Consider the following 144,179-nt stretch of genomic DNA (forward strand, 5'->3'; position numbering starts at 1 on the left):
TTCTGAGGGCTCTGTTCTGTTCCATTGGTCTATATCTCTGTTTTGGTACCAGCACCATGCTGTGTTGGTTACTGTAGCCTTGTAGTATAGTTTGAAGTCAGGTAGCATGATGCCTCCAGCTTTGTTCTTTTGGCTTAGGATTGACTTGGCAATGCGGGCTCTTTTTTGGTTCCATATGAAGTTTAAAGTAGTTTTTTCCAATTCTGTGAAGAAAGTCATTGGTAGCTTGATGGGGATGGCATTGAATCTATAAATTACCTTGGGCAGTATGGCCATTTTCACAATATTGATTCTTCCTACCCATGAGCATGGAATGTTCTTCCATTTGTTTGTATCCTCTTTTATTTCCTTGAGCAGTGGTTTGTAGTTATCCCTGAAGAGGTCCTTCACGTCCCTTGTGAGTTGGATTCCTAGGTATTTTATTCTCTTTGAAGCAATTGTGAATGGTAGTTCACTCATGATTTGGCTCGCTGTTTGTCTGTTATTGGTATGTAAGAATGCTTGTGATTTTTGCACATTGATTTTGTATCCTGAGACTTTGCTGAAGTTGCCTATCAGCTTAAGGAGATTTTGTGCTGAGACGATGGGGTTTTCTAGATATACAATCATGTGATCTGCAAACAGGGACAATTTGACTTCCTCTTTTCCTAATTGAGTACCTTTATTTCCTTCTCCTGCCTGATTGCCCTGGCCAGAACTTCCAACACTGCGTTTAATAGGAGTGGTGAGAGAGGGCAGCCCTGTCTTGTGCCCGTTTTCAAAGGGAATGCTTCCAGTTTTTGCCCATTCAGTAAGATATTGGCTGTGGGTTTGTCATAGATAGCTCTCATTATTTTGAGATACATACCATCAATACCTAATTTATTGAGAGTTTTTAGCATGAAGCGTTGTTGAATTTTGTCAAAGGCCTTTTCTGCATCTTTTGAGATAATCGTGTGGTTTTTGTCTTTGGTTCTGTTTACATGCTGGATTACATTTATTGATTTACATATGTTGAACCAGCCTTGCATCCCAGGGATGAAGCCCACTTGATCATGGTGGATAAGCTTTTTGATGTGCTGCTGGATTTGGTTTGCCAGTATTTTATTGAGGATTTTTGCATCGATGTTCGTCAAGGATATTGGTCTAAAATTCTCTTTTTTGGTTGTGTCTCTGTCAGGCTTTCGTATCAGGATGATGCTGGCCTCATAAAATGAGTTATGGAGGATTCCCTCTTTTTCTATTGATTGGAATAGTTTCAGAAAGAATGGTACCAGCTCCTCTTTGTTCCTCTGGTAGAATTCGGCTGTGAATCCATCTGGTCCTGTACTTTTTTTGGTTGGTAAGCTATTGATTATTGCCTCAATTTCAGAGCCTGTTATTGGTCTATTCAGAGATTCAACTTCTTCCTGGTTTAGTCTTGGTAGGATGTATGTGTCAAGGAATTTATCCATTTCTTCTAGATTTTCTAGTTTATTTGCATAGAGGTGTTTATAGTATTCTCTGATGGTAGCTTGTATTTCTGTGGGATCGGTGGTGATATCCCTTTTAACATTTTGTATTGCGTCTATTTGATTCTTCTCTCTTCTCTTCTTTATTAGTCTTGCTAGCAGTCTATCAATTTTGTTGATCTTTTCAAAAAACCAGCTCCTGGATTCATTAATTTTTTGAAGGGCTTTTTGTGTCTCTATTTCCTTCAGTTCTGCTCTGATCTTAGTTATTTCTTGCCTTCTGTTAGCTTTTGAATGTGTTTGCTCTTGCTTTTCTAGTTCTTTTAATTGTGATGTTAGGGTGTCAATTTTAGTCTTTCCTATAAAACAGACTTTAAACCAGCAAAGGTCAAAAGAGACAATGAAGGCCATTACATAATGGTAAAGGGATCAATTCAACAAGACGAGCTGTCCTAAATATATATGCACCCAATACAGGAGCACCCAGATTCATAAAGCAAGTCCTTTGAGACCTACAAAGAGACTTAGACTCCCACACAATAATAATGGGAGACTTTAACAACCCACTGTCAACATTTGACAAATCAACGAGACAGAAAGTTAACAAGGATACCCAGGAATTGAACTCAGCTCTGCACCAAGCAGACCTAATGGACATCTACGGAACTCTCCACCCCAAATCAACAGAATATGCATTATTTTCAGCACCACACCAGACCTACTCCAAAATTGACCACATAGTTGGAAGTAAAGAACTCCTCAGCAAATGTAAAAGAACAGAAATTATAACAAACTGTCTCTCAGACCACAGTGCAATCAAACTAGAACTCAGGATTAAGAAACTCACTCAAAACCGCTCAACTACATGGAAACTGAACAACCTGCTCCTGAATGACTACTGGGTAAATAATGAAATGAAGGCAGGAATAAAGATGTTCTTTGAAGCCAATGAGAACAAAGACACAACATACCAGAATCTCTGGGACACATTCAAAGCAGTTATTAGAGGGAAATTTATAGCACTAAATGCCCACAAGAGAAAGCAGGAAAGATCTAAAATTGTACTACCAGACTTTTGAGGTCCCTCCCAACTTTAACAATAATACCTCTCTTGAGAGTCAGTAGAAGGCATTGAAAAGCCTGGCCTATGGAGCCAGTGGCCCCAGCTTGAACTGCAGCTCCAGCACTGTCAAGGCTTGGGCTCCTGGGGAAGCAGACTCTGAATTGATATTTAGAGAGTAGGAGTATTATTAGGGAGTGCTCCTTGGATCAACTGCTATGGAAAGAAAAGGAGAGAAGCAGAATTGGGCAGAGAGAGAAGTTGAGCCACAATGCAGTCCCAGCAAAGGCCTGAGCCAACACTTGAGGGACTTGGAAGCTGAGGTGGACCATCAGAATTATCTTGATATGGAATAAGGGGGATGAGCCTTTGTACCCCTGTGTCAATCAGTCACTGATGTGGGCTGCCCTGGGAAATGAGCTTGGTCCTCAGCCTGGAGGCTGTCTTCAGCCAAGTCCAATCCCAAAGAGAGCTGGCTGCGTTCTGTCTGTCAGCCACACTCCCACCAGCTGGAGGTATGAATCCTTCATTCCAGAAACAGACGGATCTGAGAAGCACTTCATGACATCCCTATAAGCTTACTAGTTATATGTCCTTGAACAAGTTACTTGGCCTCTTTCTCTAAATTTTAGTAATGAGAAAAATGAGGTACTATATAGCAGTCTGTACTTTACAGAGTGTTTGTGACAATTAAATGAGTTAAAACATGTAAAATATTGAGTGCTTATTAAATGCTTGGCACTGTCCTTAGTGTTAGCTTGTTTTGTTTCTTGAGACAAGGTCTCACTCTGTCACCCAGGCTGGAGTACAGTGGCAAGATCAGGGCTCACTGCAGCCTCCACTTCCTGGGCTCAAGCGATCCTCCAGCCTCCCCAGTAGTTGGAACTACCGATGTGTGCCACCATGCCCAACTAACTTTTGTATTTCTTGAAGAGACAGGGTTTCGCCACATTGCCCAAGCTGGTCTCGAACTCCTGGATTTGAGCGATCCATCTGCTTCAACCTCCCAAAGTGCTGGGATTACAGGTGTGAGCCACTGCGTCTGGCCCCCTAAGTGTTAGTTATTAGTTGCCTCTCATAAGTTCCACAACAACAGGAATGTTTACATTTGGAGATTAATTAGGACTACAGAGTCTTATGGGAGACCAGAAAAGGGGGAGTTGCCTCTCATATTCTTATCCAGGGTCCAGCCTGTTGTTGACTCCTCAGAGGCCCAGATTCTCTGCTAAAATATTTACCCAAAGGGCTTGGCATCAGTTCAAATTCATGCCTAATGTTACAACTATAAAAAGCTCTAGGAAGAAACAGTTGTCATTTTACCTCCAATGTCCTTTTTAATGTTCCTGAATGTGTTCATCTCTGATATCTCTCCTATGAAATGAGGAATATGTTCTATCGCTTATAAGGAAAGGCATGTAAGAGCCCTGTCTTCTCAAATTGGCCCCCAAATCCTCTATTCTTCAAGGCACTGGAGAATGCGTGCCAGATCTACTGGGAGACTCTCCAGCCACTCTGCCTGCAGGGTTGGAAGTACTTTGCTTATGGAGGGACATATTCCAAGTGTAGACCTACCTGGCAAAGACCCAGTGGGCATCTGCACTTGGTATGGGTCATTTTCCTAGGAAGAAAATTATGACTCATACAGAAAGTCTAAGGCTAGAGAGTATGAGGCCTGTAGGAAACAAAAGGCAAAGGCTATGTTGGGAGGAGCATTCTAATCTGCCTTGCTGAAGTGAGACTGATGACTAGAAAGTCAATGGCAGGGTTCCTTCTGAAAGCTCAGAGCACATCCCCTGTGTCTTCCCCATAGCTCTGTGAAATAGTCTCCCCTGTCTCCTCCTCTTTAGAGCAGGTGGGGTAAACACCTGTCTCTAACTCACTTGTTCCTAGAAGGCTAGTGTTCCAGTCCTGCTCTGGACTCGTCTTATCGCTGCCTGGATCTGACGCTATGTTGTCACTCTAAAAAGTCACCCAGATTTTCTACTTCATAACCTATTTTGCCATCCAGGCAGCTCTGATGGAAATGTATTCTACATGGAAACCTCAAATTATATATTTTTTTCTTCTAACTTATAAACCTTATTTTTTCCCTGCTCTGGCCCAACCACCATCTCCCCTCCCCTTGCCCAAACCATTTCTCCCTCACCCTCTCCTTGATTGGCTGGCAATATTGGTTCCAGTAGAAGCAGAATATGTTTTAGCAGAAGCAGAACAGTTGTTTTCAATTACATTCCAAAGCATAGGAGAGGATTTCTGAAAGCAGCTTCCTAGATTGCAATTGACTGTGGCAATAACAGTCTCAGAGAATAAAACTCTTTCCAGGAAGAAAGCAAACCTCACTTACTCAGAAAGCAACATGAGGCTTATTTTTCCATTGCACACATGCACAAAAATTATTGGGGGCTTTCCTGTGCTCATTAGGAGGAACTGCTCAGCAAAGCCCTCTATCTAGAAGTAGGGCCACCGGGAGTCAGGATGGAGGGGTCCCAAGATAGACTTCTGGCTTCCAGAGCTGGGAGGAAACCCAAGAAAAGCAGGAGAGAAGGCCCAGGACTTTCTGTATGGTACAGTGTGTGGAATGTAGACCAAAATGAGCCCCTCTCAGTTTGCAAAACTCTAAGCTTTTCCTTTCATCTGTAACAAAAAGAACCTTAGCCTAGAGAGGAGAAAATGAGAAGGCAACAGTGTGGTGAGGTAGAAGTAGCATGATGATTCAAGTCAGGAAAGCGGGCTTCTAGGGTTACTTGGCCACACATCAGCTGTCTGTCCTGTACTGGATGCCTTCCATGTGCACCTCCAAATCCACTGTCTACCCTGCTGTCTACCCTGGGAAGCTGCTGTCTGTGGGCTGAATCAAGAGCAAGCTGGCCCTATGGCTTCTGGTTGGGTTCAGTCAATAAAGGCCATGGGCAGGAGATCAGAAAAAGGCCTGAGGGTGACATGGGAGTACCTGTGCCCCAGCTCCCTCCCTCCCGTGCTCTAGCAAGGCTGGCTACCTCTATCTGCTGAAGGTCACAGCTCCCAGCAGCCATACTCTCCACGATCCAGGAACCAATCCTTCCTTTTATCCTTTCTGAATGAGCGGTAGTAACAACTTCCTACTGTTGCTAGCCCTGGTGTTCAATGTTCAAGATTGTGGTTTTGCTGGAAATCCAAATAGAGTGTGCGGTTTAGATAGTACTGTTATACCAATAGTAGATTCTTAGTTCTGATAACTGTACCATGGTTCCACAAGATGTTAACATCAAAGGAAGCTGGGTGTGGGTACCTGGGGATTCTCCGTACTATCTTTGCAACTTTTTTTGTAAATCCAAAATTATCTGATGACTATGGTCTTGGTGGCTACAGATCCAGTAACTACTGTCAAATTCATACCGCAGAACTGGTCTGACAAAGACTGTGGCCACCACTGGGCACAAATATTGCAAGCTTCACCAACAACAACTCTGGGCACTATTCTCTGTCATTGTTGCCTCTGGAAATTGGATGTAGCTTCTGCTACTGCCTGTCACCAGAATATAGATTGTGGACAGCCCCTGCTTCTTTCTACTGCTGGTTTCTGATTTAGGCAACATGTTTGCACATGAGATGCAAGGAGGCTGGAATGGGAGTACCTGGCATTTCACTTTCTATTCCTGGATGCTGGCTCCCCCTCATAAAGAAGACATTTCTTAGACATAGGGCGGTGGTTCTGATGCTCAGTGGCCAAAAAGGGCAAACATTCATTATGGTGGCTGAGATCACATCTAACTGAAGTGGTCAGACAAGGACCTCTGGAGGAAGTAAAATGTAGATAGGGTATTATTTTAGAGAAATCAAATTTTGAAATGAAAATCAACAGCATCTGGCACTCAGCCCTGTAGGAGAGGTAAGATTTTACTAAATAGAAATGAATCATTCTCTTGTAAACATCATGCTGAACAAGCAGGACAGAGGGTAAGCAGGAAACAATTTTTGCCTCCCAATGCCCCTTTCAGTCAGCTCTGCAGGACCAAGCCTACTGTTTCAGACAGGGACAGAGGAAGTCCTCAAGAATTTTCTGATCCAGTACCCACAGTTCTAGGGTCACTTCAAGTCATAAATTACAACTTCAGATTAGCATTAAAATGTCCAGCCTCATGTAATAGTCAAAATTTCAAATTTGCTTTTAGCTTGAGGCTTTTCCCCCTCTTATAATTTGGGTCTGTCAAGGGAGGAAAGACTCTCTCTTCCCTCCTATTTGACCTTCCTCCTTTGGCTTATGACAGTTTCAACCACTTCAGGGTTCAAGCTCAGTAAGGATGAGTAGGTTAGGGGAGCAGAAGATTCTACTCAACTGGTGCTTCCATAAGGTTAGAATTTTGGATCTCTGTTTTTGCAGATGTTGAAAGCTGACTTTCTTGTGAGCTCTAACATAGTTCCTCTGAGATTCTGGAGATCTTTCATCCAAAATTTCCTTGGCAGGACAAATGCAACTGTTCTCTGGCTGGTTGCTTTCTTTGTACTCATCCCCTAGAAATCCAGCAGTCACCTGGCTTCTCTCTGGACCACTCTCTTCAATGGGATCTAAGATGACTCTATGCCAGCTTATACTCTGGCTTCTGGATTTCTGGTTTAAATAAAACATCCACATATTCTCTCATTGGCCTGACAGACCCCAGAAGATCTGGCCTCCTACCATGAACACTTCTTCATTGTGCCACTATCAAGCAACTAGTCAGTCTATCTCTTGCCCTTAGATTATTCTGTGTTCCTCAGATGCAGGCGACACACACTAAGGTCTCCATGTAGGCCCCTTGAAACCTCTTTTCCTAAGCTTAAGTTAAAGTCCAAGCCCTCCCATCTCTTCCTTGAGGGCAGAGGTGGGGTAACACACAGGCAAAAGAGCAGTTTTCTCTAAACTTTTCTTCACCAGCTTCTAATTCCTGAGTCTTCTCCATTCAAAATGTGAATGAGGGGTTTAAGGGTCATCTAGCCTGTTTTCTATCATTCCTTTTAGAAATATTACATTGTACTGAAGACCCTTGCTTTGAATTGTGATATCTATTGTCTTACTATTTCAGCAGACTCTTCCATGTTAACATCCTGCAATGCTTGCATGTTCTATCCTCAAAGCAAACAAAGCTTGCATGATCCCTCCTGGCTTTCCCAACTTGCTAGAACAAACCTAAACTTCGACTCTCATCTGGGATGGGCTGAGACAGGGGCAGCAGCTGACACAGCCAAATAGTGTAGAACAGCATATGGGCAACACCTCCATCATAGTTCTGGTAGATACTTCTGCCCCAGAGACCTACTCAAATGCCAGCTACCATTCTAAATGTGATCTGTGCACTAAACCAAGACAAAATATCTCAGCTCCCTCTTTATAGACTCAAACACTTTAAATGCCCCAATCCATTCTACTTCTGTTTCACAACAACCTTCCTAGATTAAAAATCTTTGATGTCTATTCAACACACATTCTTTGGCTTGAGTTCATGTCCCTAAAGTCAGAGGTTTATAGCAAGAGTGATAAAATAGTGGGGGGAAAATCCACACAAAAAAATACTAGCAAACCAAAATCCAGCAGTATATACAAAGGATTATACACCATGACCAAGTGAGATTGGTGGGTTTAATATCTAAAAATCAATGAATGTAATACACTATGTCAACAAAATAAAGGACAAAAAAACACATGATCATCTCAATGGATGCAGAAAAAGCATTTGACAAAACCCAACACCCCTTATGATTAAAAGAAAACATTCAACAAACTAGGAATGGAAGAGAACTTCTTCAATCTGATAAAAGACACCTATAAAAAAATCCACAGCTAGGAATATACTTAATGGAGAGAGAAAGAAAAGTTTCTCCTAAGATGAAGAAGAAGACACAAAAGCCCACTCTCACCACTTCTATTCAACACCGTACTGCGGGTTCTAGCAAGGGTAATTAGGCAAGAAGATAAATAAAAGGCACTCAGACTAGAAAGGAAGAAATAAAAGTATCTTTATTTGCAGAGGACATGACCTTGTATGTACAAAATTCTGAATAATCCACTAAGAAACAATTAAAACTAATAAAATATTTAAACTAAGTGGCAGGTTACAAGATTGTTATACAGGTTGGATATCCCTTATCCAAAATGCTTGGGATCAGAATTGTTTGGGATTGGAAATTTGTTTGAACTTTGGAATATTTGCATAGACATGCCAGTTGAGCATCCGTAATCCCAAAATTCACAGTACTACAATGGGCATTTCCTTTGAGCATGACCTTTGAGCATCAGGTTGGCACTCAAAAAGTTTTGAATTTTGGAGCATTTTGGATTAGGGATGCTCAATATTACAAAAATCAGCTGTATTTCTGCACAGATATAAACAACCCAAAAGTAAATTAAGAAAACATTTCATTTGTAATAAGAAGAATAAAATACTTAGGGATAAATTTAACCAAGGAAGTGCAGGTCTTATACATTGAAAATGACAAAAACATTATTGAAAGAAATTAAAGACCTAAATAAGTGGAAAGACATATTATGTTCATGGATGAAAAGACTTAATATTGTTAAAATTCAATAGTCTCCAAATTTATCTACAGTGTCAATGCAATCCCAAACAAAATCTCAGTTACCTTCTTTGCAGAAATTGACAAGCTGATTCTTAAGTTCATATGGAAATTAAAGGAATCCAGAATAGCCCAAATAATCTTGAAAATGAACAGAACAAAGTTGGATAACTCATACTTCTTGATTTCAAAACTTATAGTAATCAAGACAGGTTGCTACTGGCATAAAGATAGACATATAGATCAATGGAATAGAATTGGGAGTACACAAATAATCCCTCATATTTATGATCAATTCCTTTTTGAAAGGTCACAAAGACAATTAAATGGAAAAAAATAGTTTTTCTGACAAGTGATGCTGAGGCAACTAGATATCTACATGCAATACAATGAAATTGTATCACTACCTCACACTATATACACTATATAAAAAATTAACTCAAAATGGGTCAAGCATCTCATTGTAAGAGCTAAAATTACAAAACTCTCAGAAGAAAGCATAAACATAAATCTTCATGACTTTGGAATAGGAAATGGCTTCTTAGATATAATATCAAAAGTACAAGAAACAAAAAAATAGGTAAATTGGACATTACCAAATTTTAAAACTTCTGTGCTTCAAAGAACACCAACAAGAAAGTAAGAAGACAACCCACAGAATGGAAGAAAATTTTTGTATATTATATATATATATATATATATATATATATATATATATATATATATGATAAAGGTTAGTATCCAAAATACATAATAACAAAAAGACAAATAATAACAAAAAGACAAATAATAACAAAAAGACAAATAATCCAATTTTTTAAATGGCCAAATGGTCTGAATAGGCAGTTCTCTAAAGAAGACATACAAATAGCCAGTAAGAACATGAGAAGATGTTAAACATTGTTAGCTAGTAGGGAAATGCAAAGCCACAATAAGATACCACTTCACACCCACTAGGATGGCTAAAATAAAAAAGTGGTATAGTGAGGATGTAAAGAAATTGGAGCCCTCATACACTGCTTGTGGGAATGGAAAATATGGTAGTCACTTTGGAAAACAGTCTGGCAGTTGCTCAGATGATTAAACATATACAATACCATATGAACCAATCAATTTCATTTCTTCAACTTCATGTTTTCATACGTATATGAAAATACATATCCACACAAAAACATGCACATGAATATTTCACACAGAATTATTCATAATAACCAAAAAATGGAAACAACCCTAATGTTCATTAACTGATGAATGAATAAATAAATAAAATGTGGTATACCCATGCAACAAAATGCTATTCGGCCATAAAAAGGAACTGCTACATGCCACAACATAGATGAACCTTGAAAACATTATGCTATCTGAAAAAGGTGATCACAAAGACTACATATTGTATGATTCTATACACAGTCATGAGTCATTTAAGGATAGTGCTACATTCTGAGAAATGCATTGTTAGGCCATTTCAGTGTTGTACAAACATCACAGAGTGCACCTACACAAACCTAAGTTGTATAGCCTACTACATGTCCAGGTTATATTGTATAGCCTATTGCTCCTGGGCTACAACCCTGTCCAGAATATTACTGTACTGACTGCTGTAGGCAGTTGTAACACAATGGTAGGTATTTGTGCAATAAAAATTTTTCAGCTTCATTATAATCTCATGGGACCACCACCATATATGTGGTCTGTTATTGACTGAAATGTTGTTAGGCAGCACATGACCGTATATGAAACACCCAGAATAGGCAAATCTATAGAAACAGAAAGTAGATTAGTAGCTGCTTAGAGCTAGAGGAACTGGGAGTAAATGGTAAGTGACTGCTATGGGTACAAGAATTCTTGGGGGTAATAAAAATGTTCTAAAATTGATTGTGGTAATGATTGCATAACTCTGAAAATACTGAAAACTATTGAATTGTATACTTTAATTGAGTAGATTTTATGGTATATAAATATCTCAATAAAGCTATTATTTTAAAGAAGAGAGCTGATGTAGTCTTTGAAGAGGCAGGAACCATGTTGAAATGAAAAGCATGAAAAGAAGCCTTTCTAAAATATTACAAAATACAATAAATCTTGGTCTTGCTAAAAGTTGGGGTAAAAAGGTTATTGTTTCTGGGACCCAACATGATCAGCAGAGAAAGTGCACTGAAGAGTAAGGAGATGTTCGGCTAGAAGATGGTTCAGTGAATGCCTGTCCCCTCAACATGATTCCAAAAGAGAGCCTTGGGCCAGAGTCTCCTCATGGGCACAAGGGTCCCTGGCTGCCAACTGTGGGCAGAAAGCAGTGTCTCCACAGACCTGAGCTGCCGCAGGCAAGGGGCCTAGCAGAAAGTAGGTCCTGGAGACAAGTGACCCAGGCGTAACTGTGTGCCTAAGGGTCATGGAAGAGTCAATAGGCAATGGATCCCCAGCCCCAGAGTCTGTAATCGTAGGGGTCACAATCAGGGAGAATGTAAACTATTGTCTTCGCATGGGTTTCCTCAAAAGCAAAGACTCATCTGTGAGTGGGAGCAGGAGTGAGGAACAGGGATGATAAACAGGGAAGGAAAAGAGTCCACACACCAATGTATTGTGCTCAATCTTCAGGATGTTCTGAGAAGTCTCAGAGAATGAATTTCAGAACCGTTCACTTGGGAGATGAAACGAGGAAGCATTTATCCATAGGCTTCAGTTTTCCACTGGACCAGAGCCATACTTCTGGGTGGTGCAAGCACAAGTTCCCACCGTCATGCAGTGGAAAGAGAGGAGCCTTCAGGTGGGTAGTGCAGGGCACAGTGCACACTCATGGCTGCAAACATGCTTGGAACTTGTAGCCACAGCTAAGGCTGGAGCCAGATGCAAAGTTGAGAGAATTCTAAACTGTGCTGAAGAGGTGTCTGATGCAGCTATCAATTAAATTCTATGAGGACTCAGAAACATCTGCATAATTTGTGGGGCCCAGTGGAAAATGAAAATGTGGGGCCTCTTGTTAAGAAATTATTCTAATTTCAAGATGTGACACAGAGCATTCAACCAAACCCAAAGCCCTCTGAGAATGGGCCCTGTATGGCTGCACAGGTTGCATATCCATGGAACTGCTATTCTCTAGACCCTTAAGTAGCAAATTTGCCCCTCACTCTCACTCCCATTCCTCCCTTACCGCATATGTACACATGTACCAGGGACACCTGGCCACACCTTCTAAAGAGCACCAACATTGAGGAGCCTGAATTCCCCTCTGCCCTGGCTTCTGCCTCTGCTCTAATCAAAGCACCCATAAGCATGGCCTCCAGCGGTGAACTCCTGACCCTGATGATGTGTCCTGAGGTTTTCCCAGGCCAAAGTCAAATCTGGACAAAGAGAATTTTTCATAAAAATCTGTTCTTCCCACCATGAAGTTCTTTGTTCTAAGATTCTGCCCTTACTTTAAAAAATGGAATTACGGTGATAGTTGGATACTTTAAATTTTGCTAGGGATATTAATTTTTTTAAGTGACAGTCCTTTGTTAATTCTGGAATTAAAAAATAAATTACCAATTGATGAAAGCCTGAGACCAACCGGGTTGGGAGGAGGGAAGAGCAGGTAAGGGTTTCCCATCCAGGACGGGGTTGTGCAGATGTGATCCCTGCTTGAACAGGAAGCGAATAGGGCAGGGTATTTTATCAGTGGTTCAGCCCCCTCTGCAAGGTAAAGAACTCTCAATCTCTCTCAGCTTGAGTCTGCCCCTTGTAAATGTTCCTGGTGTGCTCTTTCCTTCATCCATTTTCTTACCAAGTCCCCATCCAAGGACCAAGGAAACGGCCCTGCATGGCAGGTAGAGTTTGAGCATTTGGGAAGTTCCCTTCCTAAACACACCTCTTCTATCCTAAATCGTTCACCTGAAATTCTACTACCAGTAATATACCACTTTGGGTAGAATATGAGCCTCTGGTTTATTCAGAGACTTCATAGATTAGTTCTTTTATAGTGCATTAAAACCCTAGGTAAGAAAATTCTGCCTGATGCATTGAAAATACTGTATGATTATTATTATTCTATTAATATCAGGCGATTATATCACTAAATCCTAACAAAACCCAGAGAGGTAGGTACTAATATCACTATCCCCATATTTTTGACTGATGAAACTAAGTTCAGAGAAATTGAATAAGTCACACTTCTAGGAAATAGAGGGCTATGATCCAAAACAGACCCAGAGTCGATTATTTACCCATTCTGCCATGTCACCAGACCTGGGGCACACCAAGGGACAGGGAGTGCAAAGCTGGGCGGAGAAACATGGAGGGTGGGGGACACACTAGAGTGGGCCATTGTGTTCCAACTCTTGCTGCCCCTCTGGATGGGCAGCACTCACTTATGAGCACTCGAAGTGAAAACACAAAGCCCTGTCCTAAGCTCTGCGTGTCTTTGTCCTATTTCTCCCATATCCTCATCTGTCCTGGCACTTCTAGTGTGACTCTAGAAGGGCCTACTAGAAGAAGCAGACCAAAAAGATCCTTGAGGGATACCATCTTGCATCTTCAGACCAGGGGGAGGACCTAGCATTTCATATACATGAGGCGCCTTATAAATGTTTGTAGATCTCTATGAGAAGGCAGCCTCAACCCGGTCTCTATGAAACAGCCAATGGTGTTTTTGTGTATCATAAGCAAAAGATCCATCATTCAGCAGGCCAAACAGTGGGCTCCCAGCCCACTCTCATCCTCATGCCTCTTCTCGCGCAGGGCTAAACCTCATTATTAATTATGATGCCTCTGAATGATGCAGGAGTGGATAGCTCAGTCCCATCCAAAATTCAGGATCCATCACCTGATATGTACCATCACCTTCCATCTACCCTCCAAATGTGTCCACTTCAGCTCCAGAAATCTGAAGAACCAGAGAGTAAAGCCAGCTTCTGTGTCACCTTCACCTCACCTAATTAATGCAGGACTATAAGGAAATGTACCCAGATGTTTGAGAAGGGACCGCTAAAGGTTGGAATCTGCCAAGACCTCTTAATATGAAAAAATGTTTTCAGGAGGTGAAAAAAAAAAAAGAGAGACTCTCCACTCCCAGCTTAGCCCAGAGTATACCTTCTCTTAAGCAAAAACCTGCCAGTCTTCTGATACTAACCTCTGCTATACACTTATTTATTCACCAGTCATTTGTTAAGAAGCAGTGACTCTGTTATGACAAAGAGTCAAAACTATTCCGTTATGCCTCTGCATATGGGAGAAGCCATTTCAGGCAGATTTTTCAATTTCTAAAACTTCAATTTTCAATGTTAAATGAAGTTTTGCCAAAAATATTTCTTTCACAGTTTGAGCCAGCACCAAATGGTAAGCATTATTTCCTTTTAATTGAACCCATCTGTAAATCAGTAGAATATTCCAGAGCCTCTAGAAGAAAACTTTCCAAACTCTCTGTTAATTACTTGATTAATCACTGAGGTTTGACATCTGGATCTCACACTGATATTCTGGCTCCAGCAGGCACACTCACAAACAATAACATGAATTATTATTGTTAAATATCTGTGTGTATCTCCTTCCAATATGGACACCAATTTTATGTGTGCAGTTGCAAAATTAAGAGGAAAAAGAGGAGGGGAAGCCAGACTGTTTTGTTTCGCCAGGCTGGTAATCCTAGCTCCAGAGACATTGTGGCTGAAGCAAGGAAGAGGCCCACATACTCACTGAGCCAAGTATGTCTGGCTTTTCCACAAAGAGCAGGCATTCTCCCTGCCCAGCTGATGGGGAACAAAACCCACTTACTGGATTTAGAGATGCTCCTCGACCTCCCCTGCATGTGCAGATTCAGGCACACACTGCCATCCTACTCCTTCTAAGTGCCTGGATTAAAACAGGCCTAAGAACGATTCTTGAGTTGCATAATGACCAAGCCAAGCTTGGGTTAAGCCTCTCATTCCTCCTCCTTTTAAACAAAACACTTGAAAGGGACTATACGATTCAGAAGTACAGACACTGGATAAAAGCACTTTTGGAAGAAGAGTAGAGAAATGTTCTTCAGCAACAGTTGTCCATGGCATTAGATCCAAGTATTTAAGGCATGGGTAGTCATCTCTAGGCCCAAACATGCTACGATTTCATTTATTCTGTAGGTTGTGAATTGTGTTTTCCTAAAGAGCAGTTAAAATTGAGTTGGGAGGGAAGTGTGACTCAGACGAACAGAAAAGAGATGGGGTGAGAACAAAACCTTTTCCATATGAAACATATTAGAGGCATCAGACTTCTGGGGACACTTTGACCTCATCTTTACCTTTGTGAATTTTCTGTCTCATTTTTACTCTCCCGATGTGTTCCACCTGTTAACACAAGGCAAAATATTTTCCTTAGATGAGTAATATGAAGAAATGAGCCTGCTGTCAAGTTTTGCTTGGTTTTTAATACATCCTCTTTTTTAAATGTCCATGTATACCACTAGCCAATCAGAGTTTCAAATATACCGTGGGATTTTCACTTTACCATGAAGTTTTTAGAATATACTTTTTGCCTAGACTTGGTAATAAGTTTATCCTTCATTGGTTATACAGGAAAACTCTTCATTGTGACTTAAACAGGGTTTCTCAATCTCTGCACTGTTGGCATTTTCAACCTGATAATTCTTTGTTGTGAGAGCTGTTCTGTGCCTTTTTGCATGTTTGGCAGCCTCCTTGGCTTCTACCCACTAGATGCAAGAAATATCCTTCCCCTATCAGCTTTGAAAACCACAAATGTCCCTAGCCTTTGCCAAATGTACTCTGGGTGGCATGTCTCCCCTCACACACACCCCCATCACGGCCTTCCCACCCCTATTGAGAAAAACTGGCCTCTGGCTTCAAGAAAAATCCTTAAAACATGAAAAGGAGATATAAGACACTGATTTGAAAGATCAAAATCTTTGGTTCCCAAGTATGTCACTATTTGAAGAGTATTTTAATAGAACCTATTCATTGTCTATCGAATTGCTATCCCCCCATCCTTCCCTAATTACATGGTAGGCTGATCCATTGATCTCTGAGTTGGTAGACTCCTCCCTCAGCCCTGGGAGAGACTGTCAGTTATGAGGACACCATTTTCCTTTGCCAGTGATTGGTCAAGGGATGGAAGTCATGTTGCCCATTTCTAGACAATGAGACATAAAACAAAAGTTTAGGGAGAAACTCCTCTTACAAGATTAAAAATGATGATGATAATAATAATAATAGAAGAGTCTCAGCCAGACATGGTGGCTCACCCCTGCAATCTCAGCAATTTGGGAGGCCGAGGTGTAGGATCACCTGAGGTCAAGAGTTTGAGACAAGTCTGGCCAACATGGTGAAATATCATCTCTACTAAAAATAAAAAAAAATTTAAAAAACTCTTTTAAAAAACCATTTTGCCATCCTCTATCTCTCTCTCCTCCACTATGATTCCTGCCTTCGAATGTAGTTGTATTGCTTGGAGCTTTAGCAAACATCTTACAATTGCAAGGAATTAAATAAAAGAATGAAATGTTAACAGCTTAAGGAAGGTAGAGCAGCAGGAACAGAAGAGCTCAGTCCTTGGTGCCATTCTTGAACTACTGAACCGGTCTTAGAATGCCCACCCCCAGCATGTTCATTACTTGAGATAATTCAACACATCTATTACCTACATCAATGATTGGCAAACTATGGTATGTGGGCCAAGTCCAATAACTAAGAATTACTTTTTTTTAAAAAAAGGTTGTTAAAAAGAAACAAAGCAAGAAGAATGTATGACAGAATATATATATGTCCTACAAAGCCTAAAATATTTACTATGTGACTCTTTACAGAAAAAGCTTGCCAGTCTCCAACCTGAACCACTAATAGAGGATGTCTTGCAGGTTTGCAGCCCAAAGCATTCCTAATACAAGTACTAATATCTTCATTTTAAAATTACAGAAACTGAAGCTTCACTTGGCCAATAGTAGGCTCAATTAGACAATGCAAATACAAATTTGTCATTATTACATTATTTATTTATTTTCTTTGTGAGACAGAATCTCGTATATCACAGCTCACTTCAGCCCAAACTTCCCAGGCTCAGGCGATCCACCCACCTCAGCCTCCAGAGCAGCTGGGGACTATAGGCACATGCCGCCATGCCTGGTTAATTTTTTTGTTTGTTTGTTTGCTTGCTTATTTTGTAGAGATAGAGTTTCACTATGTTGTCCAGGCTGGTCTCAAACTCCTGGGCTCAAGCGATCTGCCCGCCTTGGCCTCCCAAAGTGCTGAGATTACAGGCATGAGCCACTGGGCCTGGACCATTATTTTAATTCATTGTAAAGTTAAGCCAAATTGAGGCATCGTAAAAACATTCAACAAACTTTTCTGTCCCGTAGGGCTTCAAATAATATTTCTATTCTAGGCTTGATTTTTTTTTTTTAATTATACTTTAAGTTTTAGGGTACATGTGCACATTGTGCAGGTTAGTTACATATGTATACATGTGCCATGCTGGTGCGCTGCACCCACTAACTCATCATCTAGCATTAGGTATATCTCCCAATGCTATCCCTCCCCCCTCCCCCCTCCCCACCACAGTCCCCAGAGTGTGATATTCCCCTTCCTGTGTCCATGTGATCTCATTGTTCAATTCCCACCTATGAGTGAGAATATGCGGTGTTTGGTTTTTTGTTCTTGCGATAGTTTACTGAGAATGATGATTTCCAATTTCATCCATGTCCCTACAAACGACATGAACTCATCATTTTTTATGGCTGCACAGTATTCCATGGTGTATATGTGCCACATTTTCTTCATCCAGTCTATCATTGTTGGACATTTGGGTTGGTTCCAAGTCTTTGCTATTGTGAATAATGCCGCAATAAACATACGTGTGCATGTGTCTTTATAGCAGCATGATTTATAGTCATTTGGGTATATACCCAGTAATGGGATGGCTGGGTCAAATGGTATTTCTAGTTCTAGATCCCTGAGGAATCGCCACACTGACTTCCACAATGGTTGAACTAGTTTACAGTCCCACCAACAGTGTAAAAGTGTTCCTATTTCTCCACATCCTCTCCAGCACCTGTTGTTTCCTGACTTTTTAATGATTGCCATTCTAACTGGTGTGAGATGATATCTCATAGTGGTTTTGATTTGCATTTCTCTGATGGCCAGTGATGATGAGCATTTTGTCATGTGTTTTTTGGCTGCATAAATGTCTTCTTTTGAGAAGTGTCTGTTCATATCCTTCGCCCACTTTTTGATGGGGTTGTTTGTTTTTTTCTTGTAAATTTGTTTGAGTTCATTGTAGATTCTGGATATTAGCCCTTTGTCAGATGAGTAGGTTGCGAAAATTTTCTCCCATGTTGTAGGTTGCCTGTTCACTCTGATGATAGTTTCTTCTAGGCTTGATTTTATAAATCAAAATAGACAAAGCCTCCTGATGAAACACAATGTATTCAGTAGATAATTTCAAAAGGGGCCAGACTGTCCCAACACTACCTAGAGCACTGAGGCATTTCCTGCACTAGGAAATCAAACCTAGAGACTCCAATGAGGAAAAGACATTACAGAAAAACATTACGTAAACATACTCATTGATGTGATAAATTACCTCTTCTACATGCTGAAATAGTTCTTGTACTTCCTGCTGACTCACTCAGAGGGAATTCTCAGTGTAAAATATTCAAAGCTTTCCTCCTTTAACTCTATGCCCCAGGTTAATACTAGCATTCTCAGTGGGGCTAACATGTTCTGTACTACCTTAGTAAAGGGTTTAAATATTGACCAACTGATGTATACTGAGAAAGTCAGGTCCAGAAGATGACACACAGAGCCCATTGCAGAAAGCCCATGAGTGTTGTACAAGTCACAATCAACCACCCCGCAACATCTAACCATGGAGCTAGGATTGAACATTGAATCACTAGCAGGGCCTGACTTTTCTCAGTTGATCCAACCAGCATTTATTTGCTTTATATCCCAATGCCTATCCCAGTGCCTGACACATGGTAGGTGGTCAGTAAGAAATGCGAGCCCTCAATCTACACCCGGTACTGGTTGTGCTTCAGTGTTGGGTTGGTTTGTCGGCAGAGTTTGACCAGGTTCATCCATGTCTCCCAAGCAGCACATTTGTCCACTGGCTCGGCCACTGGAGAAGACATTTGTTCACACTGCAGGGCCCTGAAAAGACAGACTGGGGGGCTGCTGGAGCTTTGCAGAAGGGGTGTCACTGTGACAGTGGGAACTTTATGCTCCTTTGTGGCCTATGACTTGGGGTTGTGTGTTCCGGATTGGTCTGGGGCTTGATAAGGGGTTTTGCCTTTTCTACCTTCTGGCTCAACAACCAGACACACATGGCCACTGCAGCCACTTTCAGCACGAAGACCACGGCAGCCAAGGGTATGATGACCATCAGAGGGTAACTGCTCTCTCTGGGCTGTGTGGGTGCCCAAAAGCTGACTATTAGTGGTGGCTGGTGGCCAAATGACCTTGATGGCAGAAACTCTGCCATCCACACTGGGCTCTTCACCACTGTGCTGTCCCCAGGGATCTGCTTTCTGCCATCTGGTCTGGGTCAGTTTCCCTAAAGTTTCTGTCTGTGCCACAAGTCTTGAGGAAATCATAGGCTTTTCCTGAGAGAGAACTGGGGTTACAAGGTTGTCTCCAGTGACAAATAAAGGAACACCTGGTGTAAATGTTTGGAAAAGTGAGGGGTCAGGCGGCACTATGGTGAAGGGGAGATAACATATCACTGGCTGTACATGATCTGGCCTGAGCAAGAAAGTGAAGAAGTCATTCAGCATCCCCACGCCTGTGGGTGGAATACCAGCCACCCTTGGTCAATGCCCCTCTGAGTGAATACAGTAGCCTCTTCTATCACTGTGCTGTAGAACCCCTCTTCATCCCAGCCTTCTATGTACAGGGGGCTCTGTCACTTCAAATTTGGGATCACTGTCAGTCATATTAGCAAGCTCGATAGTATCGGGCGAAATTCATCCCAAATATTTCACATAGGTTCTTTTCTATTTTCCCTAAGTGTCGGCCAGTCTGAGAAATAAAGGGACACAGTACAAAAGAGAGAAATTTTAAAGCTGGGTATCCAGAGGAGACATCACATGTCAGCAGGTTCCATGATGCCCCCGAGCCATAAAACCAGCAAGTTTTTATTAGTGATTTTCAAAAGGGGAGGGAGTGTACAAATAGGGTGTGGGTCACAGAGATCACACGCTTCACAAGGTAATAAGATATCACAAGGTAAATGGAGGCAGGGCAAGATCACAGGACCACAGGACCAGGGCAATATTAAAATTGCTAATGAAGTTTCGGCCACGCATTGTCATTGATAACATCTTATCAGGAGACAGAGTTTGAGAGCAGACAACCGGTCTGACCAAAATTTACTAGGCAGGAATTTCCTCATCCTAATAAGCCTGGGAGCACTACGGGAGATGGGGGCTGATTTCATCCCTCAGCTACGACCATGAAAGACTACCATCCCCAAAGTGGCCATTTCAGAGGTCTCCCCTCAGGGATGCATTCTCTTTCTCAGGGATGTTCCTTGAGAAATTCAGTGATATTTCTCCCATTTGCTTTTGAAAGAAGAGAAATATGGCTCTGCTCCACCTGGCTCACTGGCAGTCAGAGTTTAAGGTTATCTCCCTTGTTCCCTGAACATTGCTGTTATCCTGTTCTTTTTTCAAGGTGCCCAGATTTCATGTTGTTCAAACACACATGCTCTACAAACAATCTGTGCAGTTAACGCAATCATCACTGGGTCCTGAGGTGACATACATCCTCCTCAGCTTAAGAAGATGATGGGATTAGGAGATTAAAGTAAAGACAGGCATAGGAAATTGCAAGGGTATTGATTGGGGAAGTGATAAGTGTCCATGAAATCTTCACAATTTATGTTCAGAGATTGCAGTAAAGACAGGTGTAAGAAATTATAAAAGTATTAATTTGGGGAACTAATAAATGTCCATGAAATCTTCACAATTTATGTTCTTCTGCCATGGCTTCAGCCGGTCCCTCTGTTCGGGGTCCCTGACTTCCTGCAACACGGTAGCATCTAGGTCCCTTCTTCTCAGCTGATGAGCCACTCTGTCGGCAATTTTCAGGTTTGGCATAACCCGCAGTAAAGGCTGCACTCTGATGTTCAGTGTTTGTCCTGTCAGGTTGCTTTCTGATGTAAACAGTGAGAACTGTAGCTGGTCCTGTGTGGCAGTGAGATTTGTCATGTGATAAAAGAGTCTTCCTGAATCCAAATCTTCCTGTCCAAAGTTGGTGACCACCTGGTTTTCAATCAGCAGGTGCCCATGTTGGAGGGGCCATGTTATCATGTAAGTGATTTGGGGGTTCCTCCCATTGGTCATGGCTGACAGGTGAGCATTGGTGATGGGGATGGTTGTCTGGCCTTGTGGGAGAAGTAGGTCAGTAAGGTTCACAATGCTGATGGAGATGGGAATGACATCCAGGTGGAAGAGTTTATAGAGGGTGTGGTGTGCACCATCTGTCACACTAAAGTAGAACATTCCAGAAGAAGGGCTTCCATCCTGTATGAACCACACCTGAGAGTTATCAATGTCAGCTTGTGTAAAATGGTGAACAGCTGTGTCCAGAAGGTAAGCCATTGCCAAAAAGCCATTATTAGGATTACGGATGATCATATATCTGATTTCATCTGGAGGACTGTCCAGATCTTCCATTTTCAGATGTTCAGGTCCCACAGCCAACCTACTGCCCTGCAGAACTTTCAACTGAAGCCCCTTTGTCTTTAATTCTGGTGCCTGGTCATTATAATAATATTACCTGGAGAGATGGTGATATTAAACATCTCTTCAAGAAAGTCAGCTTCTGGCTTGGGTGGACTTGCTCTTTTGGTTTGGCCAAACGACAAAGGTAAAATTATCAGCCAGTGATTCAGAGTCATCATGAATGTATGTAATTCCAAATTATTTCTTTACACGTCCTCTTTCTCCAGGTCTCTTCTATTTTATCTCATAAGCTTAAACAGTTGTACTGGGAGAAGGATGACAACTTAGCTTTAAAGTTGTATACTGGTAGAAACTGGGTTTACCTTTGGTAATATTTCTTTTTCCAACCATAATTGTTCTGTGGTGAGGAAGAGATGTCACTTGGAACCAAATTTCACAGGACGAGCACTGAGATTCAGGCAATTTAAATAAGAGGTTGGAGGCATCTAACTTAAATCGGCCAATTAGAACCTTGTCTCCCTCCTTGACAGAAGCTCCTGTTAAAACAGAAAGAACAAATTGGCATTTCATTAGAACTTTTAGATGACAACTGTAAAGCTCTTTTTCCCTCAAATTTGTCTTAGTGGATTACTTGTAACACTTTGGTTGCTCAAGTACTTGAATTAGCATTGCTACCCAAGGCATATTAAATAAATACATTTTAAATACACACATTCACACACAATTAAGCCAACATTTCAGGCAACTGAGCTTTAAAATCTTTTATATTCATTTATAAAATGTTAATTTCATAATTTATCTACTACCGGACTTTCTCTTGCCATGGAAACATGCAGCTTTCAATACCCCTTTCCTTTTAAGAACTTACCCTATTTGTCATTTTCATTTTCTATCCACAGTTTTCTGTCATGGGCACAGTGAAGTCCCCACTTGGAGGTGCAAATAAAATTCTTTAAAGCTAAGTTGTCATCCTTCTCCCAGTACAACTGTTTAAGCTTATGAGATAAAATAGAAGAGACCTGGAGAAAGAGGACGTGTAAAGAAATAATGTTTTATAACTGTTTAAGCTTTATTTCAAAGGTTGATATCATGGCATTGACAATTAACAAGGGAAAGATTTATTTCCAAACTCTCCCTACTTTAATAATTATAGATTAGGCACTGCTCATATCGTGGTGGCATTACCTGTATTTGCAAGCAGACAACTCTGCTGACCAGGCTCATTGATATCATATGAAATAGTAATACAGAATTCCTCGGGTCCCAGGGCTGCTGATGGGGAGGAGGCCGTGAATGTAAAGGAATCTTCCGCAGTCCAGCCAGTGTTCTCACAGTCTACGTGCTGGTATAGTATCAACCCTTCACTGACCTGACCAAACAGTAAGAGAAATTAGCTCCTGGTTTCAGGGGTGATACAAGGATTGACATATATCCTAACTGGAAGAGATACATGTCCTTTGAGAGTTCACTTTACTCATGCTCAAATTATTGCACATAGCCATCTAAATTCAGAAACATTAAAAATGTAGTAACTTATTTTTCCAACCTAGGGGATTCTATTATAAAAATGATCTATTCACCAGAAAAAGAAAAGCACATTGATTTTGAGACAACTAATGTCTAAGGTATTTGTATAATATTATAGAAAGTTTATAAGAAACTTGTACTTAACTTGCCAGAAGATTCAACAATAATCAACTCAGAATAAGTCTTGTTGCATATATACTCCTACCCACTTTTCTGCCCCATAGATTATTTTGAATCAAATCACAGACATCATATCATTTCATCTTGCTATGAAATGTCTGAATGTTGGTCCCCTCCAAAACTCATATTGAAACTTAGTCCCCATTGTGGCAGTATTGAGAGGTGGGGCCTTTAAGAGGTGATTGGGTCATGAAGGTTCTGCTCTCATGAATGAATTAACCCATTCATAGACTAATGGGTTAATGGGTTAGTGGGTTATCATGTAAGTGGGACTGGTGGCTTTATAAGAAGAGGAAGAAAGACCTGAGCTAGAACACTCAGCTCCCTCATGATGTGATGCCCTGCACTGCCTTGGAATTCTGCAGAGTCCCCACCAGCAAGAAGGCCATCACCAGATGTGGCCCCTCAACATTAAACCTCTCAGCCTCCATAACTGTAATAAATTCTTTTTCTTTATAAATTACCCATTTTCAGATACTTTGTTATAAGCAATAGAAAATGGACTAAGAGAGGGGAGGAGCAAAGACAGCCGAATAGGAAAAGCTCCAGTCTACAGCTCCCAGCGTGAGCGATGCAGAAGATGGGTGATTTCTGCATTTCCAACTGAGGTACCAAGATCATCTCACTGGGGAGTGTCAGACACTGGGTGCAGGACAGTGGGTGCAGCAAGGACAGTGGGTGCACCAAGCATGAGCCGAAGCAGGGCAAGGCATTGCCTCACCCAGGAAGCACAAGGGGTCAGGGAATTCCCTTTCCTAGTCAAAGAAAGGGGTGATAGATGGCACCTGGAAAATTGGGTAACTCCCAACCCTAATACTGCACTTTTCCAACGGTCTTAGCAAATGGCACACCAGGAGATTATATCCCGTGCCTGGCTTGGAAGGTCCTACACTCACAGAGCCTCGCTCATTGCTACCACAGCAGTCTGAGATCAAACTGCAAGGCGGCAGTGAGGCTGGGGGAGGGACACCCACCATTGCTGAGGCTTGAGTAGGTAAACAAAGTGGCCAGGCTGGGAAGCTCGAACTGGGTGGAGACCACCTCAGCTCAAGGAGGCCTGCCTGCCTCTGTAGACTCCACCTCTGGGGGGAGGGCATAGCCAAGCAAAAGGCAACAGAAACCTCTACAGACTTAAATGTCCCTGTCTGACAGCTTTGAAGAGAGTAGTGGTTCTCCCAGCATGCAGCTGGAGATCTGAGAACGGACAGACTGCCTCCTCAAGTGGGTCCCTGACCCCCGAGTGGTGTAACTGGGAGGCACCCCCCAGTAGGGGCAGACTGACACCTCACATGGCCAGGTACGCCTCTGAGACAAAACTTCCAGAGGAATGATCAGGCAGCAACATTTGCTGTTCACCAATATCCGCTGTTCTGCAGCCTCTGCTGCTGATACCCAGGCAAACAGGGTCTGGAGTGGACCTCCAGCAAACTCCAACAGACCTGCAGCTGAGGATCCTGACTGTTAGAAGGAAAACTAACAAAAAGAAAGGACATCCACACCAAAACCCCATCTGTATGTCACCATCATCAGAGTCCAATGGTAGATAAAACCACAAAGATGGGGAAAAAACAGAGCAGAAAAACTGGAAACTCTAAAAAGCAGAGCACCTCTTCTCCTCCAAAGGAACGCAGCTCCCCACCAGCAACGGAACAAAGCTGGATGGAGAATGACTTTGATGAGTTGAGAGAAGAAGCCTTCAGACGATCAAACTACTCCAAGCTAAAGGAGGAAGTTCAAACCCATGGCAAAGAAGTTAAAAACCTTGAAAAAAAATTAGACAAATGGCTAACTAGAATAAGCAATGCAGAGAAGTCCTTAAAGGACCTGATGGAGCTGAAAACCATGGCATGAGAACTACGTGACGAATGCACAAGCCTCAGTAGCTGATTCGATCAAATGGAAGAAAGGGTATCAGTGATGGAAGATCAAATGAATGAAATGAAGCGAGAAGAGAAGTTTAGAGAAAAAAGAATAAAAAGAAATGAACAAAGCCTCCAAGAAATATGGGACTATGTGAAAAGACCAAATCTGTGTCTGATTGGGATACCTGAAAGTGACGGGGAGAATGGAACCAAGTTGGAAAACACTCTGCAGGATATTACCCAGGAGAACTTCCCCAATCTAGCCAGGCAAGCCAACATTCAGATTCAGGAAATACAGAGAACGCCACAAAGATACTCCTCGAGAAGAGCAACTCCAAGATACATAATTGTCAGATTCACCACAGTTGAAATGAAGGAAAAAATGTTAAGGGCAGTCAGGGAGAAAGTTTGGGTTACCCACAAAGGGAAGCCCATCAGACTGCCAGCTGATCTCTCAGCAGAAACTCTACAAGCCAGAAGAGAGTGGGGACCAATATTCAACATTCTTAAAGAAAAGAATTTTCAACCCAGAATTTCATATCCAGCCAAACTAAGCTTCATAAGTGAAGGAGAAATAAAATACTTTACAGACAAGCAAATGCTGAGAGATTTTGTCACCACCAGACCTGTCCTACAAGAGCTCCTGAAGGAAGCACTAAACGTGGAAGGGCACAACCTGTACCAGCCACTGCAAAAACATGCCAAATTATAAAGACCATCGAGGCTAGGAAGACACTGCATCAACTAACGAGCAAAATAACCAGCTAACATCATAATGACAGGATCAAATTAACACATAACAATATTAACCTTAAACGTAAATGGGCTAAATGCTCCAATTAAAAGACACAGACTGGCAAATTGGATAAAGAGTCAAGACCCATCAGTGTGCCGTATTCAGGAAACCCATCTCACATGCAGAGACACACGTAGGCTCAAAATAAAGGGATGGAGGAAGATCTACCGAGCAAACGGAAAACAAAAAAAGGCAGGGATTGCAATCCTAGTCTTGGATAAAACATACTTTAAACCAACAAAGATCAGAAGAGACAAAGAAGGCCATTACATAATAGTAAAGGGATCAATTCAACAAGAAGAGCTAACTATCCTAAATACATATGCACCCAATACAGGTGCACCCAGATTCATAAAGCAAGTCCTTAGAGATCTACAAAGAGACTTAGACTCCCACACAATAATAATGGGAGACTTTAATACCCCACTGTCAACATTAGACAGATCAATGAGACAGAAAGTTAACAAAGATATCCAGGAATCGAACTCAGCTCTGCACCAAGCAGACCTGATAGACATCTACAGAACTCTCTACCGCAAATCAACAGAATATACATTCTTTTCAGCACCACCCCATACCTATTCCAAAATTGACCACATAGTTGGAAGTAAAGCACTCCTCAGCAAATGTAAAAGAACAGAAATTATAACAGTCTCTCAGACCACAGTGCAATCAAACTAGAACTCAGGATTAAGAAACTCACTCAAAACCTCTCAACTACATGGAAACTGAACAACCTGCTCCAGAATGACTACTGGGTGCATAATGAAATGAAGGCAGAAATAAAGATGTTCTTTGAAACCAGCAAGAACAAAGACACAACATACAAGAATCTCCGGGACACATTCAAAGCAGTGTGTAGAAGGAAATTTATAGCACTAAATGCCCACAAGAGAAAGCAGGAAAGATCTAAAACTGACACCCTAACATTACAATTAAAAGAACTAGAGAAGCAAGAGCAAACACATTCAAAAGCTAGCAGAAGGCAAGAAATAACTAAGGTCAGAGCAGAACTGAAGGAAATAGAGACACAAAAAACCCTTCAAAAAATCGATGAATCCATGAGCTGGTTTTTACAAACGATCAACAAAATTGATAGACTGCTAGCAAGACTAATAAAGAAGAAAAGAAAGAAGAATCAAATTGATGCAATAAAAAATGATAAAGGGGATATCACCACTGATCCCACAGAAATACAAACTACCATCAGAGAATACTATGAACACCTGTACACAAATAAGCTAGAAAATCTAGAAGAAATGGATAAATTCCTGACACACATATCCTCCCAAGACTAAACCAGGAAGAAGTTGAATCTCTGAATAGACCCATAACAGGCTCTGAAATTGAGGCAATAATTAATAGCTTACCAACCAAAAAAATTCCAGGACCAGATGGATTCACAGCCGAATTCTACCAGAGGAACAAAGAGGAGCTGGTACCATTCTTTCTGAAACTATTCCTATCAATAGAAAAAGAGAGAATCCTCCCTAACTCATTTTATGAGGCCAGCATCATCCTGATACCAAAGCCTGGCAGAGACACAACCAAAAAAGAGAATTTTAGACCAATATCCCTGATGAACATCGATGCAAAAATCCTCAATAAAATACTGGCAAACTGAATTCAGCAGCCCATCAAAAAGCTTATCCACCATGATCAAGTGGGCTTCATCCCTGGGATGCAAAGCTGGTTCAACGTACGCAAATCAATAAACGTAATCCAGCATATAAACAGAACCAATGACAAAAACCACATGATTATCTCAATAGATGCAGAAAAGGCCTTTGACAAAATTCAACAACCCTTCATGCTAAAAACTCTCAATAAATTAGGTACTAATGGGATGTATCTCAAAATAGTAAGAGCTATCTATGACAAACCCACAGCCAATATCATACTGAATGGGCAAAAACTGGAAGCATTCCCTTTGAAAACGGGCACAAGACAGGGCTGCCCTCTCTCACCACTCCTATTAAACGCAGTGTTGGAAGTTCTGGCCAGGGCAATCAGGCAGGAGAAGGAAATAAAGGTACTCAATTAGGAAAAGAGGAAGTCAAATTGTCCCTGTTTGCAGATCACATGATTGTATATCTAGAAAACCCCATCGTCTCAGCGCAAAATCTCCTTAAGCTGATAGGCAACTTCAGCAAAGTCTCAGGATACAAAATCAATGTGCAAAAATCACAAGCATTCTTACATACCAATAACAGACAAACAGCGAGCCAAATCATGAGTGAACTCCCATTCACAATTGCTTCAAAGAGAATAAAATACCTAGGAATCCAACTCACAAGGGACGTGAAGGACCTCTTCAGGGATAACTACAAACCACTGCTCAAGGAAATAAAAGAGGATACAAACAAATGGAAGAACATTCCATGCTCATGGGTAGGAAGAATCAATATTGTGAAAATAGCCATACTGCCCAAGGTAATTTATAGATTCAATGCCATCCCCATCAAGCTACCAATGACTTTCTTCACAGAATTGGAAAAAACTACTTTAAACTTCATATGGAACCAAAAAAGAGCCCGCATTGCCAAGTCAATCCTAAGCCAAAAGAACAAAGCTGGAGGCATCATGCTACCTGACTTCAAACTATACTACAAGGCTACAGTAACCAACACAGCATGGTGCTGGTACCAAAACAGAGATATAGACCAATGGAACAGAACAGAGCCCTCAGAAATAATGCCGCATATCTACAACTATCTGATCTTTGACAAACCTGACAAAAACAAGAAATGGGGAAACGATTCTCTATTTAATACATGGTGCTGGAAAAACTGGCTAGCCATATGTAGAAAGCTGAAACTGGATCCCTTCCTTACGCCTTATACAAAAATTAATTCAACATGGATTAATGACTTACATGTTAGACCTAAAACCGTAAAAACCCTAGAAGAAAATCTAGGCAATACCATTCAGGACATAGGCATGGGCAAGGACTTCATGTCTAAAACACCAAAAGCAATGGCAACAGAAGCCAAAATTGACAAATGGGATCTAATTAAACTAAAGAGCTTCTGCACAGCAAAAGAAACTACCATCAGAGTGAACAGGCAACCTACAGAATGGGAGAAAATTTTTGCAATCTACTCATTTGACAAAGGGCTAATATCCAGAATCTACAATGAACTCAAACAAATTTACAAGAAAAAAACAAACAACCCCATCAAAAAGTGGGCAAAGGACATGAACAGACACTTCTCAAAAGAAGACATTTATGCAGCCAAAGGACACATGAAAAAATGCTCACCATCACTGGCCATCAGAGAAACGCAAATCAAAACCACAATGAGATACCATCTCACACCAGTTAGAATGGCAATCATTAAAAAGTCAGGAAACAACAGGTGCTGGAGAGGAGGTGGAGAAATAGGAACACTTTCACACTGTTGGTGGGACGGTAAAGTAGTTCAACCATTGTGGAAGTCAGTGTGGCGATTCCTCCGGGGTCTAGAACTAGAAATACCATGTGACCCAGCCATCCCATTACTGGGCATATACCCAAAGGATTATAAATCATGCTGCTATAAAGACACATGCACACGTATGTTTATTGCGGCACTATTCACAATAGCAAAGACTTGGAACCAAGCCAAATGTCCAACAATGATAGACTGGATTAAGAAAATGTGGCACATATACACCATGGAATACTATGCAGCCATAAAAAATGATGAGTTCATGTCCCTTGTAGGGACATGGATGAAGCTGGAAACCATCATTCTCAGCAAACTATCAGAAGGACAAAAAACCAAAGACCGTATGTTCTCACTCATTGGTGGGAACTGAACAATGAAAACACATGGACACAGGAAGGGGAACATCACACACCGGGGACTGTTGTGGGGTGGAGGGAGTGGGGAGGGATAGCATTAGGAGATATACCTAATGTTAAATGACGAGTTAATGGGTGCAGCACACCAACATGGCACATGTATACATATGTAACAAACCTGCATGTTGTGCACACGTACCCTAAAACTTAAAGTATAATAAAAAAAAAAAAAGAAAATGGACTAAGACACATCAATAAATGCTTTAGTAAGTATTGGTTAATGATGACTCTTAAAAACATAACCATAATACCATGATCACACCAAAATATTACAAATAATTACTTAGTATTTTCAAATATCCAAATGTTCAAATGTATCTGGTAATCTAGTACTTGTCTTTTTTTTTTCACTAGTTGCACTGTTGAGTCAGGATCCTAAGTCCACATCACATTTGTTTGATACTTCTCATAGATGTCTTTTCATCTATGGGTTCCTCTTCTCTAATTTTTCTTGGAATTTGTTTGTTGAAGAAATTGGGCTGTCTGTCTTGAGAGTTTCCCACATTCTGGATTTTGCTGACTCCATCCCTGGGATGTTGTTTCGCATTTCCTCTCGCCTCTGTATTTCCTACGTACTGGTAGTTAAATCTAGAGACTTAATAGGAATCAGGTTCAACTTTTGGATAAGAGTATTTTACAGGTTGTATTTTATATTTTCTCTTGCTTCTCATTGCAAAGCAAAATATTAGGTTGCTTCTCTCTTGGATATGTTAAGATTGACAGGTAGATTCAAGTGTTGGCAGGTTGGTCCTTCTATTTTAAGGTTCTCCATTAGCCTGTCACCTAATAGATTTAAAGAGTCATTGATACCATTGCCTAAATCCATTATTGTTGCAGTGGCAAAACACTGATATTCTTTTATCATTTCTTCTTTATTATCTGGAAGTCTTTTATAAGAAAGAACTTTCCTTCATCTGCCATTTGGTTATAGTGAGGTACAGGAAAGACAGGATAAATGCTTGATTCTTTCCCTTTATGTACCAAACTTTAATCACAGAAGGGAAGGCTACAGACAAAATATTTAGCCCTTAGTTTCTATGGGTCACTTCTTTTTCTGACCTGCTAGCTATTATAATACTCTGAGTTTACAGATGTGTTTTGTCAAGGTATTCTATGTCCAGTTCAAACATGCCTAAGATAAACTATCATGTAATTTACAGAGCAGTTGAGTCCACCTCATCAATCAATATCTAGAAATGCTATAGTAACTAACAGAAGTTTGGGTCTCTGAATATATGTTGCTTTGGCTCAATACTGATACAGAGGCTATATCTTCATCTCGAGTTCTAGAAAGGCTTTTGGTCTGGTGAGTTTCCATGGAAGATAAGCTCCCTGTCCCAAAGTAGCCAAAAACTGTTGGTGAGGAGTTCTTTCATTCTTAGCCCATTCAAGAATGAGGCAAGGAAATGCTGTCTTTTGAGGGTTTTAAATGGGAAGAAGAAAGAAAAATATTATCTCTAAACATTACCTTATAGAGAAACAAGGTTACTCAGGAGAAATTGAAGTTTCTCCAAATATAGCAATTTCTGGTACTAATGAGTGATTCAGTTCCCCAGCAGTTCCTGGGAAAGAAAGTCTGCTTTATTTGGCAGCCCTAGCATTTCAATTCCTAGCTTAAGATTTATGGTTAGTCATAAATGCATTTCCCCTCCCAGAAACAGGTGACTGTGCCATGAATTTTGGACCAGAGGATGCTTTTTATTCAGCTTGAGAGAGGCATCATATTATAAAGCAAAAAAGATCCATTTCCCTAAGATGAAAAGTAGCATAGTCTATTAACCAGGAAGAAAGATTTTCTTGGAAGCTGGTCAACCTTGTCCTTTGGTATAAGTGAAAATTAGCTTCCCTGAAAAATATATAAGAAGTTGTTAGAATAATCTAAGGATCTTCCGACGTCCGTGGTACAGAGAGTGATTGTCCCAGGAAAGGGATAGTGCTCACAGACAATTGAGATGAAAGTCAGAAATCTTCTGAGGGAAGAGATTGGGGAAGAGTTCTAAACATAGCTTTGTATTTCAGGAGCCTAGTGGAGGAGAGATCTGTTATAGGTTCTATTTTTAAAAAGGCATTTCAAGAGTATGAAATTAAGTGTGAATAACTAATTGCCTAATTTTACCCTGGAGAGTGACAGAGAGAATTTAATTAGATGCATCTTGAGTATCTGGACTTTAAGACTGGATAGGGCATTACTGAAAGTGCTGAGCTAGAAATAAAAGGGACTAAGGGTGCCTGTGGAATGTGCACTTGCTGGCCATGCCCTGAAAGAGGTTTGCAGGTGAGTAGGTTCTTTAATGTTCAGAAGAGAGCTTTTCCTTCTGCAGCTTTAAGAGCCAGGTTCCAAGGGGTGTGTGTGTATTAAGGAGAAGGCCAGGAAAGGCAGAATGAGACCAAGACTTCAGGAGAAAAAGTATAGGGTAAACCTGAAGAGAGAAGGATCTAAGAGAGGATTAGGAATTTTGTCACCTAAAATAGAAAATGGCCTTAGGAACAATTTCCAACAGCTCTACATATTTCCATGGTATTAAATATGGATAGATAAGCCACTTAGCTGAATACCTGGGCTCTGGGGTTAGGGAGAGGAGAGAAGAGAGGTTTTTATTTCTTATGGATTTAATTTAGCCCAGATATTTTCTCTTTAACAGATGAAATCTTTCTGGAATGTTGTTAGAAAACCAATGGTGTTGGATTTCAACTAATAAACATAGTAGGAAAAACAAAATGAGAAAAATCGACATTTGGCAACCTCTGCAACAATAAACATTTCAGGCAAGAATCCTAAAACTAGTGGGTGAAAATGTGATGAGAAACAAGCTATTTAAATCTTTCCAAATGTCTCCTCACATATTTATTAATTACAAAGGGGAGAACAGTACCTTCAAGTGGATAAACCTGAAAGCAACACCTGACCAAGTGACAGAGGTAAACATCCTCAGTCCTGGGCAAAGTGAGCCTTAGGGCCTCTGATGGGAAGCTCTGAGAACCCAGCAGCTCTCCCGGTATTCCTGCCCCAAAGGCACAACCTAAATAGATCTGATCATAAGGAAACAGGATAAAACACCAGGTAAGACCAGACTGAGGGATATTCTACAGAGAACTGTCCTGTACCTAGCAAGAAAATGGCAAGTTCATGAAAGGGAACGTGACTGAGGAATGATTCCAGCTTGAAGGAGACTAAATGTCAGAGGCATTCAAACCAGAACAACTCCATCTTGAGTAGGGGCTGGGTATAAAATAAAGCTGAGACCTGTTGGGCTGCATTCCCAGGAGGTCAGGCATTCTTAGCCACAGGATGAGATAGGAGGTCGGCACAAGACACAGGTCACAAAGACCTTGCTGATAAAACAGGATGCAGTAAAGAAGCTGGCCAAAACCCACCAAAACCAAGATGGCAATGAAAGTGACCTCTGATTGACCTCACTGCTCATTATATGCTGATTATAATGCATTAGCATGCTAAAAGACACTCCCACCAGTGCCATGACAGTTTACAAATGCCACAGAAATGTCTGAAGTTACCATATATAGTCTAAAAAGGGGAGGGGCCCTCAGTTTTGAGAACTCTCCACCCCTTTCCCAGAAAACTCATGAATAATCCACCCCTTATTTAGCATATGAGCAAGAAATAACTATACGTATATTCAGTCAGGCAGCCATTGCTGCTGCTCTGCCTATGGGGTAGCCATTCTTTCATCCCTTTACTTTCCTAATAAACTTGCACTCACTTTACTCTATGGACTCGGCCTCAAATTCTTTCTCGCTCGAGGTCCAAGGACCCTGTCTTGGGGTCTGGATTGGGATCCCTTTCTGGTAACATAAAGACATGGGACAATTAAACGCTACGTTTTATGCTGTGGACTTTTTCTTTTGCTAGAAAAAAATTTACTGAAACAACTTGTGAAATTTCAGTAAGGTCTATAAATTATGTAATAGTATTGTGGCAATGTGAATTTCATGGGTTTGAAAATTATACTGTGATTCTGTAAGAGAATGGCGTTATTTCCAGAAAAAACACACTGAAATATTTAGAGATAAAGGGGCATGGCAGCAACTGGCTCTCAAAGTCTCCGAAATGTGTTTGTGTATGTAAAGAGAAAAATGATAAAGCAAATGTGGTTAAATGCTAACATTTGGGGAATATGGATGAATATTATACATGAATTCTTTGTACTCTATTACAATTCTTCTGTAAGTCTGAAGCTCTTTCAAAATAGTTAGAACATGATACTTTAAAAAGTAAACTTCATAATGTTTTACTACATCAACTTCAACTTCAAGAAGGGACAAGTAATCCCTCTTCTCTGATGACTCAGAGTATGCAGAATGGGGGAGGGAGACCCACTCACAAATGCCTTGGACACTTAAAAATCAATAAGTAATTTTAAGATCAAGATATAGGGTCTAGTTGGTCCCCATACCTGCCCCATCTCACCACCACCACCCAGCTGCCTCCTCTAACCTAGGCCATTTCACTAAGACTTTAACGAGGCTGTAATCCTGCCTTGCCTATGAAAGGGTGGATATGTGGTTCCAAATCCTACAACTTCCCAGAGTAGTGCTGTTACAGGTAGTTAGGCATTAGCGGGGCAGGAGAGGGCTCTCCCCGACAACCCACTAGAAATGCCAGGTGATGGCTCGGCAATTATTGCATTGCCTCTCTAAAAGTGATAAATTGGCAGCTGGCACCAGGGAGAGGCCATTTCCTGATGGTCCACACCTGTTAATGTTAAAGTGTTCAAGAAAAGCAGATCCCAGGGAGAAGAAACTTCCCGGGCATGCATATTAAGAGACAAAAATGGCAAAGTATGGTCTTCAGGGCACTCCACCACAAAAAGGAAAAAAGCCTCAGATGGACATGGGTACAACTTCCTAAGCACACTGCATGTGTTCAGTTCCCAAGGGTAAGGAAGGGACTACACATGCAGGAAGCCCACCCTAAGGAAAGAATTATGGGAAAGAGGCGAGCCTATAGAGCCCTAGGATCAAGGTAAGTGTCCCTTTTTTCTCTCTTTGACCTTCAGGTGCCCACTTGGATCTCTTTCAAAGATTATTTCCTTTCTTGTCTGTTCTAAAACCTTTTTAATAAACTTCCACTCCTGCTCTGGAACTTGCCTCAGTCTCTTTTTCTGTTTTATGCCCCTCAGTCAAATTATTTCTTCTGAGGAGGCAAGGCCTAAAGATGCCACAAATGTGTACAGATTCACCACCAGTGATTTGGGGTGACTCAGATCTCTTCCACTGCTAACAGTGCTTTCATTTGAAGGGGCAATATTATAATATCCCTCAGATCTCTGAGATTTAAACTCTCTGGATCTCATATCCTTGATGTCTAGGGAACCACAAAGAAAACCATTTGTTAATGCAGGGTAGATTTTGAATCTTGGATTGATCAGATCTAAATTCAAGTATAAATGTCACCAGTTTTCAGCTCTGTGACCTTTGTGCAAGTCACTTAATCTCTCTGAGCCTCAATTTGTGCATTAAAATATGGAATAATAACTCACTTGTAGATATGCATTTGACTAAATTGGTCTATTGCATATCAGTGTTCAAAAAAATGCAGGCCCTGGGCATTTCTAGGTCTTTCAAGAAAGCTAAGTTCTCACCAGCCAATTCCTTACTGGAACATCAGAGGATTCTGGTTAAGATGGGAGGCTATAGTCTTTTTTATACTGAATCATGGATGTGAATATTAAGCAATTAGAAAGTTCTAAAATATGCCTAATAAAATATTTTCCCATAAAAATGAAGGAATTTATAAGCTAAAATCTTGGCACATTGCAAAAGCTTACTTCTGGTTGCTTTGTAAATAAGTATTTGTTCACTATTCTAAAAATATTTGCCAAATGGACAAATAAACTACTTTAAAAGTGCCATACAAATCTAAAGTATATACATTTTTTATCATGAAGAAGAATTAAGGCCATCTAGCATATTTCTTACTCATTTATTTAACAAAATCACCTAGACAACACCTAACTTTTATTGAGTCCTAAACACAAATTCCAGGTGCTCTATGAGCCGCTTTATATAATTTATAATTCATGCATAGACAATAAGTTGGAGAGCCTAGTTTTGAACCTAGCCCTGCATGACTCCAGAGTTCACACCTTCTTGATTACCTAGGAGCCATGCCTACAGTATGGAAAATTCAGTGAAATTCTAGGCAGCAAAGAATTTCACAAGATATGCTCTCCAACTCCAAGAACCCTGGTAATGTGGAAAGTCAGTTGCAAGTATGAGTAGGGCAGACTAGTGCCCTTTTTTGGTCTGGCCTGAAAACAACATAGTCACTATTGGCCAGGGCTTGTCCAGACTTGTAATGACTCAAATACATGGCTCATTTTATGTATTGTATTTATTACAAATGGCAAATTAAAGAAAGGCTGCATTCCCATTCTACTATACTATACTATACTATACTATACTATACTATACTATACTATACTATACAATTTTTTTTTTTTTTTTTCTGAGACAGGGTCTCACTCTGTCTGCACTCTGGAGTGCAGTGGCATGATCTTAGCTCTCTGCAACCTCTGCCTTCCAGGCTCAAGCCATCCTCCCACCTCAACATCCTGAGTAGCTGGGACTACAGGTGTGTGCCACTATGCCCGGCTAATTTTTGTATTTTTTGATAGAGACAGGATTTCACCACGTTGCCCAGGCTGGTTTTGAACTCCTCAGCTCAAGAGATCCACCCACTTCAGCCTCCCAAAATGCTGGGATTACAGGCACTACTGCCATTTTTGATCAGGGAGAAAATCTCATTATTGTATTAAAGAGAAAAGACATTGGGATTAAAGAAAGAGGAGTTTTTCCCAAGAGCAATTCCTGTTTGGGCACCAAGGTGACTGACAGATACCTGCCTGCTCAAGGCTAAGCTTTTAAAACCTGGAGCCAGAGAGCTAAGGATCACTATGAGTGTCCTTGGATGAACCCAAGGATGAAGCAGGAGCTCAGATGTACTATGCTTGGGTGGACGGGGGTCAACTGTGGAATACAGTTTTTTTTTTTCCTAAAGGCATTCTACAGGTCTACAGAAGTACACGGGACAGGACTGGGGGTAATGAGATCACAATTGTCAAACTTGACCAAAAGGCAAGGCTAGAACACTCTGGAGAATATCTTCATTCTAAGGGTGTCTGTAAATACAGCTCCCTACAAATCTGATAAGAAAGCCAGAGCATGAGTCCTTTCCACTGATCCTTCCCAGAGTGGGGCTTAAAAGTAGCTTTTAAATTCCCACTGGAGAAGAGAGTAACCAAATTATCTCAAAGTCAGCTGGGAGAAGGAAAAAGAAGAGATGGAGACATGAATCCACTTGCTTAATTCTCCACAACACAATGGTTTTGTCCAAGGTTCAGGTCTCTGGACTGGACAGTCGTTGGCCAGAAGGAGGAAGAGAAAGAGAACTGGCCAAAAAAAAAAAAAAGAAGAAGAAAGAAATCTCTATGCCAAACAGATATCCATGGGGAAAGAGACTACAGAAAGCCAAACCATTCAAGAGGGTAAAGTCTGCAAAGGTCCATGAAAATTAACCAAAAAGTACTAAAAGCTAACATTCTAAAGATACCAAGATGCTGTACTCCTGAAAGATGAGCACCAAGAAACAGCTCCTCTCTGTTTGCCCTTTCTCTCTTCCACCAGACTGACATCACCATGGTTACAGAGAGCAGCCAGATATACAGAATTCAAGGTTCCCGGAAGAGATCAGAAGCCCGGGAAGCCCAGGGTGCCAAGGCTTAGAGAGTGTCCAGGAATCAGGCTAAACAAAGTGGGGCTGAGTTAAGTCCCAGGAATAATTTCCCTTAGTGGGAGTGGATAGAAGAGGCATTTTGGAAAACCTAGGTTCCAAAATGGTGTTACTTGGAAATCTGCAGCTAGAAATGGACAACTGAAAACCTAACCCAAATAACTATCCAGGAGTTGTGGCTCATGCCCTTCCATAACTGTGTCAGTCTCTCCAGAAACCAACTAGAATAAAAACCTTTTCAAGGAGCACAGCAAGATATCCATCTATAGCCCTACCTGGCAGAGAAGTCCAAATCCACGTTTATATAGACCTAAACATAGATTCTCATATGCCTTGTACCATTATACATGTATAGACCTTTAATAAAACTATCAAATGAGATCATATAAAAGGTTACTATTAGGAAACAGCAGAAGGCAGTATGAGACATCTTGCTTTTGTTATATGTGAGTGTAGTAAGCTAAAAATTGCCCCCCAAAGATATCAGGCTCTAATTTCTGAAAGCTACCTATGAATGTTCCCTTATATGGCAAAGACCTTGCAAATGTGATTAAGTTAATGATCCTGAGATTGGAAGATCGTCCTAGATTATTCAGGTGGGCCCTAACTGCAGTCAAATGAATCTTTACAACAGGGAGGCGGAGGGAGACTTAGACAGAAAAGGAGAAAGCAGTGTGACCACAAAGGCAGAGATGGGAGTGATGCAGCCACATGCCAAGGAATGCCTGCAGCCATAGAAGCTGGGAAAGAGGCAAGGAAAAAACTCCTCCTCACAGCCTTCAGAGGTTGCACGGCACTGCTGACACCTTGATGTTGGCCGAGTGAAATGGAGTTCAGACTGTTCTCAGGAACTGGGAGGGAATATATTTCTGCTCTTTTAAGCCACCAAATGTGTAGCAATTTATCACAGCAACCATAGGAAATGAATGGAAGAAAAAAGGACAAAGCACTTTCACAGAAATGGGATTTTGTTCTATCCGCTTTTTGAAAGAAATAGCCAACAGTTCTAAAAGAAAGAAACACTTTTGGTTATTCAAAGCCATTGGGCCCGGGCCCATCAGCCAATTTCCAGCTTGAACAATGAACAGGTGATTAAATGATAATACAATAATTTCTATATGTGGAAAAATATGCTAGCACATAATTCAATGAAGTGTAATGACAAAGCCAAAATTAGCCCAAAAGAACAAAAACTAGTGGAAAATGTCTGAAATAACTTCTATGTCTAGTCGTCATTAAGCTTATTACTGAAAAGATCCCAAGAAAGCAGCAGTGGAGGTGGGGGCAGGAGTAATCACTAACAGCAAGACCCTGAGCCTTCCCTGCTCAGAATATTCAGGGACCAAAGTTTAATAATCCATTCAGTTGATTGTACTCTCCATTAAGTTGTAATAAGTTAATTTCTATCCTATCCTATGTATGAATCAACATTCAGTTGATTGTACTCTCCATTAAGTTGTAATAAGTTAATTTCTATCCTATGGGAAGTGTTTTCACAATTTCTTAAAATGTGTTTTCTTGGTCAATAAATCAAGATTCTGGGAGAATAGGTAATTAGACAAAAGTCATAACCCAGAATTGATTGTATCATTTTCTAAATGTGGCCCTGGACACCTGTGTCCATATTGCAGCAGCAAGCAGAGACAAAGACAGTTGATCTCCCACCCACAACAGTACAATGGCTGAAATGCAATTACTGGCTTTATGGAAAAGCAAAAGGGCCAGGCACCATAAATCTCAAACTGGAACACTTTGCTTTTTAATGAGTCTAAATTATTTCAACAAGCACTGGAATTAAAATCATTCAATTAGCTTCATGCTGTACTTGGAAGAAATCAGTGCCTTATAGAATTTAATTTTTATTTTGTTTATACATTCTTTGAAATGAACAATAATTTTTCTAAATTTGTTAAAAGTTTTTATTTAATTTTAAAATCCGATGATTTACCTTCTCTGTGTACTCACATGCTTAATTCTTCAGGACACAAGATTTTGAGCAAAAGTTTTTGTGGTTTAGCTTTTCCCATTTAGGCAGATATAATTTATGGTGAAGGACAAAGATGTTGCTTGCTTATCTTGGGTAGGCTGACATGGTATGGTTTAGAAAAATAGTAAATTTATTCTGGGATAAGAAAGTATTTTTGGACTATGCCATAACAAGTATTTTCCTCACAATTATTTTGCCAAAGTATGATCTTAAGTATAATAGAGAGTGGAGGTTTCTTTCAGAAGCTGTATCCACCCATATATCGCCCGGGCTGGAGCACAGTGGCATGATCATAGCTTACTGTAACCTAGAACACCCGGGCTCAAACAATCCTCCCGCCTCTGCCTCCCGAGTAGCTGGGACTACAGACATGCCCCACCACACCCAGCTAATTGGGTTTTTAAAAAATGTTTCATGGAGACTGGGGGGCGGAAGTGGAGAGAGGTCTTACTGCGTTGGCTAGGCTGGTCTCAAACGCCTGGCTTCAAGCAATCCTCCTGTCTCAGCCTCCCAAAGTATTGGAATTACAAGCCTGAGCTGCCGTGCTTGGCCAAGCGTGAGTTTTATTTGCAAACGATATGGTGGTTTTGCCTCCCCCAGTGAAGGGCGGTAGAGGGCTGGGAACATTTAGCGCTTTCAGTTAAAGGTGTGAAAGCTCACTCAACCATCAACTGCCTAAAACACTCTCCCAACTTAGTAGGTTATTGGCTTGAATTGACTCTTGAAATTAGAAAAACTTATCAAGGAAGCCAAATAGTAATCAAATCCATTTGATCATTTATACTCAACTAAATAGTTCTGAACTTCTTTTACAATTGAAATTGTTTCCTGGGTATTATTTTTTTTTCATCAACGAGATTGAAGAGGACTAGTTATAATATGTGTTAATAAGTGTCTTCATTAAGCATTTCAGATAAAATGTTTTGATCATCTTCACCAACTCCATAACCTGTCTGCAGGTTTCTTTTCCTTCCCAAAATGTTCTGGAGGTGCTGGATAATAAATATGAGCCATCATAAAACAACTGAGAGTTGACCAGGGTCTTATTTGACAGAGGCCATAAAACTGTAAACTTTAGGAAAAGATTCACATTCTATTCGCATGAGAAAAAGGAGGCAGGATCTGGAAAAGGGAAAGCCAGGAAGATTAATAGTAAGTTTTTACTCTTCCCAAGTCACAAATAAATACGTGCATTTTTGAACACACAAGCTAACCAGAATTGGAATGCCTTCAGATTAACAACCATTGTACTGTACTTATGGGTGATGTTCTGTGCTTTGTCAACATAAATTTAATGTTTTAATGTTTTCTTATCTTATTTTCATAATAGACATGTATTATTTTTATACTCAGAAACTAACACACACACACACACAGAAACATTAAGATAACTTACTCCCCTGAAAGAGCCAGAGTTAGCATTTTGGTTTATATCCTTACAGAATTCTCTCTGCACACCCCCTCTCCTCCCCACATTATTGATGTTCTTTATGACTATTAAAGTGGAAGGGGAGACAGTATTTCAATGACATTCACAGAAATTTAACCAAACATCTTTTGTAAAAACACCTTAATTTAGCTAAAGCACTCTCAGCTGCTCTGACCCACTGGGATGAGGTTCTTGGAGCTCCCCCAGCCCCAGGCTTCATTCCTCCTCCAGCCTTTGCTATGCCAGAAAATGAAGTGTTCGATTCCCACATGAGACCCCATTACATTTTTCTCAGCCTTCCCCTCTCATCATCACTCAGGGAAATGTATTGGAGAACACCAGGGGCTCTACCCAAAGGGGAACAGTAAGTGGGTTATTAGGTGAAGCAAAAGTCACTGTCCTCTAACGGCCTCATTTCCATTCATTAAATTACTGTAGCACATTAGGGTAAGCACAGTGTCCTAGAAAATTGCCTTCGCCTGTGAAACTCGACTTTCAGCTATTAGGAGAGGAAAGGAATTTCTCACATTTCCAAGAATGAAAAGATAATAACATAAGCCTTAGCTACCATTTATTTAGTGTTTGCTATATGTGGGGAAATGTGTCAAGCATTTGTTATCTATACATCTATTATCTGTCTTATTCCACATTTAAACACTAGAAGGAAGTCATGGCTTAGTTGACAGGAGTATGACCTAGAGTCAGGGGCCCTGGGTTCAAATCCTAGCTCTGCTACTTATAACCTGAGCACCTGTGGACAAGTTGTTTAACCTTCCTGTGCTTTAGGATCTAAGTCTGTAAGTGGAGATAATAGTAATATAATAGAAGGCTTAGAACAGTGCTTGGTACATGGTTAATGTTCAAAATGCTGTCAACTATTATTGCTATTATTTTTCCCATTTTACAGATGAGGAAACTAAGGTTTAAAGCATGGGTAATTTGCCCTAAGTCACAGAACTAATCCAGACCTTCTGACTTTAGAGGCCAAGGAACTTGTGCTCAGTCAGTAAGTAGTCAGCAGTAGATCAAAGAGCAGCAACAGGGTGCCTGATTCCTAAATTATAAGCTCTCTCTGCCCATCACACACTAAAGGTGTAGAAAGTGTGGGTTACTGTGCTGAATTTCTATAGACTGTAAATTTATCTTAGATGTTCCTTTCAGGAGAAAGAAATTGTCATACCCAGGAGTGTGTGCCTTGTATAAAAAGCCTTATAAACATTCTAATGTTGTACATGATAAAACAATCTCTCATCTGTCCTTTGAGTGTAAGCACTGGACCAGGTCCCTGGTGTGGCAGGTGTACATGTGGGAGAGGAAAGGGTGTGTGGTGAGAAAAGCCAGACGCTCAGTCTATTCAGGAAGGAGAGCAAAACTCTCTCTCCACCCTTCACTCATCGGACTTCCCAGGTTGTGCTTCTAGACAGAAGCCTTCTCCCATCTCCATATGGACCAGCAATCAAGAGCCTTTCATCCTAGACACCCCTGTGTGGCCCTGAACCTTAATATAACACGTCGCCTGCTCTGGTTCCACCATCACTTTTTCCCCCCTGCTGCAAGGACAGCAATGCCCAAGAGAAGGGCTGCTCCTTCAACTCAGATGCTGGAATAAGGATGACATGTAGAGCAGACCCGTAGCCAGCCCACACGAATGGATGACATAAGCGAGATACATTTTTGTTATTGTAGGCTGCTGAGATTTGTTTGTCACTGCAGCATAATCTAGAGGATCCTGGCTACTGTGTCCACTGTTTGGATCATATTGATCTAAAATATCATATATTTGCAAAAGTATTTGAAAATAATGCTTGCAATGATTGTATTCAATTAAAAAAAAACTAGGGCTACAGCCAAAGCTTCTTTATATGACTGTATAAAGAAATCTTTATATGACTGTATATAGAAATTTTGTCAGTATTCTAAATGCAAACTGACCCTGGACATGTTTTGATGTCCTTGGGAACATTTCAGCTCCCCCGAACAATGGAGTTTTAATTCTAATCCTTTTTTTCCTCTTCTGGGTGCATCTGTGAGCTAGAGAATTCATACCTCCCTTTTCGGCATCACATTCAGAGCTTTAACTAGTCATGACCAGTTCTCTTAAATGCATCCCAGACAAAGGCAATTGCAAAGCAAAAGCCACATTCAACTTTGCCACATCATACTGGAGAGAAATGGCTCAAAGGTTAATGGCAGACATATGGTTTACACTTGCTATTTCCTCTAAGCTTAACTTTGGATTTTTTTATTCCTTAGTTGTGTAAAGCTATAGCCAAATCAGCTCTCAGATGCATGTATATACTGTTTCAGAATGGAAAAAGAAAGTTGAATGGCAAACAAGTGAAAGAGTTGTATTCAAGAAGACTATTTGGAAACATAGATTTTTAGAAAATAAAATCACATGTAAGTAAACATGTCTGGTCAGTCAGATTCCTGGCTAGAATGCAAAAAAAAAAAAAGTTTGAAGGCTTAGCCAGTTAAATAAGAAAGTATGTGGTGGTAGTAGTGGTAAGCACCAGTGAAGTTTAAAACAAATGGCTTCAAGTACAGATTATACACACACATATTTATAAAGACACACTTATAATATATTAAATAATGTATATGATATTACATATTAAATATAAACGCAAACACTTATATCCTGCAGGACTTATTCCTGCAACTATGCTTTGGATTTTAAGTCACTCTTCAGTGATAAAGGGATCCCTTTTTATTTATTAAATACACAGTTTAAATTTTCTCGGTGTTTTCTAACCATTATGTCTTGTATGCTCCCTACAGATTGTCCAGTTTTAAAACCTGCACAGCTGAAATGAGTAATTGCCTGGGCAAAGGGTCACACCTGCTTGGTTTAACAGGATGCAGACAAATGAGAGGCCCGCCTCGCAGAGATGCTCAGCCCGGCTCAGCAGCACAGACGTCAGGACTCACCAGATATTGGGTAAAAACAGAAACTTCCTCTGTGCTGCTGTCAGAGTTCAGTCTCACCAACCTCCTGAGTCTAGGGGAACTTACCACTGGAAAAGTTATAGTTCTGTTTCCCGCACTGTCCACATCATTGGTCACAGCTTTCAGGTCATGAGATGAAAGGGGCTTCACAGAACCTAAGTGAAGATTAAAACATGTATATGAGTATAAAGCACAGAAAAGCTGCCAGTTAACAAAATAATCTGTATAGATCCCTGAAAACTCTCTGGAAAACACTTGGTTATAACTTGGTTGTAATAGGGGGCACTGGCTAGCTCTAACTTGAAACTGGGCTATAAGATTCTAGTGATCCCTGAGGCATCTATCTGTGGACATAATTTGCTACTAGGGCCCCAGATGAAACAGGCTTATTACCCCCAGCCCAGGCCTAGGTGTCTGATCCCTAGAGAAAGAAGGCAATGCCTGGCTATGTGGCCCCAGGCTCAGCTCCCAGTACATGAAAGGGAAAGCAAACTGTGTAGTGCCGAGAACACAGGAGATAGCACTCTCCCCTTGGAGGATGGGTAGAGGGGTCCTGGCCTGATGGCAGCTGTAGGTGCTCAATGGAGTGCCCATCTGCTGATATCTAGGGGCAGACGGTGGCTCTTGAACAAACGTGAGACATCTCCTGGGGACCCTGACAAATGCATGGACATTGTGGGGAGGGAAGGGCACATGTGAATGCCATGGGGGGAAGAACCAGTGACACATGGCTTTGTGTGCTGTGACCTCATTAGTAACCAAAGGCCAGAGAGACTTGGGGACACTCAAGTTAGAGCCAGAGAGGCTTGGGAACGTTCAAATGCTCTGTGGTAAAGGATCAGTGTTACCTAATTCACCATGGACAAATAATTTTATAAAATACAATAAAAATGTTACAGCAACATCAACTTGCTATACAAATTTCTAAACACTTCCTGTTGCTTTCGGTTCTTATTGGTTCACAGACTGGAAGGCCCGTGGACCACATTTAGAGGAGCACAGAGTTGGAGTACATATCCCTTTACTTTGCAATGATTTGGGGAACATCTCTAACCTTACAGGATGGCAGGTCTGAAATTGACTCACGTGGTTCTTCCAGCCCAGAATCTTCTCTCATCTCGTTTGTTTGAGCCTTTGCTAAAGGTTTTAGCATTAGGCCTTCGCAGGATAGCCCTCTGAAAAGGCACTTTATAAATTGTTTATGAAGTTGAGTTAACTATCTAACAATAACTAAGCTTCCTGAATGACATCCTGTTTTGCTTTCCTTGCTCAGCCATTGTAGTCTTAGAGAGCAAGGGCCATCAACCATAGTACTCAAACTACACTAGGCACTGGCTAAGTCCAAGGAGACACCAGCATTGTATCTGCAAGATTTCCAAACTTGCAAGGATTGTCCTAAGCCTTCAATTTGGAGGCTCCATTTATAGTGTCTGAGAACTTTGGGATGGACACTCGGTCCTGGGTCTCCTTGGGGGTGAAGGTAAGAGTGCCTGGGCAAGTCAGCCCAGGAACACAGCTCCGCGCCAAGTTCAGGACTGTCTTGGCACACGTTTGTTTATTACACAACATGCTCATATGATGCTGGTAACTGCCACCCGCATTCCTTTCACTTCTTGCTGCTGACATTTTTTGCAGTCATTGCCAACCTCTGGCTTCTGGAGCTGGGAGGCTAGAATCAGAGGTCACTCCAGCGAGACTAAGAGCAGTGTTTCTGTGCCCTCAGTCTATGCTAATAAAGCCATACTGGGGACCTTCCTTTGTCACCTGTCAAAGTAGAATGCCCCTTCCTATCAGATGGATTATGTCTCTAATGTGTGTGGTCTCTGGCCACCCCAACATCCAACTTGTCCATCTTCAGTTTTTCTTAGAAACCTTTCCCCACTGTGCCTTTTTTCTTATAAAGGGCACTGATTTATAATTCACTTGTTCCATCATGTCCAGAGTTGCCTTTGGCAGGTAGGACTCTTTTTAAAATACATATTATTTCATTTATCTCAGCCTTTTGGAGTAGAGGAGCCACCAGAGTTGTCCCAGGCCAAGAGTGCTTTTTTCTCAGCCATAATACCTCAATCTTCAACCTCTTCTCCAGCTACCTAAGCCAGAAGGGTATCTAGGTTTAATTCCTACTCAGCAGTCACTCTGAACATGTTCAGTAAGCTAGTGCTCACCCCTGGTTGCAATTGCCTGACAAGCCTCTCTTATGACCCAGCCCAACTCTCTGAAAGACAAGCATCATTTCCCTCCTGCCCACTGCATTTCATCCAAGCAGTTCATATTTTCATCAGTGAGCTCCAGGCATTTAATTTGGAAATAATTTCTCTAAGGTCCTACCTAAATCTATATCCATAGAATAACTGCCTAATAAAGGGTATGGTCATAAGAGGCTCTGAAACCACATCTGTTTGGCAAGACTTCACTCTGTATGCCCTTTATGGAGATTTGAAAAAGCAAATCTATATTCTGAAGTCTCTGAGAAGTCATGGAGTAAAGAAATCTGTTTTATTCTCCTTATAAACACAGGATTTCTCAAAATCCTTGTATCCCAGCATGTTTGTTTCAAGAAAAACCATAGCCAGGTTTTCATGGGCACTAGGCTTGGAAGCCTTAGATATTTCTTCAGTAAACACTATCAGGTACCTAATATGTGAAAGGCCCTACAATGAGAAGCAGAGATCTAACAAGACACAGCCCTACCCTCTCTTTTAGATATCATAACCCTAAGAAGTATGCATTTGTTTCCTCATCACTAAGAAGGGATGATAAGGCTTAGCACAGTTAAGCAAATTCCTTGAGGGTCAAGTGTAAGTCTCGCTGACTCAGAAGTGAGTATTTATTTTTAAGTTGACGCTATCTCATCTATACTCTTCTACTTAGAACTCAATGGGGGAAATGATATCTGAGTCAGGAAACAATGTGATTAACCATTCAAGAAATCTGACTTATTCTCCTCCCCACCTTCCAAACCTATCCTTCCTTCCCTGGGTCTTCACTTCATAGTCTTGCTGTCGTCCCTGGAGTGCCCTCCCCTCCTCGACACCACCCACCAAAATGCTGTTCATTCTGAAGGGGCAGCTCGAGGCTTGTCTTGGCCAACAAGCTCCCTTTGACCCTTGCAGTCTAGGGGAAATTTCCCTCCTCCGAATTCCTGCAGCTTACCCATTCTGTACCACTCACTGGACACTTACTATATGTTTTACATGGTTAGTGTACTCCTGAGTGTAGAGCTCTCATTTCACCAATTAATAGGCCTTTAATTACTTCCTTGAGGATTGACAATCTTTTCTCATAGTTCTTGGTTACCTCCCACTAAATCTTACAATATACAATTCAGTGTTTCAAGAGCCACTGACTAAAAGGTTTACAAATCCCTGCTCTAAACCCTTTAGTAACACACTGTGAGTCCCTCTCCTTTCTTTTCTCCTTCAGTTCTTGCCATGGACGACAGACAGCTGGTGGTGAGATGTAGCTCCTTCTATCTCATGACCAGAGATTGAAGTCACAGACTTTTCCAGGAAGACCCTTGCCTGAAGGGCTGCTTAACTCTGGGTCTATGTAAGCCTGTATTCTAGACCATTCTAAACAAAACTCTCAAGGTCAATCCCTCCCCAGTACTTTTTTTTAAAAAAGCCAAGTACAATTTGGATAAGTAGAAAAACTAGGTCCTAAAGCCACAGTATATTCCAACACACCACCACCAAAGATAAACAAACAAAATCAATGGCAGCATTCAAGGTGAAAAACTGGTTATAAAACTCCTTTCTGGGGAGTAAAGTTTACAGGAAGAAATAGAATGTGTTTCAATTTATATACGTATAAAATATAACAAAACGAAAATACACTTCGGGTAAATTTTTTTCTTAGTTCATAAAAAAATGTTCATTTAGAACTATAATCCTTCTACTTTAAAATAAGCAACTTGACAGATAATTTTCAAATTTGTCAGGGCATAGAAGTCACGGTTAACCTCAAAACATTCACCATACTAAGTATTATAGTAATTATTTTGGCTTACCATGCAAATTCTGTGAGTCTCAAGCTAGGGCCACTTTTTAAGGCTGGGTGCAAGAAGGAAGCAAAAGAGAAATAGCCAAAGTTGGACAAGCTGGTAGAGGAAGTCTGACTAGTAGGGGATAAATGTGAGTCAAAAAAAATTTGTTGACTAATGCCAGGTTGCAATATTTCCCTAACGAAGGAGAGTAAAACACAGAATTTCTACATAATCGCTGCTTATTAAATTGCTATACATATTTTCCTGGTTGTGCATGTCAAAATTCTTCAGTAATATCGAGAAGGAGATAAAATAAACAGCTACCATGACGGCCGCATTCTCAGGAAACCAACATTCTACAGCAGAGACAGCCCTGGGACACCAGCCCAGACATACAGCAGAGGAGCGGCCCCATGCAAGAATGGGATTTGGAGTCGGAGTTTGCACTCAGTCATGAGCTTTAGGATCCCTATTAGTTACATGACCTTGAGCCTTCCCAAGCCTCCATGGTTTTTATTTAATTTAATTTAATTTAATTTTTTTTTTTTTATTTTTTTATTTTTTAGTGACAAAGTCTCTCTCTGCCATCCAGGCTGGAGTGCAGTGACACCATCATAGCTCACTGCAGCCTCAAACTCCTGGGCTCAAGTGATCCTCCTGCCTCAGCCTCCCAAGTACCTGGGACTATAGACACACACCACCACACCTTGCTAACTCCATGTTTTTTATCTGCCAAATGGGAAGGACCAAAATTTGCTTTTATATATACTCTCATTTAAATCCTTATAGCAACCCAGTGCAATAGATAAACAATATAAAACACTATAAAGACACACAATAATTACCTGCACTTCTAATTATTTCACTATCTCAAGCTAGCTATACTCTGCTAAGAGGGGAAAGAGAAAAAGGGAAAGACCCAGCCCTGCTTTTGTGAAATTTCTACAAGAAGAGAATTCTACTCCCACGCTCCTATCAAGGGATTAGTGATATCAGTAAAGTTATAAATTAACTTATGTGCAAAGCTGAAATTGAGATGGATCCGCTTATCGATCCAGTTCCCAGGAATGCTTTACCAATCTGACTCACAAAGCACCAGGCAAGATTCCTATGCAGACAGCCTAACGTTCATATCCACATCATCCCCTGAAAACGTCCACCCAGCAGTACATTTGGAGGCCCACAGGTCCTTGCATCATGGAATGGGTAGAAATGTATCTTTGTTACCCTCAGGGACCACGTGGCAGGGAACAAAGGAGACATAGTCAGACTCTGCAATTCTGTACAAGTACTCCCTAGAAACATGATTTAATAAAAGGTAGGTCAATAGCATAACAAGCTCTCAGGTCCTTGTTATCTAAGCAAACCCTGAGAGTTCTGATTCCTCACACACACACACACAAAAGGTTACAGACTGTTAAAAAAAATTCCCAATATACTCAAAAGTCACCATTTTAAAAAGAGAGAGAGAGAGAAGTCTGAGTCTGATTCATAACAGGGGTCCAAAACCAAATGTTCTTTTTCATTTGCTTGTTTTACTAGAAATAGCACTTTGAAAGTTGTATTTAATGAAACACGCAATTAAGGAGGGAACATTTTCTGCCATTAGACACTTTGAACTCTTCATTAATCCGGAAACAAAATGGAGATGGAATCAAAAGAATGACATCAAAACGAATATAGAATTTTGTACTGGGTGTGCTCTAACAGACTATGACCAAATAAAGATAAAGAGGGAAACACAAACAGCAGGGTTGACCTGTGCATTTTCTACTGTACAATCTCAGATTTTTCCTGATAGACCTTCCAGAAGGGTGACCTTATGTAAATCACTTAGCCTCCCACATCTTGGTTTTATCAACCTACTTAGGTTGTTATGTGGAATAATGAATTCAATTAATGGTGGAGCACTTTGCAAATATGAAAGGCTAAGAGAGACTACTTAAGCCCAAGTCTTTGTTTGTGGCTGATGATGGACAGATGCACCAGGGGAGAACCAGCTGGTTTCAGCAACAGCCTCATCTGCAGCTGGGCTGCAGCCACTTTGAGGGTTATTAGTTGCCTCCATATCCATTTAGAAAATGTAATGGATTGGCTCTCACGTTTAGCTTGCCTTTAACTCTCTTTGCTACTTTTCTAGGAGAAATTATTTTCTCTACTCACCAAAAGCAAATATTGACCTGGTAGTGGACAAATAAATCAATCCAGCAAGCTAATTTTTGTTTCAACCCTTCATTGAAAATAGTAACTTCAGTTCTTCTACCTACTTTGCCCTTCAATGGGTGGCAGCTAGTGGAGAAAGCCCAGCTTTAAGGTCTGACAAACTTAATCTTTCTGAGCCTCAGCTTTTCTTTTTTTTTTTTTTTTTTTTTTGAGACAGAGTCTTGCTCTCTCACTAGGCTAGAGTGCAGTGGCGCAATCTCGGCTCACTGCAACCTTTGCCTCCCGGGTTCAAGCGATTCCCCTGCCTCAGCCTCCTGAGTAGCTGGGACTATAGGCGACCGCCACCACGCCTGGCTAATTTTTTTTTTTTTTTTTTTTTGTATTTTAGTACAGATGGGGTTTTACCATGTTGGCCAGGATGGTCTCGATCTCCTGACCTCATGATCCGCCTGCCTCAGTTTATCTCGAAAATGGAGTCATTCCTTCCTATGGCCCAGAGGACTTCAGATGATGAAAAGACATGGATGGCAGAACTGCATCTCCTGTGGTGCCTGACAGGTGGTAGTGAGTCAATGATTCCTTTCTATTGTGGATTTCACAGTTTTAGAAAACCAAAACTTCTTTTGTGCAAGTCTCTAGAGCAGTCATCTCCATTTTGAAAATATGATAATCCTTTCATAAAAATGAAAAACTTTCTAGGCCCTCACCTAACAATACTTATATAATACTAACAATACATAATTGGCAGAAACTTCCTATCAATTCAGTGCCTCTTCAGATGAACTGTATTGTATTTAATCAGCACATCTTCACACATTTGAAAAACAGAAACATGTATGTGGAAAATACCATTCAGTCTAGAAACTATGCTTTGGTACATATGTAGGTAGATTTAGGACCTTGTGGCAATGAAGCTAACCTCCACGAATCCAGGCTACAGGTTTGGAACTACTAGGTGAGAGCATTCGCATAGTAAATTATTTTCCGATTCTTTGGGGATCCTTTGCATTAACTGTGAAGGTAGTCAGGAAATTACTTCATTTGGATTTAGAGGATATTTTACCTTTATTTTCTTTGCTGTATTTTCAAAGAAGATAATTTGAAATAACTGAAAACAGAGCTTTTTTAACTTTCTCATCCAGCCCTCCTAGCTCATGCTCCCTCCCATTCCTGCTGCAGACTGGAATGGCCTGCTTCTCCTCTGACAGGGGAGAACAAACCCTTGCAGAGTGGCTGGGTCACCTTCAGCAGATTTACAGCAGTCATTTGGCCTATTGATTTATTGATGAACAGGAGGAAGAAGACAAGGCCTTTCAAAGTCAGGATCTCTTAAAATTAAAGTTATATTAATTAATTCATTCATTCACACATTCATTCATTGAACAAATATCTCTTTGTTTTGTTTACTAATGTATTCCTAACATCTGGAACATATAACTGGATACATAATAGGTGTTCAATATTATTTCATTCTTTCAACAAATTTTTATTAAGCACCTACTATGTTTTATTAAGCACTGCTAGGTGCTAAGGATACAACAATGAACAAAACAAAGATTCTGCCCTTATAATCTATAGGGAAAGACAGACAACAAACAAATATCCAATTCAATCTATACTATAAGGTCAGGTATTCTGGGAAAGGGATGGAAAGTGGCAGAGAAGGGATGCTATTTTAGTGGTGTTCAGGAAAAGGCTCTCAGAGAAGCTTATATTTGAGCACATTACTTACTTAAATTTGACAATTTGAGTAAGTAAAATGAGAGTTATAGGAATGCTAATATTTGCTATCATTAGCCTTACTAAAACATGTCACTTTTTTAAAGAGTCCAGTGCCTGGAAAGTTTCTACATGGCCTGTAGTTTTCAGTCATATGACCATCACATTAACCACTGATTAAAGTGCATTTTAGTTTCACATTGTTTTTCTCTATAACATAGCAGCATGTACAAAAACTAGCTGGCCCTCATTGATTTGTGCCTGGGAGAAGTTCTGAATGCTTTGGCTGGGAAAGGACTTAAGAGCCAAATGCCCATTGCTGGGTGTAGTGACCCAGTAGGCCAGGTCCTGTGGAGAGGAGTCCCCATCTTCTGCACAGAGGTCACCACTGGTCATCTCAGTGAAAGAATTCATCAACACCTTAAAAAGAAGAGAATCACAGATCTTTTGAGGACCAATGTCAATCACATCACATTAGTAAACTGGATAGCAATGACGTCCTGTCTCCTTGGACAAAGATTTAAAATCCAAAGCAATTCACCAGAGTTTTTAAAGCATGAAGTTTCTTCATTTGAAACAGATGTATAATTAAATGTCAGGTGAAATACAAAGCCTGAAGTAGTGTTTAGTTAATTTATGAGGTTTATGAGGTTTCAATAAAGAAATAGGATTCATAATTAATCCAATTTCATTATGTGAAGTGCATGTACATTTGTATAATGTAGAAAAACACCAAAAATTGATGATGACTAAGCACCTTTTGTGTGCATGGCACATGCTGGATACTCTACATGGGGTCTCAGATAATTCAGAACCTATCTCATAGGATTGATTTAAGGATTTCCATTCATTGCTGTAAGACGCAAATTATTTCACTAGCTTTTAAATGGTTGAGGGAAAAAAAACACACACACACTGCATATTTTTCTATCCTATTTGTCCTACCTGTCTTGCAAGAACACAAATATCTTGTTCTTATGGCCTTGCAATGTTTGCTGTGCTGATAGCACACATCTACAATTGTATCTGAGTACTAGTTCCTATTTTCCAATTACATTTAAAATCTATTTACATTGCCTAAACATCTTAATTTAACGATTCATCAAGCATTTATTGAGCATTTACTATCTTCCAGACAATGTTCTGGGTGTTTGCTATACATCCGTAACCAAAAAAAGAGTCCTGTTCTCAGGAGCCTCCATTCCAGCAGGAAGGGACAAAGGGACACAGAGAAGAAACAATGGCATAATAAAGAAATGAATTAAACAATGTGTCAAAAAAAAGTCACAGCACTATGAAAAAAAAGAAAAAATAAAGCAAGATAAGGGGGGCCTCAGGAGTGAGCAAATGTTAAGTATGAGGTTCAGTTTGAGGAAAGACTGGAAGGAGGTGAAGAGGGAGCCAGTGAATATGTAAATATCTAGGGGAGGACCATACAGGCAGAGGAAACAGCCCAAAGGCAGGCCTCATCTGTTGGGAGACTAGGAAATCGGTCAGTTGGAAGGAGCAGAATAAGCAAGATGAAGAGTAAAAGGAGATGAGTTGAAACATAATGAAGGTTGTCATATTGTTCGGGGTCTTGAACGCTACTGTAAAAACTCTGGTTCTTCCTTGAGTGCAATGATGGATCATTGCAGAGTTTTAGGTGAGGAGTGACCTGGTCAGACTCATGTTTTCACAGAATCCTTTGGCTTCTGTATCAGGAATAGACTCTGGGAGGTACAAGGTAGAGGCAGAGAGACCAGTTAGGAGGTGACTACAATAATTCCAGAGAAGGATGACAGAAGAGAGTGGCCCCAGAAGTTGCAGAGGTGGTGGGAAGTGGCCAAATTCTGGGTGTCTGTTGAAGACAAAACCAGCCGAGCTTCTGGCTATTTCAATTTGGCGAGGTGTGAAAGAAGGAAAGGCGGTGAGAATGACTCTATGGTTTGGGCCTCAGAAACGAGGACAGGGTTACCATCAGTTGAGATAAGGAAAGCTGAATGTAGAGTAGATTTGGGGAGTAAGATCAGGAGTTCAGTTTTGAACATGGGTTTAAAATGTTTATATGGACACTGAATCACATTTGATGGAATTTGGCTGTTTTGAGTTTCTCTAATCATGCAGCCACAGGATACTTCACTAACACTAAAGACAAGTAGTTTTGTCACTAACTCAAATTTCACATTTATATCTGTATTTGTATTTATATGTATTTTTCTTACCCACAGAAACACCATGTGCACATACCCATGCATAAGAACTTTATCATCTTCTACGCTTTTTCATAACTTGTTTAAAAATTCAGTCCTAAATGACTTAATAGATGATCTCTCCAGTTAAAGAGAACCATTTCCCTCAGTAGAAAGAGCAGTTTGTGAAATAACTTACTCCAATTAGATGATGGATGGCATCATCTAATAACTAAACAGAACTTGAGACAGGAAACTCAGAAAGTATATAAGATTCCTATGTTTTCATGTCAGGCATAATGGGGCTGGAAGATAATCCATTCTGCTTCCTTCTAATACACCAACTACTGATAACACAGGAAAAAAAACTACTTTGTGAATTATCCTTTAATTTCTTAAAAGTTAACAGATGAGACCATAAAGTAATTATACATAAATAAATACCCACATACTCCACATATATACACATGCGCATGCACACACACACGAACTTACACTGCCAAACCAATGTTTAACTCCTCAAAGTAGTTATGTTGAAAAATAACATGTGCCAATAACAATAGCACTACTTGAAATTCTTTTAAATATTTTCAGGTTGTTCAAGAATGCTTGATTTAGTTTCTGTCCAGTTAAACCACCTGGGTTTGGGTCACTGCTTTGTTGCTTACTAGCTATATAACCTTGGGCACATTTCTTAACCTCTCTCTGCCTTAATTTCCTCATCAGTAAACTAGAAATGATAGAGCTGTTGCACAGACTGAGTGACTTAATATATGAAAAGTGTTTAGAACTGTTTCATCAGGCACATAGTAAGCATTCAATAAATATTAGCTTTATATGACCCATCTTCTTCATCAGATTTGGCTTTGAGGACAGATGTGACTTTTTAGTATTTCCAAAAAGTCACTTAGAGTGTGATTATTGCCATTATTGAGGCTATTCTATAACATGTACTGCAGATTTTGTTTAATCTTCCAGCATTCTTTCATAACTTGGGGTGAATAGTTTATCTGTTTAATAATTGTGTTGTTGATGGACATGCCTATATCTTGCCATTTGAATATGCCTACTGAAGATTTTGCAGCACTAAGCTCTAAGGACATCAGCTTTTAAATAGCTACCAGAAATGCGAATCAATACAACGTTCAAATAATAAGGTTTTGGCCTTCATTTAAACCCACAGAAAGGCTATAATAAAATGCGCAAGTTGGACTGTTTAACAAAATTCCAAGCCCACTCATTCTGGTTTTTCACTTTTTACATTTTTTAATCCATCCACATATCTCATCCTCATTTCTTCTAGAGCTCCAGCTGACTTGGAAATGTGCTGCCATTTCTCTTCTCGTGACTTGTAGAAACAATCATTTTTTCCAAGGCCATACACACCAAGGCTGGACAAAGCATGTTTTCCACTGCAGCTACTCTGCTATGGAACACTGCTTTCCCTCCCTCTCGCCTCTGAAATATACCATCTTCCAAAACAAATGGAAAACCTGCCACTCAAAACAAGATCTAGTAGCCTCAGGTCTCATTTCCACTCAAACCAAATTTAGTTCAATTAACGACCCCATTGCTTCAGGTAAGGCCTGATTTAGTGCCCAGTGCTTGGTAATGGAAACTTCAGGCAGATGAGGAGAAGGAAAACAAAGACCCCCAATTTGAATTCAGATTTTAAAGTGATCCAAAGCCCAAAAAAGAATAGTTCAAAGCATAAATATCAGAAAATAACACAAACCTGGAATAATAATTTTTAAATTGACCTTTAGCTTTAAGAAGAGTTTAGTGGTATTTAGAAACCTAATTGTGATCCCATTTAATCCTAGTTGTAAACTTAATATTTAAAAGCCCAGACCTTTGGAGGCAGAGGTTGCAGTGAGCCGAGATCGTGCCACTGCACTTCAGCCTGGGTGACAGAGCAAGACTTCGTCTCAAAAACAAACAAACAAACAAACAAACAAAAACAACAAAGCCTAGACCTTTGTTGCGTTTCATACGAGGGATGTGAAATGCTCATGAATTCACTCTCCCACTGTTGGTCCCCCGAGAGCTTCAATTGGCATTTCAAACTTTGCTGCCTTAATTCTTCTACTGTGACCAGCTCTCAAAGCTCCTTTTAGTGATGACAAGTATTTCTCAAAAGCAAGCAAATGGTTCTATTTTCAGTATAAAAACAACAAAACAAAATGTATAGTATTACTGAAAGAGGAACTTGAAAAATAGGAAAATGAAGCCCCCTTGTGGACAAAAATATGTTTTATCAGATATGCACAAAATTCACTGATCATATTTGAATACAAAAATACTCAGTAGAATATATTTCAAAGTAAAATGCAAAGGATTCACCCAAGATGGCCTAACTCCAATTCCCAATTCCAGTTTGTTGGGACACAAATGATCTCTTGTACCATTGAATGACCTTGGAGATCAGCTGAAAGAACTGTGGCTTAAGGAAATGTTTTAATTTGTCAGGAGAAAGAAGTGTGTTTTAAATGGTGGGACACAGAGGTTAACATTCTGATTGCTGGCTATGAACTCCCTCCAGAGTCTGAGATGTTATCAGCAACTCTATCCCCCACGCTCCCACCTTCTTCTCCCACTTAGGCTGCAGACAGACTTTCTTGCCACCTCCTCCAGGCCCAGATGACAAGTAGGGAGAGTGAGTCATCATGCAGGATAATCCGAATGTCTTGAGAACATGCTGTTTGAAAAGTCAGAAACAGCACTGAATCTGAAGACTTTATCACATTTGCATTTGCATAACTGCCTTTGCCCCAGACTCTGCCACTAACTTTGTTATTTTGGGCAAATCGCTTAACCTCTTGATCTTTAATTCCACCTTCTTAAAATTGGAATAAGAGCAATACTCTCTTTATCTGCTTCACCAGGTCCTTGAGCTTCTTCGCTAACTATGAAGGAAGAAGTGAGAGAACACTGTGGTGCCAAACTCAAACTCGCATTCTAGCTCTGCCACTTGCTGTCCACCAGCAGCCCTTCTGCTTTGGACCTTGGAGAAGTGTCAAAGCCTCTCTGCATTGCAGATTTCTCATCTTTAAAATAAAAATCATATCCCAGAGAGTTGTTGAAGATTCACTGGGTAAATGTAAAGCGCATAGAACAATGCCAGGCACTGTAAGTACTATGTAAGTAATAACTATCATTAGGACCATGTAATGGACCATGTAAATGGTTGTTATTATTACTGTTTGATATGCTCTGAAATATAGAAATAAGAAACATCATCATCTGAAATAATCTCCTAAGTTTAAAACTTTGCCTGGAAAGAAGTAACTGGTAACCATAGCTTTGGAGAAACTATGTTATTGAAAACTGCATTCTCGTGGCTCTACTATGTTGATAAAATGCATATGCTATATCTATTAGCTTTCACAAAAAAGTAAACACACCTGATGTGTGAAAATTATTTAATAATGTTAAAGGTTATCAATTTATGAGAACACTCTGCAATTGATCAATACACACAGTCTTTCCAGAAAGTTTCTATGCTCATTTGCCATTGTTATTACACATTCTAGTGGATAAAAGAGATACCACACTCCAATAAAAAATGAGGGGCAGATATTAAAAGGATGTTTTAAGGAATCGCCACACTGACTTCCACAATGGTTGAACTAGTTTACAGTCCCACCAACAGTGTAAAAGTGTTCCTATTTCTCCACATCCTCTCCAGCACCTGTTGTTTCCTGACTTTTTAATGATCGCCATTCTAACTGGTGTGAGATGGTATCTCATTGTGGTTTTGATTTGCATTTCTCTGATGGCCAGTGATGGTGAGCATTCCTCAAGGATCTAGAACTAGAAATACCATTTGACCCAGCCATCCCATTACTGGGTATATATCCAAAGGACTATAAATCTTGCTGCTATAAAGACACATGCGCACGTATGTTTATTGCGGCACTATTCACAATAGCAAAGACTTGGAACCAACCCAAATGTCCAACAATGATAGACTGGATTAAGAAAATGTGGCACATATACACCATGGGATACCATGCAGCCATAAAAAATGATGAGTTCATGTCCTTTGTAGGGACATGGATGAAATTGGAAATCATCATTCTCAGTAAACTATCGCAAGAACAAAAAACCAAACACCGCATATTCTCACTCATAGGTGGGAATTGAACAGTGAGAACACATGGACAAAGGAAGGGGAACATCACACTCTGGGGACTGTTGTGGAGTGGGGGTAGGGGGGAGGGATAGCATTGGGAGATATACCTAATGCTAGATGACGAGTTAGTGGGTGCAGCGCACCAGCATGGCACATGTATACATATGTAACTAACCTGCACATTGTGCACATGTACCCTAAAACTTAAAGTATAATAATAATAATAATAATAATAATAATAAAAGGATGTCTTAAATGTCATAAATTGCCTACACAGGCTATCAAAATCAGCAAGGCCAATTCCTGGATGCCTCTTGGCTCTTTTTCATCAAGTCTAAATTATGTTGACATTGTTAATAGCCATTGTGATTAAATCATAAAATTTCAGTGCACAAGACTTCATCATTCTAAAATCCTGACAGCAATTTCATTCACATTATACTGTAGACACAAGGAAAGCAACACTGTGATTATACACCCTAATCTACATCCCTTTTTCTTGGAATATTTAAAATTTCATAATGTGTTATTTTTCTTCCTTCATAACTTTGGGCCACAACAGCAGTATATAAAGTGGATCAGTCAGGTTTGCAGACAGTGTGGCTGGTACTTCCATCCCAACCTCCTTTCCTGCTGAAACGAACAAGGCAGAGGCGCAGGGTCAAGGGCAGTCAGGGTTAACCAGCAGGCAGGGCTGGGACCTTGAGGAGTCACAAGGAGACTTCAAAGCTGAGGGCAACAAACCTGACTCCCCACCTAGAACACAGAGCCCTCTTACGTGTGGTAATGTATCCTGATAAAGCGGGACTTGGGGCTTGTTATAGGCTGTGTCAACTCTAGCACTACTCTATAGTACCAGTTTCTAGTGTCCTGGTGGATAGAAGTTCTAGTAGATGAACTTCTGGGACTTGACTCAATCCCATAAACATTATTATCCCAGATTATCCCAGAAACAGGTGGAGTGATGAAAAAATGTGTGATTCATATCTACAAAAGAATCTAGCTTTGCTAGGTCAGTAGCTTACAATGTTTTTTCATTAATACCAAAACTAAAGAATACATTTTTCAAAGCAACCTAGTATGCATATATATATTCTTATGTGTGTGTGTTTAAAACTCTATATATATGAAGCAAAATTTTCACAAAAAACAATATTTACCCTCATTATACACAACACATTCTGATACTACCCATTCTATTTAATTTTTTAAAAAATTGGTTCTGACTCAATTAATTTCACAGCCCACGCCACAGGTTGCAAGTGGGGGCTCTGGGCAAAGACATCCTGGCCACAAGACCCGCCCGCTCTTCTAACCATATGACTTTGGTCAAGTAACTTAACCTTTCTGTGCCCCAAGTCTGTTGCAGTCTTCATTTTATTTCAAGAGTCATTGAGAGAATTAAACGAGAAATCATTTAATCATTTATGTGATACTTTTAGAACTGAGCCTGAGTCTTAGCAGGGGGTCAATAAGTGCTGGCCTGCTTCCCTGTCATTATCTCTGAAAGGCCTGTGGAACAAAACTGTCTGGCGCTGGGGGGTCCTTATGCCCAGAAATCAACTCTCACCATGGAGAGATATCTATTCACTCTCCTCCTCCCTCCATCTGCTCCAGTCACATGAGCTTTCCATGTCGTCAAACACGCTCCAGACTCACTGTCTTTGCCCTTAATCATTCTTCTGCCTCGAGTGCTCTTCCCTCTAACATGCCTATGGCTCCTCACTTCCCAGTCTAATCACCCTCCCCCAGCTTCCCACCTTTACTCAGAAAAGAGTTCACCTCACAGGCTGAAGGTTGCCTGTCCTGAGAAAGCCCTGCTCAGAAGGTTGGCACTGCACTGGTATCTGGGAACTCGGCTATTAAACAGTTTCCCATGCTAATATAAAACTTCCCCTAAATTATAAGGGAGGCTTGCTGTGTCTAAATTGCTTGTATAAATAATGTGATTTATGCTGGACACCTGCTTCCTTCTGGGGGCCAGGGATTTGGGTACATACTAAGCAGAGGGTGTCTACCTGACTGGCTCCCAGTAAAAATCCTGGGCACTCAGTATCTCATGAGCTTCCCTTGTATCAACACTTTGCATGTGTCATGACAACTCGTTGCTGGAGGCATTAAGTGCATCCTAGGTGACTTTCCTGGAAAAGGACTCTTGGAGCTTGACCCAGTTTCCTCTGGACTTCACCCCATGTGCTGGTTCCCTTTGCTGATTTTGCTTCACATTTTTTACTGTAATAAATCTTAGCCATGAGTATGCTAAATCCTATGAGTCCTTGCAAATCAGTGGGGGAGATCTTCGGAGCCACCCACACACAAGCCTCCATGCAAATATCACCACCTTGAACAGACCTTCCCGGACCACCGTCTCTGTAGCATCGGTATTCTTTAATCACAATCATTCTCTATCTCCTCAACTGCTTTACTGAAGAGTAGAGCAGATCTCATTCCATTTATAAAATAATTGTATTGTCTTCCCTACCGAACATAAACTCCATGAAGGCATTAGGCACTCAGTATTTGTTGAGCCTCCATAATGTGCCAGATACCATGCCAGGCACTGAGGACACCACAGGGAAAAGACAGATAAAACTCCTTCCAAATGGAGCTTACATTTATGGGAGGAGACACAAAATAGATTTGTTTATTTGTTTAATATCAGAGGGTGGTGGGCACTAAAAAATATAATAAATAAGAGTCCGGGGATAAAGGATGGGATGGTGCTATTTCTTCTGGGGTGGTTAGAGAAGGCCTCTTTTGAGAGCATCACATCTAGAGGCTTGGGGAGCCATAGTCTAACCAGGCTACCTTCCCAGAGGAGGTAATACATCCACACTTAACGGGAAGCCCTCTAACTAAATTCTGTATCATATGACTAGAAATCAACAAAATTCCAAAAGGCATTATCCACAATAGTCATAATTTAAACAAATAAAAAATTATTTGGCAAATAAGCTAAAACTTATTTAGCAAACAAGCTAAACTTATATAGCAAATAAGCTAAAAGTCTTTGGGAAGACTTTCATTGAACAGCACGCCATGACCATTACTTAGAATTCAAGAAACCAATTATTGGGATTTCTTTCATTTAAAAAAAAATCAAGAAAGTCCTCCCAAAACTTCTCCTACATCTTTACATGACTAGTTAGCATGTCCCACAATAGTACCTAGTCACCTTGAGACTTTAGACACACTGACTTTAAAACCAAAACTATTTGTACGTTTCTCAAAGAGAAGAGAAATGGTTCATCTGAAATGTAAAACCTCCACCTAGTCTAGACTAAAGTGAGTCCATCCAATGTAAAATGGCAGCTCTACTGCTTCTCCATCTGTCTAAGTCCAGCTTCAACCAGAGAATATCGACAAGCTTTACAGCCATAGAATCACAGGGCATTAGAACTGGGAGGGTTGAGAGATCACCAAGTAAAACAACGCCCCCTCCCTGGGGTTTTGCTATTAAGGAGAGTAATGCCCAGAGAGATTTTGCTGAAGTTCACATGAGCAGTTTACAAACCTTAAACTTCATTCTCCTAATTTTAATCCAAAACCTTCAAGGCAAGGAACAAGTTTCTTATCTGATAAATAAACAAATAAACTCAGAAAGAGCCAGTATTGAATGACACATCCTTCAAAACTGGGGAGTCGTGCACTTCCTGAACTGGATCCAGACTATCCAGGGAATAAGGTAAGAATAAAGGAAACAGTCCTCCGGCCACAATTAGTCTTCCTTTTTTCCTTGACAGAAAACACCCTTATATCAAGGTTGGAGAGAGACAGTCTGGGCAGACCACTGAAGCAACGCTGCAGTGTCTGATGGAGACTGTATTTCCCTAATTCTAAGGAAGGACAGAGACAAAGTCTAGGGTACATGTTTTCCCTCTCACATTTTAACGTTTCTGAACATCCTAATTTGACAAGTATATTTAATATCATAAAGTTGATATTAAGTTGATGGTGCATCTTATAATTGATACTTAGGAACTGAAAGCCGAACCCAAAATGGAGCTTCAATTCCTAAAGAGCCTAAGAGTTTACTATTTATCCTTTGGTTTTCTCCTTCGTTGGTCAACTCTAGCGCTTCTCCAGTATCTTTCTACATCTCGACCTCCCTATTCCCTCTCGTGCATTTCTCTCATCCTGCAATTCTGTACCATGTAGCCAAATGCCCAAACCCTCTACTGAGGTTCCTGGGTAAATCCATACATGCTGATAACAACTGCTACAGCTCTATCCCATAAAAGCCCCTTCAGTAGAAGTAAGAGGCACAGCAGCTTTGGTACTTTTCTTTTTCTTGCTAATAAAGACACCCTCTGACAACCTGGATGCATTGAAAGAGCTTGAGTCAGTCGGGAGGAGCAGGGAAAAGTGGCAGAGTGTGGGGGCAAAATGTCAGGTTCAGACAGACTTGGCATCAAGTCCACGCCTCCTTTGTTACCTCTCTATGCCTCGGTGTTCCTGTAGTATAAGTAAGGTTATGAATCATAGAAGTTTCCTTAGAGGGCTGTGAAAATGACACCAGTTACAGAAGAGGCCCGGTACTTGGTAAGCACACAATAAATGTAAACTTCTATAACTGTATTTAATAACAATTGACACCTAAAATTCCTCTTTGTAGCTGCCAACCTATTTCCCAGATCACTTTGCAGGGAGGGTTCAGGAGGCATTACTACAACACGAATCTGTGGGATAGGGAGATGTGGCTGAAAACAGTGGGGCAGCCTAAATTGTGACCAGCTGGAACAGACCATCCCAGATTACCTAAGAAGTAACTGTGGAGTCAAATGATAACGTGACAAGTTCTTAAGGTATAAACACTATAAATTTTTCACTTAAAATATAGAGACTGAATAATGAATCAAGCTCTAAGATAACTAAAAGCACTAAAAAGCCTATTTCTAGATCCAATTGTTTTGAACAAATAAAAACCCTTACGATTTTTAACCATGTAAAGTGCACTAGTTACATTAGCCTCTGGGGGGCTCCTGGCTATGCCTGCCAATCATTTAATTGACCTTAGGGTGCTTTATAAATTAAGATCAAAGGTTTACTGCTTCGTATTTCTTTGCTATTCTCCCTGCTGTCATCCTGTCTCTCCCTGTCACCTACTTGGCCACCACTCTCACCAAAGACTGTTTTCCTGTCTGTATCACCACCACCCAGAGATGGTGCATCTGCTGTTCCAATCTGTAGCTTGGTGGTCTAGATCATCCTTGCAACTTAGAAAATAACTTTTGAGATCTATTGGGTTAGAATAATACTAGCCCTAACCATTGTTTTGTTAATTAAAATGGTCCATTTTTAACATCCTCCACAATAGCCCCCCAAAAAAAGCACAGTAAAGAAAGCGGGGTCACAGATTTCTCAAAATAGAAGTCAGGAGACCCTACAACCAACCAGTTATAGCACCTTAGGCTGCACAGTACTCCCTGGGTTCTAGTTTCCTCACCTGTAAAACAAGGTTAGGGATAACATTTGGTCTTCTTTTTAACTGAGGGATTATACATAAAAAATATTATATTATATTAGTATATGCATACTCATTATACATTTATAAATACATATGAAAATAGTATATATACTATAGAATACACAATACATAGATGTGTTCATTATAGATCAGTTGATCTATTATGTTGGTGCCAAAGTGATTGTGGTTTTTGCCATTATTTTCAATGACAAAAACCGCAATTACTTTGGCACCAACCTGATACATGCACGGCTATCAGGCAACACTGCCAAAACTAAATCCAGCCACATGGCCAGTCAGAGACTTACATGGATTTCTTATTCTTTAGCCATGACAGTAATGAACTTCAGAAACAGAGGGAGGAAGAATAAATGCAGATGTACTTTAAAAGTCAATCTGGGATCGCACTGAAAGAATGAAAGGCTGTCTGAAGGAAACGGAGAAAATTGCTCAAACGAAGAAAACAATATTATGCTTTTCTTTTTTAAACATCATGAGGCTAAAGTGGCTTTGGAAGCTCTATGTTCCCTCAGCCACTCCACACAGATAGAATATATCTGCATGTTCTCCCATGGCTACAAAATCATCCAAATCATTTCCTAGAATCCAAGGCCTTCATTTCCAGCCTATGCTGTGAAACATGGATCTTCTACTCTAGTGGGCTGATTTTCTCCCTGCCCTGTAAATGTAGTTTTGCACACATTCTTGCCTCTGCCTACCAGAATCTGCCCCATCCCTTACTGTTTAGAATACTATTGTTCAATACAGTAGCCACTAGGTAGATGGGACTATTTAAATTTAATGTAAACTACTTAAATTATATAAAATTTAAAATTCCATTCCTTAATCATACTAGTCTTATTTCAACTACTTTCTAGCTGCATGTGACTGGTGGCTACTGTATTGGAAGCACAGATACCACATTTTATCACCACACAAAGTTCCACTGGATAGTGCTGGTCTACAGCAAGGGTTGGCAAATATTTTCTTTTTTTTTTTTTACTTGAAGTTCTGGGATACATGTGCAGAGCATGCAGGTTTGTTACATAGGTATACATGTGTCATGGTGGTTTGCTGCACCTATCAACCTGTCAACTAGGTTTTAAGCACCTCATGCATTAGGTATTGTCCTAATGATCTCCCTCCCCCCGACAGTCCCCAGTGTGTGATGTTCCCCTCCCTGTGTCCATGTGTTCTCATTGTTCAACTCCCACTTATCAGTGAGAACATGCAGTGTTTGGTTTTCTGTTCCTGTGTTAGTTTTCTGAGAATAATCACTTCCTGTTTCATCCATGTCCCTGCAAAGGACATTAACTCATTCTTTTTTATGACTGCATAGTATTCCATGGTATATATGTGGGTTGGCAAATACTTTCTATGAAAAACCAGAACATAAGTTTAGGTTTTGGGGGCCATGAGACAAAACAGAGGATATTTTATGGGTACTTACATAACAAGAAAAAAGTTTTTTTCACAAAATTTTTACCGATAAAATTCAAATAATAATAATAATTGAGCCAGGTGTGGTGGCTCATGCCTGTAATTCCAGCACTTTGGGAGGCTGGGGCAGGAGGATCACTTGCGCTCAGGAGTCGAGACCAGCCTGGGAAACATAGGGAGACCCCACCTCTATAAAAAGTGATAATAAACAATTAGCTAGGCATGGTGGCGTATGCCTGTGGTCCCAGCTACTTAGGAGGCTGAAGTGGGAGGATCACTTAAGTCTGAAAGGTGGAGGTTACAGTTAGCTGAGATCGTGCCACTGCACTCCAGCCTGTCTGACAGGGTAAGACCCCATCTCAAAATAATAATAATAATAATTGGATGTAATTTGTTTTTGTAATAGAAGCCTGCTACTGAGAAGAATGGAATTCTTTTTTGAGGGAAAACATTTTGCTTACATGGGCTTCAAAGTTAATGTTTCCTATAATTAAATTGATTGACTGCAAATGTTCATCTATAAAAACCATTCTCAGCTTGTAGATCATGCAAACAAGCAGGGAGCAAGCCTGATGGGGCCTGTGTACTGTAATTCCCAAGTTCCCTGTCTGGAGTGTTTCTCAACAGGACACTATCAACACATTGGGAGGGTCATTTCTTCATTTTGTAGGATTAGCCCACACATTGAAAATAGTACACAACCTTGGCCCTCAGGCACTAAATACAGTAGCATCTTCCAGTCAATGTGATAACAAAAGTGCCCCACCACATATTCAAGCTCTCCACCACCCAAGGGGAGGCACCATTGCCAGATGGAACCACGGAATCTTTCTCATGTCCATCTTTTCTGCACCTCTAACCATACAACCTCTAACTCTGACCTTCTAAATAATCTATTATTAACTATTGACCCTCATGAGCAGTACAAACAAGGCTGAAATTGCGAAATATATATGTGGGAACATTCGTCTCAACCAAATTTCAAGTTGAACACATTCAGATTCCCATGTCTTGACATACTTGACGAATGAGCCCACTAGGGGCTCATTTGTGTGAGAGGCTAAGGCTTCTCCCAGAAAAAAAGCCACACTAAAGTAAGAGAGTTAAGACAGAAACCTGGTCTAGAAAACATGGGCCAATGCTGGGGGAATTGATGGTTTATATCTCCATTCATTCATTCCTTCAACAAATATTTCCTGTTTACTCTGTGTTAGGCACTGCTGGAGACCATGGACAGAGGCATGTATGAGCCATCAGGCTTCCATGCTGTCCTTCCATCCTTAACCTGTTGCTCAGCAGTCATGCAGTTCCCTCATCTGTCCAACGAGACAAATGGTAGCACATATCTCAGCTGGTTTAAGCCCTTAGAGAAGTACCTGGCACATAATTACAGCAAATACTTATTTTTTGAGCACTTGTTATATTAATTACAAGCCAGTCATATGGATTCATGCCCAGGTTCTTAGAAGAAGAGACAGCAAGAAAGGGTACGTGAAAACCATGAAAATCTATTAAATGGAGGTTTTTGGATACTTGAGTGTAAATTGGCATGGAAGGGTTTGCCAGCTTCAATGCTGGTAGTGCTAGTGTAGCAGGAAATGGAGCCATCCATGTTAGGAGGCTTCCAGCACATCATCCTCTCTGTGTGGGCAACAGAAGCCACAGCAGCAGTTATTACCTCAGGGCTCCTGCTCAGGAGAGGTGTAAAATGGCAGACACCCTGCACAACCAAGAAGTACTTATTGTGAGCACTTGGGAACTAGCCCTGGGGGATCCTCTGAGAGCAAAGGGAGACTGAGGCTCCCAAAACCAGAGAAATACTGTCCCATGACTCAGTAGTGGCCTTATTTTACCCAAAAACTGATAGGGCCTTGGAGTATTTTTTTTCAGTAATAAGAGCTATCATTTAGCCTTAACCATGCATCAAGCACTGCATGAGAGCTTCACATCATTTTATCATTTAATCCTCACAGCTCTGCCTCCACTTCCCCCCACTCATATGAGAGCAAATTAGCAGGCTAAGTAACTTGCCCAAGGTCATGTAGCTAATACAGGGGAGCAAGGACTCATCCCCAGATCTACCTATCCACTACAGAGCTGTTCTCTTAACTACGACGCTGCCAGCCTGGCAGGAGCTGCCCACATGCATGCACCTCCCTCAACTGCCTTGAAACAGCCATCCCTCATGGTGGTGCCACTTATGAAACACAATGTGAAGGTAACTCATTGTGATTCCTTCTCATCTCCCAACAGTACCCAGCAGAACACCTGAGTAATAAGTAATATTTATTTAAAACCAGTGGGAACTTGTCAACTATATACACAGAGTCATAGGTCTTACTATTTATCATTAGAAATAATATAAATGAAAATCAAATTGGTAGCCCTCAGGATCTTCTGATAAGTCAAAAGAAGTAGCCCTTACCTGAAGGATGTTATTGGCTGTTACCAATGGAGCTTCATCATTTACAGATTCAACAGTCACAAAAAGAGTTTGGGGCAGACTCTGTTTTCCAAGCTCTGAGCTATTCGCAAAGATGGTGAAATTGTCATGAAGCTTCTCGCTGTCATCATGAGCATAGTAAGTCAATTCATTTTCCACCTATAACAAACCACAAAGTCACCAGTTTGCTGAAGTGTGACTTAAAAATATGAACAAATGGCAATCAAAGAAATCCCAATTTTTAAAGTCTCTCTAAAACACAAAAGCACATCCTCATCCTGTGAAGTTTCAGTCTGACAATCAAAGTGCAAACTGTGATGGATGGTATAGTTTTTCTGAAATGATACTGCATCCTAGAAATACAATTAAGGAGGAACAGCTTTTCCAGTGCTGGCTCCACTTGGTCAGTGCAGTTTCGCCTTTGTGGTTGTGGAGTCCATCCCAGCTGTGGACCGCAAATAACCCTGTACGAAGAGGAATGGAGATTGCCTCTATCCACCTAGATTCATAAGCTGCCCTGAGGCGATCTTGGCATCAAGGAAGGGAGCATTGAGGCACATCGCACCATCAGCTTCAGAGGATGGCAGCCATTGATTTGTCCCGTGGGTTTTTTTCCAGGGAACCAATCTGCCCTTTTGAAGAAAAGACAAAGGTAGAAAGGATGGTGGTAGACTACCTGGCAATTGGTTATCAGAATGGGAAATACAACCTAGAACCAAACGGTCATCACTTCAGCAGGGTTTTTTGAAGAATCAAATATTCAATGGGATACAAATGACAAGAGGCTACAGTGGATGGGAACTGTGTGACTGTAAGAATTGTGGACAGGTCTTCAGTGAACAGTTTTGCCTTAAGACACACATGAGAGCTCAGAATGGAGGGAACACTTCTGAGGGTAATTGTTATGGAAAAGACATCCTCAGTGTGCACAAGGAAGCTTCTATTGGACAGGAACTTTCCAAATTTAACCCATGTGGAAATGTCTACACTCTAACTCCAGGCTTTGCTGTGCATCTTGAAATTCTCAATGCAAGACAACCCTACAAATGTAAGGAATGTGGAAAAGGCTTTAAGTATTTTGTAAGCCTTGATAATCACATGGGAATCCACACTGGTGAGAAACTCTGTGAATTTCAGGAAGGTGGGAGAGCCATCACAGTTTCCTCACATCTAAAGCAGTGTGTAACAGTTCATACAGGAAAGAAATCTAAAAAGACTAAGAAAGGTGGGAAATCCTTCACTAATTTTTCTCAACTTTATACATGTGAAAAATCATAAAGGAGAGAAGTCCTTTGAACGTAAAGAATGTGGAAGGTCCTTTAGAAATTCCTCATGCCTTAATGATCACATTCAAATTCACACTGGAATAAAACCGCGCAAGTGTACATACTGCGGGAAAGCCTTCACTAGATCAACTCAACTTATTGAACATGTAAGAACTCACACTGGAATACAACCCTGTGAATGTAAGGAATGTGGCCAAGCCTTCATTCAGTACTCGGGCCCTTCTATACACATACGAAATCGCAGTGGAAAGAAACCCTATCAGTGTAAGGAATGTGGGAAAGCCTTCACTACGTCCACAAGCCTTATTCAACATACAAGAATTCACACAGGAGAGAAGCCTTATGAATGTGTTGAATGTGGGAATACCTTCATTACTTCTTCCCGTCATAGTAAACATTTGAAAACTCATAGTGGAGAAAAGACCTTTGTATGCAAGATATGTGGGAAAGCATTTCTGTATTCCTCATGCCTTAATGTTCACCTGCAAACTCATACCAGAGGGAAACCTTTCGTATGTAAAGAATGCGGGAAAGCATTTGCTGTTTCCTCACGCCTAAGTAGACATGAAAGAATTCACACTGGGGAGAAACCCTATGAATGTAAGGGTATGAGTGTTACCATTTAGCCCATCGGTTGCCATCTTTAATTATTGGCAATGACACCAAAGATTATCAGATTTGTCCTAAATGCCTTGAGGAGGTTTAATGGTCGTGGATTGGCCTTAGATGCCATCCTGAGGGTCTAAAATTAAAACTACAGGTTCTGAATACAACTTCTTCATGGATGCCTAAGTCTGAGCATCTGTGAAGAAGGGTCATGGATGGTGAGGTCAATACTTCAGGCTGCCTTACCTTGGTGATTAGATTCCTAAGATCATAGCATTAACAAGTTCTGTATGAGATAAATCATGCAGACTGGTCCCAGCCCCTGTTGGTTAGTGGCTGCCAGTGTGGCACATTCATGTCAAAATTTACCAGAAGCCAAGATGATGTAGGTCCCAGAGGTGGATTGTTAAAAGATGCTCCTTCAAAGGTCTCTTCTATTCCCACGGATCCTGCAGAGCATGGCAGGAATTAAACCATCCATAACTGCCAGTGCACTTTCACAGCTAATTATTTCTGTGTCCCCTTCTTGTAAAATCTAAGAAGTGTGACAGCCTTGCCTGTTCTGCCTTGTATATTTTAGGTGGCACAATCTAAGTGGCAGTGTCTCTTCTAGTATAATCCAGTCTTTCACCTCATTTCTGTTAAGATGGCTGATATAGTCCATGAATCTCACTCATGATCTATTTATCAGATGATTGTTCAGCCACACTTTCAGGATTCTCTTCAGCACAAGTTTTCTAATTTTTGCAGTATGGATAGGCTGAGAATTTTCCAAATCTCCAAGCTCTGGTTCCTTTTTCCTTAACAATTTCTTTTGCAATTCAAGTCTCCTCTTTTGCATTTTCCTGTAAGCAGTCAGGAAGAATGAAGTTTCCTGTGTCCTTTAACACTTTAATTGCAGATCTTAGTGATACATACCCAATTTTATCTCTCTCAAGTTCTACCTTCCACAGAATGCTAGAATACAGTTCAGCCAAGTTCTTCACCACTTCATATCAAGGGTTGTCTTTTCCTCATTTCCCAATAGCATGTTCCTCATTCCCCAGTGACACTTCACCAGAATCACCCTTACCAACCTTATTTCCAGCTTGCACATCAGAATTTTTCCAGCCTGTACTCATTTGTCAGTTTCAAAGCTGTTTCACATTTTTAGTTTTTTTGTTTCTTTGTTTTTAATTGCAATACCTCACTTCTCAGTACCAAAATCTGCCTTAATGAGCTCAGGCCACCATAACAAAATACCACAGACCAAATGGCTTACAAATTCATTTAATTTTAAATAAAGGAGGTTAAAAACAGAAATTTATATTCTCACATTTCTGGAGGCTGGAAGTCTGAGACCAGAGTGCCAGCATGGTCAGCTTCTGGTGAGAGCTCTCTTCCTGGTATGTAAATGCCCACTTCCTCATGTCTTCACATGATGGAGACCAACAAATAGGTCAGTCAGTCTGTCTCTCTCTCTGTCTTTCGCTCCTCTCTTCTCGCTCTCTCTCTCTCTCTCTCTCTCCCCTGCCATCTCTCAACATAATTTCATGATACTTCCTAAAGATCCTATTTTCACATATAGTCACACTGGGATTTGGAGCTTCAACATATGAATTTTGGGGGTTATCATTCAGTCCAAAGTACTTAATATGATTCTTTTCCCTTTCCACATAGGCAATCACATAATCTGTAAATAATGACTCTTATTTTTCCACTTCAGTCATTAGTTATCTCTCTATATATACTTTTTCTTGCTTTACTGGACTGATTTCAACGTGCAGCACAACACCAACTAAAAGTAGTAATATCAGCATAATTGTCTGCAGTTCTGCTGAGATATGTGCTCCATTTTATTGGCTTGGCTGTAGGTTTTTATTTTTTTTTATTTTTTGAAGAGGCTATCTCCTAGAGGAAAGATTTCTTTTTATATCCAGTTTTTACATGATGAATGATTTCCCAATATTTCATAATTTGTGAGGCTGAATTCCTCTTGAATTTATTAAATGCTTCCTGTGCATCCTCAAAAAAAAAAAAAGATTAAGGAGGAACAAAGCGATTGAGCAATGTGGTGTAGCAGAGAGAATGCTGGACTGATCATCAGAAGATCTGAGGTAAAAGTGCTACCTTAACATGAAAGTGTGTTGTTAGTGACTAATTTTTGAGGCTGGTAATCGCTTTGTTTGACAATTCAAACTGTTAGATTTCAGCTCTGAAACTTCTATTCATCCATTGCTTGAGTTTCTCCTTTAGAGACATATGGACGAGAGCAACTATTAAGTTTGCCCAAATTTCTCTTTTCTAAACTAAGTATGCGTTGGTCCTTTAACTGTTCTTTGTATGTGAGGTTATATTTCCTACTGAGGTTATACTTCTATAATCCTGCTCCTTCTCCTTCAGAATACAATAGGTTTTTGTGCAACTAATAAAGGATGCTACCCGTAACTACCTAACATACATCCCCTGTGGACAGACTGTGATGAATTACACTGAAATCAACCACACAGATCTCCCTCTCTATAATAATCCAAATGCAAGCATTTACTTTTACTTTTGTCATATTTTATCCTTTTTTTTTTTTTTTTTGAGATGGGGTCTTACTCTGTCACCCAGGCTGGAGTGCAGTGGCATGATCTCAGCTCACTGCAACCTTCACCTCCCAGGCTCAAGCGATCCTCACACCTCAGCCTCCCAAGTAGTTGGGAAGACAGGCACCCACCACCATGCCCAGGGAATTTTTTTGTATTTTTGGTAGAGAGGAGGTTTCACCATGTTGCCCAGGCTGGTCAGATTTCATCCTTTTAATGTTTGCTCTGAAATCGTCCTCCAGAGAATTAGTTATTCCTCTTGGATTTGTCATAACCACAACTTTGATCAAAATGCCTTTCATGTCTTTAAAACTCTGATGGAAATATTGAAGAGCACAGAATCAAAATCAGAGACCAAGAGGATTATAAAACTAAAAGGGAACTTAGCTGCAGTGAGTCTGTGACCCAAACGTACAGCAGAGAACTCCCAAACCCCAAAAGGAGTAGCTGAACTTCTGAAAAAGTATCTGGGATTGTGTTTATTTTGATAAAATACAGCCAAAATTTTTAACAGTTCAAGTTCACGCATTCCTGTGGCATACTTCCTCTGAGTAAAGTCTTTTGATCTTTCAGAGGTGTTTCTGACAAGAGTTGAAAAGTTCATGAAGGGTCTCAAGAGAAAGTTGTGTCCACTCGTACAGAGGTGCTATGAGAATTTCTTTGGAGTTCTGTGGGCAGAAGAATTCCAGCTCATGGCCTGTGCATGTGCTCCTGGAACATGCTGTCTTAAGCTATTTGAAAACAAACATGGAAGATGGCTCTAAGCAGAATGTGGGAGAAGTTTTAATGCACTTTAGAAATGTAACCTTTAAATACCAGTCATGTTCAGAGTATTTCTCCCGGAAAAATACATCATTTCTTTAATGGAGTGGCACTTCCCAAAATGACATGCCATTTAATAATATTAATCTGAAGGCAAAGAGAGGGTATGTTGGGGATTTGTCTATCCCTAGACTTCTAAAACCAGAACAATACCTGCTGGCCTGAAATTAAAGGATACAACAAACTAATGGAAAATCTTGACAGATTCAAAAGTATTTGGTCCCCTGTCACCAACTCCGTTCAGGGACATCTTTGGCGCTCCTCTGCTCACACCTTCTCATCCCCCAGTGCTCCCCTCTCACTCCTTACTCCAGGTCAAAGGTGAAGCCTCGGGCCCTCCCACACCTGATCTGCTGACTCATCTGCTGTGCTCCCCACCACGCCTGCAGCACCAGCCACACTGGATGACTTGCTGCTCCTCGGACACACCAGGCATGCTCCCCACACAAAGCTGTTGCTCTTGCTCTTCCTTCTGCCTGAATGTTTTTCCAATATACACTTAGCTCACCTATCCATCACCTCCTCCGGGGTCTGCTCAAATGCTGCTTTCTCAACGGTGCCTTCCTTCACCACTCTATTAGAAATTGAACGTCAATACACACACACACTCCATTAAAGATCCCAGCACTTCCTAGCTCCCTTTCCTGCTTTATTTTTCTCCATAGCACAAATCATTCAACATGCCATTTATTTCATGTATTTATTTTATTTATTGTTTCTTCCTGCCTCTCTCTTTCCCTCATCAGGAAAAATGCTCCCTATGGGCTGGGATTATCACCTGGTTAGTTCACCAATTTATCCCCAGTACCTAGAACTGGCATCCCTGACACAAAATAGATATTCAAAAACTATTTGCTGAATGAATGAAGGGCAAGAATGGCCAGGGAATCTCCCTCTCCAAGTCACTAAAGGCTGCAGCCACTAGTTTTTAGAGGTTAGAGTCACTGTAAGTGAAAATGACCATGTCTCAAAACTTAGTGACCCCAGGAGTCATCTAGGGAGAGACAATGTGAAGGGGTCGCCTCGAAATCAGGGACCCATGACTTTGACTCTTCTCTGTGAATAAGGCTACATGATAACATAAACAGCATGTTGTCACAGCAGATGCACAGGGAACACCTGCATCTCGACACATACGTTTCAACCAGTCATTCTTAAATACACGCCTCTTACACAACACAATTAACCACTGAATTGACCAGGATCGGACCAAAATTTAGTGCTCAGAAGATAGGGCTACAATTTACAAACTATTTTTAGAGAGGTATTCAATTCAACTCACAGCAGAGCAGGTTTGAAATGGTCTTAGATGGTTTGTCCAGCCTTTGAGGGAGAAGCCATGACTGAAAGACACCTGCATGAGGTCACTAAAGCATCACCTTCCCTGGGACCCCACCTGCATGAGGTCACTAAAGTGTCACCTTCCCTGGGACCCCCGCTGAGAAGCACTGATGTCTAAGGTCTTTTCCAACCCTCAGCATTCTCTGATTCTCCCCAGGGCTCCCCAAATCCCCTGGTTAAGTCTAGCCCCCTTGACGTGTAATTCAGGTTACATCTCCTGTGGTCAAAGGGGAGGACTCCTCCACAGATTAGCTCCAAGTACACTCTGCCACTCCTCCACCTCCTGGACAACTCCCCATCCCTCTAGAATGCCCTTGGCCATGCTGTTCCCTTTGCTTGCCCTGCTTTTCTCTGTTTCCTCCTCTGTTATCTCCCTGCTCTTTCACTCTCTCCTCAAAGTCTAGCTGAAACATTATTTCCTCTGTGAAGGTTTCCTCATGCTTTTCAGTTAGAATCTTTATTCCCACCATACCACTGTGAAAATGCCACGTGAGAGGCAAGAAGAGTGCACCTTATATTAAACCTGGTGCCTCTGATTGCTCAGCAGTATTTCTTGAGGGCGAGAAATATGTTTTACTGACCATGGTAACTGCACACAGTAACTCGAACAAGATGTTTAGTAAATTGATTCAAATCAATGGATGAGTTGAAATTCTTAGAAGCAAATGAAGCATCAAACATGTGTTCCTAGCTGACTAGACAAAGACACTCTAAAATGGTAGGTGGTTGTTAATGGTTTCCAACCTGGAGAGTGTATGTTCCTAGGGTCTTATAAAGGAAATGATGGGGACCTGCAAGTTACTTTTCAACATTTAAAAAGAAAGTAGTGGAAATCATTCTTTCATTCATGATAAGAAAGTAAAGTCTAACAATAAGACCATTCTAACCCAAAGTAAAGAAACGTGACAGCAGCCCGGAGTTGTCCTTGGTTATTTTATGCTGATTGGATGCCAAATTGGCAATTGTACCCAGCTCCCTGATTGCAGGGCCTGGACTATTTTAACTTTCGAGAGCTTATGTTCATCATAGGGTATGATATGGAAAACGTACCATGTAAGCATCTGTTGGTTGAATGAGAAAATGAATGAATAAAAAAATCCACCAATGATTAAAGCATACTTGTGTTAAATACCTGGGCATTACCCCGATATTGCTGACAGGGCCAGTGACAATGTGGCACTCATCTAGAACTGGGCAACCAGGATCGTGCAGGAAACCCATGGCATAGAAGCAAAAGCTGGAAAGCTAGGGATGTTTAACCTAAGAAAGATAAAATTCAAGGAAATCTGATCATCTTTTCTTTCAAATACTTAAAAAGCTTTCATGAAAGGATGGGTATGATTTATTCTGTACCAGAATAGTATGATTCTAGGAGAATCATACTATGAATGAATCTAGGAGGCATATGTTTTATTCTGTACCAGAGGTACCTCTGGTACAGAATAAATCTGGGGTACTAGAGCCAGCGCCTAGGAGAAAAAGTTTTTAAATGGCAGATTTCAGCTCAGCCTAAATAACTATCTAAAAATTGGAGCGTATTTACATTGGAAGGGCTCATCTCAGCAAGTAGTAAGTTCCCTATCACTGAAGATGTTTAAGCACTGGCTAGATAACCTTTCTATAGGAATACTGTGGAAGGGCTTCTAGCATCTGTTGGGAGGTGGACTAGACACCCTCCAAGGTCCCATTGAGAGGTGACAGCGTGCTGGCAGTCCTCACAGCCCTCGCTCGCTCTTGGCGCCTCCTCTGCCTGGGCTCCCACTTTGGCGGCACTTGTGGAGCCCATCAGTCCACCGCTGCACTGTGGGAGCCCCTTTCTGGGCTGGCTAAGGCCAGAGCCGGCTCCCTCAGCTTTCAGGGAGGTGTGGAGGGAGAGGCGCGAGCGGGAACCTGGGCTGTGCGCGGTGCTTGCGGGCCAGCTGGAGTTCCGGGTGGGCGTGGGCTTGGCGGCCCGGCACTCGGAGCAGCCGGCCGGCCCTGCCGGCCCCGGGCAATGAGGGGCTTAGCACCCGGGCCGGCGGCTGCGGAGGGTGTACTGGGTCCCCCAGCAGTGCCAGCCCGCCAGCGCTGCGCTCGATTTCTCACCGGGCTTTAGCTGCCTTCCCGCGGGGCAGGGCTCGGGACCTGCAGCCCGCCATGCCTGAGCCTCCCACCCCCTCCATGGGCTCCTGTGCGGCCCAAGCCTCCTCGATGAGAGCCGCCCCCTGCTCCACAGCACCCACTCCCATCGACCACCCAAGGGCTGAGGAGTGCGGGCGCATGGCACGGGACTGGCAGGCAGCTCCACCGGCAGCGCGGGTGTGGTATCCACTGGGTGAAGCCAGTTGGGCTCCTGAGTCTGGTAGGGAGGTGGAGAATCCTTATGTCTAGCTCAGGGATTATAAATACACCAATCGGCACTCTGTATCTAGCTCAAGGTTTGTAAACGCACCAATCAGCACCCTGTGTCTAGCTCAGGGTTTCTAAACGCACCAATGGACACTCTGTATCTAGCTGCTCTGGTGGGGCCTTGGAGAACCTTTATGTCTAGCTCAGGGATTGTAAATACACCAATCAGCACTCTATCTAGCTCAAGGTTTGTAAACACACCAATCAGCACCCTGTGTCTAGCTCAGGGTTTGTGAGTGCACCAGTCGACACTGTATCTAGCTGCTCTGGTGGGCCTTGGAGAACCTTTGTGTCCATACTCTGTATCTAACTGATCTGATGGGGATGTGGAGAACCTTTATGTCTAGCTCAGGGATTGTAAATGCACCAATCAGTGCCCTGTCAAAACAGACCACTCGGATCTACCAGTCAGCAGGACGCGGGTGGGGCCAGATAAGAGAATAAAAGCAGGCTGCCCGAGCCAGCAGTGGCAACCCGCTCGGGTCCCCTTCCACCCTGTGGAAGCTTTGTTCTTTCGCTCTTTGCAATAAATCTTGCTACTGCTCACTCTTTGGGTCCACACTGCTTTCATGAGCTATAACACTCACCGTGAAAGTCCGCAGCTTCACTTCTGAAGCCAGCGAGACCACGAGCCCTCTGGGAGGAATGAACAACTCCAGACGCGCCACCTTAAGAGCTGTAACACTCACTGCGAAGGTCTGCAGCTTCACTCCTGAGCCAGCGAGACCACGAACCAACCAGAAGGAAGAAACTCCGAACACATCCGAAGGTCAGAAGGAACAAACTCCAGATGCGCCACCTTAAGAGCTGTAGAGCTGTAACACTCACCCGAGGGTCCGTGGCTTCATTCTTGAAGTCAGTGAGACCAAGAACCCACCAATGCTAGACACACCATCATACCCATAAATCTAAATAATAAATAGCCATTTTTTTCTCCTACCCAACATTCCCAATTACATAAACTGAGAGTTATTACCTGTTTCCCAATAAATTTTATTAGCTTTCCTCTTGGAAAATTAGAACTTTTAACATAACTGTGTTTCAGTGGTTTAATAAGTAGAACAAATTCACAGTCAAATCCCTCAAAATATTTACTTGGAATTTTGAGGTAGTCTTCTAGAAGTTCTCTGGAGCCACCTTCTTGAACTGTGAAATTCTGTACCTGCAGAAAAATCCACTTAGGCGTGGTGTCCACCAAGATTTCGACTCTGCTCACAACTTGGAAACCATTCATCACATCCAGGGAAAAACAGTCCTGTTCTTGGTTGGGGGATGTCTGCACATAAAGGATATTGCCATCCTCCACATCCGGTTGTGTGAAAGTCAAAGGGACTTTTCATCTGCACCCAAGCTGCCTTCTTCTGGTATAAATTTTTGGAGGTATCCATGCATTGGTGGAGTTCCGACTATGAACACTGCCTCTGAAGGAATATTATCTTCATGCCCAGCCTTGAGTTCACACACACCATATATAGACACAAAAAGAAAAACATTAATAAATGTAGAAGTGAAGACTGTTGAAAACCACATTGTCTTATATTAACATCCACAATTGGCTTAAGTTGTACTTAGGGTTGATACACAGTTTAAGCCTGAGTCTGTTTTGGTGCCCATGCCAATATTTTTAATATTGGCCCTGGTCACAAAAAAAAGTAATGGTCAGCAACACCTAAGTAGCTACTAATGTATTAACCAAGTGTCATTCACAGCAGCAAAAAAACCCAGGACTCCAAGGTTGAGGTGAAAGAAATAAAATGGTAGTGTAAGGAGAAGGAATACAAGATGGTAGAAGACGCAGCAGTTGGGTCAGTAAACTTGTAAGACCTTGAGAGGAAAGTTATCATCCCCCATTTGAACTCGCTCAGCACTTTCAATACGTATTTTTTTATTCCGGGAACTCCATCTCAAATCTGATTATAACTGATGTATAGTCATTGGACTGCATATGCCCCCTTGTGGTGAAACTTAAATATAAGCTCTTGAAAAAGAACAAAAAAGCTGGTTCTTATTCCAAACTCACTATTCAAAGTCTTATTCAAAAGTATTTAACCCATTCTGATTTGAATTCATTTTTACTTAATTTTATTGGCTGCATCTAGCAAAAAAGCAAACTTGTTTGCAGTCCCGAGGGTAGATTCAGAATAGCCTGCATTTGTGGCCAGTTGTTATAAATCGCAGCTTACACATCCCACACCCTACACAGCATTACCCTAAAAAAGAACACCCCTTCCAAACTCTGATCAGCATGGCTGTGCCTGCTGGAAGTTTCCAGTACGAGGCCCAGAAAACCAGGTGATTTTTGGTCTCACCTCTGACATTCCACTGGTCTAGGCTAGTTTTAACCATCACTTTCAGGATACTAAACAAGGCCACATTCAGACCTAAACAAACTATATAATATAGTATTTGCTGGTATCTTAGGAATGTTTCTTACATTTGTTAAATTACTCCAAGTTTTTATACTGTGCTTCATTCAGCACATCATAAATATAACTCAGATCAAATGAAATATTGGCAGTGTTGCTATGGATAATGAATAAAAGATCTCTTAATTTACCATAATATATACCTCTCTCCCTTAGTCCAAGTTTTTACTGTACTAAACATATATATGATGCACATGTATGCACATGTGAGCCCAACTTTAAAATAAGCCTGAGCATTGCTTACATTCCATTTCCAACTGTAGGAAAATTGGTAGCATCAAAATCATGAAACTTTCCAAGTTTTCTTCTCAATGGCATCTATATTTTTAAAAATTCACTCCTGATACCAGGGGAGAAATCAACACAAAAATAGCTTTCAGAAGCAAACAGATTATTAGCACCTGTAAGAATGAGAATTCTTAGTGCTGTGGATAGGATAATTACCTACCTGGAGCCTTCCTGTATTCAGTTTTACTGGTTTTCTTTCTTCAACTACTAGAGTCTCGATGTGCAGAACCTGCGTGTGATGTGGGTGACCTTCCAAGCACACTTGAACATAGACACCCACTCTCACCTCTAAGTATGTGGCTTTAACTTTCACTCTCAGGTTGAATACATCAAAGTCATCACTGCCATCGTGCCTATAAATCACACATCAACAAGTCATCCTGAGAAAATGAGTGGGAAACAGAATGATTGACCAGGATCCTGCCATGCTTTAGGCCCTGCACAATGTGGAATTCAATCTTGTGGTCTGTTCTGACATTTTGGTTTGTGGTGACACTTAGGTTGGCCACTGTGAGGCTGCCATCCTTTCCTCTCTGTATGAGCAGCCCCGTGTTGTTGGCTATCTGGACATAAGGGTCTGACACACTGGCCTTGAGAAGAGATGATGTGTAGTGGACACCATCTGTCACAAACAGCACGAAGCGATCCAAGTCTGCACCCTGATGCCTGAAAAGCACGTGCCCTTCCTGCAGGTCTTCTTGCCTGAACTGGTAGAGTTTCTGAGTGGGGTCTCTGGCTCACACTAAATCCCCATTTGGGATGCCCCGCTGGGTGTACAGCAACTGCCCATTATCAAAATCTAAGTCAGGGTTATGGTAACAGAGATCTGCCAGGGTCAATAAGCGCTGGCCATTCCGCACAACATGAAAGACCTTATCTATCATGCGTACTGGTTTCTCATCATTCTTTAACCCAACGGAAAGTGTGACTTTTATTTCCATAGATGAATGCTGTGAGTCAAGATCCCTGACTGCTCCCCCCTGGTCCTTTGGTGAAGGCCACAAAAAAGAACTCATCAGACTCAGTCTCAGAGTCATCATGAACATAGATCACCTGTTCACTCACTCTCTCTTGATTTGTGAACATAGTGATATTGTCATTACTTTCCAGAGAATCAGACAAGTTAAGCAGTTTCAGCTTCCCATGTTGAGGGCCCTTGGAGATTTTATATTGGAAGATCTGATTGTCCAAAATTTGAACAAATAGTTCTGATTTTGTAATTAATTTTCCTTCTCCTTCTTTTACAAATAATCCTCTGTTAGTTAAAATAAAGTATGTCTTATCTGCTTTAAAGTTGATTCTGAAAGTATAATCTTTTGAGTCTATGTATTTTGCAACAACCAAAAACCTAAAAGTATCCTGTGAGTCTTCCCTTGGCCTCTCCTGAGGTTCATAACTTATCTTAGAGTCTGTAATATTTTTTTGGCTGAAAATTGAGTTTGTTTTTAGAACTTTATTGCCAAGTACCAATTTTCCTTTCTTAGATGGGATCAATAACTTAAAATGTAGTTCCCTCTCAGCTACTTCCACACCCTCTGTTGCAGCCTGCAAATGATCAGAATTCAATATGTTCTTGTTTAGTTGACTCATCTCTAGAGGAACATTTTTCAGGATAAACTTCAGCCATTGTGTTGTAACTGGAAATATCAGCTCTTCACTGACTTTTCCTTCTATGTTAACTTTACATTTAAAATGATCTGTAACATTTTCTAGCTGCAATTCTTTCAATGTACTATAGTACTGGACCCGACTCCAATCAACAGAACACTGAGAAAAGGTACTAACTTGTTTCCATTTCCCACTTGACCCTCACCGCTGAATCTGGCCATACTGAGGTGGATGAGTGATGTCAGAGCGGGTCTCCATCTCATGCCATTCACCATTAACCTCCACTGACAAGTTACTCCATGTAATCAGAGGAGTGCCACCCTGTTCTACAACCACACCAGTTCTAACGGCCACTGCAAAGTCCCAAGAAACAGCCATGTTCCACACCACTGCTGTATTACTAACCAGCTCTCCATCACTTGCTCTCAGAACAATCTGAGAGTTTCGATGACCCCTGTGCACATAGAAAATGTTGCCATCTCTTAAATCTTCATGTGTAAAATGATTAATGGCATTCCCGGGATCACTTGCATTTTCTAAAACCCCAGCATCTGAATTGAAGTTGCCAAGAACTGAAATACAAAGACTCAAAGAATCTGTGTCAGGGTCTGACATGTCTATCATACTTGGGGTCAGTTGTTTCTTAGAGTTCTCAAATAGAAGAAGCAAGTTTCCTTCTGGTACCTTAAGGTATGGGGGATCATTGACTGGAATGACAATAATGTTAAACACATGTGGAACACGTTCTTGCAGATATAATGGCATTTCTTTCTTGCTATTGGGAGAAACCAAAAATGTAAAATAATCCATAGGTTCTTCTGAACCATCATGGACATATCAAACTTTTCCTTGCCATAAGTCTAACATGGTAAAAGCTGTCTCCATTACTTGCTCAGGTGGTACATTTAATTGAAGGAACCCATGAATAGGCCTTCCCTCTATTTTAAATAGTATTTGAGAATGATGGATACCCAAATCCTTAAATTTCACATCCAGTTTCATGTGCCTTTGTTTCAGTAAGGTCCACCTTCTTGGACCTGCAAGTTATTCAAAACCAAGAAATCGCTACTCTCATCTTGAAGAAAAGGCTTGATGACCTCAGGGACGGCAGTGGAAAGGAAAACTTCTGACTGATGCAGATTTTCTATCGCTGTTATGGAAGGATTTGTGTTATCAACACTCTCAGTTTTACAACAACAGGAATATCTTTGAAAACAAGGGCATCCCTTAACGCTCTCTTTTCTGAATTGGCTTCCAAGCTTCTTAAGCACCCTTTGAAAGAGGTTCCTCGAGCAAATTTCCCAGGCACAGAGGCAAGTTCTAACCTCTTTACTTCTTCCCACATTTGGTTATCAAGACCTCCCACAAAAAGGGCTCCTTCAGATACAAATGTTTGCTTTGCAAAGGCAGTGACTTCCTTACCTTTTTTTCATCTACTGTTAGGTCCAGATACTCCCCTGTGAATTTGAATTGAATAACATGCCACTTGTTGTCACTGACAAAACTAAAAGAAGAAAGCTGAGTTTTACTTTTATGCCTTCCTACATAAGCCTTCAATAGACTTTCATCTATTTACAAAGCAACAAAATCTCCTTCCTTACCCAACTGAAATGAAAGCAAGGCTTGCTGAGTTACAGTTTGCAAAGTAAATTCCAATAGTGTTTACCCTTGCACTTTCCATTCTGGAAAACTGACAGAGAATCTGGAGCTAAAGAAATTGATGGCTTCATCCTCCCCTGCAAAAAAAACTCGTCATTGCATCCTAGTGACACCTCATAAACCTTCTTAAAACCAGGGTAAGATCTAAGGGACGTAAGGATCTCCCTCTGGTTAAATACCACATCCTTCATACATCCTCAAAAATTGGGGAGCTTTCCGTACAGATAAGGTACATTGAGTGCCCTGCGGCCTCCTACATAGATTCCATGTTGAAAATTCAAATTATGCATCCCACCAGCTGCCATTTGGCCAGTTGTCTCATAACGTTTGTCAATAACAAAGGAAATATTATGCTTAACATAGCACAGTTCCACCAAATGCCAAACCAGGTCATCCATATGAAGTCTCTGCTCAGAAAGGAGCATTTGTTCACTTGTACCCAAATTTACTCTCACCTGAAAAAGAATCATAATTAATCAATCTCATCTCACTTTTCATTTCATAATGTTTTATTGAGAAAATCGGACCTTTCACAAAAGAAAAAGAAGAGAGAAATTTGCACATGAAAACTCTTCCCATGCTTATAGATTACATACTAAACTCAGGAAATTTTAAAGTTGGAATATTTAAGCCATGCTAGTAAAACCGAAGGAGATCCCAACCTATACAAATGGCACATCATTTTATTCTAATGAAATAACAGCAATCAATACATGTAGCTGTTTTGTTCTCTTTCTCTCTCAACTGCTTTTCTCTCCAGTAATTATATGCTTATATGTATTTTCAAGATTTAAAATCATACACATAAGGTTCCTGATTTAAGTTCTATTATACAATAGTCATTTGTCCCAGCTGCAAGCAAAAGTAATCCCTGTGGTTTGCTGGTATGAAATTTTAATTGAAGAGATAGCTCAGAGGAAACTTCTATGATGTTGAACTCCACATAGCTTTCACCATAAAAAGATGCTAAGAGGAAAATAACAAAAGAAATATATTAGTAAATTTATTATGCAATGACTATTCCACCTTATATTATCATCTCTTTTCAGGGACTGATCCTGGTGAAGAAAGTTGCCTTTCCCAAGGCCTTATCTGCTTCCTGGGGTGACCCAGAGATATGACATGGGTGTATAAAAGGCTCAGTGTTCTCTCACCCCAACTCTGGAAAGCTCTGAACGGTCATTCCCTCTTCACAACTCTCAAGAGAGGTAGCTGAGGTTTCAACTGAGATGAAATTACAATTCAACTCCTCCATCTACCCCAGAATGCTTCTTTCCCCTCCATAGGAGTTGATCCTATGAGCTCTCTCTAATAAACCTCCTGCATGCTAAGTTCCATTTCAGATTCTGCCTCCCCAGAAGCCCAACCTGTGACAATTGGTACTGGAAGTGGTCTGAAAAAGCAGATGATAAGATGAGATTTGCAGCTGGACCAACCACTACTCAAATGGTAATTAGGACACTGTCACTGGTGGTAGGTGAACCACAGAGAGCCCTGGCAATGACTGCAAACTTCACTGGTGGTGAGCTGGCTTGGTGTAAGAGCATAAAGGAATACGTTAGGCCTGGCTATGAAATGCTGAGCTCTTAAAAACAGGGCAAATAAAAAGTAACTATGAAGACAATGGAATTGGGTGCCTATTGCCAAGCTTGAATGAAGCTTTGGAAAAGATAAGGAAAAGCTGGGAAAGATTAGTTGACAATTACAAACTAAGTGTGAAAGCCAGAAGGCCTTCCTGTTAGCAAAGTCCTTCTCATCTTCTATAGCAGGAGGGCAAAAGAAGCTGAGACTCAGACCCAGGAGGTCATCATCAGAGTAGTCAAGCTCCAAGTAAAGTTTTGGGGAATCTAGCCTGCAATATCTGCCTCCCCTCTTTGCTCCTCTGTGCATTTCTTTATCCTAGAACCTGCCAAGTTGTGTTAACATTTCTTATTTATGCATCTATCTCCTGCATTATTCTGTAAGTTTTCTAAGATCGGGGACCATACCTTTTGTATCTCATCTCTTCAGTACCTAGCACAGTGCCTGGCACACGGGTGGTGTCATAGTTTCTGTTGGTGTCCCATTTTGATCCCTTTTAACAGGCTGGTGCCCCCATCCTTCAGTTGCTGAACTGCCTTATCCAAAAGCTCCAGTGATATCACACCCCCTACCCTGGAGAGCAATCCACAGACAAAGATTGATTGGAACTGATCTATAAAATATGTAGAACTCTGTGTTGCCATTCATATTCCAGATTCCCCTCTGGGATCAGGCTGAGGTTACATCAGTTGAAACCACATCTTCGCTTGGCATCTTCTCCTGCCCTATCCTGCTTCCCTCACTTCCTTACGTTCTCTACTGGGAAAAATCACTCAGTGATTCATTTGCACTACAATCCCTCACTCAGGCTTTCTCACTAGGGAACCTGACCTAAAACAGGCAGGCAGTAAGCAAGCATTTATTGAACCAAACTAAACTGACCTAGTAGACCCCTTATTCTATAATTGAGTAAACTCAAACTTAGAAAAGCTTAGGGACTTGCATAAAGTCAACAGTTGGTTAGAAACAGAGCTAGGACACAAACCAAGCTTTCCCCACTACTAATCCAGTTTTTTATGAAGATAGGAAGTTAATACAGAAATGAAGATGATCCCTACAGACTCTCCTAAATATGCATAAGCACCCTTTTCTCTCTTTAAAATATGCATCAATAATTAAACTTAATAGAACTAGAATGTAGAGCTCAGGTCATTAAAGTTGACAGATGGCAATTACATACCCACTGACCAGCTGAGTTTATCCTCCAGGCCTTCCCATTACTGAATGCCCCCACCTCAATTTCTGACAGACTCAGAGGCTGTATTGTTAAGTTTTCAAAACCAGGAAATGTTTTCTAAATCATAAAAGCTACCGCTGAGAATGACTAAGTAACATTAATAAACAATATCCCTATATTTTCCCACGTTTCACCTCTCTGGCACTAAATCAATTCTAGTCCCAGCTGGTGGCCAGAAATTTCCATTGCCTCTGGGGAAAAGCAAGGAACTAGGTTAAAACCTGGTTTGACAGCCTAAAGCCAGTTCATGTCCTCACATACCCCTAAGTAGATCCTATCTTTTGCAGCCCCTAGTAAGTGTCTCAAAATAATAATAAAGAGCAAATAGAAACACGAGTGAAATTGGCTCCTGGAAAAAGAAACGTGATCCCTACATTCAGCGAAGAAAAAGTGTGATTTCAGTATTAGTGAAACAAAGTTGAGCAATAATCAGATAACCTCCTGGTTTTGCATGCTTACAGAAATGAGGAAATGGTTGAGTGGCAGCCAGAGTCTTCCGTTGGTAAAATATATAAAACATTTAGACTGCTCTGCAATTTCTCCCAGGAAGGTGATTATTTTATTCATTATATCCTCCTTAGAATTGGTTCCCATTCCTTCTTCCAAATTACATCTCTCCGGTTTTTTGTTTTATTTTGGTTCTATGCTTTTGTTGTTTGGCTTACTATTTATAGAGTGCCTACTATGTGCCAGGTATTGTCAGGAGTTGAAGATGCAGAATCAATGAAACAAAGAGGCCTGCAGCCTACCAAAGAAGAAAGCCACTTGGAAAGAAGAGTGTGCACCCAAGTGATATTAGAAAGTTGGTCCATCAGAAGCACCTCCAGGGCCACCTGAGGTATAAGGGAAGGAGCAATCCAACTATAAAGTGTCTCTCCCTATCCCTAATCTCTAAAGTGAGATTAATGACTTCACTTGGAAAGGGGCAGATTTAAGTGGCCGTCCTATGCATGGGTTATTCTGTCCACAAGTGATACCAAGCATCTTATTTAGTACTGAGGATTCAATGGTGAACATGAGAGACTGCTAATCAAGTTATTACAGTTGCTTGATTATTAATTGAAAAACACACAACAGAAGCACGGGGCCTAATCAAGGGAGGCGGAGTCAGAGGGTTTCAGGCAATGGCTTCTGGAAAGACCTGAGCAATGGAGCAGACAGGAAGACAGGAAAGAAGGGAGAGAGTGTTGCAGGAAGTCAAGGACCCCAAACGGAGGGACCGACTGAAGCCATGACAGAAGAACGTGGATTATGAAGATTTTATGGACACTTATTAGTTCCCCAAATTAATACTTTTGTAATTTCTTATGCCTGTCTTTACTGCAATCTCTAAACATAAATTGTAAAGATTTCATGGACACTTATCACTTCCCCAATCAATATCCTTGTGATTTCCTATGCCTGTCTTTGCTTTAATCTCTTAATCCTGTCAGCCGAGAAGGATGTATATCGTCTCAGGACCCTGTAATAATTGCGTTAACTACACAAATTGTACAGCATGTGTGTTTGAGCAATATGAAATGTGGGCACCTTGAAAAAAGAACAGGATAAGAGCAATTGTTCAGGGAATAAGAGAGATAACCTTAAACTCTGACCGCCAGTGAGCCGGGCGGAACAGAGCCATATTTCTCTTCTTTCAAAAGCAAATGGGAGAAATATCGATGAATTCCTTTTCTCAGCATGGAACGTCCCTGAGAAAGAGAATGCGCACCTAGGAGTAGGTCTCTGAACTGGCCCCCCCGGGGCGTACCTGTCTCTTATGGTCGAGATTGCAGAGGTGAAATAAACTCCAGTCTCCCATAGTGCTCCCAGGCTTATTAGGAAGAGGAAATTCCCACCTAATAAATTTTGGTCAGACCGGTTGATCTCAAAACCCTGTCTCCTGATAAGATGTTATCAATGACAGTGGTGCCCAAAACTTCATTAGCAATTTTAATTTCGCTTCGGTCCTGTGGTCCTGTGATCTCGCCCTGCCTCCACTTGCCTTGTGATATTCTATTACCCTGTTAAGTACTTGATGTCTGTCACCCACACCTATTCGTATACTCCCTCCCCTTTTGAAACTCCCTAATAAAAACTTGCTGGTTTTTGTGGCTTGTGGGGCATCACGGATCCTACCAATGTGTGATGTCTCCCCTGGACGCTCAGCTTTAAAATTTCTCTCTTTTGTACTCTGTCCTTTTATTTCTCAAGCCAGTCGACACTTAGGAAAATAGAAAAGAACCTACGTGATTATCGGGGCAGGTCCCCTGATAAGAGAGGTGAACACAAGCACCTGAAAGTCCAGTCTGGCTGAGGGCAGTGTTAGGAGGACAGCTAGGGTGGAGGCTGAGGGGTGTGTGAGGGGTCACGGGGCAAACGTCAGAGAACAAACCCCACCTTGTCCTTCTGAAAGGCCTTCTCTGGCCACTCTGTTTAAAGTGCCCTCACACACAGACATGCAAATGCACACAGGTCGATGGCTGGCTACTCCTTTCAAGGCCCTTATCATAATCTCTAATTACTTTCTTTATTTGCTTTCTTATTATCCAGCCCCAAGACCACACCACCCCAAATAAAATGTAAGATTCTGAGGTCAGAAGCTTTTGTTAGTCTTGATCACTGCCTAATTTTCAGTGCCTAGAACAAGTGCCTGGCAAACAGTACTCACTAAATAAATGCTGGTCTTGGAAAGCAAGTTAAAGAATTCAGACTCCATCCGCAAAGAGGGCTAGATAGGGAGCAAATAGGGACATTCATGATCAGATTGCAGTTTAGGAGATGACTGGCTGAAACGCAGACTCTCAGCAAGTAGCTGGGTCTAGGGAAAGGGAGGAGAAAGGGTGTGTTCAAGAAATATTTAGATAGGATTGTCAGGGTAGGGAGAAGGGAGAGGACAAAGGGGCAATCCAGATCAATTTCTAGGTTTCAGGCTTAGTATCTACTTACTGAGACAGGGAACCTGGGAGGAGAAGCTTTGGTTTCATTTTGTGTTGTTTTGTTGATGTATATGTGACAAGAAATTCTCACTGAACTTTTGGGGAGCAAGCAAATGACTCACCAACTGGATCCCCTTGGACAGGGAGGGCCTTATGAACTATGTTAAGGAGGTTGAACCTTATTCTGAAAACAATAGGCAAGCATCAAATGATTTTCATTTGAAGAGAGACAGATCTGTTTGGGGTTTTAGAAAGATCAATCAGTCTCATAGCTATGTGAGTTCAAAACTAGCGCAGGATGGAAACTGATTAGGAAAGTATTTCAAAAAAGATTTTAGATCACCTTTCACTGAAAATTAGAATTACCTTTTTGTATCATATTTTCGCTAATTTTATAATTGTGCCTCTTTGTGTATTGCTATTCTTCCAAATATATTCTGCAGATATCATAATTATAACTTATTTTTAAAATTTAAAAAAATAAAAACTTCTGTGATAAATTATTTGCATTACACAAAGTCCTAAGATGAGGTCTTAAGAGGAGGTCTTGCATTAATAAAGCAGCTCTTACTTCTGTTGTGTCATCTGAGATTAGTGACTTCACTTGGAAAGGAACACCACACTTTGCATTACAAATCTATCCTTAAGAATCTCAGCTGGACTAGGTGGCTCACGCCTGTAATCCCAGCACTTTGGGAGGCCGAGGCAGGCAGATCACCTGCGGTCAGGAGTTCAAGACCAGCCTGGCCAACATGGCAAAACCCCATCTCTACCAAAAATATAAAAAATTAGCAGGGCATGGTGGTGTCCTGGCTGCTGCTTGGGACCATGTGCAGGGCTGTCCTCTGGACTCTGGAAGCTGCACTCTGCAGTTTGAGGTCAATAAACGGAAACTGCCACAATTTTTATACTGCTATTTCTAAAGATGTCACTTATAAGGAACTTAAAAAACCTATTGAATTCTAAAAATATCATATTAATTGATGTTAGAAAGACACGGGAAATTCTGGAGTATGGAAAAATCCCTGGGTCTATCAATATACCATTGGATGAGGTAGGTGAAGCTCTACAGATAAACCCAAGAGACTTCAAAGAGAAATACAATGAAGTAAAGCCATCCAAATCTGGCAACTTGGTGTTTTCTTTTTCAGCTGGAGTGAGAAGCAAGAAGGCTCTGGGCACTGCAATATCGCAGGGCTTTCACAGTGCTCAACACTATGCTGGAGGATGGAAAGAGTGGGTAACCTATGAATTTTCAGAGAAGAGACAAGGAATTTGAATTTTTGGAATACAAGTTGCCTCTTTCCTTGCGTACATGCAGCCTAGGATAGTGGAATGAGCAAAATAATAAAAATCTAGTTCTGGCACCACCGATTATGGAAAGGGGATTTTTGTATAAGTCAGCTAGTTGTTGAATCATATTCTCATCTGTAAACTGAAAATGCCACTCTCCCCTGAGATGATGCATGTTACTCACCATGGAAATATAAGGGTTGGGATTTTAGGAATTAATTTTAAAGTAGCTTAGTATCATTCAATAGTATTCTGAAAGACCAGGTTACTTACATTACCTAATCATGTATGACATTGTGTTAGTATACCTTCTATTCATCAAAGAGATTATGAGCTAGACCTGCAGATTAACACGCAAATGTGACCTTAAAAAAATCAATTAATCTGGGATCCAGAGAAGTAGGTGAAATTTGAACGATGAAAATACATTAACAGCTTCTAATGACTTATAGCAGTGTTATGACTAGCATGGTAGTGATGAAATTTGTAATATAAAAAATTAAAATTAATATGATAATATGGGGATAGATAATCAGGACAGTGGTTGCTTTTCTAGAGGGAAGAAGATTAACTGGAAAAGGCAAGGAGGAGCCAGGCACGGTGGCTCAGGCCCGTAATCCCAGCACTTTGGGATGCCGAGGCAGGTGGATCGCTTGAGCTCAGGAGTTCGAGACCCGCCTGTGCGTGGTAAAATCCAGTCTGTACAAAAAAAAAAAATACGAAAAATTAACCAGCCATGGTGGCACGTGTCTGTAGTCCCAGCTACTTGGGGGGATGAGGTGGGAGGATCACTTGAGCACTGGAAGATCACTTGAGGCCAGGAGGTCAAGGGAGCAGTGAGCCAAGATCACACTACTGCACTCCAGCCTGGGTGACAGAGTGAGACGCTGTCTCAGAACAACAACAACAAATTGGAAAAAAAAAAAAAAAGGCAAGGAGAGAACTTTCTAGGGTGATGGAAATGTTCTGTATCTTGACTGAGGTATGGATACATTGGTATATACATTTAAATGTAAATGACTCCCACTAGCATGGGTATATTCCTTTGGAATGTTAAGTCCTATACTTGTTAGTGTGCTAATGCACTGGTGGCAAAATAAACCTGTTTTCTCTTGTCAAAAAAAAAGAAAGAAAGAACTTAGCACAAACATCAAACATGCCCTGGGAAGCTCAATCTCCTTTATTCACTGAAAGCAAACCCCAACAGGGAAAATTCTGAAAGTCTCTGCCACAAAACTCAGGGCTACTAAAATACTTGCTCCATGGCTATAGGGCAGACAGTTGACCAGATATTCAGAAGACTGGAGTGAGGGGGAAGCTCTGGTGCCACATCCCTCTGCTGGCACTTTTGGAGGAGAGCAGAGGAGAGAGTGCTAGGCCCAGGCCCACAGTGAAAATGCAAATCTTGGGTTTCCAAGTACAGCCAAAGCAATCTATAGCCCTGGACTTCCTGCTTTGCAGAACACAACCCACCAGTCTCTCATCTATTCATTCATTCTCCAAATATTAGCTTTCCTGCAACTGTTTTGTACTGGGACCTGAAGTTACAAAAAGAAAAACAGCAGGTACCCTGCCCCTACTTCCTCTCAACAGGGCATTCCCCAGGACCCCATGTCCACTGTGCAAGGCCATGTAGATTGTGACCAGCATAATTCCAGGAGAAGCTGTTCCTGGAGTCTCTGATGTAAGTAGCATCCCCTGGAATTGTGCAGTGAGGCAGTCCTGGTGCCCAGTCTACCCCGGTTGAGCTGACAACTCTCTCTTAGGTGTCACAGAACCTGTGTCCTATCCTGTATGCCCCTTGTGTGGCAATTATGTGTTCCTGTATTCGTTGCCCAACTAGTGTGGGAGTTTGCCAGGCCCCAGCCACAGGCATGGGAGTCAGTGCTGTAGCCAGACTCACTCCCCACAGGGACAGAACCTTCTCTAAAGCCCCCAGCCTAACATTGGTAGCTCTTCCAGCCCCTCATTCCTCTCTGATGGCACTGCCATCTCATGCCCCCATAAGATTATATGGCCATTGAATTATCTCTTTTACTAAGACAAAAACTCCCTGTATAAGTTTCCTGTTGCTACTATAACAAATTGCCACAAATTGAGTGGCTTACACTAACACAAATTTATTATCTTATAAGTTCTGGAGGTCAGAATCTGAAAGCGGTCCCATTGAGCTAAAATCGAGGTGTCTGAAGGGCTGCCTTCCTTCTAGAGGCTCTAGGGGAGAATCTATTTTCTTCATTTTCCAGCTGCTAGAGGCCACCTGCTTTCCTTGGCGTGTGGCCCCAGCCAGCAATCACACCTCTTCAACCTCAGCTTCCCATCTCCTCCTCCAACTCTCACTCTCCTATTTCCCTCTTATAAGACCCTTCTGATATTCAGGGCCCATTCAGATAACCCAGGATCCTCTCTTCATTTCAAAATCCTAAATATAATCATATCTACAAAGTCCCTTTTCCCATATAAAGCAATATATTCACACATTCAGAGATTAGGACATGAACATCTCTGGGGGCCTGGTTTTCTGCCTACCACACTCCCCAGGAGCATTCTATCCTTCAGTCACTTGTACTTAATGAGCATCTATTATTTGTAGGTTAATGGACTATGTGCTGGGAATACAGAGGTCAATAAGGCAGTAGCTAAGGGCCTCCGGAGCAAAGGCCGAGAGGGCTTTATGGTGATTTGTATGTCCTGTACAGCCCTATTTAAAAAGAAAAAAGTTAAAACCAGGAGATTTTAAAGAAAAACCTGGACTTTTTGGCTTCTCTAGAAAAGCCAGATGGTCAGGGCACCCTGGGACTCATTAGTTCCCACAACATAGCAACCATGTATGGGGTGTGGATGCTTCAACCACAGGGTACCCACCACTCTGCGTCACCTCCTGCCACACTAAGTGGCTGCTTGGCTCACTATGACTCACTGGCTCCTGAAAACATTAGGGTTTGGGCACCACAGCTTTGGAGAAGAAATGGTAACGTGGGATGCCAAGTTATTTACTTTGGAACCAAAAGAAAATGTTAGGACTTCTGGGGTTGTTGTATCTAAAAACCAGTAAGAACTGAAGATTTTTTTCATTTGAAATTTACAGACTGATTGACATCCTGTCTCAACTGGCATGAGACGGCCTCACCTGCTGAGTGTGAGTTTCATCTGCTCAGTACACAAGTCTCCTAAGGGATGGGTGGGGCTTCTACAATGTAGAAAGTGACTGTGATGCCCTCTCTCTCTCCCCACATTCAGTACACACCACCGGCAGGTTTGCCTGGATAACTGGGTCTACTAATTGCATTATCTCACTGTAACTAAACAAGTCCTGACAAATATGATCAGGAGCTTACAAAATTCCTCCAAACAAACCACAGGCTAAAGCTATATACAAATAATGTAAGGACCAGTAACGCAGAGGAACAAGCGATGCTGGTGATTCTCTTCCTGGACAAGTTCTCCACCAGCCTTGTTACAAGGTAAGGCAGTAATACGCTAAGGAGATCTGACAAGAAGGTAGTCAAACAATGAGAAATTATTGAACCATTGAACCATTGAACCATTGATTGAGTCTAGTGCTGAGTGGTCTAGTTTTGGTAGCACTAATAGATGATTTACAAATAAAGATATTTCTATCTAGACAGTATTTTGTCACTAGACAAAGGTGGTTTCCCACCGTGATGAAACTTGCCAAGCCCAGGACACGTCACCCTTTGTTCTTCAAGGACTGAGAGCAGAACCGACCTAAAGGCAATAGCCTGAATCACCCAAGGAGCTAAGGAAGAAACTTAAATTCATATAATGCATCTGGCTACTCAAGAAAATATTCTTCCAAGTATGCCAAAGTAGATTTGAATAAGACTTTGGTATTCAATATTTGTCATGCCATCGGCACCATGGATGAAGAACAGCATATATGCTAAAATATATGCTATGGAATTCTTTATTCAATAAATCTCCATTACCCACATTCTCTCCCCTAAATGGATTTCTAATCCACTGGCACTTACCCAAGGTAATTGCACAGATGGGGAGGAAAGGAGGGTAATGAGTAGGAAAGGATGGAAATGAGTATTTAATGAGTGGTTCTCAGGCTGCTAGGCAGTCTTACATAGTATTTTATTTAAGCCTCTCTGAAGAAGCTATCATCATCTCCATTTTACATAGATAAAAATCAAGACTCAGAGAAGTAACTTCCCCAAATTCTAAGAATATAGGACAGCACCCTGATTGAAGCCACATCCATCTGACTGCAATGCTTCCTATCACCCTACACTGACCACTTGGATCACTGGATCCTTGCCCATCACCACCCAATCTGTCCCCGCGTGGCACTCACTGCACTCTCAGATCTCCCTGGCCTGCAACTCACATCTTCCCCCTCAAAGCCACAGTCACAGTAGCCCTAGGCCTCCAGTTCCCTGTGCTATCCACTCTGGGAACCAGGCAGGAATGGGCGGGGAAGCGGTACAGGAAAATCCAGGACGGAAGGAGCAGAGCTGAGAACAGAGCCCGGCCTCCCCACTGCCACAAGGGGAAGGTGAGGCATCCTCTACTCCAGGGGTGGGTCATCGCTGGAAGGTGCTGCAAAGCTCCTATGAAATCAGCAAGAGTGTAGGCAGCAAGGACACTATTTGTCTACGCCTAAAATGCAGTGAATAAGACTTTAGAATTTGATCCAAGTACTACAGCGATACAAGGCCTTTGATTTAGAATGTGTTCTCTTAAAAAGTCTCCAAGGGAGTCTGTTGCTGAACCGAATTCAATTTTAAAACGCCGTGAAGGGAGGGAAGAACCAAGTACAGGGCTCAATCACGTAAAAAGTCTAAAGAATTATGTCATTAGCAATCTTTAACCTCTGAAAAGCGCCACAGAAATGTAGAGCACGTCTTCCTAATGGAACCGAGAAATTTTATGCTGACAGGTGGAGGGGCTTATGGGACAGCGGGCCGGTGGCCAAAGAAGATTCCAGCGGTAAGTTTATGGTAACCCGAGCCCTGCGGGTCACGTGCGGCAGAGTAACTCGCCGGGGGCGGGGTGAGGAGCAGTGCTAAGAAGGATCAGGAGGGAAGACAGCAGGAATCATTCATTCTGCTCGTAGGAATACAGTCAGGAGGCCGACTTTAAAACTCCGATCCTCCGGGAAGGCCACGCGGAGGTGAGGAACAGGTCCTGCCCTGGAGGCGCCAGCCGCACCGACCGGGAGATGGAAGTTTTTCGCGGCGGCGCCCCAGCCACTTCGCAGGGCCGAGCGGTCTCCTCCACCGGCCGCCCGGCTCAGGAATGCCCTGCCTGCGAGTCAAAGTCGGGGTCGCGGCGGGGCGAACCTGGCCCAGCATTGCCTGGGGCCCTCAGGAGCGCCGAGGGGGTCTCCCTGCCAGCGCCCTCCTCCCCGCTCGCCCACCCTCTCCAAGCGGGCTCCGCGCGGCCGGGGATGGGACGAGGAGGGGAAGTTTGGGGCGCGTACCTCCTAGCGCCCCGCAGAACCCCAGGCAGGCAGCCAGTAGGACGAGGCGGCGGGCCCCGAACCGCCCCATCCCGCCGCGGCGGCCCCGCGTCCCGCGCTCACTCCCCAGCGGCGGCCGAGCTACCTGCGCCGCCGCGACCCGGAGCCCGGCAAGGGGGCGCCGCCCCCCAACATCTCGGGGGCAGGGCCGGGGCGGGGAGAGCCATTTGCATCCTGAAGCTGTTGCGCCCCTTCAGCGCAAGGAGCGGGCTGGGCCTTTACCCCGATCCTTACCCCCCGCCCTCCGCTGGTAGCATCAAACTGGCCTGGTGGCACCTAAGTAAGGGGGCAGAGAGTAAACGGCCCCTGCCCCACCCGGCCGAAATCTGCGATGGAGGGAAGTGTGCATGTCCGAGCAGGTGATTGTGACAAGTCAAGAGTGAGGGCAGCAGGCTGGAGGGTTGGGAGGAGGCAGAAGGATTCCTGGAGAAGGTAGGACAGTCATCCGGCCTTGAGGCAACCGCTTCCCCTGACCAGGGTGAGCTTCAGGAGGGCAGAGGGTTTGTTTCTCTCATTTCTATATCCTCAGTGTCTGCCTGGCGCATAGCATCAGTAAATAGGTGTTGGATGAATATGAATGGAAGGAGAGAAGACAACCTAATCATTCCTTCTTAAATGTGAGTCTGATTTTTGTTTCTTTGAAAGCACGGCCCCTAAATTATTCCACTGAATTTTTGAAGCAACTCTATCAGAAGACCCAAGAGTCCCCACCCGGTGGATATCGCCCCTGAGTTTTGGTACGTGATCATAGAGAAGAAAAGCCTCCACTCAGGTCTGCGGCTACTGGTAAAAATTAACGTAAGCAGGGCCTGAAGAGGATAGTGCTTGACGGGGATGCGCCAGGGACCTTCTAGAATCTGCTCCTCTGGGCAACATTTCTTTCAGTTGTGTTCTCTGCAACATGGGTGTTTATCAAAATGCCAACACGTGCTACAAGAACAATCAATGCTAGTGGTATTTTGTTCCTAATAAAATTAACAATGTCATTTCCCCTTCATTTGCTTTTTTGGTTCTGTAATGAAGTGCTTTTTAAGCATAGAATCAAATTTTGACCATTTCCTCAGCACATGACCTGTGAGACCACTGTTTTTACTTCTGAGCTGGAATGTTTTGTCTACCCAGCAGCCTCCCTTCTCCTGAGAACCTCACCCTCTTTCTTTAAGGGACTTTCTACTCCTGCTTTGACCATGTGTAGAAAATGGGAGTTGGCCTCCACATTCATGGGCCACAGTGATAGGTCAAGGAGTGGGTTCTTGACTGGAGCAGGACCAATCAGTTTCAATTTAAAGACTTTTGGGGAAGGCTTCTAAAGGACAAGGATCGGCTCCTCTTTGGAGGGGAGGCAGGGAAGCTATAGGTAAAGCCATCTGCCTTTTCAAATAAGCTAGCCTCTAAATGAGAAGAGAGCAGACAAAAAGATTTGCAGCTTGGCCTGGGATGAATGAGATCTGTCGTGTCCATTCATCCACAAGGCCAGCTGTACTCTTATCTTTTCTGGGATTTGATTACATGAGTCAGTCAAGTCCCCTTTTAACCTAAGCTACCTCAGGTAGGGTTCTATTACTTTAAGCAAAAGAACCTTCTTAACTTCAATCCAAGCATGATTTACATCACACTAGCTATGGTTTGTGCTCTGCAGGCCATAAATTTGCAAGCCCCAAGAGGAGGAGCTGACTTCCAGCTGATCACTGTCCTCAGCCCAGATTCGCCTGGCACTCATGATTGCCTTACATGCTATTGACTTTCTCCGGCAAGCACCTGCAGCTCTCTACATGGGACTTACTCTCTGGGTGTAGGACCATGCCTCGCCCTTGAATGCCCAAGACAGGCCAGGGGTGGATGCTCACAGGAGCAGCCCTCAACCAATTATGGAAGGGAATTGGTGACCAAATATCCAAATTTCCTCACCCTGGGGTGGGACAACACCAAAGTGGGTTCTAAATAGTCTCCTAGAGGACTAGGCTCTAATTACCCATGGTGGTAACCTAACCTGCTCATTAATGTGAGTACTTGGTGGAACTGCATATTTAGTCCCAAACAAGAAAGTTGGGGGTTGGAAGGAGCTTCTGAGAAGGAAGTAGAAGGAGCAGATTTTGTGGTTAAGAACCTGGCCACTGACTTTGCATCCCAGACTTACCTCAGTGGCCCAGGGCAAGTCCCTTAGCCTCTTTGTGCCTTGATACCAGGCCTGCCACATGCTTTTTGCCGCAAAATGGGCATAGTGATAGTTCCTACCTCATATGATGGTTGTGAGGATTCGTTATGACTTTTTGAAGTCTCAGAATGGAGCTAAAGGGGCAGAGAGATTCCACTGACATGTGTGGTGGTTTTGTGCCTAATATACAGGTGAATCCAAGCTTCCTTTTCTACAACTCCTTCCTCTCTGGGTTGCAAGGACAGTCGCAGTAGTTCTTTAGCTTCAAACTAAATTAGAGCAGGATTTCAAAGTAGCTTGAAGAGTCTAGTTAGAGGTCCCCAACCACCCCTGGCAAGAACCCTTAAAGCTGCCTGGGCAGGTGGAGTTCTACCCCTGGCCTCGCTGGACTCATCTACATCTCCTAGTTCCTTTGTGTCCTATCTGCCCCCCCATCCCAATCAAATGTTGTGCACTTTATCAGTATTGTTTCTCCAACAAGCAAGAAATGAGTAATCAGCTGGCTGACAAGCATCTAAGAGGGGAACCAGCCGAAAAAGATTAGATTTTCCAGGCTCCACACAAACCTATTACTCCCAGCCACTGTGGTCTCCCACATAGCCCAGTATAAACTAAACACACTGTGCCTCTGCTTTTTCCTTCTTAAAATGTGGAAATCACACCAACGCTCTACAGTCCTTCAAAAGCTTTAGCATTTTAAGCAAATGGAAAGCCTCTCCACAAGGAATGTGAGTTAATAAGCACAAAAATTGGCCCCACCCTGGGCTGTGTCCTACCAGAGTGCTGGAGGTGAAGCTTGGGAAGTCTGCTGGGGTCTGAAAGGCCAGTTCAGCTCAGATCAATCCAAGCATGCAGAAATTATCCTGGCAGGCTCAAGTATCCATATAAATGTAAAAGCACAGGCAGCATAGAACAAGATTACCCAGAGAGGCCCAAGCTCTCACCAATGTCTCCCAGAGGGGCATCTATTCAAATATTGGTTATCTCTGGCTAAGAACACAAGCTCAGGGGTTTGAAAGACCTGGGTGCAAATTCTGCCTTGGATACTAGTAAGTGACATTGGTATGTGACCTTGGCCAAATCACTTAAATGTTCCAACTCTCCCCTCGTTTGTAAAATGCAGATAATCATTCTGATTCCATAGGTGTGTTGCGCAGGTTAGTGAACTCATGAGGATTGAGTATTAAACAGTACCTGGCTCATGGTAAGAATTCTGGGCACTATAATTATACCTGGGGGCCCAGTTGGGCCTGCAGGCCTTCTCTACCAGCCTCTGAGTAGCCCTGACTCGATCCCAAGCCTCAGACACACACTCTTGAGAATGAGCCATCTCTCATCTTTCCTGCAGCATGGAGGACTGTTTCATTTTTTTTCTGTGTACTTAGCCATGTATACTGCTAAAGACTACTTATGTTCTCCATGTTAGTAATCTCCAGCATCCTCCAGCTGTCCACAGCAGTGTGGATTTTCTAGGGGCTGAAGAACACAGGACCAGATGGGTAGGATTTATAGCTCTGGTCCTAGATGTGGGACAAGGCACGTATCCTGCACCAGCCTCAGCTTCCTCCCTTATGAAATGAGAGGGATGGACTAAATGATCCATAAATTCCCTTCAGGCTCAACATTTTATGATTCTAACTGGTTATCATTAGCATCAGATGGCTCCCTCATTTAAATAGAGCTCTTTAAATGGGCACACAAGGAAACTTGTAAAGTTTGGATTTCTTTACACAAACCAAGGTAGTGATTGCCAATAACTTGAAGCTTTTAATTTAGAAACATCTTTCAAAATGTCAAAAAGAGATAACTATGAATTTGCTCCCCGTAGGGCACCACTTGCTCCTCTTGTTTGAATTAGTTCTAAATTACCACTTAAATGCTTCAAAGATTGAATGTGATCTCCATCCAATTTCCATGGCAGCTAAGATGGATCTAGAATACCGGGAAGTTAAGATGCTCAGTTAGGGAAAACCCATGTATGTGGTGACTCTAAGGATGTTTCTTTGTAGTGTCTGGTCAGGAAATCCACCCAAATAAGGGCCACACTCTAACCTAGTCATTTTGACTGGCACTCTCCTGCTATACCCCAGCAACAGGAATTATCCTATTCAGATATTGGCCTGAACATGGTTCACTCAGAAATGAAGGTATAGAGAGCATAAAACAAATATAGGGATGTGCCATTCATTGATTCAACAAATATTCACTGAACTCTTTCAAATGCAAAAGGCACATGAAAGATGCCCTGGTGCATGCAGAGATCAGTTACAGACTCTGCTTTCTAGGAAGCTGCAACATAGAGAGAGACATAAGACATGTACAGCAGTAATTTTAATAAAAGTGAATTGGAAGTTGGGTCATGCCTCTGGGCCCAAAAGTCTCCTTTCTGGAACTGTCCAGCCCATACACCATTGTTGATGTGACCAGCTTGAGCAGCTGTGTCAGATTTGCATGGCCCCTCACCCTCTGACCCCACACAGTTGGACCAGGTGAATTCCTCATCTAAAGGGCATGACCCTGGGAAACAAGAATGTCAAAGCTGATTCCTTCTCAAAACTTTCAACCAAGAAGCATAAAGAATGCAATGATCTGGTGGCAGTCACAGAACCAGTAAGTCATGTGCAGGTGGTACCTTCATAAAAATCCAGCAGAGATCCAAATTCCATTCAAGCTATGGAGGAACAGGGACTACAAGTCAGCAGAAGGAGCCACTTGCCTCTGTCTTGGTCTTTGCAGAGAGGAGATTGGTACCATGTTCCAGAGAAAAGCTGATCGTAAGGGACAATCAAGCCACAGAAAATCGTTGCCTGGTGGCTTTCCCATTCTTATGAAGTCCAGATGTACTTCCTGAATTTTATGTCCATGAGATTCTTCTGAGTTCTTTCAGTAAATCCATACTTTCCTAGAGCTAGTCTATAACTCTAGCTTCACAGATTCCGGTGTGCACAAATTATGACTTTCAGTATTTTTCTAAAATCAACTTGATTTCTGTTTTGACCTTCCAATCTGTTGCAGATGCAAAACTACAACTCAGCCAGTTGAAGGATTCTTTCCTGCATCCCCTGCCCCAAGTTGTTTTGCAGTTTCCTGGAACTTATGTAGTGCTAAGACATCAAGATGACTGAAGAAGGGGTGTGGCAGTTGTCTGTTACAAGACACTCTCACCGTTGTGCAGGCCCCCCTGAGACATTCTTCACCCCACGTGGTCTTCAGGTGTCAGTCCATGCAGGCTCCATGGAGACCGCCTCCTTCCCAGCTGAATGGTCCCATCAGGTCAGCAACCTTTTCCATTTCTCTCAAGCTACTCTGAACGCTCTTGGGCCACCCCTAGTGCAGGAGCTCTGTGAGGCTGGGTAAGGCCTTGACTACTAATACTCACCACACAGACATTTTCTGTCTGGAAATCTTACTGTCTTTTGGGGTCCATTCATCTAGCTGTGGGATTGGGCTCCTTCCATGGGGCTCTGACTTTCTGTAAGGCCCACCAATGTCATCGCACTGACCATTTTGCCTTGACTGTTCTGTCCTCTAACCCAGGAAATCCTTTTCCTCTTGGCTTGCTGGGTAGTGAGAAGGAGGAAACACTGCATAAACCAAGATGGAGTTTTAGCCACTCAGCAGAATAAAGTGTAAAATCATAAGTTTGATTACTAAAACATAAATGTATCATTTGCACAGAATTGAGATGTAGACAAGAAGACTTGTATTTGCCATGTTAAGATGCCTACCCAGGAATGCTAAGAATTCTTATGGAACCTACCCTACTCCCAGACTGGTTAACAAATAGTTGAATTTGAGCCAATTTCTTTGAGGCAATGGCTGTGACCTCAGTGAGCACTGATGTGTGAAAATGAGTTAGACGCTCAGAAGTCACTGCTGGTTTCAGAAAAAAAAGTCTTTGAAAGAGTACCTCAGGATGCTTTCTGTCTCCCAGGAAGTCAACAGAAGGAAGGAAGAATGGGCAAATGAAAACTTCTGAGTTTTCTGCAGAGATTAAATTATCTAATTTCTGGGAAGCTGCCTCAGGAAAGACAGGGATCTCTTGAGGACCTCTGTCAAGGATTCTAATTTTTCAAAAACCACAACCTTTTTCCAAGGAGAGTGGAGCAATTCTAGGTGAACTGGCTGCCTCCAGCAACCGAGAAGTCGCTTGTTACTCTGCAGAACCCACACAGCCCCTTAATGTGACATTAACTCAGTGACCTAGAGCACGTGCAGAAAAGGTCTATATCCTGGCTAGAAGGAAAACTCTGCCTAGCCCCAAGGGGAATATTTCAAGGTAGCTGGTCTGAGTAGAAAAGGGGAAATGTTCTCCAAGTAGAAAAGTGCAAATGGATTCTGCTCTTCCTTGATTTATGGGAAGATAAACACTTTATGGGAGATTCTACCCACAAAGAGACCCAGAACTAATAACTTGGAAACTGAGGTATATTTGGTACCAGGAAGGGCAGCTTGGGAAACCAGAAGAGAACTAGATTGGGGCCAGGCTGACTCTGCAGGAGCCTAACTCATTCAGCTCCCTTGTCCCCCTCTGAGCCCAGAGAGACCCCAAGGCCCAAGTTAAAATAGTACCACCAGAAGGAGGAGAATTATGCATCTAAAAAGCAGTTGGGGTAACAGCTCCATTATTTAGGAAGGCAGCTTTTCACGGAGGCTTTATAACCCCTCACTCTGTGAGTGGTCAGAGGTTCAAATCCCAGCTTCACCACTCAGCAAGCCAAGTTACTTAGCCTTTGTGCCTCAGTTTTGCCATCTGAGATATGGACATAGTGTAGTACCTACCTCCATTGGGATTTTGTAAGGTTAAATGAGGTCATTCACAAAATATGCTTGAGACATAATGGTAGGCAGCATTTTGACTGTTAACCACTCCTGTTGCTTTTAAGCAAAATGAGATATCTCTTCCTTGAAGAATACTGTTCAAAGACATGGAAACACCAAGGAGAAAAAGGGTGTGGGGAGATGCAGGGATTTGTTTCATTTATAAAATATTACTCCACCATAGTAGTTTGCTTGCAAGGAACAGAACCCCACTGAAAGAGCCTTAACTGCAAAGGAAAGCCACATATGATAAACAGGAGGAGAGCAGGAGCCTTTTTGGGTATGTGAGTTGGATTTTAAAGAGTGGGTCAATGGAGATGTTGTACAAGGCCTAGAAAGCAGGAGCACATGAGGGCCTGGTGCTTCCAGCCTGTTCTTTCCTCCTTAGGAGACAGCTTCTGTCCGAGGGCTAACAGGAGAAGGAAGAGTAGCATCTCAGGATATCAGGAGTTTGTGCAATTTCTCAAGCTTGCTCAGTTTCTCCCCATCACATACACACGTGTGTTCTTCCTCACTGGCAACACCCTCATCATGTGGATAGTGCTCCACCCCTTCTTGATCTTCCAAGGGTCGTAGGGATTGTGAGGGGCAATTTCCATACAATGAATTAAACTGGGGACCAACTGAGGATTTGATTCAACATCTCGTTGAGGATTGCCAGCAAATGCAAAGTCCTCACTTGACAGCAACAGAATAAATAGCACACTTGGCCCTAGAGCACAGGCACAGGATGGGTTCTTTCTGATGGAGACTGGGCAGTCTGTGGACTGAGGCTCACAAAGAGGCAGGTTCTCCATCCTTGGCCAGACCCAGCCACCTGGCATCTTTGGTAAATTCCTCAGAGTCAACTCAGGGAAAGCTCATAACCCCCATTCGTTTATTCTCTTCTTTTCCCCCCCAACCATGCCTAGTCATTTTTTCTCCCTAGCCCTGGAAAATAATCTCTTTTGACATGGGGAAGAACCTACTCTCTCCCTCTGCTTTTGGCTGTGTTTTTGTTCTTGGCTCATAGAGGGTTGCAGCCCAGGAGAAAGTTGAAAGAGCCCCTGAGCTATTGTAGCTTTTATGTTACAAAAACCTAAACGCTTATGGGTATGAGATTCATAGGCACAAAGATTACTTGTTTGAATTATAAGTGAAAGGGTGCTCACAAAAGGAAAAACTAAACTAATATGTCAAACTATGATTCCAGCCACTTCTGGTTACAGTATAATATTGTGGGTAAGGCTGGTAGGCCTATCTTTCTGCCAATTTTAGAATTCAGAGCCCAGATCAAAGATTTGGCATTTAGAAACATCCTGAACATTTGCTTTCAGCTTATCCAGGGGCTGGTTCATGAAGCCTAAAGTCACCAGAAGGGTGGTGTATAGTCAGAGAGAGAGAGAAGAAGTACTAGGACAGTGCTGGGTCTCTGAAGTTAAAAGAGTAGAGAGCTTCAAGGACTGACTGTGGTCCCAGAGATAAACCTGGGAAGAGCCCATTGGGTGGTCTCTGATAACACCTTGAAAACTATTTCTGATAATGGGTATCCCAACAGAAAAAGAGGAAGTCAAACTACCCCTGTTTATAGATGACGTGATTCTATATCTAGAACACCCCATAGCCATGGCCCAAAAGCTCCTTCAGCTGATAAACAACTTCAGCAAAGTTTCAGAACACAAAATCAACATACAAAAATCATTCCAGCATTCCTATACACCAACAATAGCCACGCCAAGAGCCAAACTAGGAACGCAATCCCATTCACAATCACCACAAAAAGAATCAAATACCTAGGGATACAGCTAACCAGGGAGGTGAAAGATCTCTACAATGAGAAGTACAAAACACTGCTCAAATAAATCAGAGATGACACAAACAAACAGACAAATATTCCATGGTCATGGATAGGAAAAATCAATATCATTAAAATGGCCATACTGCCCAAAGCAGTTTATAGATTCAATGTTATTCCTATCAAACTACCAACAACATTCTTCACAAAACTAGAAAACACTATTTTAAATTTCATATAGAACCAAAAAAGAGCCTGAATAGCCAAGGCAATTCTAAGCAAAAAGAACAAAGATAGAGCCATCATGCTACCCAACTTCAAACTATGCCTCAGGGCTACAGTAACCAAAACAGCATGGTACTGGCACAAAAACGGACACATAGACCAATGGAACAGAATACAAAGCCCAGAAATAAGGCCGCACACCTACAACCATCTGATCTTCAACAAAGCTGACAAAAACAAGCAATGGAGAACAGACTCCCTATTCAATAAATGGTTCTGGGATAACTGGCTAGCCATATGCAGAAGATTGAAGCTAGGCCCCTTCCTTATACCATATACAAAAATCAACTCAAGATGAATTAAAGACTTAAATGTGAAGCCCAAAACTATGAAAACCCTGGAAGACAACCTAGGCAATACCATCTTGGACCTAGGAATGGCCAAAGATTTTATGACAAAGACACCAAAATGAATCACAACAAAAGCAAAAATTGACAAATAGGATCTAATTAAACTAAAGAGCTTCTGCACAGCAAAAGAAACTATCAACAGAGTAAACAGACAACCTAGAGAATGAGAGAGAAGTGTTTGCAAACTATGCATCTGACAAAGTTCTAATATCCAGCATCTATAAGGAACTTAAACAAATTTACAAGAAAAAAAACAAGCAACCCATTAAAAAGTGGGCAAGACGTGAACAAACACTTTTCAAAAGAAGACATACATGTGGCCAATGAGCATAATAAAAAAAACTCAATATCCCTAATGATTAAAGAAATGCAAATCAAAACCACGAGATACCATCTCATACCAGACAGAATGGCTACTATTAAAAAGTAAAATAATAATAATAATAATAACAGATGCTGGCAAGGTTGAGGAGAAAAGGCAATGCTTTTACACTACTGGTGAAAATACAAATTAGTTCAACCATTGTGGAAAGCAGTGTGGTGATTCCTCAAAGAGCTAAAAACAGAACTATCATTCAACCCAGCAATCCTATAAAACTAGGTATATAACCAAAGGAATGTAAATCATTCTATCATAAAAACACATGCACACATTCACTGAAACACTATTCACAATAGCAATGACGTGGAATCAACCTAAATCCCCACCAGTGGTAGACTGGACAAAGAAAATATGGTAAATATACACCATGGAATATCATGCAGCCATAAAAAATGAGATCATGTTCTTTGCAGAAACATGGAGCTGGAGGCCATTATCCTTAGCAAACTAACGCAAGAACAGAAAACCAAATACTGCATGTTCTCACTTATAAGTGGGAGCTAAATGATGAGAACACATGGGCACATAGAGAGGAATCACAGACACTGGGGCCTACCTGAGGGTGGAGGGTGGGAAGAGGGAGAGGATCAGAGAAAATAACTATTGGGCACTAGGCTTAACACCTGGGTGACAAAATAATCTGTACAGCAAACCCTGCAATACAAGTTTACCTGTGTAACAAACCTGCACATGTACCACTGAACCTAAAATAAAAATTTTAAAAAGAAAGAAAATTTTCTGTAGAGGGTGAGGACAAAATCAGCTGGCAATGGGTTAACAGAGGAGTGGAGAAGTTCTGGAAGCTGATGGTGTGATATAGATTTGAGGAATTTAACTTTTAAAAACCCTTATGTTTTACCTGGTTATCACTTCTTGTTTCACTGCCAGTGACAAATAGCTTGCCATTTTAGGAATGTAAAAATTTTTTATATCATATGTCTTGATGCAATTATGGGGGTTGAACCACTATTGCATTTTGAAACATTTCTTAAATAAAATTAGAAGACTGGGCTAATTGGTCTCTGAGGTCCCTGCCAGCTCTGACATTCCATGATGACTTGAACCTTCGGGCCATCACAAATGAACATTTACAGAGCACTTTCAGCAACACAGAACATGCAAAGATGGCTCTTGTCTGTAGCCACAAAGGGAATTCTTATAAACTCCCTACAACTGGAGAGCCCTCTGCTTCTGATTGTCTCATCTGCTGCTTAGCTTTGCTCAGAATCAAGTCTTCCTCAGTCCACAGGCTGTGAGGGGAAGCCACCCATCGAGCAATGAGGGGGCCCACATGGCCAGCTCTGAGTGGTAAACTGCTCCCCACAAACCCAGCCACAAGGTCTATATGGACTTAGGACCCATCCGGAACCCTTGGTGGTTTAGGCCATTTAATATGTGAACTTCTCAGCCACTGGAAAGCCAGAGAGTGCCTCTACTACCCTTCCCCATGAAGCAGCCCCAGGGGCTCAGACATAATACCAGCAGGCACCAAGCCTCATTAGGGGAAGACATGTTTCTGCTGAACTTGCATTTCTAACACAAAGCTGCCTCTAGTAATCCTAGTGAAAGAAGTACAAGAAGCCACAGGAAACTATTTTCAGCTATCTTAAAACTAGAAAATTGATTTAAAATTGTTGCATTCTGCTTTCTAAAGAATCATTTACAGCTGTCTTGCCTCCTTGTTATACAATTTACACATATGACTCAGTCCTACCTTCGTCCCACAACTGAGTGAGACTTGGAAAGAAATGTATACTAAAGAGACCTCCCTGGCCCCTCCAGATTCAGAGATCTGAGTGTTTTCAAGTCAGAAATAAAGAGAACTGCTTGCTTCTGTCTCTCTCTTTATCTCTCTCTCTCTCTCTCTCTTTCTTTCTTTCATTTTCTTTCTTGACAGGGTCTCACTCTGTCAATCAGGCTGGAGTGCAGTGGTGTGATCATAGCTCACTGTAACCTCGAATTCCTGGGCTCAAATGATTCTCCCACCTCAGCCTGCAGAGTAGCTAGGAACTGCGTGCTTTTCCACAGCCAATTCTCGGTCCACCTGCTTATGATCCTGTGTCTCTGGTGCCATCTGCAGGAAGTAGACACAGCCAAATGTTTATACAGATTGAGTATCCATTATCTGAAATTCTGGGGATCGGAAGTGTTTCAAATTTCAGATTTTTTTTTTATTTTAACATATGTTCATGTACCTAATGAGATATCTTGGGATGTGACCCAAGTCTAAACAGGAAATTCATTTGTATTTTATATATGCCTTATACCCATAGCCCAAAGGTAAGTTTATACAATAACTTTAATGTGTGCATGAAATCAAGTTTTGACTGCATTTTCTACTATTGCCTTTCACATGAGGTAAGGTGTGGAATTTTCCACTTGAGAAATCATGTCGGCCTTCAGAAAGTTTCCAGTTTTGGAGGATTTTAGATTGCAGATTTTCAGATTGGAGATTCTCCACCGGTATTTTTATGTGATATTAACTCAACAACTGGTGGTGATTGACCACAGAGGGGACAACAAACAAGCAGCCTAAGAGAGGCACCAAGAGAACCATGGATGATGAGGAAGTCATGAATGTCCCTTAGAATCACTCAGCAATGCTAAAGGCATCACGAGACGTCAAGTAAGATAAGGATGGAAATTTTCCAGTGTTTTTGACCATTTGGAGGCTACAGCTATAGAGCTAACCTTGATGAAAGTAGATTTATTATCTCAGCAGGAAACAGAAATTATACTGCCCTGATTGGATGGGTGCAAAGAGAAAGAGACATCATGTGCTTCACAGAGTTTGGGTCAGAAGAGTAGGAGAGAAGTTAGCTATGGTGAGGGAACTATTATATCAGGAAAGGGATTCTTAGGATTAGAGCATGCTTTTAGACTGGAAAAATAGAGAAGGAGATATTGGAGATTACCAGAGAGAGGGAGAGAGAGAGATGCCTTGAAGAGGCAGAAGGGAATGGAGTCCAGAGGCAGGTGGAGGTTTACCCTTAACAAGGGAGGAAGGGAGGATGAATTTGGAATATATGACAAGTTTATAGGTCAGAGTACAAGAAACTGAGCTTGGAAGCTTCAATTTTCTCTATGGAATGGCATGCAAAATGTAGATGGGCATAACACAAGCCTGGAAGGTTTGGAATTATCCTTGGTCTGAACTTTCCCTTTCCCCCTGTTATGTACAATTGTTTATGAGTAGGTTGACCATTACTCCTGGTATGTCCAAGACAGTCCTAGTTTATGGCTATTGCTCTGTTATAATTATTCATTCTCAACAATGTCCCAGTTGGAACAATAAATTATATGGTCACTCTATTACGTGTGTGTGTGTGTGTGCGCGCGCGTGCGCGCGCGTGTGCATGCAAGGGCAAGATTTGTGTTTCGTCAGCCTGCACAACTGTGGCATTTTCTCCTGTAATGCAGACCCCACATCAGACCCAGAAGATGCAAATAGTATTGATCCAGGGTTGGGGTTTTTCTAGGCAGGTGAAGTAGCAGGCTAGAGATACTTAAGATTTGAGAGTTCTGGTGATTGGGTAGCATGGGGACAATGGCATCTATCCATGCTTCCTCCTCCACACAGGTAAGAACATCTTAAACACTGTGGTTTGAGGTATCTCTCAGAGGAAAAGCCAGTGCTCTTTGTAGACGATGGTCTACAAAGCCCTGAGTGACCCGCACCCACCTCTGACCTTCTATCACCTCCCTCTCATTTACTGCTCTGTGGAAAATATTCTGAGGTTACAGCCTCAGAATTTACCATAAGGACAGCACTGTGGGAAGGAGGGAAGGAAGTATCTAGGTGTCTAGCAAACAGCACAACCCAGACCCTTAACACATGAAAACTGCAGACTTTCTTTACATACTGATACAACCAAAGACATCCCCTCCTCCATCCCCTCCTCCACCGCCTGAGTATTGCCCTATGCATCAAGAGGGGTGCAGGAATCTTGTAATTCATAGGCGGAGGTTGGGGGATATTGTGGTAGTCAGGGAAGGGGAAATCTAGGGATTACTAGAGGATGCAAATACTATAGTCCTAAATTAGCAAACTTCAAAGGGCCATATGGGAGGAGTGGCAATTACATACTTTTCCTAGTCAAACTTTAGCAATGTATTATTTCACTAGACATTAATTCTTCTTTCTATATAGTAGTTTGTCAAACTTGAAGCTCTGAGGAATAAAAAGATGCCACATATGTCTGGAGTGGAGTATAAAAGAAGAGTCAATCTCATAGTAGACAAACACCCCAAGGACACAGGCTCTTTACACTTGCAGTTTCCTCTGCTTGTGATGCTTATAATACAGACAGCATCCAACTTAGCAAGGTTCAACATTCAATGTCTCTGCTTTGAATGGTGCAAAGGTGATGCACATTCAGTGCACTCCTTAGCTCCCGATGGGGTTGCATCTGGATAAACCCATTGTAAATTGAAAATACCGTAAGTTGAAAACACACTGTTGACTAACAATATTTTCAACTTATGATAGGCTTATGAGGTTCCTGATGGGCTTCTAGGGACATAACCCCATTGTAAAATGAGGAGCATCTGCGTCCTCATGGCTTGTCCCATGCTGCTGTCTCTGCTTAAATGTACTCTAACTGGTGAGGACTCCCATAGTCACCATAGATAACAGCTCCTCCATTCTGCATAAGCTGCTTTTTCTCCACAACATTGATAACCATCTGGTATACATAGATCCTTATTTATAGTTTTCCTTCCCACTCTAATGTAAACTCTATGTGGCAGAGACTTGGTATGGTCACTGAGCAACCCCAATGCCTGCAGCAGTGCTTGGGCCATAATGGGTTTTCAATGACTATCTGTGGAATGAATGAATGAATGAATAAGTGGATACTAAGAGTATTCATGCAATGTCTGTTTTCATGAAATTTTGATAAGCCCTCATGATCAAATTGTGGAGATATTCTAAGAAAATAATTACATCTTGATTCTTTTGAGTAGGTGAATTGCCCCTTTTTTCCCCTCAGAAAAATCTGTTGGGCAGGTAAGCTACACTCAGTAGCTTAAGATGAGTCTCAATCCTGGGACTCAAGTGTTTTAACTCCAAATTCCATCCCATTTCCGTAGCCCAACATGTATCCTTTCCTTTAGCACAGAGAAAGAAGTCTTCTTTTGGAAAGCGTCATTTCCTTTCACTGTCTCCGCTTTCTCACCTCTTTTGGAGTTTAGTCTCTTTTTGACCAACCTCAACCCAGCCTCGTCATCCCTGCACCCGGCATCTTGTTACAGGCACTAGAGTTACTTATTCAGGGCAAACCTCCACTTGCCTCTAGATCCCATTCCCTTCTGCTTCTTCAAGGCGTCTCTCTCTCTCTTTTTCTTTCTCTCCTGCAATCTTCAATATCCCCCTCTCTATTTTTCCAGCTAAAAAGGATATTCTAATCCTAAAAATCCCTTTCCTGATATTATAGTCCCTTCACCATACCTAACTTCCCCCCAACTCTTCTGATCCAACTCTTTGAAGCACATGATGTCCCCTTCTCTTTGCACCCATTCAATCAGGGCAGTATAATTTCTGTTTCCTGCTGAGCTACTGAAGGTAGGATGAGATGAGAGCAGAAAGCGCCAATCACCACACCTGATGGTACTCTCTGTTCTCATCTCGCCCTACATTCAGTAGCATTCAAACTGACTGCTCTTTCCTTGAAATCCTTTCCTTTCTTGGCTTCCATAAAGCAACAGGCTCTGTGTTAACCTCCCACTTCAGTGACTGCACCTGCTTAGTCTCCTCTGCTAGCTCCATGTCCTCTAAGCCATCTCTGCACTCAGAGCTCAGCCCTACCTGCTCTCTTCTTCTCCATCTACAAATTTTTTCCCGCCCCATGGTTTGAAGTACTACATGGAAAGGACTCCCAAATTCATACTTCTGGTTCTGAGGGGCCCCCTGGGTTTCAGCCTTACTTGTGTATCCAAAGCCCTTGTTATGGACCAAATGTCTGGCCTTCTCCCCCACCTCCCTGCCCAAATTCAAATGCTGAAATCCTAACCCTCAATGTGATGGTATTAGGAGTGGGGGCCTTGAGAGGTAATTCGATCTTGAAAATGGAGCCCACATTAATGGGATTAGTTTCCTTATTGGGAGAGACCAGAGAGCTAGCTTCCTCTCTCTGTTCTCTACCATGTGAGGATACGATGAGAAGACAGCTGTCTACAAACCAAGGAGAATGCCCTCACCAGACACTGGATGTGCAGGCACCTTGATCTTGGACTTCCCAGCTTCTAGAACTATGAGAAATAAAATGTTTGTTATTTAAGCCACCCAGTCCATGGGGCCTTATGTTATGACAGCCTGAACTGAATAAGATAGGCCTGCTTGCCATTTTCCCCCAGTTGTCAAATAGTCATCTCAAAATTAATGTGACAAAAATGGAAGCCTTGACTTCTGCTCTGCAAGCCTGGTCCTCCTCTCATCCCCTTCATCTCTGTAATAGCACCACCATCTATCTCATGGTTCAAGTCCAAACCTTACGAATCAACACTCATTCATCTCTTTTCCTTATACCCAAAGTCCTGTTAGCCCTACATCTAAACATGACTCAAATCAATCTGCTTCTCTCCATCTCTGTTGCTGCTCTAATCCAAGTGACCATCGATGCTGTGTTATCTCCCCAGGGTCTGGACCAGCAGCTGACACAGCATGTACTCAATAAGTAGTTGATGAAGAAATGAAGAAATTAATATGAAATTTTTTTCTATTTGAAGTTGTCAGTTTACCATTTTCATAGGAGAGTAATGGAAAGCCAGCCAAACTATTTTACAGCAGAACTCAGAGACCTCAAGGAAAATTTAGAAGTCAGTAAAGTGTGTATCTTAATACCCCCAAATGCCAGTCCTGCTTTTGTTCCCATGGGGACCCTTCTATTCCTCTGCCATCTTCATAATTTCTCAGAGTAAAAACCTACCCTGAAGAAAGGGGCTGGAATTCCTCACACAGAAATATAAATCAATGATAGCCACTTCAACGAGTGTCCTCACAGAGCATTTGGGAGCAAGACTTTACAATGAAGGAAGAAAGTTAAAGCAAGTCAGTGGATTGACAGCAGCCAGTGGGGATTTCTTCTGTTTCTTCTGACAGGCAGCTCTGGAGACTCAAGGCCATACGAGGTACTTCCTTCAGCCAAGGTTAGATGCAGGATTAGTCCATTAGTCCAATCCATACAGATGTTCATCGTAGGCCACACAGTAACAGGAGCAGTTGCGAAAACTGCGGGAGCTGACATTCTGAATGACACAGGGTTTCTCTCATTCTTCTAGCCCTGTAACCCCATCATCCCTCCTTCCTATTTAGTAATGGGGTGACAGCTTCTATTTTTACAAAATAGAAAGAATAAGTTCTGACTCAAGAACCCATGGAATAAGGAGTGAATTTCCTTCCTGCTTCTCTTCCTTTCCTATCAGTGAGTCAGGACGAAAAGCCAAGTCTCTGAAACCAAAGCCCTTAGCCACCACATTATGCTACCTCCCATACCCTGAGTCAAGGTAAATACAAGGTACTGTAGGTACCTGCACTGTGCCCGGTACCTACAAGGCATCTGTCATGCTCAGCTGCTGGGTAAACGGCGTCTGATGCAGCAGTAGCCCAGAAACAGCTGTGGCGTGTCCACATCCTCTGTCCAGGGAGGTTGCAGCTCATGGCTCATCATTAAACCTTTCTCAGAAGCCAAGAGACCCTCCTGACTGTGACTCACTGTATCAGACAGTTGCTTCACAGAACACAGTCCAGCCTCCCTCCTCCTCAGAAAGCCTGTATTGCAAAATGAGGCTTTTGAACAAAACGTCTTCACCAGCTCCCCGTCCTGCGTTACCATCGAGCAGCTGCTGCTTGCACTGCTGCAAACTAGCCTAAGTCCATTTGGCCATTCAGCAAACATCAGGCTATTTTTCTGGTAAATATCAAAAGCTGATGATCCTCTGGAGGTTCTAAGTGGGTGGAGTTAGACGTTCCCTTCACCACACTCTCACCATCAGGTGCAGAACAACAAAAGGGGCAAATTCCACCTAAAGTCACAATTCAGTCCCACAGCCTGCATGTAGCAGAAGAGGTCCCACTCTCTGCCTTAGCTGCACAATCACCCCTTACATGAAAGGCACATTCCAGGGTGAGTGAATGCTCATCTTTGTAGTCAAATTGGTGACAAAAATCCTCCATGAAGCCCGTGAAAGAAGAAGCCAAGGAATTTTCAACCTGGAAAGCAGTCGTTAAAGTCCTGGGCTGACCAGATTCTTAACCTTCATTCACATATGCCACTGAATGTTCGTGAAAGGACAGTGAGTCCTGTACTAAGCTTCCATGAATTTCAGCACTTAAAATTATTTCTGACATCCCTTCTGCTAACTTACTAATGCTCTCAGGCTTTATTTCAGTAAGTGCCAAGAAATTCGCTTTTGAGGTTTAAGTTTCTGTTTAGGATTCTGCATAGCTAATTAATAACCTCATGATTTCAAAGACTATTAATCACCTCTAAAATGATGGATTTAACTTGTACACAAAAATTATATAGTTTATACAAATTACGTTATTTGTTATTGTTGCTTTATTATATATATTAAAGTGTATAACATGGTGTTTTGATATACTTATCTTGATACACGTATGCATAGTGAAGTGATTCCTACAATCAAATGAGGTAACATGCCCATCATCTTTGTTACCTTTCTTTTTCTTTTTTGTTTGTGATAAGTACCTAAAATCTGCTATCTATCTTAAACACATTATTTTAAAGTAAATTAACCTACAGGCCGTAGAACATTGAATGTCTGCTGTTAAAATAGGAATAAACACTAATGTTTCTCACTTCTGGGTAGCCCTCATCTTCCTTCCAAAATAAAGCAATTGGCATTCTCTCTTTCTCTCCCCCTCTCTCTGGCACGCGTACACATGCACACACACAGATTTTCAACACACTTCTCTGCTTGAATTGGAAGAGACTGGGAAAATTAGACAACAGCTGTGTACTTCCAAGAAGTCTCCTATTTCTCTGGCTCAGCACAACTTGTGATTTAGTTCATTTGCTCACTGTGCAGCATTTCTCAGAAACCACAAAGAACATGAATGCAGGTGGCATGACTGGAAGGCTCAGAAAGTGCTCTGTGGTCTCTGTATGAGTTTGAGGTTTCAGATTCTACAGATGGCACATGTGAAACTGACACTTCACTGCACTGCATCTCTGGCTCTGTAATTGAGGGGCAGCTGCTTCCTGGTAATGCAATAAAACCCAAGGGCCCAAAAGAAAGGCTTAGAATACTCCTCTCCCCTGCCCTCAACTCCCAAGTGCCTTTCCACCAAACTGCTGTGTGGGAAAGTCACCTCTCCAGCCTTGTCACTCCCGTACACCTTATACTCTTCTCAACTTTCATTACACCCTGCGGGGTGACCTGGTGATTTGAGTGCCTGTATCTTTATTAGTCATAAAATTATGTCTAATATTCTAGATGGCCCCATGGCACCTTGCATAGTTTAGGTTCTTCACAAATATTTGTTTCCATTTTACCTATAGCTCATTCATTCATTCATTTATTCAATGATTTTTGGACTCAGGGTAGAATATTCAAAGGTATATTCAAGGGGGGAGGATTTCAAGGTGGATTCATTTTTTAGCATTAAGTTCTGCTTAATGGTGGTTTTGTTTCAAGTATCCAGATGCAGCATTAGAGGTTAGAGACTAAAGACAAGGATAACTTTATGGGAAGTTGGTCAAGCTCAAAGCTATCATACCTCTTTCCAAACATGTCTCTTGGATAGATAAGAAAAATACTAATGGTAATGACAGCAACAAAAACAGGACGATTAGCATTTCAGGAGTGTTTACTTTTTTCAGGCACTGCTGTAAGTGCTTTACTCGCTCCACACAGTTGCTTTATGAGGGAAACACTATTAATGTCCTCCATTTTACAGATAACATGGTGCCTGGCATCCTGCTGCTAGAGATTAGTATTTAGCAAGTTTAGACAATACCCTCTGTCAGGCCATTCCCTCCTTTTAAATGTGCACATCCCTCAGCATGATGATCCCCTGCAGTAGTCCAGGTGACAAACACGCCTTAGTGTAAAGCAGTTTACAAAATGCCTCACTTCCTGGTAATCTGCACTCTTGGAGGATTTGGAGGAGGAGCTCTGAAAAGAGGGGATGGAATGGCTGCAGAGAGAGAAGGTGGGATGGACACCTATATCATATTGGATAGACTTGATCAAAGCCACCTAGGCTGGGAATCCTGTAGCTGGGGTTTAACTGGAAAATGAATAGAGACTTGGCCAAAGCAATTTTTGTTTCTTTCTAATGCTGTGTCCATTGACTCCAGGCCAAACAAGAATCTTTTGGGAAAGGGCGTTTGAGCCATAGAACAATGGACTGACTGATGTCAATCAAGGTCAGTTTTGCCTTCCAGGGACATTTGGCACTATCTGGAGATATTTTTCATAGTCATCACTGGGTGGTCAGGTGTTACTGGCATCTAGTGGTTAGGGGTCAGATAGGCTGCTAAACATCCTACAGTGCACAGGACAGCCCCCTTATCATGAAGATTATCTGGGCCAAAATATCAATAGTACTGAAGTTGAGAAACTCTGCAACACATTAAAAAGGTGCATCTGTACCATTGGAATTTGAGTCTGGGCTTCTGAGCAGTGATGACTGCAGAGGGGCACCCTCCAGTGGCCAGTATGAATCATGAGCCTAAATCCCAAAGAGTGACTCCAGTTCTCTATCCTTTCCCTGGTTATTTGCTCAGCCTTCCATGGAAGAGCTAGCAGGGATGTCCTGTCCTTTCTGTCCCCTCCTCCCAGGCACACACATTTATGAAAGTATGGCGCACGAGCCTTCACCCTTCATGATGAAACTCCTCCAATCTTCCAGTGGATTTTCACTTTATGCAATTAATCTTATGTGAACAAAAAATAAAAAATAAAAAAAAAGGAGAAGGTACACAGTTCCCTTCCCTGAAGAGGGAACATGAGAATCAGGGAACTCTTTATCTTTCACACCGACTAAACACACCTGAATTTGTGTTTTCTCTTTGTTGACTCTTTTGGCTTCTTTTCATCTGCATTCAATGTGGTCACCTGTAAGGCCATAGCCAGCAAAGTGGTATCTTCATTGCTCTCCCGGGAATGTTAATGAGCTTAGCAACAACAAAATCCTTCTGATTTACTAAACCAGTGCACCTCCTGACTTGTGCATAAACCTCCATGACATTGCATTGAAATTGATGCTCCATTATCAAAGCAATGATAATTTGAAAGGTTTCTTTCTCATTTCTGTAGTTTTTAAGCTCTTAGATAATTGCTTTGACTCTTCTGTGGGATCTGTATAAAATGCCAAAGTTAGTGAGAAGGTGTAAGCGTGAGAGTCACTCCAGGTCCCTCCCGTGACTGACATTGTCAGAAGCAATTTGCCCTCCCAGACTTCAGATGGTGTCTGCATGTACCAAGCCAGGTGTGTGCTGACTTTTAATCAGGCCACTCAGCCTAGTTGACTGAGGGAGATGCAGATCCTCCCAGCCTCTCAGGGAGGATTCTTTGACCAAGTGACTAATAAAACACCCATGCAACAGATGTTGGACTACCCACAGCCTGTGGCTCTCCTACCTCTCACATAGGCCACCTCACTCCTACTGAACTGGGGAATGTGAGGAGGTCTCATGAATGGTTTGCCAGCCTGTGGGAAGCTCTGAATCCATCCACTAGAACACTTCAAAGATTTTGTGTTCAAAGTCACCCTGGAAAAACAATCACCAAAGTGGTTCATTCATCCCACCAGTAACTTGATCACTGATGCTTCAGAGGAAACCAAAGAATTCAGCACTATTTACTACCTTGTGAAGTATAAATCACTGCGCCTTCTTAAAACTGTATGTGTAGGAAAACGAAGGCCAGAACATGCTTAGTTTCAAAGCATTTTTTTACCTAGTTTCTCAAGCCCCCTCCCTTGTTCAAACATCAACTCAGCAGGAATGACTGATTCTAAGAGTGCACCCACCCTTCCCATGAGAACGTTCTGAGAAATCATCCACCGGCCGTGCCATGTAGCATCACCGCATGCCTCTAAGTTTCCTTCTCATGGCAGCAGGAGGCAAGAAACATCTTGAACCTTCAGGGATTGAAGACTAATAAGGAGGAATTTGCATTGTCATCTTTAAAAATAATAAACCTAACTGATTGCTTTAATGTTTCAAAAAAAAATTTATCCTGCTTCTAAGAAACAAAACTTCTGAAAAGACTGCCATGAGATTGAAAATCTTGCAATGGAATGTGCCGCTTGAGGGCGCCATTAGGCTTTGAGAAAATAACTGTCTGCTACTTTAAGTGCTGTCTTTGGAGCCAGCCCTGTGTCCAGCAAGCTCTATGAAATAAAACTGAATTTAGATCTCACTTCTAGGAAAATGAAGGGAAACAGGAATCTAGTCTCTTTAAACTCAAGTGACATTAACCAAAATTCGGTTGACAAGTTCTAAATTCCCTTGTACAAAGCTGTCTTTACCAGCCAAATGAAATAAAAAGTGATACTGTGCTAAAAGATGCCCTGTGTATTTTTGTAGGATTGACAGTTGCTTAAGATCAACATTCCAATGTGAAATGAGAAAAATAGTGGGAATAAATTGCATAACAGAAATCTCCTGATTTAAAACTGGAAACCTAAGCTGTTTGGGTTCCATGGGGAAAACTGCTTTACTTGGGTGTTTGACACTCCCAGAGAAGGAAAAGCTGATATGTAACTCGGCTTTTTTATCAGGCTTTGTTTGTCCAACACAGGTCCTACTTTCAACAAAGCGTAGTAGAAAATGACACAGAGGGTTGAAATTCCCAAGTATTGCAGAAGGAGGTTTGTGGAAGATCACAAATCAATTTGTAATTCAATAGAGTATTTAACAAAGCTAAACCTTCAGTACAGAATTTGCTGAATGAGACAGTCAATGAGAAAATAGACTACAACAGAGAGTTGAAGATAACAGACTACCAGGAGCGTCCAATCTTTTGGCTTCCCTGGGCCACATTGGAAGAAGAAGGGTTGTCTTGGGCCACACATAAAATACACTAACACTAACAATACCTGACAAGCTAAAAAAATAATAATAAGAGAAAGAAAGTCTCATAATGTTTAAGAAAGTTTACAAGTTTGTACTGGGCCAATTTCAAAGCTGTCCTGGGCTGCATGTGGGCGGGTTGGACAAGCTTAGACTACAGCATCATTGATCCAAATTGGAATTTCTTCTCTCTGCCTTCCACCTATCTCAATCTATCCAATCTTCAGTACACAGTGTGAGTTTCACGGTTCCCATAGAAACTCCTTTTATTCTTCCAAATATATTGTTCTAATTGTTTTATATGACTCTAGTCTCTCCCATTCAACTTAAAAGACACTTAAAAGCAGGAGACAAATATTATATCTTTCTTATCTTCTATTGCCCAGTCCATGGACCTATCAGGTATATAATAAATACTTTCAGATTTACTAATTAATCTAAAAAGATATAAGAAGAGAAAAAAAATTTTTTTTCCTACCATTTGCTTATCTTTAAGAGAAGATTAGATGATTTCTATTAGTAAAAATGCTTAAGGATGTCAAAAACTCAAAAAGAGATGTGGGTTAAAATTTACTAACATACATGCATCACATTCCTTGTATCAAGGCATTTTTTATGGTAAATTACCATGCAGACAATACAATAATGTAAGACCTGTGTTTTAGGCAAATGAACCTAGTGGCACTGTGAAAGGTAGATCAGAAGGGGGAGACAGTGACATCTAATATTAGTTACTGTTCGTCAAATGCCAAGTCTGTGCAAGCCACTTTATATTTATAGTCGTTAAGCTTCGGAAAACTTGCTTGGAGAAAAGTAAGCAACCCACTCAAAGGCCTGAAGGGAATGAATGACAGAACTGAGAGTCAAGCCCTGATGTAAGTGAATCCAGAGATGTGGTCCTTGCACTACAGTGAGTTCTGTCTTCCGGGAAAATGGCTGCAGGTCTGTTAAGCTGCAGACCAAGGAAGCACTCAGCCAGAGCTGGGATGCAATAGCAACCTGACAGGGCTCGGGCCCTCTTCCAGGTCAGCATTTGCGGGTGGTGTGAGCACCAGCCCCTTCTGTGGTGTGATCAGGGAAATGGGGGCCATGCCTTGAGGTGGCTGCTTGGTGACCAGCTTGGTGCTTGCCTCTCTCACTATGGTCTCATCTCATTATTAGCTAACTGCCTAGGGGACTGGGGTTGTATTTGACTCCTTGCACTTCCAGCAGTGCCTTGCATATAACAGCTACTCGGGATTTGTGGAATTGAGTCTTGAGGAGCGAGATAAGGGAAGTCTAACTACAGTTATGGCAGTAGAATTAGAAAGGAATTAGAAAAGATTAGATTCAAATGGCGACGAGGAAATAATCTTTAGAAATGTATCAACTATTCTATATGGAGAGTAAGGAAGACTCATAGGATTCTAAAGAGCTATATCCAGAAAAAAATAAGAAGAGAGCTGGTTAGGGTGGGTGTAGTGTTAGAGGGTGCTAGTTTGGGGCATGATAAAGTTGGAGCTCTGCGAAGCCATTCAGGTGGAGTGGTCCAGTAGTGGTTTAACACCATCAGGCTGGCCCTTGGGAGAGTGATCAACTGGAAATATTGATTTGGGAAGTTGTCCTACCCATCCTGTTTGCTGTGCCTTAAAAATAATCCAGAATCTGACTATTAACCCTGCTACCCTGGTCCAAGCCACCACTGTGTATTGTCCTGATTATGGTAGATGCCTCTTAACTGGTTTGGCTGTTTCTGTTTTTGCAACACCACCCTCTCCTCCAAGTCTATTCTCAACACAGCAGGTAACATGATCTTTTTAAACATAATTCAGATCTCTCTTCAGCTAAAACCCTGCCATCCACCGTCCCCACCCAAACCCCCCACCAAACACACACTCAGAGAAAAAGTCCTGATGAAGACTTGAACAGCCCATCCAGTGGGCACTGGCACAACCTCTGTAACACACTCCTAATTTTCAGAACTCTTCTTCCACCACTGTCTCTTCTCGGGCTCTCTTGGCTCCAGCAGCATCAGCCTCCTGGCTGCACTGCAAACCCTCCAGCCTCACCCCACCCATTGTGAGGTGTAACCTACAAGCCCTCACTGTAACCTCTGCCTGGAAAGCTTCCCTCCCCTAATCTTCATGGTTCATGCTCTTCCCTACTCTAGGGCTTTGCTTAAATGTCATTTTCTCCTTGAAGGCTTCTCTAATCCTCTCTTTAAAATGTCAGTGACCCCACCCCTCACTGGCTCTTTTTCCCCTGCTTTCCTTTCCTCCCCAGCTCTCCTCCCCTCTGACATTCTATGTATTTTGTTTACTTGTGTATAGTCCACCTCCTGCAAGCTAGAAGTTCCATGAGGACAGGAATGTATATGTTTTTTCAGCAAGCACTAAGAACAGCATCTGGCACACAGTGGGCAGTTAGTAAATATTTGTTGAATGAGTGTTGAATTATTGAGCCCGTACAGACTAACAGCTGTAACTATAGCACTGCCAGGGGCAAGAACATAATGAGAGAAAGGGACAGGGCACCAACCTTGGACACAGAGAGGCTGGGTGGGTGGTTCACCCAGGGTCACACAGCCAAGCTGGGGGATAAACCCATCCTCTGACTCCTGAGGCCAGTCTTTGGCCAAGACATTAAGCAGCCTCATCTCCTAGAAACTGGCAGCCCCAGTGAGGGTGACAGAGGTAAAAGGAGAAAGCAGCATGAACCATTAGTGAGCAAATGTCAGATCCTAGATGCCTTTGGAAAAAGGAGAGGATTATTTTTCAGTCTGTGGCAATGGGCACTGCTAAGGACCTCGTGATTTTGCTTGTGGATGCTGAATCACAGATTAGTATTTTATTATCATTGTAGCCCTGTTGGACCTCTTAGGGAAACAAAGATTGCTTTAAAATAAGAATTAAACTAATCCCTACATGTGAATTGTCAATAGAACACTAGGTAATTTCTTGGAACATGTTAACAACTTACTAAATTGTACCCTGGCAGCATCAAAAGCTCAATATATTTTCTCCAGGAACTTCAGCTGCAACCAGAGATGTCGAACAGGCCTTGGGTTAGTACTGCTTGATGATGCAGTGACTATCCTGTTTCACCTGACTTTCCCCTAAGACACTTCTGATTATTTGCCTGGAATTATGACTGTACATTCAAGGTGGCCATGTGTCTTGAATCATGAGATGTGGCCCATTACCCTCTGTACAAACCCACAAGATTATTTCACAAGATATCAGCCCACCATTGAGTCCCTGGAAAACTGGTTCATTGAAAGAGAGATGTGTGGTTAATTGCCTGTGGCACTCCAAATACAGCTTCAGACTCAGTGTTCAGCCAACTCGCGAGATTCCACTGCAAATATCTGCTGATTGGCTCTGTAGTCAGGCAGTAAATTGGAAAGCCAAAGAGTAGAGCCAGATGGGTGGAAAATAATTGTCCACTCCTCAGTGAATCTAGACATGAGAAGACCTCCCAAGAGCATCATCAGGAAAATGGCTGAATCCTTGCATTCCTCAACAGCCCTTTCATGCACTGACCTTCAATTGTGAGATGACCTTTGATGATGATCATCCTCTTCACTGCCATCGTCTGCATCCACAGAAGCAGAAAGTCTTCATTAAGTTTCCACTGTCTGCAGTGCTGTTCTGACCACCAACCAAGTACCTTGTTCAGGGGCCCCAGCCTTTTTGTGTTTACCTCCTAAGTTAAAATCATTGGCTACAGCTGAAGCTGCTTTTTCACAGACATCAGCCTCCATCTGGCTGGTGTATTTTGTTGCAGTTGTTGTTTTAACCTTTTCAATATCATGATTCATGCTTGTATGAGACACAGGCTACTTTGGATTCTCTGACCAGAAAGAAAAATAAGATAAGTATTTGAATAGTATTTTCATGAATATAAATCACTTTATTCTTTACAACAACTCTTTAAAGGGACAGGCATATTTTTTTCAATTTATACATGATGAAACTGAATCCCAGATAAGGCATATGACTTACAGATTTATAATCTTAGCTAAGTGGTAGGGTCCATGTTTGATAACTTAAAAATATCTCAGAGAGCCTGAACATTTCTAGAAGCAGTCTCTAGTGGCTGGAAAAGAAAAAGAGAGTGCAGGGCATGGTGTTCTTTGTTCCTCCATGAGCTTTCAACTTAAAAGATATTGTTGACACTTGTGTGTGTGTGTGTGTGTGTGTGTAAGAGAATGAGACAGAGATGGAGAATAAGAATGAGTCCACCGTGTATGCTGATTCAAAAAGGAGACTGAACTCAGGGGAAATGAAAAAGCCACATACCCAGGACCAAAGAAAAGGCTGGTCACAGGACCCCTGCTTACAAAGCCCACGGGACCCTGACTGAATGGGAACATCAAGTACCCTGAGGAGCCCCGAGAATCAGAGCAGAATCTAGACTTGGAAGGGAAAGACTATTGGACTAGAAAGAAAGGAAACAACCACACAGCCATTTCAAACTCCTGAATAGGCCCTGATTGTGGAAGGAGAGAGAGAACAAGGAGTGCCTGGAAACAGCTGCACAGCGCACCTGGCCTCTGGGAGACTGTGTGAGGCCATCTTACTTCAGCTCTGCAGAGCTGGGCCCCAATGCCTTAGGCCTGAGTGGAGATCTCTGCAGCTCTTCCCACTGCCTCTGCCTGACCCCCACCCCCCTCCACAGACCCTCTCACCTGGCTAAGCTCTAGTCCTCATCCAGCCTTAACCTAAAGTCTACTACCTCAGAGAAACCTTCCCATTTTTTGCTCCCTGTACCTCCCTTTTTATGACACTCACCATATTTGTAATTTCTTCTCTGGCTTCCCCCCTAGAGTCTCAGATCCATTTGAGCAGGTCCTGTCTCTGAAGTCCAGGGCTCTGCCTCCAGCTCCTAGGAAAGTACCCGGCACAAAGAAGAGGCTCCATAACTATTTTTTAATTGCATTGAAATGAAGATTTGGGATTTGCTTGAATGGAGTCAGCAAATGCCATCATCAGAGGATGCTATTTCAGAAGAGAAAAATAGAAAGGAGGTGTGCTCCTAAGGGCTCCTGCCTTGGAGGTATTACTAGTGCTACTGCCCCTCTGAAATTTCTATTTGCTTTGGTTAGCTTTGCACTGTTGTCATTATTCTGGGGATTAATATCAAGAATATGGACCAGATTGTCTTCCCTTCAGAGGCTATTGGGGCATACCCCATGTTGCAGAAAGATCTCTTGCTCTGTAACAAACCACCCAAAAACTCACTAGTTAAAACAATAATGATATATTCTTTCTCACAAGTCTGCATGTCCGGTTTTGAGTTAAGACTTGGTTGAGCAATTCTGTTCTGCAAGGCATTGGCTGGAGTCACTGACTCAGCTGCCCTCTGCTGCAGGTGGGCTGAGCTAGAGGACTTCACTCCCATGTCTGGTCCCTCCATGTGGACTCTTGCTTTCCATATAGTCACTCCTCCTACAGTGGTCTAACCTGTGCTTCTTTAAGAGCAGGGAGTCTGGCTTCCCAGAGGAAAGTAAAAGCTGCACAACTTCTTAAAGCTAGGTTTAGAACTGGCTAAGTGTCATTTCTGCCAATTCTGTTGGTCAGAGTAACTCACAAGGCCAGCCCAGATTCAAGATGAAAGGAAATGGATTCCATCTCTTGATCGATGGAGCAGCACACACATACAGAGAGAGAAGAAAGTGATGGCCGCCATATTTGGAGATTCCACCACACATACTGTACTCTACATTGTCACGCAGTTCTAAGAAATTTCAAGTAAGTATTCCCCTTTCCTCATCTCTAAATTTAAGGCCCAATCTCAGTAACTTCTTTTTGTTGGTCTATTTGCCTTTATGTGTCCTGAAAGAAAATCAGTGTGATGCTCAAAAGGCCAAAGTCAAAACAAAAACAAGAAGAGAAACTTGTGTCAGATACTAAAGTCCAAATTCTTGCCTCTAGCTTCAAGCTACTCTGGCATAGTATAAAGACTCCCTGGACTATATGTAAATTGATTGGCATTAATAAGCTGCCTTTAGCTTCTTTAACAACAACAGCAACAGCAAAGCGTCCAAATCATGTTTGAATTAGAGATTGTATTCTATATCCAGTTCATTTTGTTTTTCTAACCTGTTTGTGCAACTCAGTTAATGAAACTCTTCAGATAGACTTTTGAGAACCAGGTGATATCCCCAGAGATGAAACACCATGGCCGCCCCCCAACAATGAGTGCCTAAACAGACAGAAGCAAAGCATGGTCCTGTGTGTCCCTGGATGCCACATCCCTGGGGTGCAGAGAACGATGCACCTAGTAAGTCATTTCCTGAGAACTACTTCAAATCATAGATTGGAATGGGCTGCATTATCCAGCAGCTCAGGCCACCTCTCTGACAATTCTACACAACTCAGAGAATCCTGGAAAGTTCTAAAATCCTGAGTTCAAGTTTTTTGTCACTGCTCTTCACTAGTTGTGTGATCTAGGGGTAGTTTTGCCTCTGTCTCCCCATCTGTAAATGGAGAAAATAATGTGACCTCCTGTAGGACTGGGGCAAGAAGCAAATGGGAAAATAGATGTAAAAAGTAGTTTGTGAACAGCAAAACACTTCTATTCCTGGTATTTCTTTCTATTACATCTCTCAGCATATACACATTCAGCCACAGGAGTAGACAGATGTCCCAGCTGGAGCAATGTTATACAAGTTCTTGCTCTCCTGTGAACCAGTCACTGTGCTAAACTCTGTACATATTAATGCATTTGTTAATATGTTAACTCTGTACATATTAACTCATCTGCTCCTCATAATAATACCAGAATGTCCTATTATTATTCCTATTTAACAGATGGAGAAACTGAAGCATAGAGAATTTAAGTAGCCAGTCCATTGTATTCCAGGTAGAAAATAATATTGCCTGGATTCTAATCTAAGTAGTCTCGCTTCAGAGTTTCTGCTCATAACCACTAAGTTATACCATTTCATCATTGTAAACACCATAATTGGTCCAAGAATAGGACCATAGGACAATAATAATTAGAACTGTTTTGACATTGACATGTGGACAGAGAGAAGGCAGTTCTCTCCCTGTTGGAAACAGGTCAGCCTGGAGCTTGTGGCAACCATTTTCAATAACCACATCCAAAAAATCTGTCTACAGAATGAAGACGCCAAATGGTGTATTGGTAGAGGAGGTTCCTTATTATAACAAATAATGCAAATAAATTTCCTTTCGGCTCTCTCAGCAGTTCACCACCAGGAATCCTGATTGAGCAGCTTCCCTCCATGGAGCAACTTTATGACTTATTTTGCATCTTTTTGATATTGAAAAGGTTGGATGGCTTTCTGTTGGGGCATACCACCTGGCATCCCTAGACTTCATTCAGATGTACAGTTGAATCAAAGACAAAGACAGTGAATGGAGAATCTAAAATGAGGACTCAGAGTTCTCCATTGTCCTATTATTGCACAAAGGATGTCTAAAGAAATGCCTAACGTCAAGGAGCAGGGAGTTAACAGCTGGGCACTCCCTTTCTTTATAGCTCTTCTCCAGCTCTCCCCTTGCTGCCACATGCAGGCCACCATCTTCTAGCCATGGATTGATTGCTAAGGGAGTCAGGTGGTGGGGTAGGTATTTCTAAATTAAAAGCCTAGGGAGATTATTCTAGCTCTCTGGAAATAAAGGCACAAAAATTATTTTACTACTTCCATTTCATTTTAACAAACTGTGCTCATTCACCTCCTGCTCTGTAAGGTGATAAGATAGATATTATAAATAGACAACTAAATGTGATCAATCTACAGTAAAAGTCTAGGTAAACCGCTTGAGAAACTAAGAGGCAAATGAGATTGATGAGACCCTCAGAAAGATGTTGCCACAAATAAGCCCTTTCATGGGTTTATGAAGGAAATCTATGGATTAAAAAAGCCTCTGGGATAAGCTCCTCAATGTCTCACCATTCTGCTGCTGAACAGCAAAAGGTTTGTTCCTCCTTCAGATGCAACAGTAGCAGAGCTTAACTCAGATAATACAAAGAATCTAATATTATCTCAGACACATCATTAATATCAAAGTGTTTCCTGAGGAAAAGCACAAATCAGAGTCAGCATCCACTGGCTTTTGGGCTTTCCCAAATGTCAAACACTTCAGGGACAATTTCCTTCTTTTTTCTCCTGTTTTACATCCCTGAAATGGACCAAGGGCACTTTTTTTTTCACCTGTGATTCAGTACTGATTCATTTTTTTCTCTATTTCATGCTATTACCTTTGCTATTCTCTTTGGCTGAAGTTGTCTACCTTATCCTATAATTTTCTGAAGTTTAGACTTTCCCTACCAGATGACTTATTCAATAGAAAATGGCAATTATACGCGGTTCATTTTATTAATTGTAATCAAAGTATGGGATCAAGTTTGAAATATTGGCTGTATGAATGAAACTTCAGGGTCTCTGAAAATGTGACTCACTGTAGCTGACAATTGTTTAGCCAGGGTGCAGGGTCCATAACCTTCCCTCCTTCATTCCTTTAACCTTCTGCATATAAACAGATGCCATTAGAATGTTGTGTTGGTTGATGGCATAACTACTCACCACACTGGGACACTTTTGAGAGAGAAAGAAAGCACTAAAATAATTAATAAGCATTAATTGAGCTCCAGCAGGTGTAAACTGGTACTGTCCTGGACAAATCAAGGTGTAAAGCTATTTAATTATTGCATATCCTGAAGCATTCTTGTAATGGCCGTCATCTGGCCCAGTGAGCCAAGGCTGTGTCTGACCTGCTGAACCAGGTCAAACAAACTGTAGGACTGTACAGAGTATATTTTCATTTTTATGCACAGATAAGGCTTTCCAAGCAAAGGAAACTAAAACCCGGTTTAGAGGACAAACCTTAGAAGTTAAAGGGTGTTAGATCTGAAGCCATCTGTTCCCATTAACAGGACAAATAAAATTTATATCTTCAGGAGCCAAATATTTACATTCCAGGGTAGGAACTTTCCCCTTTCTCTTCCTGTAAGAATTTATTTACATTCAAAAGACTATAAATGACTAGGGAGCACAGATTTTTCTCTTTCTCTAAGAAAGAGGGAGGGAAAAACAGCCATCATGCTCCTACAGAAACGGACAGATTCATAATTTGGGGGTTCCTCTTCTGTGGTGCAAAAAGCCTCTTTTGTACATGCATGGGGATTTTGATGGGGATTATATTGAATCTGTAAGTCAATTTGGGAAGTATTGTCATCTTAACTATATTAAGTATCGCAATCCATGAACATGAGATGTCTTTCTAATTATTTAGGTCTTTAATTTATTTCAGCAATGTTTTCTAGTTTTCAGTGTACGTAAGTCTTGCTCTTCCTTGGTTAAATTTATTTCTAAGTATTTTATTATTTTTGATATTATTGCAACTGGAGTTGTTTTCATAATTTCCTTCTTGAGTTGTACATTATTGGCTGTACAAAAATACACCCATTTTTGTACATCAATTTTAAATCCTGAAAACTTGCTGAATGAACTCAGTTATTGGCTCAGGTTTTTGGTGAATTCTTTAGAGCTTTTTTTAAATCTGTAAGACCATGTCATCTTCAAATAAAGATTGGTTTTATTTCTCTTAAATTGATTTTATTCCTTCTCTTCCAACCTGAATGCATCTTGTTTCTTTTCTTACCTAATCAGACTGGCTAGAATCTTTAGTATAATGCTGAACAGAAGTGGTGAGAGCAAATTGTGTTGGCTAGAACCTCTAGCATGATGCTAAACAGAAGTGGTAAGAGCAAACATCCTCCTCTTCTTCCTGATCATAGGGGAAAGCTTTAAGTCTTTCACTTTTAAGTGTATTAGCTGTGGGTTTTTCATAGGTGCCCTTCATCAAATTGAGCAAATTCTCTTCTTTCCCAGTTTGCTGAGTAATTTTTTTAAAATCATAAAATGGTGTTAAATTTTGTTGGAGTATTTTTTGGTATCTATTGAGATTATCATGGTTTTCTTTCAATTTTTTTCTATTAATATAGTGTATTACATTGATTGATTTTCATATGGTGAGCCAACCTTGTTTTCCTGGGATAAATTTCACTTGGTTGTGGTATATGATTCTTTTTATATATTGCTAGATTCAGCTTGCTAGTATGTTGTAGAGGATTTTTGCATCTCTATTAATTGGTAATATTGGCAGGTAGTCTCCTTTTTTGTGATGTCCTTATCTGATTTTGAAATCATGGTAATCTGACCTCATCAAATTAATTGGGAATAATTCCCTCCTCTTCCATTTTTTGGGAAAAGCTTGGGAAGGATTGGTGTTAATTCTTGTTTAAATATGTGGTGGAATTCACCAGTAAAGCCATCTGGTCCTGAACTTTAATTCGTGAGTTAAAAAAAATGAATAACACAATCTCTTTACTTGTTATAGGCCTATTTAGATTTTCTGTGTCTTCTTGAGTCAATGTTGGTAGTTTGTGTCTTTATAGGAATTTGTTCATTTTACCTAGGTTATCTAATTTGTTGGCATACACTTGTTATTAGTATTCTCTTATAATCCTTTGTATTTCAGTAATGTCCCCTAGTTTTGGTTTTTTACAGTAATAGTTTACATTATTGACTCAAGATTTTTCTTCTTTTAAATGTAGATATTTACAAGTATAAATTTCCTTCTGAGCATTATTTTTTTTGCTGATTCCATAAATTTGGGTGTTTTGTGTTTTTATTTGCATTCATCTCAAATAATTTTTGAATTGCTCTTTTGATTTCTTCTTTGACCAACTGGTAATGTAAAACTGCTCTTAATTTCCACACATGTATAAGTTTCCCAGAATATTTTATTTTATTGATTTCTAATTTCATTCTATTGTCATTGGAAAACAGACTTGGTATGATTTCAATTCTTTTTAAATTATTGAGATGATTTTATGTTGTAAAAGATGTTCTATTCTGGATAATTTTCCATGTGCACTTAAGAATAATGTGCCTTAGGTTGGACCCATCTGACAAAGGGCTAATATCCAGAATCTACAAAGAACTTAAACAAATTTATAAGAAAAATTCAAACAATCCCATCAAAAAATGGGCAAAGGATATGAACAGACACTTCTCAAAAGAAGACATTTATGCAGCCAACAGACACATCTCATCATCACTGGCCATCAGAGAAATGCAAATGAAAACCACAATGAGATACCACCTCAAACCAGTTAGAATGGCAATCATTAAAAAGTCAGGAAACAACAGGTGCTGGAGAGGATGTGGAGAAATAGGAATGCTTTTACACTGTTGGTGGGAGTGTAAACTAGTTCAACCATTGTGGAAGACAGTGTGGCGATTCCTCAAGGATCTAGAACTAGAAATACCATTTGACCCAGCCATCCCATTACTGGACATATACCCTAAGGATTATAAATCATGCTGCTATAAAGACACATGCACACGTATGTTTATTGTGGCACTATTCACAGTAGCAAAAACTTGGAACCAACCCAAATGTCCATCAGTGATAGACTGGATTAAGAAAATGTGGCACATATACACCATGGAATACTATGCAGCCATAAAAAAGGATGAGTTCATGTCCTTTAGAGGAACATGGATGAAGCTGGAACCCTTCATTCTGAGCAAACTATCACAAGGACCGAAAACCAAACACTGCATGTTCTCACTCACATTTGGGAATTGAACAATGAGAACACATGGACACAGGGTGGGGAACATCACACACCGGGGCCTGCGGGGGGGTGGGGGGAGGGGGGAGGGATAGCATTAGGAGATATACCTAATGTAAATGATGAGTTAATGGGTGCAGCACACCAATATGGCACATGTATACATATGTAACAAACCTGCATGTTGTGCACGTGTACCCTAGAACTTAAAGTAAAATAATAAATAAATAAATAAATAAATAAATAAATAGAAAGAAAGAAATCTGACAGAATCCAAAAAAAAAAAAGAATAATGTGTAGGTTGGAGGATTCAAGATGGCCAAATAGGAACAGCTCTGGTCTGCAGCTCCCAGCAAGATCGATGCAGAAGAGAGGTGATTTCTGCATTTCCAACTGAGGTACCTGGTTCATCTCACTGGGACTTGTTGGGCAGTGGGTGCAGCCCATGGAGGGTGAGCTGAAGCAGGGTGAGGCATCACCTCATCTGGGAAGCACAAGGGGTCAGGGAATTTTCTCCCCTACCCAAGGGAAGCCATGAGGTTCTGAGCCTGAGGAACTCCAGCATAGATACTGCACTTATGCCACGGTCTTCACAACCTGCAAACCAGGAGATTCCCTCCAGTGTCTACCCCACCAGGGCTCTGGGTTTCAAGCACAAAACTGGGTGGCCAATTGGGCAGGCACTGAACTAGCTGCAGGAGCTCATTTTTTTCCCCATACCCCAGTGGTGCCTGGAATGCCAGCAAGACAAAACTGTTCACTCCCCTGGACAGGGGTGCTGAAGCCAGGGAGCCAAGTGGTCTGGCTTGGCGGGTCCCACTCCCATGGAGCCCAGGAAACTAAGATCCACTGGCTTGAAATTCTCACTGCCAGCACAGCAGTGATCTGAGAGTGGAAGAAAGGATATCGGTGACTGAAGATCAAATTAATGAAATAAAGTGAGAAGACAAGATTAGAGAAAAAAGGGTGAAAAGAAACAAACAAAGCCTCCAAGAAATATGGGACTATGTGAAAAGACCAAATCTACATTTGATTGGTGTTCCTGAAAGTGATGGGGAGAATGGAGACAAATTAGAAAACACTCTTCAGGATATTATCCAGGAGAAATACAGAGAACACCACAAAGATACTCCTTGAGAAGAGCAACCCAAGACACATAATCATCAGATTCACCAAGGTTGAAATGAAGAAAAAAATGTTAAGGGCAGCCAGAGAGAAAGGTCGAGTTTCCCCACAAGGGAAGCCCATCAGACTAACAGTGGATCTCTCTGCAGAAACCCTACAAGCCAGAAGAGAGTGGGGGCCAATATTCAACATTCTTAAAGAAAAGAATTTTCAACCCAGAATTTCATATCCAGCCAAACTAAGCTTCATAAACAAAGGAGAAATAAAATTCTTTACAGATAAGCAAATGTTGAGTGATTTTGTCACCACCAGACCTGCCTTACAAGAGCTCCTGAAGGAAGCACTAAACATGGAAAGGAACAACAGGTACCAGCCACTGCAAAAACATACCAAATTTTAAATAACATTGACACTATGAAGAAACTGCATTAACTAGTGGCAAAACAACCAGCTAGCATCATAATGATAGGATCAAATTCACACATAAAAATGTTAACCTTAAATGTAAACAGGTTAAACACCCCAATTAAAAGACACAGACTGGCAAGTAGAGTCAAGACCCAGCAGTGCGCTGTATTCGAGTGACCCATCTCACATGCAAAGACACACATAGGCTCAAAATAAATGGATGGAGGATATTTACCAAGCAAATGGAAAGGAGAAAAAAAAAAAAAAAGAACAGGAGTTGCAATCCTAATCTCTGATAAAAATAGACTTTAAAGCAACAAAGATCAAAAGGGACAAAGAAGGGCATTACATAATGGTAAAGGGAACAATGCAGCAAGAAGAACTAACTAACCTAAATATATACACACCCAATACAGGAGCACCCAGATTCATAAAGCAAGTTCTTAGAGACCTACAAAGAGACTTAAACTCTCACACAATAATAGTGGGAGACTTTAACACCCCACTGTCAATATTAGACAGATCAACAGACAGAAAATTAACAAGGATATTTAGGACTTGAACTCAACTCTGTACCAAGAGGACCTAATAGACCTCTACAAAACTCTCCACCCCAAATCAGTAGAATATACATTCTTCTCTGCACCTCATTGCACTTATTCTAAAATTGACCACATAATTGGAAGTAAAACACTCCTCAGCAAACGCAAAAGAATGGAAATCATAACAAACAGTCTCTCAGACCACAGTGCAATCAAATTAGAACTCAGGATTAAGAAACTCACTCAGAACCAAACAACTACATGGAAACTGAACAACCTCCTCCTGAATGACTACTGGGTACATAACGAAATGAAGACAGAAATAACCAATGAGAACAAAGACATAACGTACCAGAATCTCTGGGAAACATTTAAAGTGCTGTGTAGAGGGAAATTTATAGCACTAAATGCCCACAAGAGAAAGCAGGAAAGATCTAAAATTGACACCCTAACATCAAGATTAAAAGAACTAGAGAAGCAACAGCAAACAAATTCAAAAGCTATCAGAAGATATGAAATAACTAAGATCAGAGCAGAACTGAAGGAGATAGAGGCACAAAAAAAAAACCCTTCAAAAAAATCAATGAACCCAGGAGCTGGCTTTTTGAAAAAATCAACAAAATAGATAGACCACTAGCCAGACTAATAAAGAAGAAAAGAGAGAAGAATCAAATAGATGCAATAAAAAGAGATATAGGGGATGTCACCACCGATCCTACAGAAATACAAACTACCATCAGAGAATACTATAAACACCTCTACAAATAAACTAGAAAACCTAGAAGAAATGGATAAATTCCTGGACACATACAACTTCCCAAGTCTAAGCCAGGAAAAAGTCGAATCCCTGAATAAACCAATAACAAGTTCTGAAATTGAGGCAGTAATTAATAGCCTACCAATCAAAAAAGTCAAGGACCAGATGGATTCACAGCCGAATTCTACCAGAGGTACAAATAGGAGCTGGTACCATTCCTTCTGAAACTACTCCAAACAATAGAAAAAGAGGGAATCCTCCCTAACTCATTTTATGAGGCCAGCATCACCCTGATACCATAACCTGGCAGAGACACAACAAAAAAAGAAAATTTCAGGCCAATATCCCTGATGACCATGGATGCGAAAATCCTCAATAAAATAGTGGCAAACCAAAACCAGCAGCACATCAAAAAGCTTATCCACCGCGATCAAGTTGGCTTCATACCTGGGATGCAAGACTGGTTCAACATACTCAAATCAATAAACGTAATCCATCACAAAAACAGAACCAATGACAAAAGCTACATGGTCATCTCAATAGATGCAGAAAAGGCCTTCGATAAAATTCAACACAACTTCATGCTAAAAAGTCTCAATAAACTGGGTATCCATGGAACATATCTCAAAATAATAAGAGCTATTTATGACAAACCCACAGCCAATATCATACTGAATGGGCAAAAACTGGAAGCATTCCCTTTGAAAACCAGCAAAAGAAAAGGATGCCCTCTCTCACCACTCCTATTCAACATAGTATTGGAAGTTCTGGCCAGAGAAATCAGGCAAAAGAAAGCAATAAAGGGTATTCAAATAGGAAGAGACGAAGTCAAATTGTCTCTGTTGGCAGATGACATGATTGTATATTTAGAAAACCCCATCATCTCAGCCCAAAATCTCCTTAAGCTGATAAGCAATGTCAGCAAAGTCTCAGGATACAAAATCAATGTGCATCACAAGCATTCCTATACACTAAGAACAGACAAACAGAGAGCCAAATCATGAGTGAACTCCCATTCATAATTGCTGCAAAGAGAATAAAATACCTACGAATAAAACCTCCAAGGGATGTGAAGGACCTCTTCAAGGAGAACTACAAAGCACAGCTCAAAGAAATAAGAGAGGACACAAACAAATGGAAAAGCATTCCATGCTGTGGATAGAAAGAATCAATATTGTGAAAATGGCCATACTGCCCAAAGTAATTTATAGATTCAATGCTATCCCCATCAAGCTACCAATGACTTCTTCACAGAATTGGAAAAAAATTTCTTTAAACTTCATATGGAGCCAAAAAAGAGCCCACATAGCCAAGACAATCCTGGGCAAGAAGAACAAAGCTGGAGGCATCACACTACCTGACTTCAAACTATACTACAAGGCTAGAGTAACCAAAACAGCATGGTACTGCTACAAAAGCAGATATATAGATGAAGGGAACAGAATGGAGGCCTCAAAAATAACACCACACAGCTACAACTGTCTGATCTTTGACAAATCTGATGCACACACAAGCAATGGGGAAATGATTCCCTATTTAATAAATGGTGTTGGGAAAACTGGCTAGTCATATGCGGAAAACTGAAACTGGACTCCTTCCTTACACCTTATACAAAAATCAACTCAAGATGGATCAAAGACCTAAACGTAAGACCTAGGACCATAAAAATCCTAGAAGATGACGTGGACAATACCATTCAGGACATAGGCATGAGCAAAGACTTTGTGTCTAAAACACCAAAACCTATGGCAACAAAAGCCAAAATAGACAAATGGGATCTAATTAAACTAAAGAGCTTCTGCACAGCAAAAGAAACTACCATCAGAGTGAACAGGCAACCTACAGAATGGGAGAAAATTTTTGCAATCTATCCATCTGACAAAGAGCTAATATCCAGAATCTACAAAGAACTTAAACAAATTTACAAGAAAAAATCAAACAACCCCATCAAAAAATGGGTAAAGGTTATGAACAGACATTTCTCAAAAGAAGACATTTATGCAGCCAACAGACATTTGAAAAAAAAGCTCATCATCGCTGGTCATTAGAGAAATGCAACTCAAAACCACAATGAGATACCATCTCACACCAGTTAGAATGGCAATCATTAAAAAGTCAGGAAACAACAGATGCTGGAGAGGTTGTGGAAAAATAGGAACGCTTTTACACTGTTGGTGGGAGTGTAAATTAGTTCAACCATTGTGGAAGACAGTGTGGTGATTCTTCAAGGATCTAGAACTAGAAATACCATTTGACCCAGCCATCCCATTACTGGGCATATACCCTAAGGATTATAAATCATTCTGTGATAAAGACACATGCACACATATGCTTATTTCAGCACTATTCACAATAGCAAAGACTTAGAACCAACCGAAATGTCCATCAATGATAGACTGGATTAAGAAAATGTGGCACATATACACCATGGAATACTATGCAGCCATTAAAAAAGGATGAGCTCATGTCCTTTGTAGGAACATGGATGAAGCTGGAAACCATCATTCTCAGCAAGCTATCAAAAGATCAGAAAACACCACATGTTCTCACTCATAAGTGGGAGTTGAACAGTGAGAACACACGGACACAGGGAGGGGGAACATCACACACCAGAGCCTGTGGCGTGGTCAGGGCCTATGGGAGGGATAACATTAGGAAAAATATCTAATGTAGGTGACTGGCTGCTGGGTGCAGCAAACCACCAAGGCACATGTATACCTATGTAACAAAACTGCATGTTCTGCACATGTAACCCAGAACCTTAAAGTATAATAATAATAAAAAAGAATAATGTGTATTATGCCATTGCTGGGTAGAGTGTTCTACAGATGTCAGGTCTAGTTGCTTTATAGTGTTGTTCAAATCTTCTAATTTTTGTTGATCTTTCTACTTTGGATAAACCATTATTGAAAGTAGGGTACTGTCAGCTCTGGGCAATAAGTTTCTGCAAAATAAATAAATAAAAAAATAGGGTTCTGAAGTCTTCAACTGTTATGGTTGAACTGTCTATTTCTTTTCTCAAGTGTGTCAGTTTTTGCTTCATGTATTTTGGGGCTCTGTTGCTAGGTGCATATATATTTGTAATTGTTATATTTTCTTAATAGATTGACCTCTCTTTGTCTCTAGTAACAATTTTTATTTTAAAGTCAATTTTGTCTGATATTGGTAAAGCCACTTGTCTCTTTTGGTTACTGTTTGTATCATTTATCTTTTGTCATCTTTTTACTTTTAACATATTTGTGTCTTTGAATCCAAAATAAGTGTCTTTTGGGCAGCATAAAATATGTATTTTTCTTAAAATTCATTTATTTCTGACTTTTAATTGAAGAGTTTAACCCATTTACATTTAATGTAGCTACTGATAAAGTAGGATTTATGCCTGCCATTTTGCTATTTGTTTTCTATATGCCTTAATCTTTGTTCCTCTCTTCATTACTGCTTTCTTTTGTGTTAAATAGATGTTTTCTTGTGGTGTACAATTTTAATTCAATTATGATTTCCTTTTTCTTTTCTTTTTTTTCTTTTCTTTTTCCTGAGACAGGGTCTTGCTCTGTCACTCAAGCTGGAGTGCAGTGGCACAATCACAGCTTACTGCAGCCTCGAACTCCTGATCTCAATTGATCCTCCCACCTCAGTCTCCTGAGTAGCTGGGAATACAGGTGTATGCCATCACAGCCGGCTAATTTTTTGTATTTTTTGTAGAGACAGGGTTTCACCATGTCGCCCATGCTGGTCTCAAACTCCGGGCCTCAAGTGATCTGCCCGCCTTGGCCTCCTAAAGTGCTGGAATTGTTATTTCTTTTACTATATATATTTTAGTTGTTTTCTTAGTGGTTGCCTATGAATTAACATTAATATCTTAATTTATAACAACCTTGTCCAAACACTCAGTTTCAATAGTATACAAGAAATTTGCTTCTATCTCTATGTCCCCCTCCTCCTTTATGCTGTTATTGTTACAGATTACATTTTCATACATTGTGTGCCCATCAACATAAATTTATAATTATTGCATTATGTAGTTGTCTTTTAAATCAGATGGAGGAAAATGAGTTACATGCAAAATATACATTTATACTATCTTTTACATTTACCTCTGTAGTTACCTTTATTGGTGCTCTTCATTATCTCAGGTAGATTTGAGTTATGTGAAGTGTCTTTTTATTTTGAATGACTATTTTTAGATTTCTTGTAGAGCAGGTCTGCTATAAACTACCTCTCTCAGTTTTTATCTGAGAATATCTTAGCTTTTTTTTATTTTTGAAGGATAGTTTGCAGAAGATAAAATTCTTGGTTGACAGTTCCTTCCTCCCTTCCTTCCTTCCTTTCTTCCTTCCTTCCTTCCTTCATCCCTTTCTTTCTTTCTTTCAGAACTTTTTAGTATCATCGTCTTGCCTTCTGTCCTCCCTGGTCTTTTGTAAGAAAGTCACTGCTAATCTTATCAAAGATTCCTGCACAATGTCTTAGCTCAAGCCACTGTAACAAAATACCATTGAGTAAGTGGCTTAAGCAGAACACATCTATTTCTCACAGTTCTGGAAGCTGAGAAGTCTGAGATCAGAGTGCCAGCATGACCAGAGTTTGGTGAGGGCTTTTTTTTTTTTTTTTTTTTTTGCTTGCAGGTGGCCAGCTTCCTGCTGTATTCTCATATGGTGGATAGCGGAAGCTCCAGTGTCTCTTCCTCTTCTCATAACAGCACTAATTCTATCATGGGGTCTCCACTCTCATGACCTCATCTAAACTGTACTATCTCCCAATGGCCCCATCTTCTAATATTCTCACACTGGGGGTGAGGCACACATTCAAACTATAACATATGTGATAAGCCTCTTCTCTTTTGCTTCTTTCAAGATCCCCCTTGGTCTTTGACTTTCAACAGTTTGACTATGATATGCATAGGTGTGGATGTCTACAAGTTTATTCTACTTAAAATTTGTTGACCTTTTTGGGTGTATAGATGAATGTTTTTCATCAAATTTGGAAAGTTTTCAGCCATTATTTCTTCAAATAGTTTTCTGCTCCTTTTTCTCTCTTTTCTTGTTCTAGGACCCCATTGAGCATATATTGGTATGCAGAGTCTCACAAGTCTCTTAGGTCTGTTCATTTTTTTAAATTATTTTTTCTTTCTTGTTCCTCAGACTGCATACTCTCAAAAGACCTATCTTCAAGCTCACTGATTCTTTCTTCTGCCTCCTGAATTCTGCTATTGAGTTCCTGTAAGTGAATTTTTTATTTTGGTTATTGTGCTTTTCAACTCTAGAGTTTCTATTTAATTTCTTCTTATAATTTCTATCTCTTTATTTATATTCTGTATTTGCTGAGACATTCTTCTCATGTTTTCCTTTAGTTCCTTGATATGGTTTCCTTTAGCTCTTTGAACATATATTAAATACCTAATTTAAAGTCTTTGTCTAGTAAGTCCAATGTCTAGAATTCTTAAGCATAGCTTCAATTGATTGATTTTTTGGTGTATGGGTCATACATTCTTGTTTCTTTGTATGTCTCATAACTTTTCTTGCATTCTTAATGTTTAAATAATATAATGTGGCAACTCTAGAAATCAGATTCTCCCTTCTCCTCAGGGTTTAAAATATAAACTTATTGTATATTGTCACAACTTATTGTAGTTGTTGTTTGTGACAACAAAATTATTTTAGAAAAATCAGTGACTTTTCTTAAATAAATTTGTAAAATCTGTATTGTCATGTGTTGCCACTGAAGTTTTTATTCAATTAGCTTTTTGATCAGCTAATGATTGAACAGAGATTTTATTAAATGGCTAGACTAATAAATCTCTCAATATTTGCTGAGGGGCTCCGTGTACATGTTAGGGCACACCTTCAACATTCAATCAAGCAGTTTATAATCCTGCCTTAGTTTTTATATCCTACTTATGCAGAACCTCAAAGTGAGACAGAAGTGAGAACTGTGGGCCTTTTCAGGCCTCTTATGAGCATATACACAGCGCTATATATGCACATGGCCTTCTAAAGTCCCAGGAATATGTTGGGGCTTTTTAAAGCCCATATGGACAATTCATTCTTCAACATTTACTTTTAAGCTTTTGGTTTGTCTATTGCTTACCCTAATTGTTACCCATCGCCTCAGGCAGACGTGAGTGCCTGCCTATATTTGCCTGTAAATGTTTTTGACAAATCACCCCAGAAAAAAGCTTTTAGCACTATGAAAACTTGAGTCAGGTCAAATAAAGGCAAACCTTTCAAGTGGGGCCTTCCAAGAAACACCAGATGAGTCAAATAATAACTGTTCTTTGGAAATGAGGCTTTGAAATAACTCAAGCTTCATTCTACTTTCTCCAGTACCAGGCATGCAGGCTGTTATTTTTCAAGGCTACCACTGAGCTGGGAGCAGGGAATGAGAATAGAACATGTTAAAATGATACAAAACTCACTTGCCTTACTGGGAATCAGGCATTTTTCTCTACAAAATGCTCCCCAAGTTTCTGCAAGCCTTTGATTAATTTTGAAAGTTCTAAAAAAGTTGATTCAGATCTTTTTGCCAGTTTTTTCAAAGCCTTTATGGAGGGGCAAATTTTCAGAGGTCCTTACTCTGGCATTTTTGCAGACATTCCACCATGATATGGTTCTTACTGTAATAATAATCTGTTTCTGCCCCAGAAACTTCATGTTTACTTTCAAGATAATATGAATAAATATAGATACTAAAAATTTATCAATCATGCATTATTCTGTGACAATATACCCCATATAGGCCTTATTAAGCTGGGGATATCACTTTTGGTGTTCAAGTCAGAGTGGGGTTTACACTCGCCCATTCCAATCAATGATGCATTTTACTACATTTGAATTTTATTGTGATCCTGAGGTCTAAGCCAGAGAATATAAACACACTCAATTGTTTTCAGGGATTAGAATAAGATATTCAAATTCTGTTATTTTTATACAATCTGTAGTGCTACTTCTTGCACTTTTACGGTAGATTAATCACCACATTCCCTCTAGGTAAATTACAATGTCTCTATACAGAACTCCAGAAGGAAGTATAGTTCCTGGGAAAATTGGAAAAGAAAATATGGTCACAAGAAAAAAGTTAATATAATAATGGAGAACAAGTGTCTCCATTATTATACACACACACATATATCTACACACACACATATACACATATCTACACACACACACACACACACACACATATATATCACAGTTTCTTTATCCACTTGTTGATTGATGTGCAGCAAATGAATACTTTTTAATGGGAGAATTCAACTAATATTATTAAATATTAAGACACAGTAGTAGGCACAATGTTAGGTGCAAAAATTAATTGCACATAATTGTGTCACTCAAAGAACTGTTTTTGTCAATTATATAATAGATGTCTTAGCCTGGGGGTTCATAAATCAGACTTTAAAGCAAAGCCTTGTGTATTACTACAATATTAAGGAGCACAATCCCAGAGAGCAGCAGCAAGGGGCATGGGTTGCTACGCAGGGACGGAAGAGCCGACACATAACATAGGTTATCAAATTCGCTCCTACTGAATGTGACTGATGAGCAATCCCACAGAATTATCCTATGCAAACCCTAATAACCTCTCAAAACAGTTCATCCTGGAGGGGAAACGTAGCTGAAAAGTAGTTAATGATCCACTGGCTCTCATGTCCCATTTGATAAAGGTCCACTTTCCTCACTCCTGCGTTGTGTATGTGTCATTATTAGGCAGGGCTCATCAGCGTTCCATGCTTAAGCAAATCCACATGTGAGAGTGATCAGGAAAACTTTCATGACTGGGAAATATTTGGGTTCTATTCAGAGGGACAGAAGGGACTGTGGACAGAAGGTTGCAGGGTAAGAGAAAGGAGGAGGACATTGTATCAGGGAATAGGGTGATTGCTGGTTTAGCTCCAGTGTGGTAGCCACATTCCTCCAGAAGCCAAACTTGAGACAAGGATTTGAGTACGATAGTTAATTTGAGAGGTGAGCCCAGGAAGCTCAGTAGAGGAGTGAGGAAGTGAGAGAGGAGAAGGAAAGAAGTCAATTTAATGTATGTCACATGAGGCTGGGTGCAGTGGCTCAAGCCGGTAATCCCAGCACTTGGGAGTCCAAGGCAGGTGGATCGCTTGATGTCAGGAGTTTGAGACCAGCCTGGCCAACATGGCAAAACTCTGTCTCTACTAAAAATACAAAAATTAGTCAGACATGGTGGCACACACCTGTAATTCCAGCAACTTGGGAGACTGAGGCATGAGAATTGCTTCAACCCAGGAGGTGGAGTTTGCAGTGAGCCGAGATAGTGCCACTGCACTCCAGCCTGGGCAAGAGAGTGAGACTCTGTCTCAAAATAAATAAATAAATTAATTAATAATTAATATACAAAATAATGTATGTTACACTAGCAAGTTACTGCTGTAGGCAGATAATGCTTGATCCCAGGGAAGACCTCTGGGAGACTGCTTGTTCACTTGGGGGTGAACGAGTTGGAGTATTTGTCTATTTGCCTCCATTGTCATTGACTGTAGGCTGCCTTTAGGGTCATCAACTCTCTTGTATTCTGGCCTACCTGTTGTGTGAGACAGTCATGCTCCTGGGTAAAGAATTCCTCAGCAAAGTCACAGATGATTTTAATGGAAAGCCACTCATAGTTAAGGAAATGGTGAGTGTCCTGGGTATATAAGCTGGGCACTGACTGCATCTGCTAAAAAAATTAGGGCGTATTTTCAGGACAATGAGCTATACAGTTGGGCATAAATTGGGGCATTTAGAGAAGTGGGCTGCAAGTGTCTTTAGAGTATTAGAAGGTTATGTAAATAACTGATGTGAGTGGGCAAGGGACCAGCACACAGGTTCTCATGACAGTCTAGCCACTACTCATATTCAGTTGAGTGTGAAGATGTGGACCCAGTGTCACCAGATCTCTCAATGTTTCAAAAGAAGCTGGAAATCCAAATTTGTGTGTGTGTGTGTGTGTGTGTGTGTGTGTAATGCCTCAGTGTTTAAATATGAGCAACTAATTAATAATTTAAGAAAAGAAGTCTGCTAACCAAAAAATGTCTACAGATTGGGGATAAACAGCCCACAGGATAGTTGCAATAACTGATGTAATGTAACAGTGGGACATGGTGGGAAACATTTAAGAAGGTTGAGCTGGAGCCATATTATGAACAAACTTGATTTCCAGGCTTGGGGATTTGTGCTTAAATTGGCTTGCACTGGAAAACCAATGAGTAATTTTGAGCAAGAAAATGGAGTGATATGAGCTCTGCTAGAAAAAAAAAATTAATCTGGTGATGGCATAAAGAATAGATAGAAGAGGGAGGAATGAAGAAGGATGAAAGGCAGAGAGACTTAAGAAGCTACAGCTATATTTTAGGTAAGGAATCATGAAGGCTGGGTGGAATTTGTGTCAAACCTTAAAACAGGCATTCAGGAGAAAGGACGGGCAAGGCACACTGAAAAGTAGATGTATCAGTATAAAGAAAACACTACACTTTTGTTGGGAAAAAAAAAGCATTCAACGGGCTCAAGTCATCCTGAAAGTTCAAGAGCTGGGTGAGAAAACATAAGTTGGGTATGAAGTGTTAACCAGCTTTGGTGCTGTGCCTCCCACCCAGTCATGGTATGGAAAGGTAGGTCTCATCCCCTTGACTCCACACCCACACAGATGTGCCAAAACAGCCCACCAGAGAGAGAGCTAAGGAACCAAGCAAGCTCAGGATGAGGGATGAATCAAGGGACTGGCCAAGGTGACCAATCAAAGAGAGAAATCCACCATGATGAGGTTGGGAGGGAGACTTCACAAAGCTCTGCATTACACACAATCCACTCTCCCATTATGTTCAAGGAATCTCCGAAGTTCAGGAAGACCAAAAGTGTCAGAGCAGGTACCAGACCACCTATGAAGTGTGTCCTCCACAGTTTCTTTCTATCTTTCAGGGCTCTCAGACTCAGAGCTTCCAACACTGACAGCTCACCTCGACTCTCTCTCTTCAAGAAACCTTATTCCAAACTTTGTTCACTTTTCTCTTCCTCATTCTGTCCCCTCTCCCTAAATCAACTCATAGGTGATCTCTGCTCTGGTCTTTCACACTTTTGCTCTAGATCACAAGATAAACCAACTGATGCAGACACTGCTGACGCCCAAACCCCTATCCTTTCAACCCTCCTCAAGTTTACCCACAGCTGCATTGATGAATGGTCCCACTCATTATGTCCACGTTGAGTACCCCCATCCTTTGTCCTCTGCCTGGGACTTTCTCCTTTGCCATAGGATCTTGCTTAGCCCATGCACACAGCATCTTGCCCCAAGGGCAACCCTCAACCAGTGAGGAGTGAATATCAGGTGATAAGTACCCAGCTTTCAATGGAATAGTCCTGAAGTGCATTTTTTACATTTCCTGAAGGATCTTCAGCTGGAGGAAGGCCCCGTTGCCAACAGCAGTAATTCTCTCTTTAGTACAACTTTTATTGGCTTTTCTCCCTTCACTGTCTGACTTCCTCCTCTTCCCCTACCTCTTCCCTGGAATCTCTTCTTAAATAAAATGTCAGCGTTAGAGTCCCCAAAGGGCCTGACTTTGGGGGAACCCGAAAGAGACATTGCCCAGTCTACCTGTTAACAGGTCAACGTATTATTTGTTTGCCCTTTTTGGATTATACTTGAGTGCTTACAGATAGCCTTCTAGAGGAAAAACAGCCTTTTAGTACAAAGGAGTGACAGTAGAGTTGGTGATTTTGATTTGGGACACAACTGTAGACCAATACAGGAGATACTTAGAGACACACAGCACCTATTTTAAAAAAATAAAATAAAATAAAATAAATAAAACTACTAACCAAACCCACACCTATGAGTTTTTTGCCCTGTGTAAAGGTGAGAACATGCCCTATCATACTTACATTCACAACCACAATGGAACAAATTGAAACTGAGGTTTCTTGCCTGGACAAGCTGCTTTGTTTGTTGGGGGAAAATATAAACTACTTTTTCTCTATGGGAATCAATTTGAACTGCAAATGACGAATGTGGTAAAGGCTGAGGAAAGTCAAAATTGCTACTACTAGATACAACCATTGATTGATGACCTGCTATGAACCAAAACAGTTAAGCAGCAAACAAATTATGTCCATGAGGCTTACAATTAAATTTAAATGGAAGAACTTTTAAAAGCCAAAACCATCTTCTAGTTTTCATTGCTCTCATATACATCAATGTCAAATTTAATGTGCAGATAAACCACATTTTTATTTAAAATACATTATACCCGAGTAGGGAGAATGGTACAGAAATGGTCAGTGTATTGGCAAGTGTGTCACTTGTCTTTGCATAAATTTATTTTCCTACATTTCCCATCAGTTTTTTACCTTCTGAGTTTTTTATACCCCATCAATCCTTTAGCCTATTGTGTTGTATTTATTTATTGAGCAGCTTCCATATTAAAGACACAATGCCAGCCTCACATAACATAGAGATGAGTTGTGTAGAGTTCTGGCTCTCCAAGGGTTTATGTTCTAGTAGGAGAGTGAGCTAACACAAAGGAGTGAATCTTCAAACCAAATTTACACGAATCAGAGATCTTACCCAACATCAAGCTTTATTAATAATTCAAGGATATAAGGATTCAGGAAGCAAAGCCGAAAGAGATCTGAGGCATCCCGCATGGCTCCCTGGGTTCTCTTTCCACATTAGACATGCGCATTTTTGCCTAGCATAGACGACGCCTGTCAGTGAGAGCCACAGGTTGCCTGACACAACAGAAAAAAGAGAAGTGATATAGCTCCATTTTATATCCAAGAGAATTGTATAGCTTACAAGACAATCTCCAAGCAATGTTGCTTCATAAAGCTGTAGATCCTAGGTGTGTTTTCCTAAGCAAACCAAAGACATCCTATTAAGAACAATCCACAGAAAAAGACTCTCCTCCTAGGAA

At 41.3% G+C, this 144,179-nt stretch overlaps 1 long non-coding RNA gene and 3 pseudogenes across 1 annotated transcript, besides 1 other annotated feature; 3 read left to right on the forward strand and 1 right to left on the reverse strand.

Annotated features, from left to right (window-relative positions):
- On the reverse strand, positions 21,077 to 82,972 carry CSPG4BP (chondroitin sulfate proteoglycan family member 4B, pseudogene; annotated as a pseudogene).
- LOC100130990 (zinc finger protein 561-like) lies at positions 67,901 to 69,629 on the forward strand (annotated as a pseudogene).
- Positions 89,221 to 89,496, forward strand: LOC100130574 (thiosulfate sulfurtransferase like domain containing 1 pseudogene; annotated as a pseudogene).
- Positions 94,617 to 96,031, forward strand: LOC124900976 (uncharacterized). The gene is made up of 2 exons (XR_007058770.1): positions 94,617 to 94,686; positions 95,564 to 96,031. It is a non-coding gene; the product is annotated as an uncharacterized LOC124900976 (long non-coding RNA).
- Positions 110,610 to 110,767: a silencer, noted in NCBI's record as "fragment chr5:54195500-54195657 (GRCh37/hg19 assembly coordinates)". NCBI's record gives its function as "represses an EF-1alpha promoter that drives an FKBP-Casp9 reporter gene in an ReSE screen in HepG2 liver carcinoma cells {active_cell/tissue: HepG2}" and the evidence as "EXISTENCE:reporter gene assay evidence [ECO:0000049][PMID:32094911]".

This window comes from Homo sapiens, chromosome 5 (genome assembly GCF_000001405.40).
Source record: "Homo sapiens chromosome 5, GRCh38.p14 Primary Assembly".
Taxonomy (NCBI): Eukaryota; Metazoa; Chordata; class Mammalia; order Primates; family Hominidae; genus Homo; species Homo sapiens.